This window comes from Bos grunniens, chromosome 3 (assembly GCF_055505025.1).
Source record: "Bos grunniens cultivar Pamir isolate PY7600 chromosome 3, Bosgru_T2T1.0, whole genome shotgun sequence".
Taxonomy (NCBI): Eukaryota; Metazoa; Chordata; class Mammalia; order Artiodactyla; family Bovidae; genus Bos; species Bos grunniens.
The window spans coordinates 107,274,602-107,389,383 of record NC_141167.1 but is presented as its reverse complement, the minus strand read 5'-3'; the positions used below and the strand labels follow the sequence as shown (position 1 = coordinate 107,389,383).

At 51.0% G+C, this 114,782-nt stretch overlaps 2 protein-coding genes, 2 long non-coding RNA genes and 1 pseudogene across 12 annotated transcripts; 4 read left to right on the top strand and 1 right to left on the bottom strand.

Moving 5' to 3' along the window:
- The first annotated feature begins 2,224 nt into the window (after positions 1 to 2,224).
- On the top strand, positions 2,225 to 41,645 carry IQGAP3 (IQ motif containing GTPase activating protein 3). Of its 5 annotated transcripts, none has more exons than XM_086393342.1 (38): positions 2,225 to 2,379; positions 4,602 to 4,689; positions 8,481 to 8,637; positions 9,273 to 9,350; positions 10,617 to 10,693; positions 11,444 to 11,511; positions 11,602 to 11,715; positions 11,956 to 12,134; positions 12,587 to 12,665; positions 13,222 to 13,385; positions 14,121 to 14,208; positions 15,775 to 15,938; positions 17,381 to 17,538; positions 19,184 to 19,305; positions 19,408 to 19,571; positions 20,896 to 20,986; positions 22,102 to 22,269; positions 22,363 to 22,502; positions 22,611 to 22,781; positions 26,158 to 26,241; positions 26,406 to 26,477; positions 26,579 to 26,648; positions 29,445 to 29,653; positions 30,387 to 30,539; positions 30,833 to 30,996; positions 31,330 to 31,554; positions 32,404 to 32,544; positions 33,980 to 34,064; positions 34,489 to 34,721; positions 35,085 to 35,217; positions 35,319 to 35,421; positions 35,995 to 36,121; positions 37,362 to 37,449; positions 38,212 to 38,424; positions 38,870 to 39,036; positions 39,329 to 39,430; positions 39,841 to 39,949; positions 40,618 to 41,645. In XM_086393342.1, the coding sequence occupies exons 1-38, from the start codon at positions 2,343 to 2,345 to the stop codon at positions 40,729 to 40,731; spliced, it is 4,899 nt and encodes a 1,632-aa protein (XP_086249468.1). In that variant the 5' UTR covers positions 2,225 to 2,342; the 3' UTR covers positions 40,732 to 41,645. The 5 variants fall into 5 exon arrangements, with proteins under 5 accessions (XP_086249468.1, XP_086249466.1, XP_086249467.1 ...); XM_086393340.1 differs by having other exon boundaries at positions 13,207 to 13,385; XM_086393341.1 differs by having other exon boundaries at positions 12,578 to 12,665.
- A 3,121-nt stretch (positions 41,646 to 44,766) lies between these two features.
- On the top strand, positions 44,767 to 47,809 carry LOC147376697 (large ribosomal subunit protein uL15 pseudogene; annotated as a pseudogene).
- A 13,785-nt stretch (positions 47,810 to 61,594) lies between these two features.
- Positions 61,595 to 66,350, bottom strand: LOC147376696 (uncharacterized). The gene is made up of 2 exons (XR_015161165.1): positions 66,162 to 66,350; positions 61,595 to 62,292 (listed from the first exon to the last, which is right to left on the bottom strand). It is a non-coding gene; the product is annotated as an uncharacterized LOC147376696 (long non-coding RNA).
- On the top strand, positions 66,233 to 68,090 carry LOC147376695 (uncharacterized). The gene is made up of 2 exons (XR_015161164.1): positions 66,233 to 66,371; positions 67,783 to 68,090. It is a non-coding gene; the product is annotated as an uncharacterized LOC147376695 (long non-coding RNA).
- A 4,127-nt stretch (positions 68,091 to 72,217) lies between these two features.
- Positions 72,218 to 105,231, top strand: MEF2D (myocyte enhancer factor 2D). Of its 5 annotated transcripts, none has more exons than XM_086393335.1 (12): positions 72,218 to 72,504; positions 88,821 to 89,012; positions 89,625 to 89,828; positions 91,389 to 91,523; positions 92,365 to 92,575; positions 92,787 to 92,843; positions 94,402 to 94,592; positions 95,085 to 95,105; positions 96,285 to 96,414; positions 100,026 to 100,245; positions 100,704 to 101,010; positions 101,342 to 105,231. In XM_086393335.1, exons 2-12 carry the CDS (start codon positions 88,959 to 88,961, stop codon positions 101,351 to 101,353), a joined length of 1,542 nt encoding a protein of 513 aa, XP_086249461.1. In that variant the 5' UTR covers positions 72,218 to 72,504; positions 88,821 to 88,958; the 3' UTR covers positions 101,354 to 105,231. The 5 variants fall into 5 exon arrangements, with proteins under 5 accessions (XP_086249461.1, XP_086249464.1, XP_086249462.1 ...); XM_086393334.1 differs by lacking the exon at positions 91,389 to 91,523 and adding an exon at positions 91,196 to 91,333 and having other exon boundaries at positions 72,224 to 72,504; XM_086393338.1 differs by lacking the exon at positions 95,085 to 95,105.
- Positions 105,232 to 114,782: the final 9,551 nt, after the last annotated feature.

Below are 114,782 nucleotides of genomic sequence, written 5' to 3'. Positions count from 1 at the left end.
AACCCTTTCACACACACACGAACACACTCATACACTGTGCTTCTGTGTGGTAGTTTTACATTTGGGAAGAGGGTGAAAAGTTGATGGTCAGGAAAAGCCTGGAGATCAGAGGAGCCTCTCTGCCCCCGGACTCCTTTTCCCAGCTCCACTGATCTGCAACCTCCAGGTTCTGCTTAATGAGAGAACAGCAGGACCCAGGAAAACCAGCACCTCCTGCCCTAACTCACCAAGGGTGGCCTGCATCAGAAAGCAAATGTCCTCATTTATCTAGGAGAAAGGCCTCTTTTAAGTAGAGAGGCCATGGCCAGAAACACAATTATAAGGAAGTAGTTGGGCTCACCTGCATTTGCCAGGCAGACTTGGTTGAATGCCTGCTGTGTGCAAGCCTAGTGCTGTGTGCCACAGATAGTGCCCATGCCCGAGGTGGGCTCTCCTAGCTGCCTGCGGCTTCTGCCCATGGGCTGGGCCTTCAGGATGCTACCACAGCATAACCAGAGTCAAATATGCTGCTCAGTCTGTTGCTCACTGAGCAGCCTCTCTTAAAGGAATAAAAATGATTTGGGAAGGGGGAAGGGACTGACACTGATCTCACCAAGGTTCCAATGACCTCTTAATAATCTAGTGATCATTTCTGGATCATTTTTCTTGTTTGATTCCCTGCTGTATCTGACATATCCTTGCAAATCTCTGCTTACATGGGTCCATGAGCCACTGTGTCCTGGCTGTCTTTCTCCTGTGCTGACAACTCCTTCTCCATCTCCTTTGCTTGCCTTCTGTCCACTTTTTTTTTTTAATTTTTATTTATTTGGCTGCACCAGGTCTCAGTTGTGGCATGCAGGATCTTCAATCTTTGTTGTGGCATGTGGGACCTTTCGTCGCAATATGCAGACTCTTTAGTTGCAGCATGTGGGATCTAGTTCCTTGACCAGGGATGGAAGCCCCGTGCCCCTACTTTGAGAGCATGAAGTCTTAGCCACTGGACCACCAGGCTGTCCACCTCTAAAATACCAGTGTTCCCCAACACTCCGCCCTTTGCTCCTTTCTTATTTTACATACTCTTCCTCAAACACTTACTTCGTCCAGTCGTCTGAATTTTTTTAACTGAAGTATCATTTATTTATAAACCTATGTTAGTTTCAGGTATACAGCATTGTGATTCAGTATTTTTGCAGATTATTACCTATTATGTGCTGTGCTTAGCGGCTCAGTCATGTCTGACTCTTTGAGATCCTTTGGACTGTAGCCCACCAGGCTCCTCTATCCATGGGGATTCTCCAGGCAAGAATACTGGAGTGGGTTATGCCTCTTCCAGGGGATGTATCCTATTATAGGCTATTATAAGATATTGGGTATAATTTCCTGTGCTATACAGTAAATCCTTGTTGCTTTTCTATTTTATGTATAGTAGTTTATATCTGTTTCTCTCATACACTTAATTTGTCCCTCTCCTCTTTGGTAACCACAAGTCTGTTTTCCGTGTCTGTCAGTCTGTTTCTTCTTTGTATATACATTCATGTATTATTTTTTATATTCCACATATAAGTGATATCATATAGTTTTTGCCTTTTTCTATTTGACTTATTTCACAAAGCATTATTATTTCACTGCTCTTAACAACAGCAATTATCTGCTCCCTCTGTGTATCACTGACCTCTGAGTTACTTGATTATGTGTTTATCACTCAAGCAAGTTTCTTTAGGGCATTAGCTATGTTTGTTTATCTCTACATTGGGCTTCCCTGGTGGTGCTAGTGGTAAAGAACCCGTCTGCCAATGCAGGAGACATAAAAGATGCAGGTTAGATCCCTGGGTCGGGAAGATTCCCTGGAGGAGGGCATGACAACCACTCTAGTATTTCTGCCTGGAGAATCCCATGGACAGAGGAGCCTGGCGGGCTACAGTCCATAGGGTTGCAAACAGTTGGACACGACTAAAGCGACTTAGCGCGCACGCATCTCTGCATTAGCACCACGTTGATCAGCGCATGGCACAAAATAGGCCCTCAAATTAGCTAGACCAAAGAACACTATAGGAACGGGAGTGAGGTTAATGGGACTATTAGGGGGAAATGAAAGTGGCAGGGACAGGAGCAGAGGCTACTCGAAATAAGACGATTTAGCAGCGAAGAAGCCCTGGAGAAATAGCGACCCAAAGTACCGCAAGAAGGGTCCTCCCAGCCTTGAGTGGTATCCTTCCTTCTACCTGGTGTCACGCCTCCGAAACCTGGTACTACAAATCCCAGAGCCCCCTGCGGCATAGACCGGAAGTATCCTGTCCGCCTGTGGCAACGGTGAGGGGCGGTGGCTGGGCGGCGGGAGATTCAAACCTGGAAGAAGGAGGAACATGGAGCGGAGAGGAGCGGGCCCAGGCCGGGCGATCTGTGAGTGCTAGAAGGGGCCGAGTAGGATCCGGTTGTGGTGCCCCTGGTTGGGGACACGGCAGTCCTGGGAGAGATTGGGGCTGGGGCTGGGCGCGGTACCCGCTGGACAAGGGGCGGCCGGACTGTGTTCAGTGGAGAGGGAGCACCCAGTTCAGACTCTGGCGGGCAGGAGTAAAGCTGTGAGCTGCGAAATGCTCTGACTTCTGTGTCGCGTTTCAAAGCTTACAAAGAGTTTTCTCCCTTATTCCCAAATTCTGGGGCTCCGGGGCTGGGAGAATGTAGGTGGTCTGGTTGGCTCCTTAAAAATTCAGCAGTTCATACTTGCCAAGCACTGTCAGGGGACGAAACGCCTAACAAGACATGAGGGACTTCCCTGACTTTTTGGTGCTTCTTTGAGATAATGCCTCTTAAACTTTATGGTGTCTGTTCTATCCCAGAGCGTTAGCAACAGTAGGTCTCAACTTGTGTCCATAATCTGCATTTATAACAGGCACCACTGGGCTTCTTCCATAACCCCACCTAATTGTGATGCAGGTAGTCCATGTACCACACTTTCAAAACACTGCTTTAGAGTGGGGTCGGAAAAATGGAAGTGCAGAAAGGTTTTCATCTGACCTGAGTGAAAGCAAAATCTTCTACTCCTTTCCCTTCTTCTCCATTTGGATTCAAAAAGCAAAGTCCATGTCTACCAATCAGTTGAAAGAAAGCTAGTTTCAGACCTGAAAAGAACAGGAAAACTGATTTTTTTTTTTAAGACTCTTTGTATGTACAAAGTCCCGCCCATCTCTCACAGTCCTCAGTTCATAATTCTGGAGTGAGGTCATTCACTTACCGGTTTATTTTCCATGCTTAGTAACCAACACTTGTTCCTTGTACACCCCCTCAGAGGAACTGGTGGATTTCCTGCTGTTGGCCAGTGCTTTCAAATCTGAACATGGAGGGGGGTGTGTGTGTGTTTTAACTTGCTTAACTGCCAATTCAAAGAAGCCCTGCCCCTCCCCCAAGTCGTATCATAGGATAAGCAATATAAGGAAAAGAGATAAAGAGTCGGAATGGCATTAAGTGCTGAGTCAGAGACAGATTTGCTAAACTCTCTTTTCAAGTTCTCTGACTTTATTTTCTTGGTGTGTATATGTAGCTTTCTCTCATTTTGTCTGATTTTGTATTGTCTTCCCTAAGGAGACTGACGGATGGGAGAGAAGAGTTAGGGGAAGGATAAAAGGAGGTTGTGGCTAAGGCAGAATATGAATGCGGCCTCATTTAAGGGATTTCCTGTTCTTGAGTTTGGGAGTCAAATTATTGTCTGCATTTTATTTAGCTTGGAGATTATTTTCTTCCTCAGGTGACCTATAGCAAAAGGTTACACCTTTGTAATCTTTTAAAATTCTCTGTCATTCCATTTAATCCCAAGTTGAGTGGCTTTTTTTTCACATGGTACTCTCTGTTGAGTTGCTTTTCCTTCCTTTCTGCTTGGATTTCCCTGGTGGCTAAGATGGTAAAGAATCCACTTGCAAAGCAGGAGACCTGAGTTCAATCCCTGGGTGGGATCCCAGGGATCCCCTGGAGAAGGGAATGGCTACCCACTCCAGTGTTCTTGCCTGGAAAATCCCATGAACAGAGGAGCTGGCAGGCTACAGTCCCTGGGGGTCAAAAAGAGTCAGACAGGACTGAGCAGCTAAATAACAACTTCTTGAGAGTAGGGGTCCACTAGTCTAGTGCGACATACAGGAGGTATTGAATGAATGAATGGTTGCTGATTGATGCATCTTAGCTGGTTCTGTTAACCTAGTCTCTGGGAGAGTACATGAGGAGGATGACAGAAGTCCAGTTCTTGGAGAACTCAGAGCCTAATTAGGGATAAAATGAGGAGCTAAGTTCCCAGCCAAGGAGGGATCTGGACATCCCTGAAAGGAGGTAACTGAGGGAAGGGCTATGAAGTTTCGGGAAGGAGGAGGTCTGGAAGATGGCTGGAGAGGAACATGGCTGGAAAGGGAAGGAATGCCTCCAAGTAGAGGAAGGATCCTCCCTCTAACAGGGTGCTGACTAGGATATTTTTACTGAATGGTAGCAGAAGAATGGTAGCTCCCAGGAGCCAGTGTCCTGGGAATAGGGGGACAGGCATGTGGGAGCTGCCTCCAGTCTCTGAGCAGAGTTGCCTAAGAAAATCTACTAAGAAGAACCTGGCTATGGCCCTCTGTCTAATGCTCCCTTTGACTCCTCAGATGAACGCCTCACAGCGGAGGAAATGGATGAGCAGAGGCGGCAGAACATCGCCTACCAATACCTGTGCCGGCTGGAGGAAGCCAAGCGGTGAGCAGAGGGGCTGCCTCTTTCTGGCCTCCTTTTCCCATCTTGCGCACCCCAGGCATCTGCCCCCAAAGCAAACGGAAAAAGACAAGAGTCCATTCTGTGGGAAAGGGAGAGTTGAAATAGCAGCTTTTATTTTTTTAAAGACTTTATAGAGCCTATTTAGGTTCACAGCAAAATTAAGATAAAGATGCAGAGATTTTTCATATATCCCCTTCCTAGTAACACACATAGCCTCCCCACCATCAACATCCCCCACAAGAGTAGTACATTTGTTACAATTGATGAACCTACTTTGACACATAATCTCTCAAAGCCCATAGTTTGCCTTAGAGTTCACTCTTTGAATTGTAGGCGTTCTATGAGTTTGAACAAATATATAATGACATGTATCCTTCCATAATTATAGTATTAGTTTCACTGCCCTAAAAAGTCTCTGTTTCACGTATTCACCCCCTCTCTCCCACCCCACCCCCAATTCCTGGCACTGACTCATCTTTTTGCTGTCTCCATAGTTTTGTCTTTTCCAGAATTTTACTTACCTGGAATAATGCAATATGTAGCCTTTTAGGATTGATTTCTTTGTACTTAGTAATATACATCTAAGTTTCCTCCATGTCTTTTCATGGTCTCATAGCTCATTCGTTACTAGTGCTGAATAATATTCCATTATCTAGATGTACCACAGTTTATTAATCCATTCACCTATTGAAGGTCATCTTGGTTGCTTCTAAGTTTTGACAGTATGTTTTGCAGATGTAGGTTTTCAACTCCTTTGGTTAAATACCAAAGAGCACAATGGCTGGATCACATGGTAAAAGTACATTAACCACCAAATGGCTTCCCGAAGTGGCTTCGCATCAATGAATGAGAGTTCCTGTTGTTCCATTGCCTCAGCAGCACTGATGTTGTCAGTGTTCCAGACTTTGACCATTCTAATAGGTGCATATTGGTATCTCATCATTGGTTTAATTTGCATTTCCCTGATGACATATGATGTGCAGCATCTCTTCAGATTATTTGCCATATGTTTGTTTTCTTTGTATATCTTTCTTTCTTTTCTTTTTTCTTACGAGAGGAGAATAAAGTTTATTAGAGTGGGAGATGCTGTTAGAACAGCAGGTTGGCTCAAGGGAGAGCCAAACCTGTACATTTTTCTTGGTGAGGTGTCTGTTAAGATCTTTATCCCATTTTTCAGTCAGGTTGTTTGTTTTCTTACTGTTAAGTTTTAAGAGTTTTTGTATATCTTGGGTAACAATCTTTTATCAGATATGTCTTTTTTAAAAATACGAATTTAATTTAATTTATTTATTTTTGGCTATGGGATCTTAATTTCCTGACCAGGGATTAAACCTGGGCCCTGTCAGTGAAAGCACCAAGTCTTAATCACTGAACCTCCAGGAAATTTCCTCAGATGTGTCTTTTGTAAATGTTTTCTTTTGCAAATATTTTATCCCAATCTGTGACTGTCATATTATTTTCTTGACATTGCCTTTTGTCGAGCAGAAGGTTTTAATTTTAGTGAAATTTAGCTTATTATTTCTTTCAAGGACTGTGCCTTTGGTGTTGTATCTAAAAAGTCATTGCCATACCAAAGGTCATCTAGGTTTCCTCCTATGTTGACTTCTAGGATATTTATTACAGTTTTGCATTTTACTTTGGAGTAGATGCTCCATTTTGAGTTGATTTTTGTGCAGAGTGTAAGGTCTGTGTCTAGATTCATTTTCTGCATGTGGATATCTAGTTATTCCAGTGCCATTTGTTGAAAAGAATGTCTTTGCTCCTTTGTCAAAGATCGAGTGACTGTATTTACAGGGGTTCTGTTCGGTTCCAGTCATCTATTTGTCTGTTCATTCAGCAGTACTGTACTGTCTTGATTACTGTGGCTAAGTCAGGTGGTGTTAGTATTCCAACTTGTTGTTGTTCTTCAATATCATGTTGGCTAGTGTGGGTGTTTTGTCTCTCCATGTAAACTTTAAGAGTCTCATGCTCTACCAACTAAGCTAGCTGGGCGCACCTTTTGTGAACTTTAGAAATGTTGTATGGACAGCCACAAAATAACTTGCTGAGATTTTTATTAGGATTGAATTGACTTATAGCTCAAGTTGGGAGGAACTAACGTCTTGACAATATTGAATCTTCCTATCCATGAATATGGAATGTTTCTCCATTTATTTAGTTCTTTGATTTCATCATCAGTTTTGTAGATTTCCTTATGTAGATTTATACCTAATTTCATTTGGAGGGGGGTGCTAATATAAACAGTATTGTGTTTTTAATTTCAAATTCCACTTGCTCACTGCTGGTATATAGGAAAGCAGTGGAATGTTATATATTAACCTGGTCTCCTACAACCTTGCTATAATCACTTATTATCTCCAGGAGTTTTTTGGTGTCATGCTTTCAGATTTTCTGCAAAGACGAGTGTGCCATCTGTGAACAAATACAACATCACATCCTTTTATCCCCCTTATATACTTTAATATATATCTCTGTATATGGACATTTGCCTTCATAACCACAATGCCATTATAATATCTACCTAAGTTATCCATTAATCCTTGATCAACACTCAGGCCATTTTCAAATTTTCTTGATTGCCTAAAAAATCACATATTTTTACACTTGACTTATCCAGTTAAGGATCTGAAAGAATTCATATATTACATTTGGTTATTATGTCCTATTAAGTCTTCTTTCATCTAAAACGGCTCACCTCCCCTTTTCAGTTCTTTATGTCACTGACTTGTTGAAGAAACCAAGTCATTTGTCCTTTAGAACATCCTACATTCTGGCTTTTTCTATTCATTTCCTGTCTCACTCAACTTGTTCCACTCTACCCCATATTTCCTATGAATGGATGTTGGCTCTAAAGGAAGGATAAATGCTTAATTTTTTCCTTTCAATCAGTAGTGTAATTTTAATGTTCTCCCAAAAAGTAGGTAGGATGGGGTAGATAGGAAATCAGGTGTCTGTGGTAGAGAAAGCATAAAATGAAATGTGACTTGCTCTTTCTTTGAAAACAGATACTTTCCTATAGATCCCAAAATGTGGAGGAGGAGCCCACATATTGGGCCTCTCAGATGGGAGCCCGTATTCTCTCCCTTATATACTCATCAACCATAATAATACTTAATATTTACATTCAAGGTGTTTTCACATTCATTATCTCATTTAATCATGGCAGCTGCCCGCTGAAGTGGGAAGTACAGGTGGTATCTTCATTTTGCAGATTATGCAACTGGAGGCTCAGAGACGTGAATTTGGGAGAGGGTGTGGAAAGCAGGTCTCCTGATTCCTTTTTGTCTGTTTGTGCTGCTCCCCTTGCTTCAATCCTACTCTCCTCTTCGTCATCAAAACCATCAAACTGGGTTTTGAGCTGTGTAGACATGACCTTTGTGTGCCTGGGTTCTGAGAACATGCAGAATAAGAGAAGTGAGCGGGTTTGGTTCAGCACTCAAATGCATAACCAGACTGAGTGAGAGGTTATATCATGTAACAGGTAAGAGACTGTTTAAGCCTCACTGAAGATGGGCAGCTTCAGTATCTGTCATGGAAGATATATGGGGCAGATGGGGGCTGAGGACTGGCCAATCCAGGTGTTTGAGGCAGCTTGGAAGACTGTGGAAACAGCCAGGCAGTGGGCAGAGGTGGGTGTTGGGGGCAGGGCAGGAGCAGGAGTCAGGAGAGAGCGAGAGGCTGCTTAAAGGGAGCGAGGGAGGGAGGAAGGTCCTGGGATTGGATGTAGTGCTGTGGCCTGCCCGAGCGGGTCACAACTACTCTCATGCTCTCAGCTGGATGGAGGCCTGCCTGAAGGAGGAGCTGCCTTCCCCGGTGGAGCTGGAGGAGAGCCTCCGGAACGGAGTGCTGCTGGCCAAGCTGGGCCACTGTTTCGCACCCTCTGTGGTTCCCTTGAAGAAGATCTATGATGCGGAGCAGCTGCGGTACCAGGTGGGGAGCAGAGGTCTCTACCCTCTACATTCTTCCTCTCAAACTCCCTCTTCTCAAAGCTGTTAGAGTGGGATGACCATACAATTTATTGTCCAGACCTGGTTACTGTTGAGGATGAAAAGGATGCTATTAATCTTTGCACTAGAACAACAGGTTTCAATGGGTATCTGCCAGCCAGGCAATGTGTATCACCCTTAACAGGCATTTGCTAGGTGGGTTTTGAGAGGCCCTAATATGAGAACCTCCAAGCAGGCTTTTCTACCTACAGTCTACACGCAGAGGCTGTGGGCTCTACTTCCTTGAAGGTACTTCCAGGGCACGCTTCCCCTTCCCTGTGTTCTAGCCAGCCCAGCCTGCCTCTCCTTCCCATCCCAGCTCTGGACTCCCCTTTTCTTGGAAGCCATACTAGCTTGCTAATCCCATCCCTGTGCCATCCTTCCCAAATGCCCCGCTGGGGCATCCATACCTGGTGGTTTCTGTCTGTCTGTGTGTCTCCATCCTGGGGGCATGGGAAATCCATAGGGCAGGGTCCTCTGCCCTCACCCCTTGAATCTTCAAATTCCGGTCTGGACTCTACCCATAGCAAACCCCAAGAACTGTGGAAATAGATTCTCTTCTCTTTCCTTCCCTTTCAGGCAACTGGCTTGCATTTCCGTCACACGGACAACATCAACTTTTGGCTGTCTGCAATAGCCCACATCGGTCTGCCTTCGGTAACACTGGGCCTTAAGATTGGGGTTCATCTTTGCTCTTTACCAGTACCCCCACCATACACATGCTTTATCTCCCTGGGACCCTTCAGTGTTCATCTCCATGTGTCTTTGAACCTTGTTACTTGGTCTCTGCCTCTGTTTCCCTGTGGGTATGTCAAGTGAAGGGAGGTGGAGGCTCCCTGGCCCAGGATGCATTGTTCCCATTAGTCAGTGAGGCCCCTGTATAATGCAGGAGGTGGGCCTTGTGTTGACGGGCTGTCTTTCCACCAGAATTTCATAGTGTGAAGTGAGGACGCACCACACTCCTAGGTGACAGGCTTGGAAGCCTGGGCCAGGACCCCAGCTGGACACATGCCGTGTGTCCTCCGGCTCTTTGACTCCCGGTCTGTCTCTCCCCTGTAAAATGGGGATAGTGATCCCTCACTATCTACCATACAAGGTTGTTAGGAAGATCACATGGTCTGTTTGATCTCTTTTTGCAGATTGTAAAGACTATACATATTAAGGCATGGTAAGACTATGCTGTGTTTTTCTGCACTATAGGAGAGAACTATAAGACAAGGAAGTGGCAGTTAAGAAAGAAGCTTTAGTGAGAGGCAGAAACAATAGAAACATGTGTCCTTGATGAGGCTAGAATGCTTTTAAGTCCCGAGATTTGGTCCTTTCTTATGTATCTAAGGTAACCGAGATGTATTGAGGTTAAAGCTCATTACTGTCATCAGGTGGCATGGGAAATCATGCCAGGGGTGACTTAGCTCTTAGAGGGGTCCCCACTGGTTAGAGACCTCTGGCTTGGACACAGTGATGGCACATCCTGATCCTGTGTGGTCCTTGGCAGTGTGTGTCTCACTGGGCCCTTTTTGGGGTCATGGCCAGCTCCCAGCATGCCGCCTCTGGTGAGAGTCCAAGGCGAGGGATAGAGGCTGGCTGTGTCTGTAGGATGACTGGAGGCACCTATTTCTCCTGGAGCGTGTGGCCTGCATCCTGTAGACTTGATAGTCTCGTCTGATGTTGGGTTAATGTTTGGTTTGGCTGTGTGTCTGTGGCTGGGCCTCAGCTGGAGTGTGTCCCAGTGCCTTTCTTTTACACTGAGTATGTGGATGAGTGCTGGCTGTAAAGAGTTGGGGAAATTGACCCAGAAGCCCCAGGCAACAAAGGAACACGCATCCCAGGTCAGATAGGAAGACCCATTCCTCAGCCCCTCTTTCCATATCTGGTGCTGCTTAGAAGTCTCCAGTGGCAGTAATTGGGTGGTTTCCCCTCCAGACCTTCTTCCCAGAGACCACGGACATTTATGACAAGAAGAACATGCCACGGGTGGTCTACTGCATCCATGCACTCAGGTGAGAGACCATGACTTTGTCATCTGGGTTCCATGGGTGGATGCAACCAAGAGCCAACAGCAACAGACACCGACACAGGAAGGACGGAGGGTGGACCACGGGGAGCACTCCTCGGACTGACGTTTTCCATCTACCTAGTTTGGTTTAGATTTGTGTGTGTGCTGGAGGGCACCTTTACGTGTGACCTCTGTGGGTGAAGGGAAAGGGCAGGCAGCGAAGAGTCTTCAGCTTGTGACTAGGGTGCAGAGAAGTCCGATTAGGATGTATCAGGAGGGTCACATGCTGTCACAGTCAGTGTGAAGAGAGACGGCTGTTTAGTCCTGCTTACAGCCAGCCATCAGCAACCAGTTGGCTAAGTCACAGAAAGTGATTGACCTGTTTCTGTGTCCACCACGTCATCTCCTCCTGGCTTCATTTCCCGCATCCTTTCACGTGGCCATGCCTTAGCTCAGTGGGTCTCTGCTTGCTATGCCCTTTGCATCCTACATCTCCATCCAATGACCTGCTGCTGCAATGTGTCCTTCTCTGTAAAGCCTTCCCAATCCCCACAGACCTCCTATAGCATCTTACTTATCTGCTCCAGCATTGCCTTGGGCCGACTTACATTGCCTATCTCCCTGTAAATGGGGGATGAGTTGTGGGCAGGTGCTGAATGGTCTTCATCTCTAAATTCCCGTAGTATCTCCTGCAAACCTATTCTAGGCAGCCTGTCAAAATGAATAGACCCCAATGCCTTCCATTCTTTCCCAGTCTCTTCCTCTTCCGGCTGGGATTGGCTCCTCAGATACATGATCTATATGGGAAGGTGAAATTCACAGGTAAGCCCATCTCCTCCCCTAACCTCCACAGTCTGGGTGGGGTCTTGGGGGTTCGGGGCCTGATGAAGGGCACCTGTCCTATCATTGCAGCTGAGGAACTCAGCAACATGGCCTCTGAACTGGCTAAGTATGACCTCCAGCTGCCTGCCTTCAGCAAGATCGGGGGCATCCTGGCCAATGAACTCTCAGTGGATGAGGCTGCAGGTAGAGATCAGGCTCACCTGTTGGTGTCACTCAGTGGGTATGGGAGGACTCTGAGCCTTATGCCCCCACATAAACTTTGGTTACCTCTCATCATAGGCAGGGCCATATGATGGCTACCTGACTTGCCTGGCCTCGTGGATAGAAAAAAGGGTAATGTCAGAGTGGTCTGCAGCTGATTATGCTGTAGCTGGACTGGGGTTTGCTCTGGCCTCCTGACCTTGTTTTCATGTCCCCTCCTAGTCCATGCGGCTGTTCTTGCCATCAATGAGGCAGTGGAGCGAGGGGTGGTCAGAGACACCCTGGCGGCCTTGCAGAATCCCAATGCTCTGCTGGAGAATCTTCGAGAGCCTCTGGCAGCCATCTACCAGGAGCTTCTGGCTCAGGCCAAGATGGAAAAGGCTGCCAACTCCAGGAACCGCGTAAGGAGACTTGGCTGGCAAGGGCCAAAAAGCTGGGTGGCCTGGAAAGTCTCTAGTGAAACCAGGACTCCTGTCTGTCCTGTCTCTGAGTAAAGTTGCCTGGAGAAACTAACTTGTCAGTTACTATAGAGAAATAGGAGAGGAACTGAGGAGAATGATAAGAATTCAGAAGAGACAATGGGGGAAAAGGTTCTGGGGCAGGGCTAAGAGATTGGAATGTAGAACTGGATGAGACTGGACTGGAGATTCCCAAGGTTAGTTCAGCTTAACTGTGTTAGTACTGGCTGGCGGGGGAGGGGGTTAGGTCATACAATTTCCCCAGATTCCTTCTAACCAGACTGATCTTTGGCTTTGAGAAGACCCCCAGAGGTCCAAATAGTTATACAGGGAGGGAGGAGTAAGAAAGATTGAACTGGTTTTCCCAGGTTCCCCTCTCAATGTAGTTTTTGCAGAATGATGGAGAAAGCCAGGACATCTATGACTGCTACCTAACTCAAGCAGAAATCCAAGGCAACATCAACCATGTCAATGGTAAGAGGGACAGGCCAGGACAGGTTTGAGGGATTAGCCCCCACCCAGGGAGTTTTGAGGTTAGCTTCTCTCAGGCCAGAAGGCCCATGACCTCACTTGGGTCAACCTTTATTTCAAAGTCAAGGCTATATGTGTTCTTTACATCTGTCAGTGTCTGGAGAAGCAGTCTCTGTCAAGGGGGCTTCTGTTTGAATGGAGAGCCATGGAGAGGACAGAGACAAAGGGGAAGGCCATTCAGCCCTTGGCGCTGGGGGCAGTTGGTGTGGGGTCCTTCAAGAAGAGAGTTTGGAGGATGGATGAATGGAGATGGGGGATCAGGGCAGGAGAGGCTGCTTGAAGGCCCAGGATGGAGTCTGTACCTGCCTGTTTGGGTAAGGGTATCCTCAGGTTCTGGAGTGATGAGCTGGGAAGACCATGAGGATCAAGCTAAAGAATTTAGGCTGGGTCCTAGGAGCCCAGGGGGCAGGGGTGGAGGTAACCCTGGGCAGAAAAGAAGCGGGCTGAGCTGGGAATGATGAGGGGTTGGCTTTCCATTATGGAGTCTTGGTCTTTTCAGTCCATGGGGCCCTAGAAGTTGTTGATGATGCCCTGGAAAGACAGAGCCCCGAGGCCTTGCTTGACGCTCTTCAAGACCCTGTCCTGACCCTGCAAGGAGTGAAGAGAGACTTTGCGGACTGGTACCTGGAACAGCTGAGCTCAGACAGAGAGCAGAAAGCGCAGGTCAGGCTCTGTCTATGACTTGCTACCTTCTCTATCTGACTATGGGATGGTGGAGAGCCTCACCACCGTCAATTCTTTGTATCTAGTACATGCTGACTACATGCTGTGTGTGTGTGTTAGTCGCTCAGTTGTGTCCAATTGTTTGCGACCCCATGGACTGTAGCCAGGCTCCTCTATTCATGACATTTCCCAGTCAAGAGTACTGGAGTGGGTAGCCATTCCCTTCTCCAGGGTATCTTTTCCCACCTATGAATCGAACCCAGATCTCCTGCATTGCAGGCAGATTTTTTACCATCTGAGCCACCAGGGAAGCCTATTTAAATGGTTAAATTACCCCAGAGTCTAATGGACCAGATTGGTCAGCTTCTGCCCTCTGAGCACCTCTCATGCTGACCAGGGGGCCCCGGGGAGCATCCTGATAGGCAGTGATATGCTCCGCCATTGCTGAGTTGAGGCTTCAAGTTAGCAATCTTATTTTCAATGCTGTTGACTTTCTCCCAGACACTATATTTGTGTTGCCTGTGTTGTTACTTCCGATGTTTGCTGGGTAAGAAAAAGCCAGAGGTTAGAGATGAGTTCCTAGGGCTGGGCGGGCCAGGCTAGTCTGCCAAAAGAGGGGGGAGGTGGGCTTGAGGGTAGGCGACTGGGTGGACCTGGGGCGCTCGCTGGCTGCTCCTGAAGCACATTCACGGCCCCAGGAGGACTCTCTTCTACTGCATCTCTTCCCTCTTCCAGGAGCTGGGCCTGATGGAGCTTCTGGAAAAGGAGGAGGTCCAAGCTGGTGTGGCTGCGGCCAACATAAAGGGTGATCAGGAACAAGCCAGTAAGTCACCTCCAGGCTGAGACCTGGTCTGGCTGTATCCCTGGTTCTTGGAAGAGTGTAATTCCTTGGCTGGCTTCTGTACAGAGCAGTGCAGACTGCTGCTCCATTTCCCAGCTGCCACCTAGTATGCCCTATTCTTGGCTCCCTAGAGGGATGCTACAGTTAAATTCATTAAGGCCTTGGAGATAATGACAGTCAGTTCTGCACCAGGCTGAACTCCTGGGGCAGGCAGTTTCCTTGTAAGCACTTGCCCTGTATTTTGACCGTTTCAACCTGCTTGGGTTCCTTTGGCTTCCAAAATATAGTGATGGCCCAGATGAGAGAGAAACTCGTGATGCAGCTAAGTTTCCCTTAAAATTATGCTATACAGATAGAATTCTTCAGTAAAAGAATGTGAGTTAGTGATTGTCTCCCTCCCAGGGGATCAACCTGGAGAGCAAGCATGAAGGAAAACAGAGCCCCAAGCGTCCTGCAGAGGCCTGTGGTCACCATACCTGGCGCGAATGCTTGCCTCTGTCTGGACTTGCTCGGTCACCTTTCACCTTTGTCTGGCAGGCTCTGCGGAGCCCCCAGGTCACTCTTGGCTAATGGTCTGCTTATCACTCAGTTCTTTCCTCGTGCCAGAGTAATCTGACAAATCTGATCTGATCTTCTTTGTTGCGCACCTTCAGACCTTCACGGGTTCTTCCGTATTTCTTCAAGACTTGAGTCCCTTTTCCTCCTCCTCCTGGTATGTGAGACCTTCCGAATATCTCTCCGACCCTTCTCTTCACATCCCACCAGCCTAGCCGGGTCAGACAACTTGTTCTTGCTTGATGGCCGCAGCCTTGCCCACTGCCAGGCTCTGTCCTCTAGATTACAGTTCCCCCACATTGTCACCGGTGGGAACCAGATAAAAATGTCCCACAGAGCTGCCTCACAGCTTCCTCCTCTGTGAAATCGTCCTCCTCTCTCCCCTGAAGTCTCCCCTCCCCTGCACTGCCAGGGTACTAGTGGGGAAAGGAAATACCTTTCATAGCCGTGACAGCAATGCCATGTAGTAATTCTGTATCCTTATTTTTTTCCAGTAGATTTTGTGCTCCTTGATGGCAATGCCCATATCTGCCTGGCATTTTATAAGCCCCAGCATTTGAAAACTAAAACTACATTGATGTACCATGGCCCCTTTGCAGCCCAAATGGCTCCGCCTTGAAGCAGGTTCCCTATTCCTGTGCCCTGTCATCAAGATTTGGTCTCTGGAGGTTGACCAACCTCATCTTAGCTGCGCCCCATAACCTCCTGTCAGTCTTGCGCTCACCACCTTAGGAACTCACCTCGGCTATGACAGCCACTCCTTGTTACCTGCTAAGCTACTCCACTTCTAGGCCTGACAAATTGCTTCTTCCAGAACCTCTTCTTAAAGCGACCCAGCCCCTTTTCCTCCTGAACATTTAGAAATACATTTGGAACCTAGCAGAGGTTCAAAACCATTTCCACTCAGAGATTGCCAGCAGAATCTATTTAGCTAGGAGAATGGAAATGGCACTGGATGCCCAGCCTCCACAGCCTCTCTCTCCTCCCCTGCAGTGCTCCGGGCTGTGCAGAGGATCAACAAAGCTATCCGGAGGGGAGTGGCAGCTGACACTGTGAAGGAGCTGATGTGCCCAGAAGCCCAGCTGCCTCCAGTGTACCCCTTTGCCTCGGCTGTGTACCAGCAGGAGCTGGCAGTGCTCCAGCAGCAGCAGCAGGGGGTAAGCCCTAGAAGTGAGGGTCCAGCTCTCGGGTTCCCAAGCAGCTGGAGGGATCAGAGCAGTCAGTCCAGAGCACCCATGAGAGCACTGTTAAATGCTGACAAGTGACTAGGGGTGGGAGGGGGGCTGCCATCCTTGCCATCCTGGGTATATTATAATAGCAAATACCTTTGAGCAAACGCTGCTTTAAACACTCATTTAATGCTAAAAGAACCCTATAGGATAAGTAGTATTTCCATTTTAGAGATGAAGAAACAGATGCTGAGGTTAAGTAATTTGCCCCAAATGGCTATAGCTGGCAGTGCTGGGAGTGCATGCAAAGCCGAGTATACTTGAAGCCTATGCTTTTTACCACTCTGCTATCCCGCCTCCCCTCGTCCATACAGCTTCTCTGATGGTGAAGTGATAGGGCCTTCCCAGCCTGCTGGAGAAGTTAGAACACATCCGAGGGTCCAAGCAGAGACAGGGAGGGAGGTGTAGATGATGCGAATGAAGACAGTTTCACAGTAGGAGAATGGAGGGGGCAGAGCTTGGGGTAAATCTGGGAAGTCTTGGAAGAGAGGAGACTCAACAGAGAATCCTCCCCACAGCAGGCATTTACAGAGCCTCAAGTCCAGGCACAGCACCTGGGAAGGGGCTGGTCTCAGTGAATGTGAGGAAGTCTATGACAAGGAAGCAAAAAATAAGTCCTAAGAAGTAAGATATAGCCACTAATGTGGACTTTAGAGCCAGACCGCCTGAGTTAAATTTCAGCTCTGCTACTTCCCAGCTATGTGACCTTGAGCCAACTATTTACCTCCTCTGCCCCTCGATTCATGTATAAAATCAGAACAATAATATGTTTATCTCATAGGATTGTTGTAAGGATTAAATGAGTTAACATCTGTGCTTAGAAATGAGCCTGGCCTGAAAGTTTTAGCCATTATTATTATTAATTATTTGCAGCATTCTGTTTGTAGAAGACAGGAAGGGTGCTCCAGACAGGGCCAAGCACAGGGTGAAGACTGGGCAGGAAAGGGGCCCTTTGGTGTGTGGTATAGCACAGAGGGGCCTACTTTCTCTTCCTCTCTGTGTGCCCAGGGCTGAGTGCAGTTCTTAGTGTGTGGTAGGGACCAGTAGAACTCACTGGTTGAGTGTGGGCTCTGGTGTCTGGCAGTTAGGTTTAACTTATGTTACTTAACTATGGTCTCATCTGTGAAATGGGGATATCAATGGTACTTACTTCTTTGGCTTGTTAGAAAACTTAAGTGATAGTGTGCGCTAAGTACTTATACATTGAATACGTAGTAAGCATTATTAAGTTTAATTATTAGTGAGTGGATTAGGCCGTAGGGGTTTTGAGATGTAGACTCTGGGATGTGGGAGAGGCTTGGGGGCAGGAGGGCAGCTGGGCCCCCAGCCCTTCACCAGCCCGTGGAGACTCAGCCCTCCCTGTGTTGCAGGAGCTGGCCCAGGAGGAGCTCTTTGTGGCTGTGGAGATGCTCTCAGCCGTGGTCCTGATCAACTGGGCTCTGGAAGCCAAGGATGCTAGTGGCTTCTGGAGCAGTCTGGTGAACCCCGCCACGGGCCTGGCTGAGGTGGACAGGGAGAACGCTCAGCGGTAAGAAAGGTGTAGCAGCATGCTGAGGGAGGGGATGGGTGATGGAGAGAGTGTAGCCAAGACCCCAAGTTCTTGTGCTCGGAGGCTAGCCTTCTGCATGATGTCCTGTTTCTGGGCCCAGGCCCGGTCTCTGGGTCTTTTTGCAGTTCCCTGACCTGTGTTTCTTCTGGGAATGGTTGGGTTCACAGTCATTCCCCTTTCCTCCATTTATTTAATCTTTCATTGCTAATGTTTGAGTACCCACTCACGTGCCAGATACTAATCTAGGTGCTGGGGACAATAGCGAACAAAACACAGATTCTGCTGTCATCTGACTTTGTGCTAGCAGAGGAAGAGAGGCAAAAAACAAATACGTTAAATGATAAGGAGAGCTATGGTGATAAATGGGCTTCCCTGGTGGCTCAGTCGGTAAAGAATCCTCCTGTAATTGGGGAGACCTGGGTTTGATCCCTGGGTTGGGAAGATCCCCTGGAGGAGGGCATAGCAACCCGCTCCAGTATTTTTGCCTGGAGAATCCCATGGACAGAGGAGCCTGGTGGGCTGCAGTTCATGAGGTCGCAAAAAGTCAGACAACTAAGCGACTAAGCACAGCATACAGGGTGATAAATAAAACAGGGCAGAGAGGATAAAGGATGTGGGCCTGGTAAGCGTGGTTTGTGTCTGCTACTTGGCATGGTTATAGACGGCCTCTTTGGTAAGAGTGTCATTTTGAGGGAGACCTAAATGGCATACGTGATTGCCATGAGCTAGCTGTAGCACAGACTCTGAAAAAGAAGTGTCCTTGGTGTGTTCACAGAACACTGGGAGACCATGAGGTGGGGTGGAAGGAGGGGAGGAGAATAATGGGAGGTGAAATCTCAGATACCTGACCATGTAGGCCTCTGGCTTTTACTCCAGGTGAGGAGGAAGCCATGGGAGGGATCTGAGTGATGAGGGAGGTGATGCAATCTACTTTTAACAGGATCGCTCTGGCTGCTGTGCCAAGAATCTCGACTATAGGTTAAAAGGGAAAAGTAAGGAGACCTGTTAAATGTCAGAGTAATGCAGGCACAAGTTGATGGAGGCTTGGCCTAGGGCCACGGTAGTGGAGGTGGTGAAAAGGAGCCATATTTTGGATATATTCTGAAAGCTGAACTGACAGGATTTGGTTATGTGGTGGATATGGAGTATGAGAGAGAGTCAGGTGTGACCTCAAGATTTTTGGCCTGGGAAGTTGGAGTGGATATTTACCAAGATGGAGAAGACTGTGGAAGATGCAGAGCAAGTGGGGGAATCAGGAGTTAAGATGTGAGTTCAACATGAGGTGAGTGTCAGACATTCATGTGGAGATGCTGAGCAGGCAGCTGGCATTCATGAATGGGTTGCAGGTGTACTTTGGGGAGTCATTAGCACATGGTGCGTCAAGCCATGAGGTTAGGTGAGATCACTTAGAATGTGAGCATGGAGAGAGAAAGGCTTGAAGACTGAGTCTTGGGGTGCTCTGCTTAGAGGTGAAGGAGGAACTGGCAGAGGAGACTCAGAAAGGACAGCCTGTGAGGTTGATGTGATGTCCTGGAGGTCAAGCGTGGAAAGTCCAGAAGTTTCCCCTGACCTCTGGCTGGTGATGCACACGCTCCCCCCTCATCCTCACTCACCTGGCTGCCAGGTACTTTGATGCTCTGGTGAAGCTGCGACAGATACGTGGAGTGGATGGGGCCTTCCTGAGCTGGAATGACCTACAGGCTGCAGTGAGCCAGGTCAACGCCCAGGTCCAGGAAGAGACTGATCGTGAGTGGAGTCCAGGACAGGGGGATGACGGCCCAACTCGGACAGCCCCGTCCTTTAGCCATAAGCCTGTGCCCTCCGCCCACCTCCATCTCCCTTTCCCAGAGGTCCTTGCGGTCAGCCTCATCAATGAGGCTCTGGACCAGGACAACCCTGAGAAGACCCTCTCCTCCCTTCTGCTTCCTGCTGCCAGCCTGGATGATATCAGCCTTCCCGTTGCCCCTCGGTACCATCTCCTCCTCATGGCGGCCAAAAGGCGAAAGGCCCAGGTGAGGTTTGGGCTGGCTGGGTTGGTCACAAGCACAGGAAGAATATCGCCTGTGCGTAGAGCTGTGCCCAGTATGCACCCTGGGAAAGCCAGTCTGATGGACATGGTCCCTTCTGGGGATGGGAGGCAGGGGGCTTCTGATCTGGCCTTGGGGAAGAAGGGCAGAGGTCCAGTTGACAGCACAGAGTGGCCTGTGGGCACCTTGTGTGTGGGAAGAGCACAGGTCTGGGGGGCTGAGAACCCAGGCTGCATTCCCTGCTCTGACGCTCAGTGGCCATGTGACTTACAGCAAATCCCTAACGTCCCTGAGCTCTCCTTATACACTATGTAAAACACTACATGCCCTGGTCCTATCTCCCCACTGGAATGCGGGTAGAAACCAAGTGAGCTGACGGATGTGGCAGGGTTTTGAGCCTGTAATGCCCGGAGTCGGTGGCAGCATAGAGAGTGGCTGAGGGCTACTAGTCCTGAGCCACACTAGCTGAGTTTGGATCCTGGCATCTGACCCTGCACATGTTACTCACCATCTCTGGGCCTCAGTTTCCTCACCTACAAGCTTGTTATAATCATAAACTTACCTCAGAGATACAAGGTTTAAGTGAAATAATAAGGCAGGGACACCAGCTAATGTTGATCGAGTTCTCACCCTGTGCCAAATATTGTCTTATGTGCTTTACAAATGTTAGTTCATAAGTGCTTTAGAACACTGCCTGGAACACCAGGGCTCAATAAAATGTTAGTTCAGAAAGTTCCTCTATGAATGAGGAGAGTGGGGAGGGAGCGGATTCTGGGGTTGGGGTTGGGTAAATCTAGGGAGGGAACAAGCCTGACAGCGAGGTGCGCACAGGCTACCTTGACCTGTGGGCAGAGAAGCCTGGGGAGGAAGGGGAAGGTGGAGGTCAGGGTCAGCACTGGCCTGAGAAGCTGTGCGTTGAGGCATAAGGGAACAGGGAGGAGGAGTGGGGAGAGCCCGTCACCCTCCGACGTGGGCTCTCCCTGGACATGGCTGAGGCACAAGGGCAGGAAAGGGAACTATTGAGAGCGTGGTGGATGCTGAAGGTTTCAGAGGGTTCTGGGGTGCTACGGCCCAGCCGAGTTGACACATGGCCTGAAAGCAGGGTGGGGAAGAACCCTGTGAGCCTGGCAGCAATCCAAGGGAGCCACATGGCTGTGCCCATGCAGGGTTGGCAGAGGGGCACAGAGACTGCTTATCCCTGTGGCTCCCCAAGTCAGCCTGCAGTTTGGCTCCCCTGGGCACCTGGGCTTGGGAACCTGGGGAGACCAGCCTGAACTCTCATCATATCCCATTGTTCTCAATTTATCAGGTGACAGGGGATCCTGAAGCTGTGCTGTGGCTGGAAGAGATCCGCCAGGAAGTGGTTAGAGCCAACCAGGATACAGATGCAGCTCAGAGAAGTAAACGGGCCGGGGTGGAGGTGGGGGGCAGTACTGGAGGGGAGAGGGTTTGGGGGAGGTGAGGAGATGTGGGCTCAGTGGGAGCCTAGACAGTCAGGTAGCCTCCCCAGTCACCTCCTTCTCCATTTCAACTGATTTGGGGAGGCAGGCCAGAAAGAGAACAGGAGGGCTGCTGCTTTGACCATAGGATGGATTTCCTAGCAGTCAGCTGGGCAGGAAATCCTCTGGAGTCGAGAGCCCCTGGTCCACCCACTGCCTCCTTCTATGCCTTCCTGTGTGCGCTTTCCTCCTGCAGTGTGAGCATGTGAAACAGGTGGGGGCCAAAAACTCATCCCATTTTCTACTGATAGCTTGAGTTTGGGTTTCAACAGTTAGCTCTGGTTAGAGAATGTTTAGTCTTGAAGTTGGCAAAGAGGGGTTGGCTTTGAGGAAAAGTAAAGGCCGAGTCAGCACAGACACTGGCCTTCTTGTGTGGGATGCTGATGATGTTAGTTCTCAGTGTCTGGAATCCATCTGTATGTCTGTTAGTGACTGGAAGGCAAGGGCTACATCAGTTCCCCCCACTTCTTGGACTTTATTCTCCTCCTATGAAACTGTCCTGTGGTGTCTCTGACCATGTCTTGCCCCAGAACTTCTGTACAAGCCTTCCTTTTACCAAGCCCTAGTCCAGCCCTGCGTTCGCTCGTGGCTCAGTGGTAAAGAATCCGCCTGTCCATACAGGGGACACAGGTCTGATCCCTGGGTTGGGAAAATCCCCTGGAGGAGAAAATGGCAACCCACTCTAGTATTCTTACCTTGGAAATTCCATAGACAGAGGAGCTGGATAGGCTACAGTCCATGGGGTTGCAAAAGAGTCAGACATGACTAGTGACTAAACAACAGCCCAGCCCTACACTGCTTTCTTCCAGGAAGCCTTCCTTGACTGCTACCTTTCCCTTTAAGCACAGCTGCATGCTGCTTCTTTTCATCTGTCCATCCTGGGATGTCCTTGTCCCTTCCATCACACAGCGTGATTTTGAGTCCTCCTTCTCTGGATTCCTTCACAATAGACAGGACAGAGCCTGTGGAAGGGGCTCAAGGAAAAGTTGACCACTTCCTCTCTATACCCTTGTTAGTGGCTCTTGGTGTGGCTGCCATCAATCAAGCCATCAAGGAGGGCAAAGCAGCCCAGACAGAACGGGTATTAAGGAACCCTTCCGTGGGCCTCCGAGGAGTGGTTCCCGACTGTGCCGATGGCTACCAGCGGCTCCTGGAAGATGCCATGGCAAAGAAGCAGCGCCCAGGTAGTGGCCTCACCTTACCTCTCCCCTTCTTGGCCGGCCCCAGCTACCTCTCACCACCTCTGAGCCTTCTTTGCCTATTTGGCTTCTGCTTAGGAGATACAGCACTCTGGGTTCAACATGCCATGAAGGATGGCACTGCCTACTACTTTCACCTGCAGACCTTCCAGGGGACCTGGGAGCCACCCCCTGGCTGCCGCCTCAACACCTCCCACCTAACTTGGAAGGAGATCCAGGTTGGTGGAGCCCCTGTGAGAGAGGGGGCTCGTGGTTGGGAGGTTTCCTGTGGGAGAGGCTCCCACCCACCAGGACACCACAGGCCCTCTCTTCTTCCACTTCTGCAGTCAGCTGTCACCAAGGTCACCACTGCCCATGACCGCCAGCAGCTCTGGAAGGCCAACGTGGGCTTCATCATCCGGCTCCAGGCCCGCCTCCGCGGCTTCCTGGTCCGGCAGAAGTTTGCGAAACATTCCCACTTTCTGAGGACCTGGCTTCCAGCAGTTGTCAAGATCCAGGTAGCGGACTCTGCCCTTCTGAGGTGGCACAGCTGGGCTTCCCTGAATTTCAGAGGTTCCTCCTGCTGCTTCTTTGCTGAGTGGAGTTGGGGAGATCTTTTGGCCTCTGTGCAGTAGTAGTAAGGGATGGATGCTGGAGCCCAGACTACTTGGGTTTGAATCCCCTCTCCACCATGTTAACTAATTACTTACTCTCTCCCAGTTTCCTCATCTGAAAACTAGTCATCTGAAAGTTGTAGAACCCCTCTTCTAGGGTGTTATGAGGTGATATCTAAAGTACATTTGAACAGTACCTGGCAGATAGGCAAGAACACAGGCAAATGCTAGTTACTGTTGTCCTCATCATCACCATCCAGAGGGTATGAGAGCTGCTTTTTAGCTTCCCCACAGAGAGAGCGGAATAAGATTTAGCATGACATCAGGGTTTAGACACCAGGAGGACTAGAAAGGAGTAGTGAAGAGGTGGTAGTGGTGATTGTTAAACAGAAAAGGGATGGACTCCCTTGGGGAAAGCACTTCTACCTTTCTCTCCAGCCAGCCCTTTCCATTTTTATTCTTCCACCCTTTGGGTGGTTCAGTGTGGCCTCTGAGACCGACCCATAAGTCACTCAGGCACGAGGCGTTGGGCTGAGGTGCTTTCCAAGCCAGGAACGGTGGGAGCTGAGCAAACAGAGGCCTCCTCAGGCAGACATGCTCTGGAGGGTCTCATGGCAAGGTGGGCAGTGTAAAGAGACTTTATTTAATGAACACCTCCAAATGCCCAGTATCTGCAAAGGATACCACTTGGCACTGGGCAAGGGTGAGAGATGGTGTGTGAGACACAGATGCGTGCTCACGTGTCTTCCATTGCAGGAACTGGAATACAGTGGGTGTTAGATGTTGTGATAGTGGGGACACACGGATAATAGCAGAGAACCCTGAGGGAGCCGGAGGCACAGAGCCGGGCAAATGCCCTCGATGGTGATATGGAATACGTGGGCACTGAGCGCGCAGGCTTTAGGTCCTGAGGCTGCAGTTTGCGTTTTGGTCCTGTTACTTGTGGGCGCCTACCGAGCCCTTGCCAGCCCTCGGTTTCCTTATTCATATGGTGCTTGCCTCATGCTGGTTGTGAGGGTAAAGCAGGAAAATTACATGTAGCACTTAGTGTGGGGACATGCTCTATTGGTGAAAGCCGTTATGAGATGTTAAATTTGGGGGCATTGATCCCAGAACTCAGAACCTTAGCCATCAGCATTTAGTGTCTCAATCAATCCTCCTGAACACAGCCTGGGATTTCACACCAGCTAAGGAGCAGAGAAGCCACACCAACAGTGGGAGAGGGGACAGAGTCAGAAAGTGAGTTCGCCACCCATCCTAGAGCTGTGCTGACTCTGGCCTGGGTCTGGGAGGCAGAGAAGGGAGAGGGGGCCGGAACCCCAGGCCACCTGCCCTCCAGCTAGGGAGAGTGAGAGTCAGAAACGAAGCAGCTTGGGTCTCCTGAGAGCTCTAACCCTGGCCAGGACTCCAGTCAGGGTCAAAATTCTCACCAATCCAGACTGAGAGGCCTTCTCTCTTGAAGGAGAAGCCATGTGGGGATGGGTGGGTGGTAAAAGCAGAGAGGAGACCCCTCCGCCTTTTCCTATAACAACTAACAGTGTGTCAGGCAGTACCTGGAGTGGGAGGGGAAGGAGTGCTGAGAAGGGACATAGACTTGGGGCTCCCTGGCCTCTAGGCTCCAAAATAGACAGCTGGTACCATGGGACCAAGCTGCCTGTTTTATATCTTTCCCAACAGAAGGACGGTGTGAGTCTTAGGTGGAAAGCCTGCCCAGGAGAGTTGGCTTTAGGAAAGGCTGGAAGAGCAGTTGGCTGAAAGGGGGTGCTCTTTTAAAAAATGTTTTGGCTGTGCCATGTGGCATCTGGGATCTTTGTTCCTCGACCAGAGATTGAACACATACCCCCTGCACTGGAAGCACAGAGTCTTAACCACGGGATCACCAGGGAAGTCCCTGAAAGTCAATGCACTTAACACACTAAACCATGACATCTTCAGCGGCAGAGTGTCCTCCAGGGTCTGAGTGCCCAGGAGGAGTTTAATATGTGCCCTAAAACACAGGTATCAGTAGGTAGAGATAGGGCTGGGGTAAGGGCATAGATGGACAAAGGTTTGGGGCAGCAGATCATAAAGCATGTTTGAAAGAAAGTGAAATGTCTGAGGTGGCTAGACTTCTTAAGGATGTAGGAACCAGTAGACAGTCAGACAGGAGTGTGGGATCAGATGGTTGAGATGTCCTGGAAACTGGGGCTATGAGAAGCATGATCCAAGTAGTGTTTTAGGAAAATTCACACAAGCTTGGGGTGAAGGGGGAAAGGCCCACAGGAAGGACACCAAAACAGAAGGGAGTCATGGGATTTGTGTCTTAGAGACCAAAGCAGGTGTGATTATTAAGGAGAGGGTCATTTAGACACCTTTGCAGCAGACTAGTCAGCGAGGAAAGGCCATCAGCCTGACAGCTGAATTACTAGGGACCTTGGAGGGAAAATTTGCTCAGAGCTGAGGTTCAGAGCTAAGTGGTAGAGTTGTAAAGAGAAGTGTGAGTTATGAGAACATGAATGACCCGCTGCCCAGAGGGCCGTTGGCAGAGATGGTGGGCACACAGCTCTGTGCCTGCACACACTTTCCAGCCATTGCACCATGCACGTCTCCAGACTTTGGATTGTGTGATGGTGTGTGGGTAGTTTTTTTTTTAATATGTATCTGTTTGGCTACATTGGATCTTAATTGCAGCACGCAGGATCTTCGCTGTGTCACGCAAGGTCTTTCATTGCGGATCACAGACTCTCCAGTTGTAGCACGAAGGCTTAGTTGCGCCATGGCATGTGAGATGTTAGTTGCCTGACCAGGAATCAAACCCACATTCCCTGCATTGCAAGGCAAATTCTTAACTACTGGACTACCAGCGAAGTCCTATGGGTAGTGGTTTTATGGGTGGATGAGTATGTTGTAGGGGATATGGTACATGCTGTGGTGAAGTCGGTAAGTGTATGCTTTACTAATATCTTTTAAGCTTGTGTCTTAACTCTTGTTTCTGTGAGGAGGTGTTGGTTATAAATGTATGTTTGATTGCATAGTGCATGCGTCAGAGTTTGTGTGCGTGAGTATGTGTTTGCTGGGTCCAGGGAGTGTGGCAGAGGGCCTGAGTGGCTACATGCAGATGTTTAGTCTTCCCCATGAAGTTGGCAGTTCTTTGAGGACAGAGCCAAATTTGCCTCTCCACTCTCCTTTCCTGCCTCCCCACCACCCTTTTCTGGAGAGTCCAGAACGAAGCTTTTCCCACAAGCTTTTCAGGGCCATCGGGACCAGCTGGGATCATCTTTCTCCCGCTTCTGATCTGCAGGCTCATTGGCGTGGTTACAGACAGCGGAAGATTTACCTGGAACGGTTGCAGTATTTAAAAGCGAACACAAATGCCGTAATCAAGGTAGCTCCCATGATTTGGGTGGGTTTCTGGCTCTCTTAAAGGACCCTCTGAAAGCCATTTGTAGTCTTCTCACCTCCCATGACCTCTGGAGAAGGCTGAATTGGCCTGGGTCTAAGGGTGGGCCCTGAGCCTGGAGCTCTGAGTCAGTCTGTCTCTGCCCCCAGATCCAGGCTTGGGCCCGGATGTGGGCAGCTCGGAGGCGATACCGGAAGCGTCTGGGCTACTTCCAGAAGAATGTGAGTGTCATTCTGCTTCCCTTGTCCCCATACCCCACCTTTATCCATGAGACCAGGGCAGGGGCCACCAACAGTCCTTTTTCCATCTGCATTCATGACAGGTTAGCTCCATTGTGAAGATCCAGGCATTTTTCCGAGCCAGAAAAGCCCGGGATGACTACAGGATGTTAGGTAAAGTGCCTGGTTTCCCTCCTCTGTCTGTGCAAGTGACTGTCCTTGTGAGCTTCCTGGCTTTCAACAGCGAACGAGGCAGAAAGCCATACCACCCCGTAAACAGGGGCCTTGGAGAAGTGGTCTGACCTTCCTGAGCCTTTCTCTCACCAACAGCTAACGCCTACAACCTTGAGCATGCACCATAGGACCCAAAGTGGGCTGAGGAGTGAGGAGGTGTGCTCCTGCCTTTGCCAATCCCCCAGTTTGGTGGGAATGATAGGAGTCCCCTGAGAGTCAGGCAGGTCTAGGTATCCCTCCTGGAGCCACACAGCAGGTTAGGGGAAGGTACAAGTGCAGGAATGTGGGACAGGGCTGGTGACAAAAGCCCCCCGCCCCACCCCAGCAACAGATAACCTCATCACAGGAAAAGTCCCTCAAACCAGCTACTGTCTGTACCAGGCTTTGATTTTCTTCCTCTTACTATGACACAAGTCAAAAAAGCAAAAAAAAAAAAGAGAGAGAGAGAGAAGGGGAAAGGGAAGGAAAAAGGGAAGGAAAGGCTCTTTTCCCTATAGTTCCAGCCTTCCCCCTCTTTGCCCTCTTCCCTGACCCATGACTCTAACCCCATTAGTGGCCCAACCCACAGGAAGGCAGACCTGGAGTCCTTTCTGTGGTCCTGGGGAACTTGCGGGGGTTCCATCTTCCTGCCCCATGGTTCCCAATAGTTGAACATCTCCCTAAAGGCTTACAGAGGTCCTTCAGAGCCCTCTTGATTCCTGTGTTAAAGCCCAGAAACCCAGCCTTGGAAGTCTGCCTCCTTTTGGTGAAGTGGACTAGTGGTCCATCTCCAGGTTGGCCTCCAGCCCTGGGTTTCCTGAAGAGGTGGGCCCCTTTCCTTCCTGGGCCCGAGACCACACTTCTGGGCTTCAAGGTTGAGTACAGTGTCCAGGAATCATCTCCTTCACCTCTTCAGTCCCTCTTCCCACCCTGTCCTGTGGCAGGGGTGCCCCTGCCCCTCTCTGACCACAGAAACTCAGCCCATTTGCTTCTGGGCAACTAGCTGCTTTTCCCTCCTTACCTCTCCCCAGCTTGGCCATTTCTGTTTTCTTTCTTGCTGTTAGATTAACACCAGTGCCCTGGGGCATCCTTTATCTTCTTTTTCTTCCTTAGTTTATAGTTTTTTCTGGAAGAATTTGTTTTTTCCCTGGTGTGTCTCCCAACTTCATTAGTCCCACTCCACGTAGGGAACTGCCACTTACTAGCCATGTGGCCCTAGGCAAGTTACTGAATTTCTTTATTGCCTCCACCTTCTCACTTATAAAATGGAGATAAGGATCAGGTCGAGTTGTTGTGAGGATCAAATGAGTTAAGTGCTGAATCTTGTTGAATCCAAGATGCCATCAGTTGACTTTGGTTCCACGACTCTTCACTCCTCAAAGATCTGTCCTCCGTGCAGTAGCCAAATTAGTTTATTAAACCTTGTGATCTTATCACTCTCCTTCTTAAAACATGTCAGGATGCCTCACCGCCCTGGGGATAAAGTCCAGCCTCCTAAGTGCAGCTTCTGAAACTCTCTGACCCAGCCTCTCCTGCAGCTCTGGCCTCACTAGCCCCCGCCCTGTCCCCCCCCTACCTGCACCCTCCACTCCATGCTCCAGACACGGCCTTTGGTGGCACACTTTTACTTCCCCAAAGGCCCCCATGCTTGCCCCTCTCAGAGCACTAAACCATACTGTAGTGAGTTGTTTAATTGTCTGCTTCCTTTACTGAATAGCCTTTAAGGACCAGGCCTAGTTTTGTTCATCTTCCATAACTGACCCTTTTATTTCTTACTAGCTGTGTAGCCTAGGGCAAGTTACTTACTCTCTCTGTGCCTGAGTGATCTCATCAGTAAGTTACAGTGTATAAAGTATGTAAAGCACTTAGAGCAGTTTCTGTTCCATAGTGAAAATTGTATGTCTTCAGTTCAGTCAGTTCAGTTCAGCCGCTCAGTCATGTCCAATTCTTTGCGACTCCCATGGACTGCAGCACGCCAGGCCTCCCAGTCCATTACCAACTCCCAGAGTTTACCCAAACTCATGTCCATTGAGTTGGTGACGCCATCCAACTATCTCATCCTCTGTCATCCTCTTCTCCTCCTGCCTTCAGTCTTTCCCAGCATCAGGATCTTTTCCAATGAGTCAGTTCTTTTCATCAGGGGGCCAAAGTATTGGAATTTCAGCTTCAGCATCAGTCCTTCCAATAAATATTCAGGATATTTCTTGTTATTCCCTGTAGCTCAGCCCTGAGACTCTTCTTTGCTCAAATGCTCATTCCAAAAGAGATTCAAGGAGAATCCATCTAGCTCTGATCTCCCTATATTATAAAACCCATTGTTGTATGAGGGTCAGGCAGGGCCGCGTGGAGGCTGTTAGGTGGAAGTAGACTCGGGATGAAGGATGAGTAAGTCAACCTGGCACGAGGTGGGAATGAATCAGAATGGGGGGGCCCTAGGGGATCATCAGAAGCTGCTAGGGCTCTGACTTTAGGGCGGGATGACACTGAGATAGGCCCAGGTTAGGGGGAACACAGGCAGAGGAAAGCAGCTTTTGTGTCATCCCTGGTTATAAGACAAGGAGTTCAGAGACAGGACTGGCTGGGAGGCTGCCCACTGCCCTCCAGCTGCAGGCAGAACCATTAGAAAAGAACTGGAGTTGGGTACCTGCTGGCTTCAAGCAGCATGGACACTGAGGGTGGGGTTACTGGGGAAGAGGGCGGCGAGGAGGTGTCTGGTGAGGACATGTCTAATCCTGGTACCTCATCTCTTCCTGCCAGTCCACACACCCCACCCCCCACTCAGTGTGGTACGCAGATTTGTCCACCTCTTGAATCAAAGCCAGGAGGACTTCTTGGCTGAGGCAGAGCTGCTGAAGCTCCAGGAGGAGGTGGTCAGGAAGATCCGGTCCAATCAGCAGCTGGAACAGGACCTCAATCTCATGGATATTAAGATTGGCCTGCTGGTGAAGAATCGAATTACCCTGCAGGTGAGGGGCCCACCCGAAATCTAGCTAGTGGCCTCTGGAGAGGTGATGCTGGCCATTCTCTGGTTGCTAATCAGATATTTTCTAAATATCTAGATTTTATCATCTGGTTTAGTTCCTTGTTCCAGCGGTCCTCTGCCCTTCTAGTCATTTGTTGGGGGCACATGATATAATGGAAAGAGCACTGGACATAAAACTGTAATGCCCGGCTCTGCTGACTCCTAGTGATGGAGGATTAACTCCTAGTGCTGGAGGTTAAACAACCAACTGGAGGCTGGTTGTTTAACCTCTCAGTCTGTTTCCTCATTAGTAAAGTGGGAATAATGAGAGTGCTCACCAGGGCAGATGTGAAAATAGATATGAGAGCTCCTTAACCTGTCAGTTACCATACATATATGCTGTGATGAGGCAGAAGTGATGCAGCAGTATCTCCACCTCAACTCTGTACAACAGGCTAATGAGAAGTCAGAGCAGAAATGGACAGACCTGGCGCCTCAGTCCCGCAACCCAGCTCTCTTTGGAGACTCACCTGGTGAGAGCAGAGGTGCCAGGTGGAGTCTCAGGACAGCAGGAGGCCCTTCCTCATCCTAGAACCGTTTGTCTCCCCCTGGCTCATGGCTTGAATACCTTGCACAGCAGAAAGCCCAGGCTCTTCAAAGCACTGACTCTAGACCATATGTTCTGTGCTCTGTGCTGGCCTGGATGGGTTGTATCACCTGCTCCCCCGTCCCGGCAGGAAGTGGTCTCCCACTGCAAGAAGCTGACCAAGAAGAATAAGGAACAGCTGTCGGATATGATGGTTCTGGATAAGCAGAAGGGATTAAAGTCGCTGAGCAAAGAGAAACGGCAGAAGCTAGAAGCTTACCAACACCTCTTCTACCTGCTCCAGGTGAGCAGAGGGCTTTGGGAGGAGACATCTCTATTCTCTCCTGAGGGCCTGGGACCTGAGGCCTTCATGTCTAAGCCCTCACCTGCGTACCAGGAGTCCTTTCCTGCCATCCTAACATCTTGTACCCAGGGAAAGAGACTGCCTCCTTTCATTTGTCTGGAATGTTCCTAGGACCCTTGAGAAAGTGTAGCAGTGCTCTCTATTCCTAGTTCCAGTCAGCAAAGCCTTTCTTTATCTGATCACTAGTCCTTGAGGTACATTATCAGCCATTCCTATCTCCCCATTGCTTTCAGACTCAACCCAGCTACCTGGCCAAGCTGATCTTTCAGATGCCTCAGAACAAAACCACCAAATTCATGGAGTCAGTGATTTTCAGTCTGTACAACTATGCCTCCAACAGCCGAGAGGCCTATCTCTTGCTCCAGCTGTTCAAGGCAGCACTCCAGGAGGAGATCAAGTAGGTTTTCCAGAAGCAAAAAGAATGGGAAGAGAAGGGGTTAAGAAATGCCACTGTTGGCTCCTTCACAAGGTGACAATTTATTGAGGTTTGAAGGTAGAAATGGACTCAGAAGACCTCTTTTTTCTGCCTCCCAGGGAGGCAGGGCATCTCTTGGGACAGCCTGGGGGGAGGACATGTGCTGACATGTTAACATCACAGCTGAGACAGACCTAACAGGACTGTCCTTAAGAGGAGGGATGCCAGCACAGGCTTTAAAGAAAATCTCAAAAGGAAAAGCAGCTCTTCTATACCAAGGCAGGAGACCAGCTTCAATAACCTCCTAATCCACAGGTCAAAGGTGGAGAAGCCCCAGGATATGGTGACAGGCAACCCGACTGTGGTGAGGCTGGTGGTGAGATTCTATCGGAACGGACGGGGGCAGAGTGCCCTCCGGGAGATCCTGGGCAAGGTGATCCAGGACGTGCTGGAGGACAAGATGCTCAGTGTCCACACAGACCCTGTCCACCTCTACAAGAGCTGGATCAACCAGACTGAGGCCCAGACAGGGCAGCGCAGGTGGGCAGATGGGCAGAGGGAGAGCTCTCTTTGATCAGCTTGGTCTTGGGCCTCACTGGGGAAGCTTGAGTGCGCTTTGAAGGTGGCATATAAATGAGCTTGCTGATTTATGTAAATATGACACCAGCCCTATAGGATGAAATAAGGTAGCCTTTTAGACCCCCTCTGGTAATTAACATGGAACTGATGTAAATGACACCGGACCTGGTGCGCTTAACATAGAGTGAGCCCAGATGAATATGCAAATGTGTATAATTGCTGTGTCAGTGCTTGCAAATGATTTGTCAGATATACTGGGAGTTGGGATCGGACTCCTTATCGATAGGCATATAGCTGAATATTCAGATTTATAGATGAATAGGCAAATGAGGTAGTGGAAGAAATACATTGGCCTTCTAGATTGGAGGCATTAACTGAGGTGCATAGGTACTAGGGAGATGGAGCCACAGAGGAGAGTAGGCAGTGCTAGTGGCTTCTCTGGATGGCGCACAGGCATCCAGGTGGGGGGACGGCAAGGCCCTGGCCCAGCCTTCAGCATCCCCACAACTACCAGAGACTTGCAGGGCAGGCCTGGTCTCCTCTGGTTCCCGCTGGGATCTTTCCACAGACCCCAGGCCCTCTATTTCCTCCTACACTCTTCTACCTCCCCATAGGTGCTTCATCTCTTCTTCCACCCACATCACTCTAGTCCTCTCTGAGTCCTTTCTCTTATTCTGGCCTAAACCCTGGGCTGCCCTCAGCATGTATGTATGAGATCTTGTAGTGAGATAAGTTTAAGGGGTGGAGCCTCAGGGAGGGGAGGCCTTGGGAGGGGTTTCTGGCTGATAGTTTGTCTCTCTCTGCCCACAGCCACCTCCCCTATGATGTCACCCCAGAGCAGGCTTTGAGCCACCCTGAAGTCCAAAGACGACTGGACATCTCCCTCCGCAACCTCCTCACCGTGACTGATAAGTTTCTTGCAGCCATCATGTCATCTGTGGACCAAATTCCGTATGTGCAACAGCCTAGGCATGGATCTCCGGAGGGCTCGGGCATGGTGGGGAGAGCAGAGCAGTCCTGAAGGGTGGCAGGCAGGAAGGGAAACTGGGCTGGGGGTGCTCACAGGCTTCCAGGAGGTGGGTGGAGAAGGTGTGAAGCCCCTGCTAGAGACTTGTGCGGGATTATAGCACACACGGATCTAGTGGGCAGTCAAGACATCCCTGGGCCAGAGAAAGTTACCTCAAGTGATTATGGGGACATATGATTGTCTGAATGTAAGTGGTGGAAAATATAAAATTCTTCAGTCTATAAAGTCAAAAATAAGAAAACTTCACACCAGTAAAGCACATTATAAAAGTCTTTTCCTTTCTTAAAATTTAGTCAATAATTATTTTCTGAAAAGCAAATGATTGAAAATATTGACAAGGTGGGTCTCCTCTAGATCTTCACTCATCCAACCAGCCTTCCTGGTGCTCAGTGGTGCCCGGGGCAAGGTGGGGATGCGGGAGAGGAGAGCCCACAGAGCTCATGTCCCTGCTCCCCAGACCTGGAAGACTGGATTAAGGATTTACAGTTAGGATTCAGAAAAGATTGTCCTAGGACTGATAAAGGAAAGCACACAGTGAGCTGTGAACTTCTCTCCCTGGTACCCCAGGAGGAGGCAATAGCTTTTTAAAGTATTTAATTAAATTTTTAGGTGGCACATCCATAATAGGAATAATAATAATAAGGTCCCAGGGATCAAACCCAGGTCTCCCACCTTGCAGGCAGATTCTTTACCATCTGAGCCACCAGGGAGGCCGTTTGAATTGCACTCTACCATTACTTTCACAAAAATAATTTTACTTGATCCTCACAGAAGCCCTAGGAGATAGAGAGGGCAAGAATGAGCAGTCCCATTTTCCAGACCAGGAAACAAACTTGTAAGGGGAGTGCAATAGCCTGAGCTGACATCTCTGGTTAGTGGTGGATTCAGGACCAGATGCTTCTACTCCAGTTCATTGTCCTCCTGGGCCTGCCTCTAGCCCAGACCAGGCCCGCACAGATGCTCTGTGATAACAGAGCCTCCCGGGCTGTCCTGGGATGGGGTTCTGGCTGTAGGTGTCAGACACCGAACATACAGGCTCAAGGTGCTTCTGTGGGGAAGGCAGGATGGACACTGGGATCTGGGGTGTCCCCAGGAGAGACTAAAGGGGGCCAAAGAAGAGGCTCTGGAGACAGGCTGGAGGCTCCAGGAGAGCTGGCTGGGCCCTGGTCCTGGGTGCTGACACAAGGGCATGAGGGAGGGACAAGGCCCAGAGATGTTTGGAGGAAGCCGCAGGGAGCTGGCTATGGGAAGTGGAGGGTCAGTTCTGGTGTGGCTATGCCCAGGGAAGGAGAGGCGGGCACTCAGGCCCTCGCGCTGGGATGGGGGCAGGGCCATAGTGCACCTATTGCCTGGCCCCAGGTACGGGATACGATACGTGGCCAAGGTCCTGAAGACAACTCTGGCAGAGAAGTTCCCCGATGCCACAGAGAGCGAGATCCATAAGGCAAGTGTCGCCCATCCCCACCCTGAGAGCTCTGCTTTGCCCTGATGGTGGCTGTGAACCCCCAGAATGAGACCAAAGCACCAAAAAAAAAACACCTATGCTATAAAAAGCCAAGAAGGCGAATATTCTCCACCCCGTCAGTCAAGCCTGGCTCACCAGCAGGGCTCAGGTGGCAGGTGGGAAGGCATCCAGGACAGCAGTTCCCAGTATACAACCCTGGGCTTGTCAGGGAGGGTTCTAGTTCCAGCTATGGCTAACGTTTGCTGCGTGACCTGAGCAAGTTGCTGCTCTGCTCTGGGTCTGTTTTCTATACAAGGATGGGATTGACCCAGGGGCTCCTTCCAACTAGCTGAGCTGAGAGAACGGGGCTGGGGCTGTGGAGGTGGGCCACAGGCGCTTCTACGATAGTCTCCTCTGCCCGCAGGTGGTGGGGAACCTCCTATACTACCGCTTCCTGAACCCGGCTGTGGTGGCCCCCGACGCCTTCGACATCGTGGCCATGGCAGCAGGTGGCGCGCTGGCGGCCCCCCAGCGCCACGCCCTGGGGGCTGTGGCTCAGGTCCTGCAGCACGCTGCGGCCGGCAAGGCCTTCCCCAGGGAGAGCCAGCACCTGCGCGTCTTGAATGACTATCTGGAAGAGACGCACCTCAAGTTCAGGTCTTGGCCCCAGCTTCCTGTTCCTCTCTGTTTCCTTTTTCTCCTCCTCTTCCCATCTTCTTTTCACAGACCACTTCCTTTCACGCACAACTTACTTTCTCAAATCCGTGAGGGAGGGAGGCGGGGAGGATCGTTAGTGGGCTGGAGGATAGATTGTTGGAGGGACTCCCAGTGAAGAGGAGAGAGGGCTATAGAGGGAAGCTGGTTTGAGGGGGCCACTGGCAGAGGTGAGGCAGTGGACGGGGGCACAGAGGCAGAGTTGGCTGAGCAGTCACCGGCAAGGCGGGAGAAAGGCTGATGGACACAGAACGTGAGGGGCGTGCCGGACCACCCCACCCTCACATGCTTTCCCTCTGGAGCTAGGAGGTTCATCTGCCGAGCCTGCCAGGTGCTGGAGCCAGAGGAGCGTTTTGCAATGGATGAGTACTCAGACATGGTGGCTGTGGCCAAGCCCATGGTGTACATCACCATGGGGGAGCTCGTCAACACGCACAGGGTGAGGGCCTGTGCAAGCTTGGGGCAATGGGTGGGTGGGCTGGCCCTGGAAGGAAGGCGTGGCTCAAACTCTGTGTCTCCTTTACTCCCCCCATCCTGCAGCTGTTGCTGGAACACCAGGACTGGATCGCCCCTGATCACCGAGACCCCCTGCATGAGCTCCTGGAGGACCTTGGGGAGCTGCCCACTGTCCCTGACCTCATCGGTGCGTGCCCTCCTTGACACTGGGGCGGGCGGTGGGGCCTGCAGGAGGGGCGGGTCGGCAGGTGAGCAGGGCCTTGGAACGTGCCCTCTCGAGTTTTTGTTCAGTCTGGGACATGTGCCAGGAGGCTGGCTACACACTCCCTCTTTCCCTCTGGTCCTGAGATGGACACAGACTGATGGAACCCTGTACCATCATATAAATGTGATGTTAAATCACATGAGATAGGACAGAGGGATAATGGCCTGTTTTGGGTCCCAAAATGCATCTCTGTTGAGGGTAGATTTCAAGAGCTGTGAAATGGAAGGAAGTTGGCTTCCAGAGGCAGAAGGGCAGGGCAGGGCGGGGGACAGATAGAAGAAAGCCAGGAAGAGCTCCTGGCCTAGAGAGGCACAGCCGCAAAGACACGAGGGTTAGCTATGCGGGTGACAGCCCTTCTGTTGGTGCTCAGGGCCTGAGGGTACAGGGTGGTCAGAGGGACAGAGTGGGAAGAGGCAGAGGGGCACGTGGAGCAGCATGTTCACCATGGCCCCATCTGTGCGTGTGCTAATCTCTCTCCTTCCTCACCTGCCTCAGGGGAGAATGTAGCTATGGATGGGAACGTGGATCTGAGCAAGCTAGAAGTGTCCCTGACTCTCACCAACAAGTTTGAAGGACTGGAGACAGATGCTGATGACACCAACAGCCAGAGCCTGCTCCTGAGGTGGGAGCACAGCCTTGGCCCCCTAGGACTCCCCGGGCCAGCAAGCTGGCTGCTCTGGAGTGGCCATCCCGCCTTCCTCCCAGACTCTCTTACCCTCCAGAAGTTCTCCCCCAAGCCTAACTGGCCTTCCCCTTCCTGCGGCCTCAGCTGTTTTCCTTCTGGCGGCCTCAGCTTTTGGCTCCGCGTTGTGGCCGAAGGCAAAGGACTAGTTGGGACATTGGCAGCATGGTTATTTGCGTGTTGTTGTGCTGTCTACCAAGTGCTTGCTTTTTTTATTGTTTGTTTATTTATCTGGCTGTGCCAGATCTTAGCTGCACCATGCGAAATCTCCGAGGCATGTGGGATCTTTAGCTGTGGCGTGCGAGATCTAGTTCCCCGACCAGGGATTGAACCTGGTCCCCCTGCATTGGGAGCACAAAGTCTTAGCCACTGCACCATCAGGGAAGTCCCCCAAATGCTTTCTTACACTTCATTTAATGTAAGGGACAACCAATGAGGTAGATGATGGTTTCCCTGCCTTCCAGTGGAGGAAAGAAACTCAAGCTAAGTGACTTGCCTGAAGTCCCACAGCCAGGAGGTGAAGGAACTCGTGTTCTAATCAATCCCCTGGCCTTGTGAACCGTGGTCAGGAGATGGGTGTGGACCTCTTCATCCCCAAGTCTACAAATGTGATGCAGGACCCCCAGCAGGCCTGGGCTGGTCATCTAGGCAAGAGAGGAGCCAGGTCACCACTTTGACTCCCCTGCCAACAAGACGGCCTCTCCACTCATCCATTCACTGAATAAACCAATGAGCTGGGTGTTCAGCTCTGTCTTGCCACGGAAGGCCTCACAGCGGGGCCAGGCTAGAGGCCAACACATGTCAGAGGACACCGAGAGGGAGGCAGGTGTCGGGTGCTTGAGAGCTCAGAGGGGCCCCTGGATGGGAAAGCGTTTCACAGAGGAGGAACTGCATCCTTCAGCCAAAGGACCCAAAAGAAGGCCATTTGTGGGAGGCACTGTAGGCAGAGGACACAGAGGCATAAGAGAGTACAGTGTGTTCAGACGTGGTGGTTCGGTGTCACAGGCCATCGGTCCCCCTGGGTCTTCCTCCTTGTTACGTCCTCTCTTTCCTTACCTCCAGCCATGCCGGGCAGCCATCATGCAGGGCAGGGCTACTTACTGGCAGCTCCCTCGCCAGCCCCAGTCCAGACCCTCCCCCGTCCTTCACCTCTTCCCCCATCGCTCCCCTCCTTCTGCAGCACCAAGCAGATGCTAGCTGACATCATGCAGTTCCACTCGGGAGACTCCCTCCAGGATATCCTATCCGTTTCAGCTTCCAGGGAGGAGGTGAGTGGCATCCTGGCTGCCAGGTCCTGTCTCGTCCACCCCACTCCAGCATAGCTGGCTCCTTTCCTGGGGCCCTGCCCACAGTTGGCTCCAAGCAGACACCTTGCTCACCAGTCATGTGAGCTCTGGAGGGCTGAGGCCTCTGCCCTTAACCCCAAGAGACCCTCAGGCTGCAGAGTCCTACGACTGCAGCTCCTCCCTACTCCCCACTGAAACAAGAGTGAGCCCTGCAGGAAAACCGGTCCTGCTGCAGCCCTGCTGTCAGTGGGAGGAGGGGTCGGGGGTGCAGAGAGGCAGACTGGGCAGACTCCCTTGAAGAGCACCAAGGAGCTGGCGCTCAGCATAGGGAATGGGCCGCTTGAGGGCCTGAAGGCAGGAGAAGGTGGTTAAGGGTGGGAGGCCAGGGGCAAGCTGGACCAGCTGGATCACAGGCTCAGCCAGGGTCTTCCCAGAGCACAGGTGGGGACAGCCAGTATAGGCCTGACCCAAAACATGAGACAGAAGGAGGGAGATGCCCCCAGGTCCCCTGGAGCCATCACAAATCTCCACTATTGGGGAGTCGCAGCCAGTGTCCACCGGACTTTTTATGCCGTCCTTCTGCTGGGTCTCCTGGGCCACTCGTCCTCTGTCCTGGCCCACGGGGCCCTTCAGTGTCTATGAAGTTGTACACTGTGATGTTCTTCACCACCCCTAGGGTGGGGACCCATGGATGGGGCAGCATGTCAGCACCCGCTAGACCCCTCTAGCCTCTCTGCCCCCCAGGAAGCAGCCCACAAGCGGCTGATGTGCCGACGCCAGGCCTGTGAAGCCCAGACCCCGGAGCCGCTGCGACGACACCGCTCACTGACGGCCCACTCCCTCCTGCCGCTGGCAGAGAAACAGCGGCGTGTCCTGCGGAACCTGCGCCGACTCGAGGGCCTGGGGTTGGTCAGTGCCAGGGATGGCTACCAGGGGCTGGTGGATGAACTGGCCAAGGTAATGGTCTGGAGGGAGGGAGAGATTGTATGTGTGTGTAAACATGTTCATAGTGTTGACACTTCAAGGGCAGGCCTCTCCCTGGGAAGTGCCCACCCAAGATTGTCACCAGCCAGGGGAAGGCCAAGCGACCTCCAAGGGCCCTTTTGAAGGAAAGGTCTCAAAATTAGTCAGGGAAGGGAGTATTCTTAAAATGCTCTTTTACTAAAAAGCAAGCTTTGATCCTGTTACTGCTCAGTAGGAGGGAGGCCCTGAAACATCCTTTGAGGGTTTGGGGTGGGGTCCTTGAGGTTGTTTGCCTCCTAGAGAAACTGCCTTGAAGTCTTCCTCTTCCGGCTTGTCCTGAAGATCCTCACAGTAAGTTGTTCTTGGGCCTGAGTCAGGCCCTGAGGCTCTCCTGCCAGGAAGGGTCGACTCACCCCTGCCTTGGTCCCCCCACCCCCAGGACGTCCGCAACCAGCGCAAGCGCCAGCAACGGAGGAAAGCAGAGCTGCTGAAGCTCCAGGCCACGCTCCAGGGCCTGAGCACCAAGACCACCTTTTATGAGGAGCAGGGCGACTACTACAGTCAGTACATCCGGGCCTGCCTGGACCACCTGGCCCCCAGCTCCAAGTAGGTGCTCCCTTCCTGCAGTCTGAAGGTGACCGGTGACCTCTCCTCTCACCCATGTTGACCTTTGCCCCACTGTTTACCAGCTTTGGAACAGACATCTTCCCCCAGCACAGCGTGGTCCCTTCCCGACACTGTCTTCGAGTCTCCCTCATAAAGTCTTGGGCTCTAGTGTCTTCCACCAGTGAGAAGTCTTCCTCAGGCTCTAATTTCCTTCTACCAGCCACCGAGAGAATTAGTGTCTTTGGTGTTGAAGAGTTTGTTAAATGAACTGTCTGGGCCTTTTCTTCATCAGGAGTTCTGGGAAAGGGAAGAAGCAGGTATCTCTCCACTACACGGCTGCCCAGCTCCTGGAGAAGGGTGTCTTGGTGGAAATTGAAGATCTTCCCACCTCTCAGTATGTGTCTTTGGAGGGCAGAATGTCAGGCCCTAACCTGGGAGGCGGATGGGGGAACTCTGGGCTGGGCACAGGCTGGGAGGGAAGAAGCGTGGTCCCTGCCCTGAAGGAGCTGTTACGACGGGGAAGACAGGCAGCTCCAGACAGAGAGCGAAGGGCAGTGGGCGTGGCCTGGCACAGTTCTAGACACCCCAAGGCACAGGATGCTGGGAAAGCATCCTGGAAGAGAAAACAGCCAGAGCAAAGGGCTGAGGTGTGCTGAGCAGAAGTAGAATCAGAAGGAGGAAAAGAGAGAGGGGGCGCAACACAAGGGAAGCCTGGCTCTGGGTGGCGCACGGCGCTGCCTGGGTTGAGCAGCCCTGCGTGGAAGAGTCAGGTGTGGCCCCTGTTTTGAATCCTATTCTTGATAGTTTCAGAAATGTGATCTTTGACATCACCCCTGGAGAGGAGGCGGGAAGGTTTGAAGTAAACGCCAAGTTCCTGGGTGTGGACATGGAACGGTTTCAGCTCCACTACCAGGTGAGGGGACACTCCCATGAGCCCTCCAGATACCCGGCGGGCTTTAGGTGCTAGCCTGAAGACGGAAGGCTGGCCTGGCTTCCCTGGGCCTTGGACGGTATCAGCTTTGTTCCCTATCCAGTCTACATTGTCTGTTCCTGAAGACAAGAGTGATGGTCTGTGTAGTCCAAGCCTCCCCCGTGCCCTGACACAGACCTCACAGCCAAGCAACAGGAGAGTGGAGTGGGCTGGCGGTGTCAGAGCAGATTAATACTTGACGCCCTATCCCATGTCAGGGGCTTTACACATTACCTCATTTAATCCTCTCCAAAGCTCTCCAGCATTATCCCTGTTTTATAGGCTCTGAGGCTAAAAGGTTAAGAAGCTGGCCTAAGTCATAGGCCAGTGTTCAGGAAAGCAGTGATTTTAAATCCAAATCTTGCCGCTCTGCTACTTTGCCTTTTAAATGATTTCAAGCCCTGGCTCTGCTTGAGCTGACATTTGGTCAGGTCACTGCACCTGTCTCTTGGTCGTGGTTTCCTCATCCGTGAAGGGGGTTTCCACGCCCGCTTCGGCGGCCAGTGCCACTGGATGACCGTGGATGGCTCCAAGATGTTAGTGTTTTGTAGACTCTGTGGGCCACGGTGAGCCCCTCCAACTCTCCTCCCTGCCCCTTCCCTCCCTCCTAGGACCTCCTGCAGCTCCAGTACGAGGGTGTGGCTGTCATGAAACTCTTCAACAAGGCCAAGGTCAACGTCAACCTTCTCATTTTCCTTCTCAACAAGAAATTCTTGCGGAAGTGACTGAGGCAGGCGGTGCTCCCCAAGCCCTTCTTACCTCACTGGATGCTTTTCTGAACACTAACGCACTGCTCCACTTTCCTGCAGACACCCAGAACTCAGGCCCAGGCAAGGCTCAAGGAGTCTCGCCCTTTCCCCAGCTGGGAGGAGTCTGGCTCCCTGGCCCACAGGCAGGGTCTCTAATTGGCTTCAGTCTGGCCATGTGGCTTATAAGCCACAGAATCCCATGATTTTCTAGCCTGATGGGAAGGAATGAACTCAGGACCTGCCCTGCGAAGGCTACTGCTCTAGTGTCTGCTGCTGCCCTCCCTGTACGACAAACACTGTCCCAGCGGCCTGATTCCTGCTGCCTCCCTTCTCTCTGCAGGCCCAAGCCAGGGCTGGCTCCCTGTCCCACCCCACTTCAGCAGCAGCTTATGTTCTGTCCTGCTGAGGCCCAGGCCACTCTGCTGCAGCGACGCCTCCCACCCTCCCACCCCTGACCCTCACCCCCGGGTGGACAGCGCTTGTTAATGCCCACTCGGCCTTGTGACACACGGTGGCCTGGGCCAGATGACCCTCCATTAACCTCAAATCTCACTCTCTTGTTTACAGTCTGTTTTACATGTGGGTCACCAGGGTATTTATTCTCTCCTGTGCAACCTTAATCATGGTTTTTATTCTTTCTTCCTGAGCTCAGAGAAAGAGTTCCCATTTCCCTATTCAAACTAATACTCATGCCAATCTTTTATACCTTGTATATAAAGTCACCTTGGGTCCCTCGTGTTTAAAATCTCATTATTTCAGCCTCATACGGTACAAAAAGCAGTCTTTCCCTTTTCTCTCTCACCCAACAGGATTCTTGCATCTGAGAGCTAACTTCCTGTCCTTGTGGCCCCTCTGATTTCACTTTAATATAAACAGCTGTTACCTCCGCATCTGTTGTTAACGCCTTATTTCATCTCCTGCAGAGCAGGCCCCTGAGCTCTGGGATAAATCCGCCCTGGTGAGCGGGGGAGTCTTTCCTGCAGCGCCCCCCTCACCTTTCTGCAGGCGTCTGCTGTGGACCCTGCCTACCTGAGCTCATTGGTTCTTAATGAGATGTGGTGTTTATTCCTCTCTTCCCTCCCCCAGGGGACAGAAAGGAGGAAGAAATGCTTAGATTTCGATTCCATTTTTATTGGCCACTCTGAAGACTAAAGCCAAGAGGAGGGGAAACCAGTCCAGGCTCTACTCCACTCGTTTTGCACACATTTGCAGCAGGTTCTTTGCCTGAGCCACAGCTTCTTGGTATCGTGGGCTCTACACTCTGACCCAAATCCCCTGTCCAGGAGGAAAGCCCCCACTCTTTTCCCCCTGGGTTTCAGGAAGTTGGGAGAAGGGGACAGTCTAGATGGACACCTATCCTGCCCTCGGAACTCCCGGGCAGCTCCTGCTGGGCAGGCACACACGGGTCTGCGCAGTGAAGCCTGTCTCCCTGCACCCCTTTCCATTCTGTCGCTCAGGATCTGTCTTGCTGTCACATTCAGTATCAGTCACACCCTCCCCCCGTCGCTTAACATGCCACAGCAAAGACTTCAAGTACCGCCTCGCTCTGGGTGACGGTGACATGTACCAGTGGATCCAAGTTTCCACACATGATCGGTCATCATTAAAAGACTTAGATTCACCAAATGATTCCAACACTATCCCACTGTGATGCTCCCCCACAATCATAGGATCTCCGCCACATACACCAGGTATAGAAAAGTCCCAATAGCTACTGTGCTTGTGGGATATTTACACACACGCAGTACTCACAACAACTACAAAGGGAAGCAGTCACCATTTTCATTCAATAGATGATGAAACTGCAGTTCAAAGGGTCAGATAACTGCACAAAGCTCCACCGCTATAAGGGGAAGAAAATCTTTAAACTCAGGTCCGTCTGCTCGGATTTATATTCCCCTGTTCTTTTCTCTTCTCTGAAACATTGCCGCTTCCATCACCCCACACTCTCATGCCACTCTTGTCTTTCAAGCCCACCCCACTCCACCCTGGTGTTGGTCCCTGAGGCGCTTCAAGGTCCTCTTTTCCTAACTATTGGTGCCCAGTCTGAGATACAGGCACTTAGTTCCAATGGGTGGGACTAGATACCAGTACAACCTCTTCAGTGGACAATTTTGCAACATCAGAAATAACAAGAGCAGGGACCTCTCTGGTGGTCCAGTGGCTAAGCCTCTGTGCTCCCAGTGCAGGAGGCCTGGGTTTGATCCCTAGTCAGAGAATTAGATCCTGCATGCTGCAATTAAGACCTGGTGCAGCCAAATAAATAAATATTTTAAATAGATGCATATTTAAGTGCAGGGTACCAGGACGATTCAATGGGGAAAGAGTAGTCTTTTCAACAAATGGTGCCGGGACGCTGGATATCCACATTCAAAAGAATGAAGTTGGACCTGTACCTCACACCATAAACAAAAATTAAAACATCACAGACCTAGATATAAAAGCGAAAACTATAAAACTCGTAGAAGAAGCATAGATATAAATTTTCATGACTTTGGATTTGGCAGTGGCTTCTTTAGATACTGAAAGCACAAGCCACAAAAGTAGATAAATTGAACTTCATCAAAATTCAAAACTCTTGTGCTTCAAAGGACATCTTCAAGGAAATTAAAAAAAACAACCCACAAAAGTGGGAGATGTTTTCAAATCATATATCTGACAAAGGATTTATATCTGCAATGTATAAAGAACTCTTACACAACTCAAAAAGATAGCCCAATTAAATGGGCAAAGAATTTGAAAAGCCATTTCTCCAAAGAAGATATATGGATGGCTAATAAGCACATGAAGTGATGCTCAGGGCTCCCCTGGTGGTCCAGTGGTTAAGAATCTGCCTGCCAATAAACGTGGGTTCGATCCCTGGTCTGGAAAGATCCCACATGCCCTGAGGCGACTAAGCTCCTGGACCACAATTACTGAGCCTGTGCTCCATGACAAGAGAAGCCACTGCAGTGAGAGGCCCAGGCACCGCAACTAGAGCAGCCCCTGCTCGCCGCACCTGGAGAGAGCCCCCGTGCAACAGCGAAGCTCCAGCACACCCAAAAACAAATAAAATCTTTGTATTAAAAAAAGACTGTAAAGTCCCAAGATGATTAGAAAAAATGATATCCAACATCATTAGTCATTAGGAAAATTGCAAATCAAAATCATGAGATACCACTTCACCCCCACTAGGATAGCTAAAGTACAATAGGGAATAACAAGTGTTGGTGAGGCTGTGGAGAAATTACAAGTCATGTATTGCTAAGGAGGCTATAAAATAGTGGAGCCACTTCGGAAAACAATTTGGCAGTTCCTTGCTAAACACAGAGTTACCATATGAGTCAGCAATTTCACTCCTAGGTATAAATCCCAAGAAAATTGAGAGCATATGTCTGCACAAAAATCTGTATACAAATGTTTATAGCATCATGATTCTTAATAGCCAAAAAGTGGAAATAATCCCACTGTTCATCAGCTAACAAGTGGATAAACAAAAGGCGATATATCCACACAATGGAATATTCAGCCATCAGAAGGAAATACTGATATAAGGTACAATGGAAGCACCTTGGAAACATGCTAAGTGAAAGTCAAACACAGGCTTCCCTGGTGGCTCAGTGGTAAAGAATCTGCCTGCCAATGTGGGAGACTCCAGTTTGATCCCTGGTCCAGGAAGATCCCACATGCTGTGGGGGCACCTAAGTTTATGCAGCACAACTACCGAGCCCACGCCCTAGAGCCCACGAGCCTCAACCCCTGAAGCCCTTGTGCTGCACCCACTGAAGCTCGTGTGCTAGAGCCCCTGCTCTGCGACAAAAGAAGCCACTGCAAGGACTGGCCCACACGCTGCAACTGGAGGGTAGCCCTGCTCGCCGCAACTAGGGAAGGTCCACGTGCAGCAATGAAGATCCTGCACAGGCAAAAATAATTACATTTTTTTAAAAGAAGGAAAACAAGAAACGGTGAGCTAGTTCTGAGTGTACTGATGTAAAAAGCTGTCAATGGTACATATGTTATTTGGAATGAGACATGAGAAACGTGGCAGTGGTCCACCTTTGGGGAGTAGGAAGTATCTTTCTGTGCTGTTATTACAGTGAGCTTATCCTAGTCTTATAGAAAAGAAGGCCAGCACACACTATGCGTCTAGAACTGAGGGGTGAGCAACACAGAGGAGTGGCGTGGCCCTTGTTCTAGAGCAGTGATGCTCCAACTAGGTGCTACAGCCTGTGCCTGGTCAGTACTAGGACACATGCAGAAATCGACAGCAAGCACTTAGAAACTCACAGCTTGCAGTTTGACCCGTGATTCTAATGATAAAAAACTGAGATTATATTTTATAGGTCTCTTCATTTCATTTTTCTAGTAACTAGGTTTTTTCGTATTTCATGAAAATATTAGTCGATAACAGATTGAAAATTTTAAGGAGTTGCCCTTTACTACAGACTGTTTGAGAAGAACTGTTCTACAGGGCATACTTCTAGTCAACTGACATAGAATGCATTAGCACTGATGAATTAAACCAGAGGGACTGAATGGAGTAGCTGAGTTCACACTATATATGCAATTTTGGATTTTGCTATATTCTTTGAGCCATGAAAAACATTCTCCATTTCTTTAAAATTTCTTCAAAACATTATGTAGGCCATATAGTTCATGTATTTAACATTCCTACAATATCAGTTAGTTTTCCATTATCAATAACATATAATTCTGCAATGAATATTTTTGAGTTCAGTTCAGTCACTCAGTCGTGTCCGACTCTTTGCGACCCATGAACCACAGAACGCCAGGCCTCCCTGTCCATGATCAACTGCCAGAGTCCACCCAAACCCATGTGCACTGAGTCACTGATGCCATCCAACCATCTCATCCTCTGTCGTCCCCTTCTCCTCCTGCCCTCAATCTTTCCCAGCATCAGGGTCTTTTCAAATGAGTCAGCTCTTTGCATCAGGTGGCCAAAGTACTGCAGTTTCAACTTCAACATCAGACCTTCCAATGAATACCCAGGACTGATCTCCTTTAGGATGGACTGGTTGGATCTCCTTGCAGTCCAAGGGACTCTCAAGGGTCTTCTCCAACACCACAGTTCAAAAGCATCAATTCTTCGGCACTCAGCTTTCTTTATAGCTCAACTCTCACATCCATAAATGACGACTGGAAAAACCATAGCCTTGACTAGATGGACCTTTGTGGACAAAGTAATGTCTCTGCTTTTTAATATGCTATCTAGGTTGGTCATCGGAGAAGGCAATGGCACCCCACTCCAGTACTCCTGCCTGAAAATCCCATGGACGGAGGAGCCTGGTAGGCTGCGGTCCATGGGGTCGCTAAGAGTTGGACATGACTGAGCGACTTCACTTTCACTTTTCACTTTCATGCATTGGAGAAGGAAATGGCAACCCACTCCAGTGTTCTTGCCTGGAGAATCCCAGGGATGGGGGAGCCTGGTGGGCTGCCGTCTATGGGGTCGCATAGAGTCGGACATGACTGAAGTGACTTAGCAGCAGCAGCAGCAGCAGGTTGGTCATAACTTTCCTTCCAAGGAGTAAGCGTCTCTTAATTTCATGGCTGCAATCACCATCTGCAGTAATTTTTGGAGCCCTCAAAAACAAAGTCTGATACTGTTTCCCCATCTATCTGCCATGAAGCAATGGGACTGGATGCCATGATCTTAGTTTTCTGAATGTTGAGTTTTAAGCCAACTTTCTCACTCTCCTCTTTCACTTTCATCAAGAGACTCTTCAATTCCTCCTCACTTTCTGCCATAAGGGTGGTGTCATCTGCATATCTGAGGTTATTAATATTTCTCCTGGCAATCTTGATTCCAGCTTGTGCTTCTTCCAGTCCAGCATTTCTCATGATGTACTCTGCATAGAAGTTAAATAAACAGGGTGACAATATACAGCCTTGACGAACTCCTTTTCCTATTTGGAACCAGTCTGTTGTTCCACATCCAGTTCTAACTGTTGCTTCCTGACCTGCATACAAATTTCTCAAGAGGCAGATCAGGTGGTCTGGTATTCCCATCTCTTTCAGAATTTTCCACAGTTTATTGTGATCCACACAGTCAAAGGCTTCGGCATAGTCAATAAAGCAGAAATAGATGTTTTTCTGGAACTCTCTTGCTTTTTCCATGATCCAGAGGATGTTGGCAATTTGATCTCTGGTTCCTCTGCCTTTTCTAAAACCAGCTTGAACATCAGGCAGTTCACAGTTCACGTATTGCTGAAGCCTGGCTTGGAGAATTTTGAGCGTTACTTTACTAGCTTGTGAGATGAGTGCAATTGTGCGGTAGTTTGAGCATTCTTTGGCATTGCCTTTCTTTGGGACTGGAATGAAAATTGACCTTTTCCAGTCCTGTGGCCACTGCTGAGTTTTCCAAATTTGCTGGCATATTGAGTGCAGCACTTTCACAGCATCATCTTTCAGGATTTGAAATAGCTCCACTGGAATGTGATCACCTCCACTAGCTTTGTTCGTAGTGATACTTTCTAAGGCCCACTTGACTTCACATTCCAGGATGTTTTTGAATATAAGATTTTTATTGCTCTTTCGTCTAGGCCGCCAACGTGCCATCCAGACTAAGGAAGACCCGGAAACTTAGGGGCCACGTGAGCCACGGCCACGGCCGCATCGGCAAACACCGGAAACACCCCGGAGGCCGAGGTAATGCTGGTGGCATGCATCATCACAGGATCAACTTCGACAAATATCACCCAGGATACTTTGGGAAAGTTGGTATGAGGCATTACCACTTAAAGAGGAACCAGAGTTTCTGCCCGACTGTCAACCTTGACAAATTGTGGACCTTGGTTAGTGAGCAGACACAAGTAAATGCTGCCAAGAACAAGACAGGAGCTGCTCCTATCATTGATGTGGTGCGATCAGGTTACTACAAAGTTCTGGGCAAAGGAAAGCTCCCAAAGCAGCCTGTCATCGTGAAGGCCAAATTCTTCAGCAGAAGAGCTGAGGAGAAGACTAAGGGTGTAGGTGGGGCTTGTGTCCTGGTGGCTTGAAGCCACATGCTGGGAAATTCATTAAATGTTAAGTGCTTTTCTAAAAAAAAAAAAAAGATTTTTATTTATATTTCTAAATATCTCCCTAGAATACTAGGACAGAAATTGCTAGATCAAAGATTATGAACATTTTTAAAAATTAGGTTTTTCCATATTATAATACTTATTCATTGTAGAAAATTTCAGTTCAGTTCAGCTGCTCAGTCGTGTCCGACTCTTTGCTACCACATAGACTGCAGCACGCCAGGCTTCCCTGTCCATCACCAACTCCCGGAGCTTACTCAAACTCATGTCCATCGAGTCCGGGATGCCATCCAACCATCTCATCCTCTGTCTTCCCCTTCTCCTCCTGCACCCAATCCCTCCCAGCATCAGGGTCTTTTTCAATGAGTCAGTTCTTCGCATCAGGTGGCCAAAGTATTGGAGCTTCAGCTTCAGCATCAGTCCTTTCAATGAATATTCAGGATTGATTTCCTTTATAATTGACTGTTTTGATCTCCTTGCACTCCAGGGACTCTCAGGAGTCTTCTCCAACACCACAGTTCAAGTGCATCATTTCTTCCGCACTCAGTTTTCTTTACGGTCCAACTCTCACATCCATACATGACTACTGGAAAAACCATAGCTTTGGCTAGATGGACCTTTGTTAGCAAAGTAATGTCTCTGCTTTTTAATATGCTGTCTAGGTTGGTCATAGCTTTACTTCCAAGGAGCAAGTGTCTTTTAATTTCATGGCTGCAGTCACCATCTGCAGTATTTTGGAGCCCAAGAAAATAGTCTCTCACTATTTCCATTGTTTCCCAATTTATTTGCCATGAAGTGATGGGACCAGATGCCATGACCTTAGTTTTTTGAATGTTGAGTTTTAAGCCAGCTTTTTCTCTCTCCTTTTCCACTTTCATCAAGAGGTTCTTTAGTTCTTCTTTCATTTCTGCCATAAGGGTGGTGTCATGTGCGTATCTGAAGTTATTGATGTTTCTCCCAGCAAACTTAATTCCAGCTTGTGCTTCATCCAGCCCCTGCATTTCGCATGATGTTCTCTGCATAGAAGTTAAATAAGCAGAGTGACAATATACAGCCTTGACGTACTCCTTTCCCAATTTGGAACCAGTCTTTTGTTCCATGTCCAGTTCTAACTGTTGCTTCTTGACCTGCATACAGATTTCTCAGGAGGCAGGTAAGGTAGTCTGGTATTCCCATCTCTTAAAGAATTTTTCATAGTTTGTTGTGATCCACACAGTCAAAGGCTTTGGCTTTTAGTCAATAAAGCAGAAGTAGATGTTTTTCTCTAGTCTTTCCCATTCTGTTGTTTTCCTCTATTTCTTTGCATTGATCGCTGAGGAAGGCTTTCTTATCTCTCCTTGCTATTCTTTGGAACTCTGCATTCAGATGCTTATATATTTCCTTTTCTCCTTTGCTTTTCACTTCTCTTCTTTTCTCCACTATTCGTAAGGCCTCCCAAGACAGCCATTTTACTTTTTTGTGTTTCTTTTCCATGGGGATGGTCTTGATCCCTGTCTCCTGTACAATGTCACGAACCTCCATCCATAGTTCATCAGGCACTGTATCTAGCAGATCTAGTCCCTTAAATCTATTTCTCACTTCCACTGAATAAGGGATTTGATTTAGGTCATACCTGAATGGTCTAGTGGTTTTCCCTACTTCCTTCAATTTAAGTCTGAATTTGGCAATAAGGAGCTCATGATCTGAGCCACAGTCAGCTCCTTTCATTCCAATCCCAAAGAAAGGCAATGCCAAAGAATGCTCAAACTACCGCATAATTGCACTCATCTCACACGCTAGTAAAGTAATACTCAAAAATCTCCAATCCAGGCTTCAGTAGTACGTGAACCGTGAACTTCCAGATGTTCAAGCTGGTTTTAGAAAAGGCAGAGGAACCAGAGATCAAATTGTCAACAACTGCTGGATCATCAAAAAAGCAAGAGAGTTCCAGAAAAATATTTATTTCTACTTTATTGACTATGCCAAAGCCTTTGACTGTGTGGACCACAATAAACTGTGGAAAACTCTGAAGGAGATGAGAATACCAGACTACCTGACCTGCCTCTTGAGAAACCTATATGCAGGTCAGGAAGCAACAGTTAGAACTGGACATGGAACAACAGACTGGTTCCAAATAGGTAAAGGAGTACGTCAAGGCTGTCACCCTGCTTCAGATCAGACCAGATCAGATCAGTTGCTCAGTCGTGTCCAACTCTTTGCAACCCCATGAATCGCAGCACGCCAGGCCTCCCTGTCCATCACCAACTCCCGGAGTTCACTCAGACTCACGTCCATCCAGTCAGTGATGCCATCCAGCCATCTCATCCTCTGTTGTCCCCTTCTCCTCCTGCCCCCAATCCCTCCCAGCATCAGGGTCTTTTCCAATGAGTCAACTCTTCTCATAAGGTGGCCAAAGTACTGGAGTTTCAGCTTTAGCATCATTCCTTCCAAAGAGATCCCAGGGCTGATCTCCTTTAGAATGGACTGGTTGGATCTCCTTGCAGTCCAAGGGACTTTCAAGAGTCTTCTCCAACACCACAGTTCAAAAGCAACAATTCTTCGGCGCTCAGCCTTCTTCACAGTCCAACTCTCACATCCATACATGACCACAGGAAAAACCATAGCCTTGACTAGATGGACCTTTGTTGGCAAAGTAATGTCTCTGCTTTTTAATATGCTATCTAGGTTAGTCATAACTTTCCTTCCAAGGAATAAGCGTCTTTTAATTTCATGGCTGCAGTCACCATCTGTAGTGATTTCGGAGCCCAGAAAAATAAAGTCTAACACTGTTTCCACTGTTTCCCCATCTATTTGCCATGAAGTGATGGGACCGGATGCCATGATCTTAGTTTTCTGAATGTTGAGCTTTAAGCCAACTTTTTCACTCTCCACTTTCATTTTCATCAAGAGGCTTTTTAGTTCCTCTTCACTTTCTGCCATAAGGGTGGTGTCCTCTGCATATCTGAGGTTATTGATATTTCTCCTGGCAATCTTGATTCCAGCTTGTGCTTCTTCCAGCTCAGCGTTACTCATGATGTACTCTGCATAGAAGTTAAATAAAAAAGGTGACAATATACAGCCTTGACGAACTCCTTTTCCTATTTGGAACCAGTCTGTTGTTCCACATCCAGTTCTAACTGTTGCTTCCTGACCTGCATACAAATTTCTCAAGAGGCAGATCAGGTGGTCTGGTATTCCCATCTCTTTCAGAATTTTCCACAGTTTATTGTGATCCACACAGTCAAAGGCTTCGGCATAGTCAATAAAGCAGAAATAGATGTTTTTCTGGAACTCTCTTGCTTTTTCCATGATCCAGCGGATGTTGGCAATTTGATCTCTGGTTCCTCTGCCTTTTCTAAAACCAGCTTGAACATCAGGAAGTTCATGGTTCACATATTTAACTTCTATGCAGAGTACATCATGAGTAATGCTGAGCTGGAAGAAGCACAAGCTGGAATCAAGATTGCCGGGAGAAATATCAATAACCTCAGATATGCGGATGACACCACCCTTATGGCAGAAAATGAAGAGGAACTAAAAAGCCTCTTGATGAAAGTGAAAGAGGAGAGTGAGAAAGTTGGCTTTAAAGCTCAACATTCAGAAAACTAAGATCATGGCATCCGGTCCCATCACTTCATGGGAAATAGATGGGGAAACAGTGGAAATAGTGTCAGACTTTATTTGTTTGTGCTCCAAAATCACTGCAGATGGTGATTAATTTCATGCAGCCATGAAATTAAAAGACACTTACTCCTTGGAAGGAAAGTTATGACCAACCTAGACAGCATATTAAAAAGCAGAGACATTACTTTGCCAACAAAGGTCCATCTAGTCAAGACTATGGTTTTTCCAGTCGTCATTTATGGATGTGAGCGTTGGACTGTGAAGAAAGCTGAGTGCCGAAGAATTGATGCTTTTGAACTGTGGTGTTGGAGAAGACTCTTGAAAGTCCCTTGGACTGCAAGGAGATCCAACCAGTCCATTCTAAAAGAAATCAGTATTGCGTGTTCATTGGAAGGACTGATGCTGAGGCTGAAACTCCAGTACTTTGGCCACCTCATGAGAAGAGTTGACTCATTGGAAAAGACTCTGATGCTGGGAGGGATTGGGGGCAGGAGGAGAAGGGGACAACAGAGGATGAGATGGCTGGATGGCATCACCGACTCGATGGACATGAGTTTGAGTGAACTCCGGGAGTTGGTAATGGACAGGGAGGCTTGTCGTGCTGCGATTCATGTGGTTGCAAAGAGTTGGACATGACTGAGCGACTGAATTGAACTGAACTGAAGATGTTTTTCTGGAACTATCTTGCTTTTTTGATGATCCAACGGGTGTTGGCAGTTTGATCTCTGGTTCCCTTGCCTTTTCTAAATCCAGCTTGAACAACTGGAAGTTCATGGTTCACGTACTGTTGAAGCCTGCCTTGCAGAATTTTGAGCATTACTTAGCCAGCGTGTGAGATGAGTGCATTTGTGTAGTTTGAACATTCTTTGGCACTGCGTTTCTTTGGGATTGGAATGAAAACTGACCTCTTCTAGTCCTGTGGCCACTGCTGAGTTTTCCAAATTTGTTGGCCTATTGAATGCAGCACTTTCACAGCATCATCTTTTAGGATTTGAAAAAGCTCAACTGGAATTCCATCACCTCCACTAGCTTTGTTCATAGTGATGCTTCCTAAGGCCCACTTGACTTCACATTCCAGGCTGTCTGGCTCTAGGTGAGTGATCACACCATCGTGGTTATCTGGGTTATGAAAATCTTTTTTTATATAGTTCTTCTGGAAAATTTAGAAAATATTTACAAGGCAAAAAACAAAGGGGGGCTTCCTTGGTGGTCCAGTGGTTAAGAGTCCTCCTTGCAAAGTAGGGGACACTAGTTCAGTCCTTGGTCTGAGAGGATCCCACATGCCACAGAGCAACTGAGCCCATGCACCTCAACTACTGAACCCACTGCGCCCACGTGCCGTGACTACTGAAGCCGGCCCCTGGAGCCTGTGCTCCCCAGAAGAGAAGCCATCGCAGTCAGAAGCTGGCACACTGCGCCTGGAGAGTAGCCCCTGGGCTGCGACTATAGAAAGAGCAACGACAAAGACCCACCAGAGACAAAAAATAAAATAAATACATAAATCTTTTTTAAAAAGAAAAAAAGGTTAAAATAATTCATGATACCATCACTAAATGATAGCTACTTGTAACATTTTGATGCATCATATTTGTAATTAGAATCACACTATGCATCTTATTTCATTAACTGCTTGTTCCATTTAACACTGTAAACATATCACCATATTAAATGGGATATACCCTAATTTACTTAATCTACCCACTATTAAATAACCATTTAGAGGGTTAAGTTTTGATATATAAAAGAATGCTATGTTGCAAATTCCTTGTAGGGGGCTCTGTTGACATTGTTCTCTCTGGGTCTTTTTTTTCCTTTTTTTAGTATCTTAGTTACCTCACCAAGGATCAAACCTGTGTCCCCTGCAGTGGAAACACAGAGTCTTAACTAGTGGACTAGCACAGAAGTCCTGGATCTTTTCCTTTACTGAATTGATCCTCCCTTCCTCCAAATGACTGATGGGGTTAATGATTTGCAGAATCTGCCTCCCACTGACCAGGACACTGGACTCCAGGTTCTAGAATAGACACAGACTCTCTTCCCGTCTGCCACGAGAATTTGAATTCTGAGGGCGGCACCCAGGAAGGGAAGCCAGTGGTAGCTGAGTCAACAGCTGGCAGCACGGTAAAGAGACAGCCACCCAGTTTCTGGCACTGAGATCCCCAGAAGGGTCAGTGTGTCACCTTTCCCAGCACAAGTCACCTAACCCCTTACAACCCTGAGTGCCCCTCAGCATCTCCCAGCCAATCCCTGCTTGCTCAAGTTCTTCAGTGCCATGTTTTATTATTTACAAAGATTCCCTCCTGATTCATCTTAGTACCTAATCTTTATGCCTGGATTTATGTTCTCAGACTATATTCCTAGAAAAAAAGATGCCGTGTTGAAGGGTAGGCACTTTTTGTATGTGACCTAACGACTTCCAGAAAATCAGTATCAGTTAACAAAGAAAGGGGACACGGAACGTGAGAGCAAACTGGTGCAGCTTGCTGGGGCCAGGAGTCCTGGGTCCAGCATGAAGCCCAGCATGACTTGCCAGTCAACCTAAACCTGCCTTCACGGGACTGTGAGACCCCTCAGTTGCCTTTCTACCACCATCAGTGCAGCATAGGTGGCCCCTTCCTCTGCAAGGAACACACATTTAAAAAATACAGGTTGCCAAGACTTCCCGGGTGGTCCAGGGGTTAAAAATCTGCCTTGCAATGCAGGGGATGCGGGTTCGAACCCTGGTTGGGGAACTCAGATCCCCACATGCCTCCCAGCAACTAAGCCTGTGTGCTTCAACCTGAGGGAAACAAATAAATAAAAGAACTTAAAAAAATAAATGAAAATAAAAAATACAGATTTCCAAATGCAGTGGGTACCCTGGACTGGATCCGGGAATAGAAAATAAGACATTAATGGGAAAACTGGTGAAACTGAATAAAGTCTAGAGTTCAGTTAATAATAATATGTTAATATTGGTTTCTTAGTTTTAACAAATGTACCATAGCAATGTAAACGGTTAACCGTAGGGATAGACAGGAACTCTCTGTACTGCTTCTGCAACTTTTCTGTACATTTAAAACTATTCCAAAATTAAAAGTTTATTTAAAACTGTATCACACCAATTTAGAGTCCCACTAAGAGGGCATAGAAATGTTAGTCTTACCACAACCTTGCCAACAGCAAGTATTTTTAAAAATTCAGTCTTTCAGCAAATATTTATTAAGTACCGTCTATGTGCCAGGCACTATCCTAGGTTCTCGGGACATCTTTAAACAAAGCAGACATAGATTGATGCCCTCATGGTGTTGACATTGTAGCAAAAAAGACAGATATTTTGGTCTGTTAGAAGCAAAAAGTGCTTTGAACAAGGATTTACTGTATAGCACAGGGAGCTATACTCGGTTGCTTGTCATAAACTATAATGGAAAAGAATTGAAAAAAGAATATACATATATAAAACTTGAGTAATTTGCTATACATCTGAAATTAACAAAATACGTAAATCAGCTATACTTGTTAAAAAAAAAAGAAGTAAGGACTTCCCTGGTGGTCCAGTGACTAGAACTCCAAGTTCCCAACGTAGGGGGCTCAGGTTTGATCCCTGGTCAGGGCACTAGATCTCACATCATAACTGAGGGTTCGCAAGCTGCAACCAAGATTGAAGGTCCCACATGCTGCAAATAAGACCCAGCACACTTCAAATAAATAAATTAAATTAAATAGATATTTTTTTTTAGAAAAGAGAGAAAAAGAAGTAATTCTACTTTGGAAAAAGTAGAATAAGGAACAACACAGGTGAAGAGAGAATAAGGGGTGGGCTACGATTTTCAACAGGGTGATCTAGAGAGGCTTCATTGAGGAGGTGACGTCACAGCAATGACCTGAAGGAGGTGAAGAGGTGAGCCATGCGGATGTCTGGAGGAAGGGTCTGAGAGATACAGTGGAAGGACGGATCGCATATGGCCTTGTTGGGGGCTGTACAAGATGTGACAGGGACCAAGCTCACCCCAATCCTCAACTCCTCTGCTGCATTCCCCAGCCCCTTGCAGCTAGACAGGACTGTAAGAACAGTTTGGACCGATGAAACATGAGTGGACGTGTAATGTGTCACTTCCAGGTTGAGGAAATAAAAATCCCACATGTGATTCTCTGGTCTTTCTTTCCCTCATTTCCCACTATCTGCAGTCCAGATAGTGCCGCGACAAGATGCTAGAGCCTTCATCAGCCTGGATCACTCTTGAGTGACTGCATAGAGCAGAACCTCCCCCTACTAACTAACCAGTGTCATGAGCTGAGTCACCAGTTGGTGGCAACCTGGAGAGATAGCCGGGCGCAGGCACCGAGACTCATTATGTTAAGCTACTGAGATTTGGGGAGTAGTCGTCACTGCACCACATCTTAGCCCGTCTGGCCTGACATGGAAGGACTTGGCTTTGGGTTAACTGACTCCATTGTTTCTTTAGAAATTCAAGCATGATTGTTTAGTCTTCATTTCTTTGATAATTACTGAATATGGCTTTTGAACTATGGTGTTGGAAAAGACTCTTGAGAGTCCCTGGAGTGAAAGGAGATCAAACCAGTCAATTCTAAAGGAAATCAATCCTGAATATTCATTGAAAGGACTGACGCTGAAGCTGAAGTTCCAATACTTTGGCCACCTGATGCGAAGAACTGACTCATTGAAGAAGACCCTGATGCTGGGAAAGACTGAAGGTAGGAGGAGAAGGGGAAGACAGAGGATGAGATGGTTGGATGGCATCATAAACTCGAGAGACATGAGTTTGAGCAAACTTCGGGAGATGGTGAAGGACAGGGAAGCCTGGCGTGCTGCAGTCCATGGGGTCACAAAGAGTCAGACATGACTGAGCAGATTGTGTCTTCTAACATGGGCATAACAAATTCTCCCATCCCCCGTGCTCTTCTTACCATGGCATTGACACTCCACCCATTGAGAGGTGGCCTCTGTGTTCCCTTACCTTCAAGGGGCAGGCCTAGCACTACACTGAAGATGAAGCTACGTGACGTCTAAATCTAGGTCATAACAAATGCTATGCCTTGCATCCTGTCTCGATGGAACATCTGCTCATGGAAGCCCACTGCCATGTTGTGAGGAAGCTGAGGTGACCCAGAGGAGTCAGGCGAGCGTGTTCCAGTTCACGCTCCCAGAGGAGGTCCTAGCTGACAACTACACGCGTGAGGAGGCCTTTGGGAGCACTCCTGCCACTGTCTGTCTGCAACCTCATGAGAGACCCTAGGACAGAACTGCTGGGCTGAGCTCAGTCAAGCCCAGGACCATATGACGGTGATGAGGAGGAGGAGGAGGAAGTTTTAAGCCATTAAGATTTGTTTTTGTTTTTTCAGATTATTGAATGAACTTAATCCATGTAAGATATTTGAAAGAATGCCTGACACATAATATGCCTCCAATAAATGTTACAAAAATTACCTGAAATTTCACCTCTCAGAGAAAATTACAATTAAGATTCTGGTAAATGTCCTTTCCAGGAAACACAGCAGTTTACTTCTTCAATTGTGTATACAAATGAGACCAAACTCTACATGATGTTCTGAAACAAATGAAACTCAGTCTCTGTATACACACATCCCATCAGTTCTGCTTCTCTGGAGAATCCTGACTAATACAGTTTATTAGGTTGCTCAGCTCAAATGTTTATTGACTTTCTGTATTTATTTTCTTTTTATCTTTCCTTTCTCTCCTCTTTTTTCAAAAAAATTTTTTTGGAATATAGTTGCTTTACAATGTGGTATTAGTTTCCACTGTACAGAGAAGTGAATCAGCTATACATAAACACATATTCCCTCTTTTTTGGATTTTCTTCTCATTTAGGTCACCGCAGAAAATTGAGTAGAGTTCTTTGTGCTAAACAGTAGGTTCTCATTAGTTATCTATTTTATACTTAGCAGTGGTGTATGTCAGTCTCAGTCTCCCACTTCATCGCAGCCCCCTTTCCTCCCTTGGTGTCCATAATTTGCTCTACAAGCCGCTAAGTTGTTTTGAAAATGTTTATTTATTTGGCTCTGCTGGGTCTTGTTGTAGCACGTGAGATCTTCGATCCTTGTTGCAGCATGGAAGCAGCTGGAGCATGTGGGATCTAGTTCCCCGACTAGGGATCAAACCTGGGCCCTCTGCATTTGAGGCACAGGCTCTTAGCCACTGGACCACCAGGGAAGTCCCTCAAAGCCACTAAGTTTCAAGGTGGTTTGTTATATAGCAATAGATAACTACAAGAGTGGGCTGAACATTTTCATTATTCTTACCTAATATATTGAAGTGTTTTTACACAAAGATACCAAGCCTGCCTTTTCCCTTTCCAGATAACCATTGAAAAAGGATGAGGCAATGGATGAAACGACCAGAGATGTCCCTCAGAATGGACTCAGAACAAAAATGTTCTCAGAATAGCTGTTCAATTAACACACATAGGTACTCAATAAATACTTGTTAAATTAATAATCTTATCCATAGAAGGTGTGGAGATATTGGTCGAAGGGTAAAGACCTAGTAATAAGAGGAATAAATCTTGGATCTAATGTCTAGCATGGTGACTATATTTAACAACACTGTATTCTTATACCTGAGAGTTGCTAGGAGACTTTTCTCCTAGCAAAGATGGAGAAAAGTGTCTGTTTTTTCTCACAAAACACACACACACAAATGATAATTATGTGAGGTTGTTGGTGGCGTTAACTAAACTTATTGGATAATCATTTTTCAATACATAATTATCAAATCATTGCACTGTACACCTTAAACTTATACAATATTATATGTCATTATAGCTCAATAAAGAGAATAATAATAATGACCATATTTCTGTATCTTGTTTAAATATATTATAATCAATCTAATTCAGTGTTTTCATGAAATTCAGATGCATTATACAGCATTCCCTAGAAATACCAAACTGTTAAATAATTTTATTTTAAAAGGCTTACAGCAAAGTTTTACTTTTTCCTTCTCTTTAGTTTCCTTTAAACAAATAAAATAATGTGTATTGCATGGATGCTCAGTCACTCAGTCGTGTCTGACTCTTTTCAACCCTATGAATTGTAACCTACCAGATTCCTCTGACCATGAGATTCTCCAGGCAAGAATACTGGAGTGGGCAGGAGATGCCAGAGCCTCGGGTTTGATGCTGGGTCAGGAAGATCCCCTGGCGAAGAAAATGGCAACCCACTCCAGTATTCTTGCCTGGGAAATCCCATGGACAGGGGAGCCTGGTGCGCTACAGTCCATGCGGTCGCAGAGAGTTGGACAAGACTTAGTGACTAAACAACAAGCATGATACGCGTGAAGGTAAGCTAAAATATATTTGCATCCCATTTTCCCTAGAGATAAGGTTTACTGGTAGTTTGGTATGGATTCTTCCAGATCTTCTTTCTATATATTTGCATTCCTGGATATGAACTTTTTGTGGCAGAATGTATTTTCCAAAAATGGCCGTGACAACATTTCCCATCCCACATGCTCTTTCAAAACCTTGACACACCCCATCAGGCGGAGGTTCTGTCCTCCACACCCCATCAGGCGGGGGTTCTGTCCTCCACACCCCATCAGGCGGGGGTTCTGTCCTCCACACCCCATCAGGCGGAGGTTCTGTCCTCCACACCCCATCAGGCGGGGGTTCTGTCCTCCAAACCCCATCAGGCGGGCGTTCTGTCCTCCACACCCCATCAGGCGGGGGTTCTGTCCTCCACACCCCATCAGGCGGGGGTTCTGTCCTCCACACCCCATCAGGCGGGGGTTCTGTCCTCCACACCCCATCAGGCGGGGGTTCTGTCCTCCACGCCCCATCAGGCGGAGGTTCTGTCCTCTGTCCGCCTGAGCACGCCTCTCTGCCTGCCTCACTAAAGTGTGACAAAAGTGATGTGAGCTGACACCAAGGCTTGTCATAAGAAACAGTATTGACTCCCCTTGGCTGTCTGTGTTAGGACACATACTTCCAGAGCTGTAAGCCACACTGTAAGAAGTCTGGCTACCCTGAAGCCCCCATGCCAGGGAGATCACAAAGACAGACTAGAACCCCACCTCCTTGAATGTTCCCACCCCCGGTGCCAGACAGGTGAGGAAGCTTTCATGTTAACCCCTGTCAGAGTGGGACAGCGTGAGACCTGAATGAAAAAGCCACTAACCATTGGGTAATTGATTAATATATATATACACCTATACATGCTTATTTGCATAAATGACCTGCTATTACATAGATGTCTCCGAGACTTTTTTTTTTTTTTTTTTCACTTTTAACTGAAGGATAATTGCTTTACAGTATCATGCTGGTTTCTGCCAATATCAACATGAATCCACCACAGGTATACGTATGACCCCTCCCTCTTGAACTTCTCCCCCACTTCCCTCCCCATCCCCATGCCTCTAGGCTGTTACAGAGCCCTGGTTGAGTTTCCTGAGTCATACACCAAATTCCCATTGGTTATCTATTTACATATGGTAATGTATGTTTCTTTGTTACTCAGTATGTCTCACCCTCTCCTTCCTCCCCTGCCACCATAAGTGAGACTTGTCTTTTGTGGGATCTTAGTTCCCCAACCAGGGATCCACTGAAGCTGTGCCCCCTGCAATGGAAGGGCAGAGTCTTAACCACTGGACCACCAGGGAGGTCCAAGGTTTGCTTTTTGCACTGAGCAATTTCTGAGACTGTTGTGTGTCAGTGGGCTCAGATCCACTCAATATTTTGTAAGGCTGTGCAGTATTCCATAGCATAGATATTGCATAACAGAACATAGAGAATTTTCAAACATCTTTAGCTGTGTCCTCCCTTATGGCAGAAAGTGAAGAGGAACTAAAAAGCCTCTTGATGAAAGTGAAAGAGGAGAGTGGAAAAAGTTGGCTTAAAGCTCAACATTCAGAAAACTAAGATCATGGCATCTGGTCCCATCACTTCATGGGAAATAGATGGGGAAACAGTGGAAACAGTGTCAGACTTTATTTTGGGGGGCTCCAAAATCACTGTAGATGGTGATTGCAGCCATGAATTAAAAGACACTTACTCATTGGAAGGAAAGTTATGACCAACTTAGATAGCACATTCAAAAGCAGAGACATTACTTTGCCAATAAAGGTCCGTCTAGTCAAGGCTATGGTTTTTCCAGTGGTCATGTATGGATGTGAGAGTTGGACTGTGAAGAAAGCTGAGCGCTGAAGAACTGATGCTTTTGAACTGTGGTGTTGGAGAAGACTCTTGAGAGTCCCTGGGGCTGCAAGGAGATCCAACCAGTCCATTCTAAAGGAGATCAGTCCTGGGTGTTCTTTGGAAGGACTGATGCTAAAGCTGAAACTCCAATATTTTGGTCACTTCATGTGAAGAGTTGACTCATTGGAAAAGACTCTGATACTGGGAGGGATGGGAGGCAGGAGGAGAAGGGGACGACAGAGGACGAGATGGCTGGATGGCATCACCGACTCGATGAACATGAGTTTGGGTGAACTCCGGGAGTTGGTGATGGACAGGGAGGTCGCAAAGAGTCATTCATGGGGTCCCACTGACCCCATTCATGGGGTCCCCATTCATGGGGTTGCAAAGAGTCAGACACAACTGAGCGACTGAACTGAACTGAACTGCCTCTTCAAAGGAAAAGACTTCCTGGAAACTCACGGTTTAAAACAAGTCAAATAAGCTGCTGGTCCAAGCCAGTGCCTCTCCTCACTAACCTCCATACAGGGAGAGGCCTCTGAAGAGACTCCTAGCTTTAGATGACATTTACAAATCAATCACCTTGTAGAGGGTCTAAGGACAGGTCAAGCTGTGCTTGTCTATCTATTTGTTTTGTTTTGCTTTAATTTATATTGGAGTATAGTTGATCCAGGCTTCCCGGGTAGCTCAGCGGGTAAAGAATCTTCCTGCAATGCAGGAGAGCCCAGTTTGACTCCTGGGTCAGGAAGATCCCCTGAAGGGACAGGCTACTCACTCCAGTATTCTTGGGCTTCTCTGGTGGCTCAGATGGTAAAGAATCTGCCTACAATGAGGGAGACCTGGGTTCAATCCCTGGGTTGGGAAGACCCCCTGGAGAAGGAAATGGCAACCCACTCCAGTATTCTTGCTTGGAGAATATCCCATGCACAGAGGAGCTTGGCAGGCTACAGTCCATGGGGGCCCAAAGAGTTGGACACCACTAAGCACAGCATAACTTTGATTAGCACAGCAAAATGCTGTTAGTTTCAAGTGTACAACAAATGAATCAGTTATACACACACATATATCCACTTTTTTTTTTTAGATTCCTTTCCCATACAGGCATCTGTTGTTTTTTAGTTTGTTTGTTTTTTAATTCTCTCCCTCTCTTTTTAAGGTACAATGGACATATAACATTGTATTAGTTTCAGGTGTACAACATAATGATGATTCAATATTTGTATATATTGTGAAATGACCAGCACAATCCACGATCGCAATGTAGATCCAATTTTCTCTTGTGAAGTTTTTTGCAGTCTTGAACGTACATTCGAATCACCCCTGAAATCTTGTTAAAATGAACGCTGTGATGAGTAGTTCTGGAGTGGGCTGACCTTCTCAGCAGTGCTGACCGTCTTCCAGGTGATGCCCGTGCCCACTGAGTCAGGGGTTACCAAACCTCAGCTAGCTCCTGATGACCCTTGCTTTCCTTGCTCACCTTTCAAAATGGTGTGGGGGTGGGGTTCAGGCCTGGAGTTTTGAAAACTGATCTTTCCCTCCTCCTAAAGACTGGAAGCTCCTATTTTCACCTCCAGTCTTTGCTTCCCTTCTGTTCTCCAGGATTCTTCACAGACCGGGGAAAATGCTACCACAACCATCTGTGCAAGGTCCCTCGATGCTGAACTTCATGGGGTGGAGACCAGAAGTCACTGAATGAATGGGCTATAGATGTGATTCTCACTTTTCCAGAACTTCAGTGCTTTCATTTCCACTTTAAATATCTGATTTAGGAGAGAAATGGGTAGAGAACGGGTGTTGGGAATTGTGTTCCCTCTGTCATCTGTCATCATTATTCCGTCTGTTCCAGTAGAGGACTCTTTTGGCCCTTTCTTGACACTTTTGCTCTAAACATGACCTTCCTCCACCCTGCCATGAGAGAGAGAGAGAGAGAAACCTCTGCCATGCTTTGAGCATCCTGGTACTATACCAACAGATTTGCACCACTCTGGCATCTGGGCTCAGTTACACACGATCCTCTCCTTCTGTAGCGGATGGAAGGAAAGGGACTTGGTAGCAAGGCACATTTACATTACTTATTGTAATATTTGCAGTAGTTTATGAGTATCACCCTCACATCATCACTGAGGAAACTGAAGCTCAAAGAGGGTCAGTGACTCATCTAAGGCCACACTGCTAGAAATGACTAGCTGGGATTGGATCTCAGATCTGCCTGACTCAGCCTTCTCCCCAGGTTTTCTCCCCAGAAATCTGAGCAATTCCGAGGTCCCTGTGTGACCATGCTGGGTCTCTCAGTGCGCTTTTCTTCCTCATTAGCAGCTGCAGCACTGAATTCATGAGAGTACAGTTCCAATTACCCACCGAGGTCTCCCCTCTGTGTGGAGTCCTGGGCCCCTCCAGTGTTCCTTCTTTTGGAAACAGTGAAACCATTTTCTCTCTGACCCTTGACTCGCCACAGATGGGCCTGGGTTGGAATCCCACAGCCACCTCTTGGACAAATATGCACACATTCCTTAAACTCTCTGAGCTTCAGTTTCATCCTCTGTAAAATAAGGATGATAATTGTATGTCAGCTGAGCTATTGTAGGGTGATGAGAAGAGGGCATCTAATGCCTTTCAGAGTGCCTTGCATCAGGCAGGAATGAAAACAAAACAAAGCTTATACCTTTTCTATCCTTGATTTTTAAACTTTTTCATGGATAAGGACTAAGACAGCCTCTTATTGGCCCCTGAGTCTCCCTAGCAACACAGCCTTCCTGGGGCAAGTGGGGAGTGTGTGAGATGAAGCGATTTCCCAGCTCTTACTGAGAGCGGGGGTGGCGGGCGTGGGGGAGTGGATGTTTGGGGGTAGGGGGGGTGTCTTCCCAGGGGGAGCAGTGGTAAAGAATCTGCCTGCCAATTCAGGAGATGCAGGAGACATGGGTTTGATCTCTAGGTTGGGAAAATCCCCTGCAGGAGGGCATGGCAATCCACTCGAGTATTCTTGCCTGGAGAATCCCATAGACAGGGGAGCCTGGTGGGCTACAGTCCATGGGGTCGCAAAGAGTCAGACACAGAACACAACAATAATAAATAATAACAGAGCAAGAGGGGGCTGAAGCACACCCTGTTCCCTATGGAATTTGGGGACCATACCCGGACAGACCTCCAGAAGTTATTAACCAGTATGTGCAACATGTGTGAGTGGAGGGCAAGGGGGAGAACCAGAGTTTGGCAAGACACCAGCAGGCAGGCTGGCACTCCAGAGGGGCTGCTGAGCATGAGCCACCATGGTGCCCACCCCCTGTCACTTCCCCAGTGCCCTGTCACAGGTGCTCAATAAACAATTGTTAAAGGAAGGTGCTCTCTGGGGACAGGGGCTGGCTGAGCCGATGGAGGAAGCGGTGATGGCCCTGAGTCCACACTGCATGAAGGCCTGAGCTACTTCCTGACAGACTTGTTAGAGGTGCGGGTGAATGAGCGACAGGGCTCAAAGGAGAAAGAGTATACTCTTTCCTATTGATGGTTGCTTCTGTCAAACTCCAGCCCACCTGAAAACAAATTTGAAGTAACAGAATGGAAATAATGAAATACAGTGGAGATCTTCAGTTTTGAGAACAGTTTGGAGATCTTCAGTTTTCCAGAACAAGTGAGCGACCCCCACTACCACACTGCCTCTCCTTTATGGAGCCTCCATCAGACTTTGGAGGCCAACGCAAGGTCAACCAGACTCTCCATTCCAACTCCTGCCAAATTTCTACCCTCTGGCCTATGCATTTCTGCAGAAACTCCTTTAAGCAGATGGGGCATTTGACCCCTTCTGTCACCTGATGAAAAATGCTTAACCTGGTCTTTTGTCCCCTAGCTCGCATCCCCACCGCTGACTGCTCTCAAGAGATAGTCTGAGGAGTATATCACAGACAAGTGCACATACAGTCACAGCACCCTGGAGAAGGACCACACACTTACATACTCATTAACATGTGGATTGACAAGTACCTCTCTCCTCTGTAACCCATGAGGAGAGGGAGCCTTGAGTCTCGGCCACTCTGTTCCCTTACTGTCTCCCTGCCTGCCCTGCCCCCTACAAACGGTGCCAGGGCCCCCTCCTATGCTGCCAGGTACACAGCCTCTGGTTGCTTAGCAACGGCGTGCCTCTCCTCCCTGTCTCAGCAACCTCTCCATAGCTTTAGTATCAGCCACAGCAGGGAGAGCCAGGCTGGACCTGACAGGAGCTGCTGCTGCTGCTAGGGAATGTGTGGGGAAAAGTCCCCAAATAGGCCCAGGTTCTTTTTTAACATTTATGTTCCACACTGACTCTCAGAAAGTCCTGCCACCCTCCCTTGTCCCCAACTTCTGCCAGGCCGCTGATTCCCCCTCCCAACTGGACATCTCACCCCACTGCTGTGCTCTCTCTGCCCTGGGTCTCTGGATCTGTCCCATGTGATCTGTTCCTCTTTTGAGGTTCAAGGCCCCTGGTAATTCCTTGTAATCCTGTAATTCCACGTCCACAGGTGTCTATCTCTGGGGTCTCTGTGGTTGTCCCAGGCTCTCTTTAGGCCCCTCCTGCTTAGAATGAGTAACTGTCTGTCTCCCCTTCACTAACACTTATCCCCTCACTCCCCACCTCCAAAAACTGATCACTGTGATGACCCCATGTTGCCTTAGCAACCATGACCACACCCCTTGTTTCCACCTTTTCAGGAAAAGTCTGTGGTGGGAGGTGCCTCACAGAAATGACCCCCAGGCTTTCTGCACTCAGCCAGCCCCCACTTCAGGTTCAATGAAAACTGACATTGAACTTCTGGCTAACCAGAAGAGGACTGGCTCCAGAAAAGCAAGTCCTCTCTGCTGCTCTCCCTCCATCTCATCAGCTATAATGTCAGAGTCCCAGAGAGAAGCTCTTGCAGAGGCTCAGCACCTGCAGTGGGCAGGAACCCGCCCACCCAGAACAGTGCTGCCTAGCGCTGCCCCAGCTGACAAGAGTGCCTTCCTAGGGCATGGCGACGATCCCCCTGTCTGTGTCACCTGGCCTGATCTCTTTACCTACCCCATCTCCCTCAGTCCCCGAGGCTCAGGTCTGACGATATCATCTGTGGATTAAAAACCAGGACCAGGGAGCAGTCAGCAAAGAGATGGCTGAGAAAATACTTCCAGAGTAAAGGAAGATGGGGTGGAGCCCAACTCCTAGGCAGGGTTGGGTTGGAGGGATGCTGAAATGAGGGCATGAGAGAGATTTAGGGAGGGAGGCCTGGATTCTGCCTTCTAGCAGAGGAAGCCAGCAAACAGCAGATGGAACTTTCAGGCAGGAGGCCGGACCGAGTGACCTCACCCAAACCCTGTGGTCTGCTGCTATTGCAACCTGGCGAGTCTCCCAGCTCTCCTGGGTCCCCAAGTGGGAGAGCTTTTTATAGTTCACTCCCCAACTTGGGTTTGAATAATTAAACAAGATGGACAGAAATAGAAGCCGGACAGCTAAGGCGGGTTATTTTCGGGTTTTCTAGAACACAGAGTGCTCCTGGGCGGCACCCCACCCCTGTAGGGGGTGGAGCCAGCATGACGGCGATGGGAGATTCCTGTGGGGGAAACCCACCCGCATCCCCCAGGGTTCCTTGGGGTGACAGGTTTGCTGTCAGCCAGAGGAGGGTCTCACCGCTTCTTCCTGGTCTTCAAGGAAGGAGAGGGCTCTCTCAGCCTTCTGCTCATAGCTCCACCCCTGGCAGGAAGTCCCTTCTGTTGTCTGTCAGCCCTTCTACTTCAGAGATGGTGACAGATATTGAAAATCAGATCGATAAGCAGCTTCAAGACAGACTGAATCAGGAGGAGGTGGCTACAGCTCCTCTGGCCAAGAAGCTGGAATCAGGTGATAGGAGGTTTTGTGTCCCTCTCCACCCCCACTCCCCATATATCTGTTGGGAAGCCGTGGTTGGGGGGAGGGGGATGAGGACTGGCGTGGAGGATGGGAGGCAGAGCAGGAGAGAAGAATTGAGGGTGTATGTTGGGGGACGGGGTGGCGAACTAGGCTCCAGAGAAGAAAAGACCAAAGCTGGATTAGTGTCAGGGCTGAGAAACTCTGAAGGGGCAAGAAGCTCTCCTCTTCTAGCTCCCTGGTGTCCTGTGTTCCTGGCATATGCTCAGCCTGGGTTTGCTGGGACAGAGCTTTAGCAGCTGAGCTGGGGATGGGGAGCGGTGGGGAGGGCCCCCTCAGTTCTCCATTGCAGACCAATCATTTGTGGCTTGTTTGCATAATACTTTTGGTTCAACCGCAGAGATTAGGGCCTCACCCCAACTCTACCCTGAGGCTTTAAAAACCTGGGGCACAGAGGGGGCACTTGTCATGTTTTCTCCCTTTAGATAACAATTTCAGGGGTGGGTTTGGAGGTCAGATTTCAGGAAATACTGAAATACTTATACTCATTCATTCGTGTTTATTCATTCAACAAACATTTCAAAAGCACAACTCGAAGTCTTGCCTTGTGTTGGTGCTGGGAATAAATTAGTATGGCAAGCTCCTTACTCTCAAGAAGCCTGAAGTTTAGTAGGGAAGATGGCCATCTTAAAACCTACTCTCCACCATTTTTGAGCGCTTACTATGAATTAGATACCATACAGGAACTTCGCAGAAATTGTCCCATTTAATCCTTATAACAAGTCTGTGGTCTAAGCAGCATTAGCCCCCATTTGACAGTTAGTAGAACCGAGAAGAGATCTGTCCAAAGTCACAAAGCTTGTAAACGGAATTGGAACCTGTGTGCACGTGATTCCAAGTTCTGTGCTCTTAACCAGTGCCGTTGTGGTGGCTAACACAGGAAAGAAAGATGTAAGTTCATTAAATGCCGTGGATATTCAAAAGAGAGCGAGACTGTCTTTAGCTTTGGGTATGTGCTATGCGTGGTTGGGTGGGGCAATCAGGGAAAGATGTGTTTTTGCCCTGTACTTCATTCATTCTACAAATTCTTAAACTGAGTATCTAGATACTCCGTCCTTTGCTCTTGGTGCCGAGGATCCTGAAGTGACCGAAGTCCTTGCGCTGTGGACATGCTCTTCAGGGACAGAAGAAAGGCTGAAGTTATAATTGGGCGAATCGTAAAGCCAAGTTGCCTTTACCCTCAGAGTTGTTCTGTTCTCTCCCAGGGACAAATACCCAAATTTCTGGGTAATCTAGAGGAAAGACCCGGCCGTCCTACTCTGGGAAGTCCTTCCTAACGTCTATCCTGCATTTCTTTCTGTTCCAATAGATTTCCCCACCTCGCATTTCATTTCTCTTTTTCAAGGCCAAACCTCACAGCAGTAACCCGGCAGGACGAAAGCGTCTGGCCCTTTAAGGCCACCTTCTTCCCCCCACGTGCCGTCTGGTTGGGCTGGCGACGCTGACGCACGCGTGACGTCAATGGCAGCTGGCGGAGTCTGGGCACGAGGAGCGAAGTTGGGATGGGGGTGGAGGGGCGAAACCCAGAGGGCGGTTTATTTGCATTTAAAGGGGCCACTCCAGGGTTGGCGCTCAAGGCTTTAAAGATTCGTGTATTTGGAAAACTTTCCGTCTTGCGCTAGGGGACAAGAAAAAGGCGTGGTACAGCTAAAATCTGTCGTGACTAGACTTTGCGATGTCGATTATGTCCTTCCGCGGAAAGGGGGAAATAGTCCCTCGGTGCCGGGACTGGAACCACGTGACCTGGAGGGGGCGGTTGGGGGGTGGGGAGAGGGAAAAAGGGAGGAGCTGGGGAGTCGACTGTCAGGCTTGGTTTCAGCTGCCCCCACCCCCACATCCTGCCCACCCTCCTGCAGCTGCCACCACATCCTGCCCAGCCGGGGGCAGGGAACTCGTGTTGGGGGGCACTGACCCAGGACCCGGCTTAGGCACCCCGTCCCTGCCCCCTTCAGTTCCAGGGTGGGGCATCTGCCCTTTGCCCCGGGCCTGGCCCCAGGCACCCTGGCTCTGAGCTTGGGGGACAGCTCTGCCAACAGTCTTGGACTCCTCTCTGCCTGACTCCTCTTCGCACCCTACCCCCAGCTCAGAATGGGACTTGTTCGGTCCCAGATCAGAGCCCCATCCCTGGCCTAGCACAGTTATCAATAGACAAATAGAGGTGTTCAATAAAGTTTTTTGTAATCTTAACTCAGTTACACAGCTACAAACACATAAAGAAATTCATGCAACAGAATGCTGAGTGCATACCATGCCAGCCCCTACAAAGCTCAAAGTTGAGTTAAACTGCTGCCCTCAAGGAGCTCAAAATTAGCGAAAGACAGTAAATTAGAAACCAAGAATGCCAGTACAGTGAATGCATTGTGTACTGATGAGGTAGATACAAAGAATACACTATACAGAAGAACAGGAAAACACAAGTTCTCATGGAAAATGTGTACACAGAAGAATCACCAGTATATTACGTGTGCTGATGGCACAAACAAGGTGGAAGATGTGGGGAGAGATTGGGGGCCTTTGTTGGGATTACTGGAAAACTGGGAGTAAGAATGATCAGCCCAATGGAAAGGATGACATGGATGGAGGTGAGGATGGAGATTGTCCAGATGCCTGTGGAGAAGGCAAGAGGGGTTAACCAAACAGCCAGACAGAGGCTGAAACGGTGGTAATGGCGTCCCAGAGTTCCATAGTCAGGACAACAGTCAGGAGAGCAGCAGCCCTTGTGGATTAGGCAGACCTTTCCAAATTAAGTTGTACAGGGGTGTTTGGGGAAGCACGAATCAAGGGAGCTGCTGAGGTCCCTTTGCCATACAAATAGATGAAGATGATACTGTACAGAGGAGTTTACACACTTTTTAGAACCTTGGTGGGCATTTGTCTAACTCCTAGGGGATTTTATGGCAACATTAGGTGACTTTTCTCTAAGAAAGATGAGTTGGTAAAGGGAGAGAAAGATAAGGGAGACCCAGGCGTCTGAGCCTGTCTAGGCATTTTTCACCTAGTGCATCCTGGGATGGGTCGTCCAGAGGCTAGAAGAAAAAGATATAGTGAGTCATTTTCCGGAAGTCTTTGTTATAGTCTAATTTGCAGCAGTACTCCCTAGATCCTTTCTTAGTTCTCCATGGAAATCAAGACCTCATGTTTGTTACTTTTCCTTTCCTATGAAGTTCTCTCTATAAATAAGTGTATATGTAAATCCTATTCCACTTGTAATGTCAGCCTGTTCTACTCTTTCCTACTCTGTTTTCTACTGGATTATCATTTCAGCGTCTCAGGGTCCAGGATACTCCATCTCCTCTGCTGAGCTTATACCTCCCTTCCTTTCTCTCTCCTGCTCTTCCTGGCCCTTTATCAAACCCTCCCAGGTGACTCACCTACCTTCCTTCCTCATTCCTTTGTTAAGGACCCAACATTCCAAGGCGGGGAGGACCAGCTGGCCAATCACAGCCCTGACAAGCCTGCCTCGGGCTTGAGATTGGCTGAGCTGCGGCTGGCGGGAGGCTCACCACGCAGATATATAGGATATTGTGGAGGGGGCTTCTGGGAATCAGCTCTGGGAAAGAATTTGTACCGGGATCGTTGATGTTTTGGGAGAGAATCCTTCAACTAGAGCTGGGGCCAGAGGGGTCTTCAGCTGGGAGAGCCTCGAAACTGAAGCAGGCTGATTGACCCAGCTCTCTTGGTCTCCTGGGACCTGGTTGCCCCCTCCCCACTTTAATTTTTTCCTATGACCTGGGACGCAGTAGTCTGAAGGCTTAGTTCCCAGGCCCGTCCCTAAGAAGTCTTTTCTAGCAGCCCTGGATCTCTCCAGTCTCAACATTCTGCTTTCCCGACGTCGGAAACAGCCGGAAAATAAACACCCTGATGACTAAACGGTTTCTCCAGCTAGAGCCTGGGGAAGCACTAAAAATAGAGGCCACAAGTGAGGGGAGGTTCCCCAGTTGAGGGGTGGGGGGGTGGGGGGGCACTTTCCCATCGTGCTATTGCCACAGCCCCAAACCTGGCACAAGGCTCTGTTCTTCTCAGAGTCCTTGGGGACCAGGCAGATGGGCTCCCCCTGCTTACCCTGAGGTCCTTCAGGTAAGCCAGCTGTGCCTGATAGGGAAGACAGACATCTTCTGGTGCTGGGGCCCCAACTCCTAAATCTAATGGGGAACTAAGAAGCCACTTTTGGGGTCAAAGTGGGACAGTTTAAATCAGGTTTCCAGAAGGAGCGGTCAGGTGGAAGAGACGGAAACCAAGGCCAAGGAAATAGCCTGCTGGCTTCCTGTCTTAAAACATAGACAAGCCTCCAACCTATTTGCAAAGCAATTCCACTGAACTTGCCTCCTCTGAGGCTCCTGTGGGATAATGGGCCTAACGGGGTCTTGCCCTTGAGTTTATTATAAAGCAGCATGGGCTATCATTCAAAGCAATCTACTTGTATGAACTAATTTAATCTTCACACCAACTTATGAGTTAGGTACTATTATCATCATCTCTATTTTACCCATGGGGTACAGGGAAGTTAAGTAATGTGCCTGTGTTCCAGTTAATAAATGGTGGAATAAGGATTTGAACCAAGATAGCTTGACTCCCCCAAAGTTGATGCCTCTAATCACCATAACATGCAGCCCCTTTCAGGGATATATTTGTCTTAGCAACCCTTAACCTAGAATTGACTCTTTGTCCAGTAAATCAGACCCAGTAGAAATCAGAGTATGTGAAGAACTGAGTGCCCTTCTGTTCTGCAAGGTTCTTTGAGATCTAAGCCAGATTCCATCATTTCGTCAAGCTCAAGGTAGGAAGCTGACATTGGAGTAACGGGGAGTAAGTCTGACAGGGTCAGTTGTCCAGTACACATGGCACCCACACTCCTGTTGCAAGGCAGGAGAGGATTCACCACACCCTGGAGCAAACAGGAATTATAAACTTTTTAAAACAGCTACTACTGCTTCTTTAATAAGATGCTTTTGGGCGTTTCCTGTGCTGGGGGAAATTAAGGTCACACCCCTTTAAATTGCCCCCTCGGCTGTAAGTGCTCTGGGGCCGCAGGCACCCGGGATTAGGTCACCCAGGAACTATGAGCTGTCGCTTTAAATTGCTGGGCGTCAGCCGAGCCGGGTCCCGGGAAGGGAGGGGGCCTGTCACAGGTAGAGGGAGCAAACGAGCTCCCCAGGTAACCCCCTAGAAATGCACCTGTCTCTTTAAGTGGGGCTTCGGCACACCCTAAGTGAGAGAGATGGAATTTTCTCAACACCTAGCATCTACCCTAAATTTATCTACTAAGACTCCCACCTCCAACTCTCTCGGAGCTTGGGGGTTGGGGGAGTTGTCGATATAGCTTGAGAGCATGGGAGAGTATACGCGCAGTCCGCTGAACCTCCCCGGAAAGGACCTCCTCAAGCGCATGGTGGCAGCAGTGCTAGGCACCCGTCCCGCCGGCTAAAGCCGGCACCACGGGCACGGGCTGATCCCTTTAGAGGCCTCTGGGTCTTGCCCCCCCACTTTGTCTTGCTCTGTCGCTTCCTCCCTCCCTCCCTCCCGGCAGGCGGAGGGATCTGCCGCTGCCGGCGCCGCAGCCTAGCTTGGAAGGGCGGTGGGGTGGGGGCCGACCCTGCCCGGCCCGGCCGGCCCGAGGGAAGCGAGGGGCGGGGCCGCGTCTCCGGGACCGCCCCTACTCCGGCCCCGCCCCTCCGCCCCCACGGGTTCCTCCCATTGGCCCCCCCGCCTGTCCATCACCCCCGTTCCCCCACCCCTCAAGCTAGGCTGAGCTGTGCCTACGTCGGCCTCGACTCCCGGGGGCTGGAGGAGTTACCTTTGGAGCCTGAAAGGAGGAAGGAAGCAAAATATCAACAACAGCCGAGGCGGCTCGGGCGGTCGGCTCCGGTCCCCCGTCTGCCTGCCCGCCCGCGCGCCCACGACGGGGGCCCAGGCCCCCCGGCGCCGCCCAGGGCCCGCGCGGACGCCGTCCTCACTAATTATTCCCCCTGCCCGGAGCTGCGGCTTCCAGGTGCTGAAGAGCCCCGGGACTAGGGGCGAGAGCTACCCCCTCCCAGCCGTGACATCCTCCCTTCCCCCAGCGGGGCCGGTGAGTAAAGAAAAATAATGCGCCTGCCGCTTTAAGAGGCCCCCTCCCCCACCCCGTCCTGAGGTTGGGGTGGAGGGTGGTCTAGACCGTCCCCCTGAGAGGTGGGATGGGGTGGCCTCCTGGGCTGGGAGGAACTCGCGGAGCGGGCTCTTTTCGTGTGGCGTTGGTGGGAGATTACATGGGGGACTGTTTGGGTGAGGGAGTCGGCTGACGGGGACAAGTAGAGTGGGCTGTAATTCCCTTGGGTGTTGGGATCGGGGTGGGGACGGACGGCTTGGGGGCGCGCCGGTCTGTTGGTGTCCCGGGGTTACGGCGGACCCCCCAGTGGTCTGGGAAGGGGCGCCATCCTCAGAAGGGGTCTCCGGTGACAGCCAGGAGCGACTGACATTTTAACAGCCGGCCCTCCCTCCCTCTCCCTCCTCGCGCCGCCTGTTCCCTCCTCCTTGGCCCGAAATGGTGCAGAAGGGGGCCTGGGAGGGCGGCGGGAGGGTGGGGGCGGGGGGAGCCGCAGCTGTTTGGGAAGCGGGGGAGGGAGGGGGGATGTTGTTCAGATGACACCAGGGTGGTGGGTTGGGGTGTGTGAGTGTGTGTGTGTGTGTGTGTGTGTGTGTGTGTGTGTGTGTGTGTGTCCGGGGCCCGGGCTTGCCCGGTGCCTGTGGAGTTGGGACGCGGAGTCACCGCGGAGGTGGCCAGGCAGGGCCTTTCCTTGGGACCTCCTCGCCCTCTCCTCCCGAGACCCCTGATCTGGTTTGTCAGTAGACCCAACTGGAGAACCCCCGGCCAGAAGTTTGCAGCTGTTCAACATCTGGGCGAGAGTTCTCCGGTCGCTTTCTTCACCTATGGCAGGCTGAGCTGGGCTGGGAGTGGGGGGTCTAGTGAGTGTTGGGGGGCTTTTGGGGACGGAGAGCCAAGGAGACTGAGATGCATCTAGTCTTTTACTCCAGTGCTAGCCCCTTTCCTGTCTGGTTTGGTCTTACAGGCAGGGTCTCCTTTCCCCTAGTGATTCAAGCTAATCTCTCAAAGGCCTCCTGAGGTCTCTCCCTAATGAAAGGAGGGCTCCTGAGTGTGGGCACCCTTGGAACCACTGACTTAGGTTATCCCAGGTTTGTCCTTTGAGTGGGAGGCTTTCTCTGCCTCTTTTTAAGCAGCTCATTGTTGGTGGGTTGGGGGAGGGTACAGTGGGTGGATCCTGTGTCCCCCTTTTCAGTGCCCAGCCCCCTTTTGAGGTCTCTGTAGCCTTGGTCTCTTTGGTTTGGGTGAGTGGTACTCCCCACCCCTTCCCCCCATTCCCTCTGTGGGTCTTCTAGGCAATTCAGGGCCCAGCCTGGACTATGGGAAGTTTAACGTCTGGGGCGGTGACCTTGGGCTGCTCTGGCCTCCAGATAGCAGGGGAGCCCAGGCCAGCAGGAGATTGGGTGTTTTGAAGTTAGGGAGCTGTCCACCTCCCACTCCCCTCCAAACCCCCAACAGGGAAGTCTTAGTAGTCAAGGAGAGTGTTGAAAAAAGCACATGTCAGTGTTCACAGATGTCCACCCTCCTGTGGCCGCCGGGTCACACCCGCCCCAGGACTTAGCCTGGCTGTCCCAGCTCCCACGGCATGCCTGGGAATGAATTTCCTTCCTGTGGTTTCCCAGTGTGTTGGGCAGAAGATGGGGGTGGGGTGGGATCAGTGTGAAGGTGGCTGAGTACCCGTTTGTATAGAGTGACTGGGGACTCACTGGAGTTCATGTGTAAGTCTTTCCCCACTTTGCCCAGCAGACATATGGACCCTTGGGTCTCAGTGGTCATACTCTCTTTGTTGTAACTTCCATGCCACCCCTCTCCCAGCACTACCGGTAGGTGTTTGTAAATTTGTGTGTGTGTACATTTGTAAAGGGAAGGGTTTCTGATTTCTCTGTGGGAATGGGGAGCTTTTACTTACACTCCTTTAGAGGCCAGAGAGGTTGTTTTTTAAATCTGAGGTCACACAGCAAGTCTGTGTCAGTGCCGTAGTCCAGCCACCACTCTTTCAGGCATGGCTTCATAGCAGGGAGAGACCACAGGAAGGAGGACTCGGTCCTTCCCCTTGGAGGCCCTGGTCCAAGGGGAGAAGCAGGGCCCTGGTAACGGGGCATGGGCATGGGAGCTTCTGTCTGCTGTACCCAGTGCCTGGAGCACAGTAGTGGAGGACTTGGGAGTGTGACGGGGGTGCCCGTTCCCCCCTACTCTGTACCCGCTGTCCCTGTGCTGGAGGAGCCTGGGCTTCCCCACTCTGCCTCTCTTGGCTCCTGGCTCTTCTCATAGGCTGGGAGATATGATCGTCTTTCTGGCTGCTTGTTACATAATCTCTCCAGAAGGTGTTTTTTTGTGTGTGTGTGTTTTTTTTTTAATCTTTCCTGGGTTTTTCCTGGGAGGTGTGATGAGGGGAGAAGGCAGAGGGTAGGCTCTTGAGGTTGGGGTTGGAGAACCGATAGTCAGGAGGCTGGAGGAGGCCTCCTGGCCTCCAAGAAGGGCAGGAAAGAAGAGGCCTTGGGGTTAGGCCCTCACTGATTGTGGCCTAGCCCCTCCTCCTCCCCGACTCTGCCCTGGGAACGTCTCTGTGCTGTGGATTTTCCTGGCCCTTGTGCCCCCAGAGAGGCCTGCCTCTCTACTCCTCCTGTCAACCGTCTTCTGGCCAGCCAGGCCCCCACCCTCCCCGTTTGGCTTTGGCCCAGGCTCTCAGTGCTCGCCCTGGCCTGGTGTGGATGGGACCCTGTGTTGGACACTTTGCCTCCCACTCGTGTGCCTCTGTGGGCGGGAGGCGCCAGAAACGAATGGGTGGGCCCAGCATTTCTCCCCTAGCTGTGTTGAGAGCCAGGCCTCTTGCCTCCGTGTCTCTCTAGTCCAGAGCATGGTGGCCTTACTGGAGAAGGGGACTTGGGGGGGGATGGGTAATGGAGACCTCAGCTCTTGGGAACAAGTCATAGCTGGTGTTCACCTGGGTTCTGGAAGTGGGTCTGAGGATCAGACCTGGCCCTCGAACCTCAGCTCAGGTTCTGGGTCTTGAGGCACTATGCTGACAGGCGTGCCCCACCCCTTGGGATCAGGGCTGGGGCTCTCCAGGCTCTCAAGCCAACTGGTTTGAGGCAATTATCTGCCTTTTAGAGGGAAGGAAGAGATGGTGGCGGGGCCAGCGTAGCCTTAGCATCACTGTAATCGCTAGTGGCTTTTACGAGCCAGTCATGGGGCAGGAGTCCGGCCAGCCATCTGTCCTTCGGTCCCAGTTTGGTGACTTACTCATGGGGTGAGGGGGAGGCGTCGGTCGCAGGTAGTTCTCTTCTGGGAGCTGAACCCCTTTCTCTGTGGCGGTTGATGTCCCTGTCTGCCCGCAACTTCAGCAGGCAGAATGGAGCTTAGACTTCAGGAAGGACTTAACAGTGGAGGTGGACGAGGGAGAGAGAGCGCGCTCCAGCTTGGCCGGAGAAAGACGGATCTCAGAGTACTTTCTTCTCCAGTGGCTCTTGGTGGCTCTGCTGAAAGGCCTTGAACTTTGGCCTAGTGTGGATGGTGCTATTTGGCTCCTGGAGTATTTATCTTCTCTTCTCCCTCGCTGTCTGGGACTGCAAGTATCCTGAGGAGAGTTTGTCCTGGACTTGTGGGATGGCTCGCCTTTGGGCCCCTTTCCCCTGGCAAGGGCGGGTGAGTGGGGTCCTGTGGAAACCAGCATGCCCGGGTACATCTGGCAGGTCCATAGCGTTTAGTGGCACACGTGCATGGAGGTGTGCAGCACATACATACGGTGTGTCCACACCCTGGAGCCACTGCGTCCTGTGGGGGTGGGGGTACTGAAAGGCAAAGATAATTAGAAGATCAGAGACTGGGAACAGGGTGAGGGGACTGGAGGCAAGAAGGCAGAGGCATGGAGAACCCTAAAGAGAGGAGTGTTGAAGGGAGCTCGAGGAATTGAGTCTAGAGCTAGAGCATGGTGTGTGAGTTGGGGAGGCCTGGCTGACTTCCATCACTGCCCTTTGCCCACCACTCCATCCCCACCACCATCTGTCCCTCTGTGGCCCTGGCTCAGCCTGCCTTGGCCCCTCATGCTACCCGCATGTCTTTGGGTGAGTCCACTTTGCAGATGTACAGGAGTTTCACCTAGCTTTGTGGTGAGCAGAGCACCTGGGTCTTTGGGTGGTTTGTCACTGGTCTCTGTCGCACTCCCCACTCACCCAGATAAACAAGGACAGTCCGAAGTATCAAGGTTACATCTGAGCCCTCAGGCATCTCGGGGCTGACCCCTAGCCTGGGCGATCCCCAGGGCCCTTTGCATCTGATTTTCCCTTTTCTTGAGGCCGTGTCCACAAGCTCCCCTTCCTGGGAGCCTAGCCATGCTTGTGGCTGATCCTCTCTAGGGTGGAGGTGGGCCATGCGTTCACTGACTCTGCAGGAGATCCTGAGAGCTTGGGACTGGGGGATGACAGTTGCGCCTCCTGTCTGGTCTCTCTCCCCTCTCTTGTAGGCTGGGAGGAGAGGGACTTGTCTGGAGCTCTGGCCTGTTGCTGGCCTCACCCAGGCGGGACCATATTTACTCACTTAAACTCACCCTCCCAGCCTCCCAGGAGGCTCCAGGCTCTAGGCCTGGTCACTGACCTTGGCTTGGTGCTCTGGCCACTCCCTGAGGAGTTAGAAAGGCCCAGGAAGCATATAGAGAGGGAGCTTGTTTTGCTCCGCGGTCATGAGCACTTTACCCTCAGGCAGTACCCCACTCACCGTGTTTTCCAATATGCTTTGGAGACCAAAAACTAAAACTTTTGAGATCCCTGGGGACTGGAGGAAGGAAACCTCCATTTAATGTGTCCCTGTGTGCCAAGCTCTGTGCTGGGCATGGAAACGTAGGAAGATTCATTTATTTCTCATACACTATTTCATTTGTTTTTTCCTTTGTAATTAGGGAGACTGAGTAAGAGATTTAAGTGACTTGCTCAAGTTTTCCTAGTTAGGAGTTGCTAAGGGTTTTTGTCTAAGATTAAGGGAAGGATCATGCCCACAGGAAGGGCAGTGGAAAGGAAGGCCCAGGGAGACCTGGGGGTAAAAGGAAGATACACTGAAGGGAAGGACCAACTCAGTAGGATTCCCCGACAGGAAGGCAGAGGATTAGGGTCTGGTGGCAGGTTGGGGGTGGGGCGGGGCATGCTTTGGTTCCCTGAGAAGGTCTTCTGATTGACTGTCATGGGGTAAGGTTCCCAAAGCACGGATATGTAAGCAGGAACAGGTGACACTCAGACTCCTCCTGGGTACTGGTTAGTACCCTCTAAAGCTGCCATATGAGATGACTGAGGATCAGGAAAGATTTGAGCCACAAGAGTCCTGGGCTTGTGCGAAGGGTGAGAGGCATGGCTGACTTGAGCCTGATGGTAGGGAATCTGCCCTGGAAGGAATGTGCTGTTGCTCCCAGGAAGGGAGACCCTGCCTGCTCTCTCTCCAAGCTGTGCAGGGAAGCGCTGTGCCCACCAGTCAGCCCACCTCTGCCTCTTACTCCTGGTGACCTTGGGCAAGTCCCTGCCCATCTCTGAGTTGGTTTCCATATCTATGAAACAGAGATGCCTCCCCTGGGGAAAAAAAAGGTTAAAAGGTTCCATGGGAAAATTTGTGGTACTCAACACAGTGCTTGGAAAGTGGCTGTATCCTTTCTTCCAGACATCAGCTCCAGCCTGGCCCTGGACTTGGCTGCTAAGACCATGGTCCTGAAGGTGGGGCAGGGGCGCACTGTGTCCCAGGCAGGAACTTGATGTGAGGGGGGCTGAGGAGGGCCTCGAGAAGACCCAGGGGTGGGCTTGGGAAGCTGAGCCCACCTCTGCTCTCCCCATCCAGACATCTCCTTGTCTCAGAACTGTCCCCTCCTCATTTCACCCCAGAGTGTTAGCAGATCCCTCTGGCTGCTTACTTATCTCTCATGATTTCCCTGCCCCCACCCCTGCCAGCAAATACTTGGGATTGAGGGTTGGGAGAACGAGGAGGAGTAAGAGAGAGCTGATGCTCAGACCTCAAGGGAAGACCGACAGCAGGAGTGGGTGTGGGTGGGGAGAGGAGGGTTGGTCTCTTTGTGGAGTCTCCCTGCTCCAGCTGGATCAAGTAGCACGGAGGCAAGGGGATGGGGCAGATGACCTCAACCTTTAGAGCCTGTGTGTATTGACGGTTGGGGGCAGACCTGGAGGGAGGGCTGCTTTGGAGAGTGTTGCCTCAGGCCTTCCCAGTCACATCTCTGGGCCGCTGAGCCCCTTCCCTCCACCCCCCACAGCTGCCTGCCCCTCTCTGCTGACTGCCCTGTGCATACCCCATGGTGGCCTGTGAGGCCCAGGCTGACTGGGTGGGGACAGGTGTCCTGACCCAGCTGTTCCCTCTTGTCTCCCCCACCTGTCAGCCCAGAGGGTGGGGAGCTGAAGGGAGCAGAGAGGAGGAACCTTTTGGCCTCCTCACCTGCTCGCTGGGGTGGGGCCCTGATTGTAAAGTGTAGCAGAAGGATTGAGAGCAGACGATAGACTGGACTTCCTCCTTAGACGGAGGGTAGCTCTTGATGATAGAAGTGGCAGAGAAAGCTGGGTACACAGGGATCCTCACTGTTAGTAATCAGAGGGGTCTTTGTACAATATCTTCAAGAAAGGGTGAGAAACTGCATATCGGTGAAGGGCGTGGATCAAATTTGGGGGCAAGTGTTTGCATAGATCTGTGCAGGTACTTTCCCCCCACCACTCCCCCCCACCACTGTCTGCCCGTGGGGGTGGGGGGTGCTCCATCTGGCTGGGCATCTTAACCTCACCTGGCACCTTTCCTGAAAGCAGCAAGCTAATCCTGTAAGAGCTGCCTGGCTGGCCGCCTCGGCAGGCCCACGCAGCCGCACTGCCTGCCCTCCCTTGCCAGGGGCTTAGAGGACTGTCCTTCGAGTCAGAAGGAGATCCAGCTGCCACCCGGAGCGGCCCCTTTAAATCCTCGGTGGCTTCCCGAGGTCATGATGTCTCTAGGAGGATTTGCTCTCCCTGATTGGATTGGCCTCTTTGGGGTGGGGGTGCTGGCGGTAATAGTAGGTGAACACTTTGCATTCTCCTCCACTGCCTTCCCTTCCATTGGAATTGGTGCTGTCCAGTGTGAGGGCTTGGCCTCAGGCCCCTCCCTGTCATGTCCCCGCAGTGAGGACATGCAATCCCTTCACCTGCTTCAGCCTGAGCAGCCTTGCCCCGTTCTGTGGATGGGGAAAAAAGGACCCTGCTGCTTTAAACAAGGAAACAAACCACTGCCGTGGAAGAGAGTGCCCTTCGGAGACTGTACTGCCTGCTTTTCCCCACTTTTTTCTCTTCAGTTTGCTCTTCCTTTGGCCAGGGGCCCACACATCATAGTTTTCCCAAGCCCTCATTTCCATGGGCAGTCCCTCTCCTGATCTAACCATCAGCCCACCTGCTGCAATGGCAGGCAGCCTAGACCCAGCACTGGTGGCATTAAGCTCACCCCAACGGCTCTCAAGCTGACCCGCCCCCAAGGCCCCAGCTGCCACTTTCACTTCTGTCTCCTGAGACCCCAGAGGGAAGTTGGGTGGGGAGGTGGAAGGTGACACACTAACCGTCCCAACCGCCCCACCTCCTCAGCCGAGGCTTCGCTGGCCGGGCCCCCGGCCACCACTCTGATGGAGATGAGTGGAGTGAGCTTAGGTTGCCAGGGAAGGGTTGGCTGCAGTGGGAGGCATGGTGGTTAGATAGCAGGAAGAACTTCCTGGGATAGGAGACCATTGCTTGACTTCATTCTTTCAGGGGGTATGGCTGGAAGCGTAGGTATTATAACTGGACGAACAGAGGTCAGTTTGACCTCTTCAAGGTAGGCAAGGGATCGGCTGTCTTCTAGCTCTCGTGGTTGGACTATAATGCTGTGGCCATCATCCCCTCCCAAGAGTTACCAGCTGCCCATGCTTGGTCGAGTAACGTCTAACAAAGCAAATTTTAGCCCCAGAGATGACTGTGAGTTCACAGACAGCCCTGGGAAGTCCTCTCTGTAGTCTTCACATCTGTCTTGCACACTGCACTTGGCTGTTTCCTCTCACTTTGCACTCTTGAGAGTGGAATTTAGACATGGAGACAGAAATAGAAGTAAAGGACGGTCCACCCCTAGCCTACCGCTGCCCCAGCCTTGTCACTAAAGAGGGGACTAGGGCTTTTCTCCGGAGGACCCCCAGGCCGTTGTGGAAAGATCACACTTCACCTCATGAATCTTGTAGAATTCCTCCAGCTCCAGTGCTCAGTTGCTCCTCGTAATTACACCTTCTCCCCTCTCATCCCTTCCTGGACAGGGGGCCTAGACAAGAGGGGAGGACCCTGTTGGATTGAGAGCTCTAGACGGTACCACTGGATCAAGTGAGGGATGTTTTCTGGAGAAGGATGAGATGGGAGACCTGAGGTGCCAAGAACTCCACCTGGGGTCCCTGAGTGCCTAGGGATGCTGGGTTGGGGTGTCCCAGGCCCTGGAGTGGGAAGTAGAAGTTGATGGAATAAGATCAGATACACTATGCAAATGCCCATGCAGATGAGCAGTAGTGAGTCATTACTGATCAGCCTGCTAGCTAGAGCATGAAGCGAGGCTCCAGCTCGGCTTCCAGAGCTGGCCCCCCTAATGACCATGACAGCGACCTTGGGTCAGTCACTGCTCTAACCGGAAGCAGGTGCCCCAGCCCTGGGTCGGATAGCATTCTGTGTGTGTGAGGGGATTTGTTTGGCAGAACCTCTGCCTCCGGGGCCCGTGTGCCCCGCCTGGCACCTGCCCTCACCTACGATGAGCCTCTTGTCAAGCCTTGGCCATCTGTTGTGGAGGTTGTCGTTCCGAAAGCACCCCCTCTTCGTCAGGCCTGTGCCTCCTCTCCTGGCCTCCACGTTGCCCTCCCCTCCTAAGCTGGAGGACGGCACGTAAGCGGGCCACCTCCCCTGTCACCTCTCCATGGTGTCATGAGAGTCCTGATCTCCCTTTCTTTTGGGGGTTCTATAAAGAGCATAGGAACAGAATGTCTAGGCTGGAAGGGCACTAGGGTACCTGGTCCATGCCACCTTCCCATTGTACTGGCCAGGGGAGGGGGGTGAACCCTGGAGTGGGCAGTGACTTATTCAGGTTCACACAGTGAGTTAGGGCCAGGGCAGGGACTTGAACCCAAGCACCCAGAATCCCTACCCACAGTCCCAGTATTTCCCTGGGCTGTTCACTGCCCTTCCTCACCTCTCCCTTTTCTACGAGGACTCCATCTCCTGTTACCACTTCCCCTGTCCCCCCCTCCCCCCAGTTATTTCTGGGGTCAGCAGTGTGGCTCCCAAGCCTGCTAGGGACTAGGGTGGGTCCTGGGAGCCAGCCCAGAGGTCACTAATGGAAGGCCAGAGCTGGGTGGGAAGTGCTAGAGGTTGGGGCTGGGGGTCGGCAGCTGCCTCTTTAGGGAGCCATTGGGCCTCTGAGCTGCTACAGGAAGGATGAGAGCTAGACTACAGGAAGGACAAGCTGGGGTGGGGAAGCAGTGGAGGAGGCTCAGGAGACAGACCCTCACGAGAGAGGCATCTCCTGGGCAGAGAACAGGATGACCCATCCCAGGAGACTTGCCAAGGAGAAGAGGGCGGGAAGCCCAGGGTGGAGAGTTGTCCAGCGGAAGCTGGAGGGAGGGCCCCTAGCCCTGCTCTCCACGCTGGGTGCTCCTCTTGGCAGGTCAATTCCTGTGCCTTCAACTGGGGCTGCAGTGCCTGCCTCCACTTAGGGCGCCTGGGACCTAAGACATCCCCCCCCCGCCCCCCGCCCCTGCTGCCCCAGGTCCAGCTTTCTTGGACTGGTCCTTCTCTCCCTCCCCCCAACCCGACAGCCCGCCCCCAGGTCCCCTGTCGGTGAGTTAAAATTAGCTCAGTGCCCAGACTAAAAATAGCCCCTGCCCAGCCCTGAGGCTGCTGGGCTGGGGGAGGGGAGTCCCCGAGGGAGGGGACGATGGTGGGAACCAGGGGTTTGGGGAGTGAGCCTGCCAAACAGTACGTTGAAGAGAGGAGGAGGAGGAGGATGGGGATGGGTCCGGCCTGTGCCTTTGCGAGCAGACCCTAGAACTCTAGGGCAAGTGCGTGGGAGGGGGCAGAGAGGAGCCAGGGAGCAGTGGGTGGGGAGCTGGCTGGGCGTGTGAGAATTGGACTGTGCAGGGTCAGGGAGAGGGGCCCTGCCTCGGCCCAGACTTTGAGGGGAGGGGAATGCCCCCAACTCAAGGACTAGTATAGCGTTTGTGAAGAAAGGGCTCTGCATCCCCCTGAGGCTGCAAACCCCAGGACTCCTGCCTGGGCCCCACCTGTCAGTGGTCCCTGAGCTCACCTTCCCACCCATCTTCCAGAGCCCCCACCCAGCCTGTGTCTGTGCTTAGAGAGAGTGGCTTGGAAGCCCCTGGAGTGGGGCAGGAATAGAGGCAGTGCCCAGGGTGTTGAGAGGGCTCCTGGGCCTTACTTACGCTTACCTCCATCCACCCGCTCTCACAGCCTGCCTGCCCTCAAGCCTGGACCTAGCCAGAGCCCCAAGAGCCAAGATGCTCTGTCCCAGGCCAGGTCTGGGCCCAGTCCTGGCCCCTGAAGGTCTCCCTGGCTCTCCCTGCCCTGCCCTTGTCTGTCTCTTGGCGGGACTGCAGGTTTTTGGGGCGGGGATGGAGTCCTGTGGAGTTATGTCCCATGCCCAGCCTCCATCAGGGCGCTGCAAGCAGTTGTTGAACCTGCCTCTCGTTCTCTACCCGCCTCTCTCTGAATCTTTGTCTCTGGTCTCCTGCCTCTCGCTTTCTCCTCTGGCTCTCTCTGTCTCTGTCCACCTCTGCCCCTCACTCTGCCTTCCTCTTGGACTCTACTTCTTTTTCTGTGTCTCTTTTCCTGCGTCTGTGCGTCTGTCCCCCTTTGCCACCCCCCTCTGTGTCTGGCTCACCCACGCCTCCTCCCTTGTTAGTGAGCAGGCTGCTTGAGGCCGCCTGACTGTGGGGGTGACAGGTGGATTGGATTGTCACCCCCTCCCCCAGCGCCTGCTGCTTATTTCATGCCCTGCAGCCCAGCCACAGGGAAGGGGCGGGAGGAGGGATGACAGCTGTCTCCAGCGCCTCTTGCCTTCCCCTCCAGTCCACAGCCTGCAGCCCTGAGCAGCCTGGGAGGAAGGGATGAAGGGCCTGCTTAATGAGAGTTGCCTTTCTCACTGTGGAAGAGCAGGGGTTTGAAGCCCGTTGCTCTGTGACGGGGGCTGCTCACTCAGCCTCTCTGGGCAGCTGCTCCATTTTGACTTGCGCTGGTGTGGCAGCTCTGAAAGCGGATGCTCTGCAGTGCCTCCGAGCCTCTGGGCCACTGGGACAGAGGATGGATCTGGGTGGAAGGGGAGCGGGGAGGTAGGTGGTCCCCTGACAGCAACAGGAGAGAGGAGGTGGGGGTTACCTTTGGAAGGTGCCTGTCCCGCAGCTCTCCCAGGAATGGCAGCCCTGCTGCAACGGCAGCTCCGAGAGGCTGCCCTGACCGCTCCCCCCACTCCTCCAGCTGGCCCCAGGCCACCCTCACACAGGAACTGAGATAGCATCATTCTGAAACCCGAGAATGGTTTGAATATTGCTCAGGTACCAAGAGGTGTTACATTGGGGGAGGCAGGGGCCTGTTACTTCTCCCATGCCCCCTCCAAACCAAGACCCCCTTTAGGGTACACTTTATGTATTATTTGCAGCTCCTTTGCTTGTCAGTACAACCCACATGTTCTTGTTGGGTCTGTGGCCCAGCAGAGAAAACTGGTCGTCCGTGGGGTCCTCCTGGAACCCCACCGTGTCTGGTCCCCTCACTCAGCCTCTCCTCCTTGTCAAGAGTGTTGTGAGAGAAGCCTCCTGACCTCTTTGCACTCCACTAGCAAAGGCTTCTCTGCAGCCACCCTTCTCCACAGTGGGTCCTCGCCTGCCTCCCTGGGGCTCAGCTCAGCTGCCATCCCCCTCGTCCTACACTCCTTCTGTCTCTGTGGGGTGAGGCCCTCTCTCTGTCTGCTCCCACTTACCCCCCAGTCCTGTCCTCCCAGCACTACCCAGAGTAGGTGAATCAGAGTCAGCTGGAGCCTTTGAGGGGGCACTTTCAGTGACAGCTGCCAGCCCGAGTCATAGCTGTGGCCTGAGGTCAGGAATGATTCGGCCCTGGGGCCATCAGAGCAGAAAGGCCATCCTGGACAGCCCCCTGTCTGCATAGCAGCTCTTCACCCTCCCAAGCCTTTGGCCTCCAGGAGAAGCAGCCAAAAGCCAGTCATCTGGGAGGGCTTCCTGGAGGAGGAGTGACTAGCGAGGGGAAGAGGAGTGGGGCTGGGCCCGGTGAGGAAGAAAAGGCTCACATCTGCATAACAGATGCTCAGGCCTCCGGCTCCTGGCAGTTGGTTAGGTAATTAGGCAGAGGGCTAATTAAGGAGATCCAGGTGTTCATTAAAATTTCCCTAATTGGCTAGGAGGGAAGCTTGGACAAGGTAGGCTTCCATACCTTGGATAGGGTCAGTTTAGGGTTCATCATGCCCACCCAGGCCCCAGCCAGCCCTTTTACCAAAGTAAGGGCTGAGTTCATTTTCTTGCCCCCAAGCTTTCCAAGACTGCAGCAACAGAGAATGGATGGATAGCAGAAGGGGAAAGGATACAGACTGAGCCTGCTTTATGGGAGCCTCCTGGTGAGATAGGAAGAAGGACTGCCCGTGGAAGGGGCATCTTCTCCTTGGGCAGTTAGCACAGAGGTGAGAGTGGTAATAGGAAGGGGCCACGGGAACCTGGAGTCATGAAAGTGCTTTGGGGCCTTGGCAGGGACTGAGGGTGGCTGAGGCCTGGCCTGTTTACCCGGCTCTCCTCTGTCAGCCAAGGCTCAGTGGGCCTCTGTGCCTTCCCTGTCTTCTCAGTCCTGTTCCCTCTTGCATCCCGGCTCCCCCAGCATGAGGCGGGGGTGGGGGGGGCGGTGTAGGAGATCAGCCAGGGAGCTGGTTGCCAGGCGACAGTTGCCTGAGCAACCCCATCCTCTCCATCTCCATGTGCTCAGGGCTGCTCCTTAGAAGACTTCAGAGTCTCACCCTCTGTACCAACCAACCTGAGGGTAGGGAGGGTTGAGGACTGAAGTGGCAGGAGTGGTTGGAGGGTAGATGGTGTCCAAATAGGCAGGCTATTGGTGCAGCTGGGAGAGGAAGAGTTGTGTTTCCACAGAGCACAGAGTGAGGGGAGCTGGTCCTGCAGCAGGACTAACAGAAGTTAGACCCCAGGACGAACTTCTCACAGGGTCATGGCAATAAAACAGCCCTTCCTTCTTTTCAACAGACATCTCTAGAGCTCCTCTTCACAGGGGATAGAGTGGTGAAGAATATAGACGTGGTTCCTGCCCTCATAAAGCTTCAGTCCTATAGGGGAGCCAGGCAATAAACAGAAGCACGGAATGATGATTATTTACATTCATGATAGGGTTCCCTGGTGGCTCAGCTGGTGAAGACTCTGCTTGCAATGTGGGAGACCCCAGTTTGATCCCTGGGTCAAGATCTGCTGGAGAAGGGATAGGCTACCCACTGCAGCATTCTTGGGCTTCCCTGGTGGGTCAGCTGGTAAAGGATCTGCCTGCAATGGGGAAGACCTGGGTTCCATCCCTGGGTTGGGAAGATCCCCTGGAGGAGGGAACGGCTCCTTACTCCAGTATTCTGGCCTGGAGAATTCCATGGACTGTATAGTCCATGGGGTCGCAAAGAGTCGTACACGACTGAGCGACTTTTACACACACACACAAACACACATATTCATGATAAGTGCTAAAAAGAAAAGATTAGAATACTACGAAAGTCAGTAATTTGGGGAGGACCTAAGGAAAGAAGTTAGATTGTAGGAATGACTTTTCTGAGGATCATGAGAGCAAAGAGAGCATGGGCCATAAGCTGAAAGTGGTTATATCTCAGCAAAAATTTGCTGGTGAACAAAAGGTGACAATGAGGTAGTAAAAGTAGGAGAGAGGGACAGGTGGTGCTATAAGCCAGAGGAGGGTTATCGTGACTGCATTACCAGTCTGGATTGGGGTTTTCAAGGCTAGATCAGAGAATCCTGTTTTAAAAGCCCTCTTCTCGAATAATTAAATTTTAGGAAAGCCCTCCCTTGCCCTCAGTATTTCACTGCCAAGCCCATACCACTGAAACTCTGGAAAATACAGCCTTTGGGTTGCACTGGAAGGCAGAGGAGCCGAAATCCTTGAAGTAGAGCCTTTACAGTGTTTGGCAGAGGTTGGGGTCACAGGCAAGGGATGGGATGGCTGGAGCTGGTTCTGGGTCCAGATGTCGGCTCAGCCAGCTCAGGGTTGACTGGGCTGTTGTTGGTGATGTCCTAGGGCATGCGTGAAGGTGGACAGTAGAAGGCCCAGGGTCCATGGGGCACCCTGAGGGTAGGAAAGCGGGGAGAAGTGTTTGGGGATTTCTCCCTGGGAAGAGAGAGGGAGAAGTGGAGGGTCCCTCCTGGAGTAGAGAGAGAGCTACATTGTTTTCCAGAGATACCTGGACTCAGCAGAAGTGCTCTTCCCAGCTAACTGAGCTAGGGAAGGCCTGAGGGAAAGTCCTGGTAGTGGGAGAGAGTGGGGAGGGATATTCCTGGCTCCTTCCAAGTCCACAGAGTCCCTGCCGGCCCTCTCTGCTCCCCTCTGTGGCCAAGGCAGAACTTCGGCATCTGCCGTGGAACCCAGGGGGCCACAGTTGATTGGATATGTAAAGGCTCCAGAGAAACTCAGCAACCACTGAAATGGGGGCTGGGGAGGGGGTTCCAGTGACACCTCTGTCCGAGTTGGGTGGGGGAGGTGAGAGCCCACCCCCCTGGACACTGGTGGGCTCTCCCGCAGGGACTCTGCGGAAGGGGAACTCTCGAGGAGGGCTGGCATGTGGCCGGGACTCCTCCCAGGACCCTTTCAGAGTGGCTTTGGGAGGTATGGGCTCCCTGCCACCGTCCCTCACTAATCCATCTCTGGAATCAGAGCTGGAAGGGCCCTGGGGTCATCTTGTGCCTCCATCCTGGGCCCTTCCTGCTCCCCCACCCCCACCCCAGCCGCCTGGCTTGTTAGAGCACTGTCCACCCCGAGCATGCTCCTTTTCTGGCTCGAGCGTGGCTGCCATCTCTGTGCCTCCGTCCATCCCGTTACCTCATGTTGTTCAGTGTGGGGCTCCGTTTCCCCTCCTGGCTCTGGAACTGGAGTTCTTCGAGTAGCGGGCCGTGATGGGTTTGTAGGTGTCCTGAGATGGGGGTCCCTCTACCTGGTGCCTGTGTCCCCTGGCTGCCAGCAGCCTCTTTCCTGTATGGCACTGATCTTATATTTTATCTGCTGCTCGGAGTTGAGCAAGGTTGGGGAGCACTACTCTTAGTCTGAACTTGGGCTCTAGACATGGCTCATTCCTCTAGAGCAGGAGTGTGCAAACTATGACCCATGGGCCAAATCTGGCCATGCCGCCTGTTCTTAAAAATCTAGTTTTACTGGGGGCACAGCCACACTCATTCCTTTAATTGTGTTGTCCACAGCTGCATTCACGCTGCAGTGGCAGAGTTGAGTAGTGTATGGCCTGCGAAGCCTGAAATACTTACGATTTAGCTTTTTAAAGAAAAAATTCACAGACCTCTGGTCTAGAGGGTTTGTTTGTTTGTTTAAAGCAGCAGAATCCTTTCTTCAAGCCTGAAGTTTAGGCCAAGGCCCACTGAGTAGAACAGATTGGTGTCCAGGAGCCCTGGTTGAAGGGAGAGAGGGCTTCTTCAGCCTGAGCCCTACTCTGGATCTGCAGGCTCCAGGGCTCCAAGTCAGGTGTGAGACCCACTGCTCTGGACCTGCACTGGTATGTTCTTGAGCCAGGGGCGCAGACACACTGGTATTCTGGTAGCAGGTACCCCGTGTGAGCTGTTCACACTCTTGGAGTGTGTTCACTCGGCCCATTCTCTGCACCAGGCTCCGTATGGGAACCGCCATCCTCGGCCAGTGGGGCAGCCGGGGAGCCCAGGTGTCTCTGCTCTGGGTGAGCTCTGGGAAGAAAGGAGGGCCTGAGGCATTCTCTAGGACCCAGACCCTTGGAAGTCAAGGAGCTTCCTGAGTGTATTCTGTCTGACCTGAAGCCTGAGGGCAGCTGTGATGGTGTGGGGAAAGCCTTTAGCAGAGTCCTGGGCCTGAGTGAATTCTAGCTTGTGCTTGGCTGTAGCGTGCCATCACCTCTTCACCACCATCTCCTCGGTTTGTGGATGGGGCTCAGATGCTGCCAGCCTCTCACAGGGGTGCTGTGAGCCTGGTCGGTGTGCCCAGGGAGCTGGGCTGCAGGTAGCTACGGCTGACAGTCCTCTTGTAACCCTCCCCACCCAGGAGGCTGTGCAGAAGGTGTCCTGCAGACCATGAACTGAGCGCTGGTCCAAGACCGTTCATGAGCACAGTGTAAGGTGTGCCGAGACCCGCCACCCAGCAATCCCCTCCCTTTCCTGGCACTGAGGATCCCCAGAAAAGATGGGGAGGAAAAAGATTCAGATCCAGCGAATCACCGATGAGCGGAACCGACAGGTGAGGGGATCCTGGAGCCCCACAGAGTGGTTGTGGATAGGGAGTTGGCCTCTGCCTCCAATCCTTCTAGCCACTCCAAGAAGGCTTCCTGGAATAAGGGGGCTCTGGAGTCTATTATGGAAGGGCAAGGGCTGAGTTGGGAGAAGAGGAACCCCCATCTCCCTGCATCTCTTAGGAGTCTTGAGTCCTAGAACCCTAGGGCTCACCGCTGCTGTGGCCAGGCAGACCTGCGTCCCTCCCACGTTCAGCGTGCAGGCCTCAGAACATGCCCAGGCACTTCCCCTTTCACAGGGTGAATCCCTCCCCTCCTCCTATCCCAAAGGAAGAGCCTGGAAGCTCTTGTTTTCTCCTTCCCTAACCTCTTCGTAGCCTCCATCCCAGAGGTGTGGAGTTCTGTCCATCTGACTTCTTTGCCTTCAGTGAATTGGCTCCAGGCTGTGTCTTGGCCATGTTTTGGCAGAGAGGTGCTGACCTGTTCCTTCCCCAGACAGAGGCTCCTAAGAACAGGGCTGTGTTACCCTGAGGCAGGGGCTATGTCCAGCTGCCTGTGGGTGGAACTTCTGGGCAGCCCTTGACTGAGCCACACCTGGCTGCCCACCCACCCATCTACAGGTGACGTTCACCAAGCGGAAGTTCGGGCTGATGAAGAAGGCGTACGAGCTGAGCGTGCTCTGTGACTGCGAGATCGCGCTCATCATCTTCAACCACTCCAACAAGCTGTTCCAGTACGCCAGCACGGACATGGACAAGGTGCTGCTCAAGTACACGGAGTACAACGAGCCCCATGAGAGCCGCACCAACGCTGACATCATCGAGGTGGGCCACGCGCAGACCCCGCCCCCGCCTGGAGCTGCACACCCCACGCCCACGCACACACACGTGTACACCTGCCCCGTGAAGCCCCCTCACCCATGTGCACACGCATATAAACCCACATCCTCTCACACAAACCCCGGGCCCGAGAAGGAAGGAGGGCAGCAAGGTAGCTGTCAGCTGGGGCTGCCCACTCAGCCCACGCCCACCCAGCACTGTCTGAGCCATTTTCTTCTCATCTGTCAGGTATAACATGACATCTCTGCTCTGTCTTCTCTCAGATTCTCTCTCTCTTTTTTCTTCCTTCTCCATCTTTTGATGTGCTCCTGCATCTGACTCTTTCTTTCTCTGTCTCGTTCTTTGTTTCCATCTCTCCTGCTCTGTCTTTGTCCCTTTGTGGGTCCCCGTGGCTCTGTTTTCTGTTTCAGAGAGCGCCGACCTGATGAACCATTAAAGGACATGGGCTTTGGAATCCAGCTCTGGCCTTTTACGGGCTGTGTGGCCTTGGGCAGGTGGTTTAGCTTCCACAAGCCTTGGTGCCCACCCCCATGAAATGGGGCCAGTGCCTGCTTTGAAGAGTGTTGTGAATTGAATGAGGCAGCCCAGTGTCTGCTTCTCTCACTGGGGGTTCAGGACCTGTGCCGATGAAGAGGGCGCCTGGGAAGCCACAGGCCTGCCTTCTGGGAGCAAGACTTGATTTCAACAGATAGGGAGGAAATTCCTTTATTTTTATATTAGAGAAAACAGATTTACTCTAGACTAGAAAGTAAAATTTACATTCATTTCCAAGACAAAACAAGTATCTGTGAAGATGTTCTGAGCGTGGAGAGGGCGGCCTGGGGGTCTCCTCTAGACGCACCAGGCGTGCGTGCCCTGCTCTGTATGAATGCACGAGAAAAGCATGAGCCTTTGGTCAGGGACAGCGCACAAGGTGGTGCATGCTAGGAACTCAGTAAATGCAAGGAACGATTTTGCCTTTCTCCCTCTTATTCTTCTCCCTTTCTGTCTCAGTCTCTACTTCTCTCTTCTGTTCTTTTTTTAAATAGAGCCCAGGGGTAGAGTCAGGCAGTCAGCCCTAGAGCTGCCTTCTCCTGAGGACCTTCTGTGCCTCTGGCCGGCTCGCCTAAGGCTGCACAGGCACCAGCGGCTCGGGGCTGGCCCCTCAACCCATCCCCCAGAAATGCCCCGCCCTGCCACCAACCACAGAGCCACACGGTGCCCCAGGAGGGGTGGGCCACCGTGAGGGGAGGGGGCTGAGAACCCTGAGGTGGGGAGACAGTAGGGGAGTCTTGGGGAGGGGCTGGAAGGAGCGCCAGAGGGCAGGCAGGGGAGGACCCTCACCCCTGCTGACGGTGGTGGTGCGGTTACAGACCCTGAGGAAGAAGGGCTTCAACGGCTGCGACAGCCCGGAGCCCGACGGGGAGGACTCGCTGGAACAGAGCCCCCTGCTGGAGGACAAGTACCGGCGCGCCAGCGAGGAGCTGGACGGGCTCTTCCGGCGCTACGGGGTGAGCCCCACTCACTCTCTCTCTGTTGGCCCCCCTCCCGGCCCCTTCCCCCCAGGCGCTGCACAAGAAGCACAGGGAATGTGAGAGCCCTGAGGTGGACGAGGTGTTTGCCCTGACCCCCCAGACGGAGGAGAAATATAAAAAGATAGACGAGGAATTTGATAAAATGATGCAGAGTTATAGACTGGCCGTGAGTAGTCGCATGGAGGAGCGCCTCCCTGTGGTGCATGGTGTGGCTTTGCGCCCCGCCCCGGCCCTCGGCGGCCTCTGGTGGATGTTCTGCTCTGAGCCGCGTGGGGCTGTTGGTGACCACTGAGGACCCTCTGACCTTGGTTGTGATAAACCCGTGACCCTTGTCATGGAGCATAAGCTGGGAGAGTCCTGGAGTGTCCCCCTCACCAGCAAGAAGTGTGTAGATGGACTGAAATCCTTAGATGACTAGAAAGTAGAGTATGTGCTTTTTGTCCAGATCTGTTTTGGGGAGAGGCCCCTCTCAGCCTGCTCTGACACCCCAGCCCAAGATACTCAGTTGCACTGTTGAGGGGAGGCAGAGACTGCTGAAGGGGAAGAAAGTGAGGTGGGTGAACACCCTCTATAGCAGGCGGGCGGATGAGAGACGACTAGTGAGGTGACGCCCCGACCCATGCGCTCGGCCTTAACAGCTCTGTGTGTGAGTTGGAGTCTATACTCAGGGCCTCTAACCTGCTCTCTGTGTGTCCTGCCTGGCTGAGGACTAACCCACCTCCACTAGGGGGGTTCTAGGTGTCCCGGGTCCATCTGCAGTGAGCAGAGTCTTCTTCTCATTCTCTGGGCCAGAACTGGATCCCAAAGCACTCCAGCCTGCGTCCTTCCTTGGTGGGAGGGGCAGGCATGATTCCAGGGGGGCCCAGAGCAGAGAGATCGAGCTGCTGCTGGCCACAGGACACACAGCCCAGAGACTATAGAGAAGCCCCGGCCTGCCCTCCCAGGCAGAGTGGGTCCAGGCTAAGGGGTCACCCTGGCCTGACCCTGCCTCTCCTTCTTCTGTCTAGTCAGCTGTCCCGGCCCCCAACTTTGCCATGCCCGTCACGGTGCCCGTGTCCAGTCAGAGCTCCCTGCAGTTCAGCAATCCCAGCGGCTCCCTGGCCACCCCTTCCCTGGTGACGTCGTCCCTCACGGACCCACGGCTCCTGTCCCCCCAGCAGCCAGCACTGCAGAGGAGCAGCGTGTCTCCCGGCCTGCCCCAGCGGCCAGCCAGTGCAGGTGAGTGACCCGACAGGCTGGGGGAGGCGGCAGTGAGGTGTGAGGACGTGCGGACTCTGTCTCCACAGCGACTGTCCCACGTCCCCCACTGCAGCGCTGTCCCATGTGCGGGGCTCCCGAGGGAAGGGGCTGCAACTCCTCTCCCTGTTCAGTTCCCAGGCCTCCCCCTGGAAGGGGGCATCCTGTCAGCTCATGGTTCTTTTTCCTGCAGGAGCCATGCTGGGGGGAGACCTCAGCAGTGCTAACGGAGCCTGCCCCAGCCCTGTTGGTGAGTAAAGCTGCTCTTCTGTCTGGGAGTGGGCCAGAGTCTGCCTGCTCAGTGGCTTCAGGTGTCCAGGGACCAGGAGGGACCTAGGTCAGACGAGAGAAAGATCGCAGGACCTGAGTTGGTGGTATACAAAGTCTGAGGACTTTTAAGCCCCTGGATTTTTTTGTCTGTAGCAGTGATTGGTGCGGATTATCAACAAAGACGTAGGCTTAGGGAATTCTGGGCAAACTGAGAACTCACCAACATTTCCAGTGGGAGGAGAGGTTCCAGGGTCTTCCAGTTGAGTTAGGGGTGTCTGGTTGGGGTCTGGAGGACACGAATATCTGACATTGCCGACGATAGAGGCATGGACTCACATACACTCTCACACACAGATATTCTCACTCGTATGGGAATATCCAGACAATAGATGTGTACTTGTGAGCACACATCTATGAACCACAGAAGAAAGGCTGCTCCTTCTGTGCGTACCCCCACCTCCACCCCCAGCAGCTGACAGCCCCTCCTGCCTGTGCCGTTGTCCGCTGGTGACTGTGACTTCGAATGTCACCATTGACGTCACCCTGACATTCCTGCCATTCCCGGAGTGATCCGGGAATTGGGATGGAGGCAGCCACACACTTCCAGGGAAGCAGTGTGCTCTCAGGAGACAGAGCAAGGTGACACTTCTGATTGTGGTCACTCCCACATCTCTGGGATTTAGAATTCCCCAGGCGCCATGTACTACTACCTCCTTGGCAATAGCTATATATGGGGCGTGAAATGGGTGAATACCCCTCCCCCCGCAAAGGAAGGGCCAGAGAAATGTCTGCAGACCTTAAGGAACAATGATCCTTGTAGACCCTCAAGCACAGCAGTAGAAAGTGGTTGTGTGGCTCTGGACACATCACACCTCTGCCAAGCGGGCTTTGTTTGTGCTTCTGTAAATGTGGTTAATGATACGTGTCCTGTCCGTCTTGCAGGGTTAGTGTGAGGATTAAATATGCTGAGATGTATGTGAAGGCCCTGTGTTGGTTATGGAGCGTGGAACAAGTGTAAAAGATGGTTATTCTGCTTATTACCAGTCTAACTATGGGGGCAGCTATGTCACCAGTCTGCTAGTTCCAGTAACACCACCACGACAAGTTCATGGTGCATCTTTCCTGGCATTCCCAGCTCAAGGCAAGGGGAGCAGTCTGAGTATTGATTTGATCTTGTGACCAGGATCCTCACTGAGTCTTAGCTTTCAGGCTGCCACCTTTGCACAACCTGTGTCTTTATGGGCCTGGTTGGGGGCAAGTGGTAGACTTCCTGTCATCGGTGACCAGCTCCTACCACCTAGCCCCATCACATCTAGCTTGGAGTCATGGGGATGAACCTGATGATTGAGGAGTAAGGAGTGTTCTCCCCCTATTGCCAAGACAAGGTCGTTTTAGGGGAAAACTAGAGAACTCAGGCCCTACTCAAAACCTGAGCATGATTCTGAGAAGTTCTGGGTGACAGGCGTTCTGGCACAGCTAATAAGGATAAGTGGTAGGTCCATGTTTTTCCTTTTACCCCTTTTTTTTCACCTCTCCAGGAAATGGCTATGTCAGTGCTCGGGCTTCCCCTGGCCTCCTCCCCGTGGCCAACGGCAACAGCCTAAACAAGGTCATCCCTGCCAAGTCTCCACCCCCACCCGCCCACAGCGCCCAGCTTGGAGCCCCCAGCCGCAAGCCTGACCTAAGGGTCATCACTTCCCAGGGAGGAAAGGGGTTAATGCATCACTTGGTGAGTGGGGTGTTTGGACCAAGGGCAGGGGCTGAGGAATGGGAGAGTGGGGAGGGAGGACAAAGCTGACCTCCAGTGGAAGAGATGAAAGTTAACCAGCAGCCAGGGCTTCCCGAGAGAATGTGGAATCGTGGCTTTTTATGAGCTCTTCCTCCCAAAGGGCCTTACGAGAGGTTGGAACACAGAATTACCAGCCTCACGGGGTGAAACGGGACACAAGGTGGGAGAGAAGGTTCCCTGGTGATAACAGGGGGATGAGAGGAGGACTTGCCCTTACAGCAGAGGGACGCGGGTTAGCCTGTGAGGATTTCCTCACTGGTGGGCTCTGGGAGATAGCACCTTCGGAGATCAGTGAAGAGCTCTGTCATTCTGGGCCAGAGAGCTGCCCTGCTCTGATGCAGAGGTAGATGGGATGGCCATGGGGGCAGGGGTGTGAGGGAAGGGCAAAGGCCAGAGACTGAACCATCCCCTTGGTTTTATTTCTGCTCCCAGACTGAGGACCATTTAGATCTGGTAAGTGAGGCTGTGAGGTGTTTGCTGTGGCTTTGAATCCCGGGCAAGCCCGTTGCTCTGTGGCCCCAGCATGGAGTGCTGTGTGTGCCCTGTCCTTGTACCTGTGTGTGCGCGTGGTGCTCGGTTAGCTGCCAGGAGTTGTGCTTAGTGCCAGGTGGGATACAGAAGTGAATGGGGTGGGGGCAAGGGGTCACACGTGCACATGTGTGTACCTGAGTGTCTGTGGACATCTTCCTGTGATGTTGCTTTTGTGCAGACTCATCTCTGCGTGTGTGTGCACATGTGCGCGAGAGGGGAGCGGGTGTGCCCCAGGCCTCAGAGGCCCCATCTTGTTGTGTCCAGCATGCCTGCATTAGGCCCCTGTCCTCTGACTCTACTCAGGCCCACCTAGGACAGGGCCCTCCAGCGGAGTGCCAGCCAGACAGGAAAATTGGCTTTCTGGGGAAGCTGAGGCCAGGCAAGGCCAGAGTTGTCCTTGGCTGTGGGTTTCCCTGCCTCCCCCATCTCCGTGTGCTCCTTCCTGCATACAGCCCGTCTTACAGGCACTCAGAGGCGCACACAGCCACTCTTTCTCTCTCTCACGCACACACACGTACATACTCACCCTCAGCTGGAGTGGGGCAGGGGCTCCTCCCCCCCCCTCCCATCTCCCTGACGGGAGGCCAGAGAGGCTGGAAAAGGCAGGCAGGCTTTGGCGGCCAACACGGCGGCAGTTTCGGCCCCACTGTGGAGTTGGAATAAACAAGTGACTCAGCGGCAGATGGAGCTGACAGCCCCACACACGTGCGTGCGTACACGCAGGCACACGCCACGCCAGGCCCCGCGTTCCCTTCACACATGCCAGCGCGCTTCGAGCAGGCTGTGTGCTGCAGTGTGGCGGACGGAGGGGCCAGCCAGGAGGAGAGTGGGGGTGGCGCCCCGGCTGGTGCTGGGGCTACAGGGCCAGCATGTGCACCTTCCCCTTTGCACATGTGTAGGTGGGAGTACATCTGTGTGTGCACGTTTCTGTCTGTGGATTTCAGCATCTCTGTATGCACCTGTGTGTGTGTGTATCTCTGGGGCCTCCATGTTGAGGCATCCCACCTGGGCCTTGAGTTGCCCAGGTGGGCTTTGGAGTGGGGGACCTGGGTAAAGCAGCCCACACATCTGCCACCTCTGACAGACTGTTTTCTCTTGCAGAACAATGCCCAGCGCCTCGGGGTCTCCCAGTCCACCCACTCGCTCACCACCCCAGTGGTTTCCGTGGCAACACCGAGTTTACTCAGCCAGGGCCTCCCCTTCTCTTCCATGCCCACTGCCTACAATACAGGTGAGTGTCCATGTTACACGTAGCTGGGTGCTGTTGACCTCGGGGCAGGGGTGGGACCACAGAGGAAACACAACGTATTCTCTGGGGGCTACCCCAATCTGAGGAAGGTGTTGATTTGGGGGAGTCCCCAGGAAGTGGTACCCCGTTCCAGTATTCTTGCCTGGAAATCCCATGGACAGAGGAGCCTGGTGGGCTGTATAGTCCCTGGGGTCGCAGAGCTGGACATGAATGAGCACACACACAGCACACTGCCTAATTAAGGGTGCCAGGTTTAGCAGATAGCAGCATCAGATGCCACTCACACGGTGCTGGTGTTCCTGGAACTGTCTCTAAGACATAGTTACAGAAGAATTATTCATTGTTTTCGTCGGAAAAATCAAATTTAAGTGAGTGTGAGTATCCCTTATTTTTACATAGGATCTGATGGAGATGGAGAGCCCTGTCCTTGGGCAGCTCCCGTCTGAGGTGGGCTGAGCAGCTGGGTGACTCAGGCTGACCAGGTCGGGGAGTGGGGAGGGAAGCATGTCCAGGTCCGGAAGGAGGAGGATGAAGAAATGAGAGAGAGGGAGGCGGTGGAGGCCCGAGAGGAAGCATAGTTAGGAAGGTGTATCCAGCTTCCTGGGGAAGCCAAGTAGGGACTCTAGGGCAAGGTGGAGGAGGAAGAAGCGGGCTCTAACCCTGATGTTGGCTTGGTGGAATGATGATGGGGGAAGGGAGGAGGAAGTCCCATGAAGGTGGGGGAGGGGATCTGAAGTCTGATGAAGGTGGGGGAGGGGATCTGAAGGTGACGTGTCACTTGGTGACATGAGGGAGGCCTCTGGGTAGAAGAATTCAGAAAGGACACCCAGTGCTTGGACTGTCTTGGGTCCCCAGGGCTGTCCCGGCCTCTGTCACCCACTCACACCCTCCCAGGAACAGTCTGTGACGGAACATCCTCGCCTGCATTCCAAGCTGCTGTGTCAAGAAGGACTTCCCAGTGCAGAAATGCCTTGTCACCTTGCTTCATAGCATCTGTGTGGCTGTGACCCTGGTCTGTTTTTCTCACTGAGGCGAGCCTCTTATGTTCCCCAGCTTCTCTCAGCTGTGAGTGACTTGCATCAGGGCTGTTCTGCAGTGAAATCAGACTAGACCAGAGACCGCTAAACTTCTCCCCACTCTCCAAGCCCCCATTCCAGAGTTGAATCATGCTAGGTAGGTCCCAGACACCAGTACAGAGAGCCACAGGATCCCACCTCTTCCCTGTGTGTAGAAATCCAGAACCCAGCCCTGTGTGTAGGAAAGGCCCTTAGGGCAGGTGAAAGTGCTGGAGGGACTGCCCCATGTTGAGGGGCAGACCTGGCATGTGTGCTGGGGGTCCAGAGTGTATCACCGGGTGTCTGTGCAGCCCGTTGTCCCTTGCACGTGCTCCTGTGTGTGCACTCCTGAGTTGTCGTGTCCTTGGGCAGCTTTAGAGAGGACTGCTTCAGATGGCTGCACCCTTGGAGCCCAGCAGGAGTTCTCCCCAGTGAGTTGTGGGTGGACGGGGTCTCTGAGGCCCTTTTGGGCCTGGCAGCCTGGGTGGTTGGTAGAGGGTAGCGCTCAGGAGCTGCTGTTGACTGGAGAATCCCATGGTGGTGGTTTCCTGCCGTCTTCTCAGGTCCTTCGCCGGTCTCTGTGGAGCAGGAGGGAGGTTAGTCGGTGTCCGTGAACCTGGGACAGACATTCAGCAAAGCCAGACTTTAGACTCTATTTGTCAGGCTGGTGAGAAAGGAGATTCTGACCCTGGGCTGCCCTCGGAGCCCTGCTGGGAAGTGTTTGGGCTTTCTCACATCCTCTGGAAAACCAGGGGCTCCAGTTCCTCCTGCTGCAGGAGTAGTTAAGTAGATCTCAGTCTAAACAGCAGGTGTTTTCAGGTGACCCTCTGTATACAAACAGAACCCCAGTGAACACGTTGCTGTTTAGTTGTTCACTGTTTACAGTCCCTGGCCCCCGTCCAAACTCCAGCTGGGGGTGATCTGCCTCTGGAAATACCACGGGTAAGGGACAGGCCTGGCCCCTTGTTGACACTGGCTGCAGAGGTCTGGCTGTGGTCCTTCTAAGAGCAGACCAAGGGGCCGGTGGGGAGTCAAATCTGTAGGTAGACAGGGCGGGAGTGTGGTGGGAAAGTGCAGGACTGGGGGTTGAGTCCCTACCAGTCACTGGCTGGGGGCGTCGGGCAAGGCACCGCGCTCCTCAGAGTTGGTGTCCTTGTTTCTGAAATGAACGTTGTAAAGAGTTGGTCCTCCGGGCTCCTGTCTGCCCTTGGTCTGCCTTTTAAATTTAAGTGTCTCAACACTCCTGGCTAACACTGTTGTAAGACCAGAGGCAAGCATAGACCATCTATAGAGTGAGATTCAAAGATAATAAAGAAGCCTGGGGTCTTGTCTGAGCTCTGCCATTGGTTTTCACTGTGACCTGGGGAGAGTTCCTCAAACTTGAGGCTGCAGTTACCTTGTTGGTGAGTGAATAATAACAGCAGGTGAATCCTGTGAATATTTACTATGTGCCAGACACCGTTCTCTAAGCTTCATATGCATTAACTCACTCAGTCCTCAAAGCAGCTGTGTGAGGCAGGCAGGTTTATTGCCTCCAGTTTACAGACAGAATGAGTTCACCAAAGTCACATGGCCTGTGAGTGGAGGTGGCCAGGAAGTCTGACCCCATGGCTCGCATCCTGCTCCTATCTGTTCCATTACACAGATAATCCTGTCTTCCCCGCTCCAGAGGCTGCAGCAGACAGCCCCTCAGGTGGTGTGGCAGGGGGCCGGCTGGTCGGCACGTCCTCCCCACCACAGCACAGTGCTGTCGACCCTGTTCCTCAGGGGAGACATTTTCTAAACAGTCCCAAACAGGCTGCGGCATGAAATACAACAGGGCTGTGTAAATTGTGAAACATTTCACGGTTCTGTTTGTTCTGTGACAGTGCAAACATCACAGTTTCTTCACTGAGACAGGCATTTTGGAAAATAAGACGCGCCACCTCATGGGGAAATCACCAGACCCCGGGCGGTTGTCCCGCAGGCCCGTTTCCCTCACAGGCCCTCCTGGGCAGCAGAGGTGCGTTCACTTGAGTTTGTGGGCGCAGCAGCTGGAACCCTTGCTGCCACCTGTCCTGTGTGTTGGGCTTGAGGAATGGTGGTTCCAGTCGTTCGTTTCAGAGGCGCCACTCACCTAGCCTTTCCCTCGACTCCCCTCTGTCCCAGAAAGGCACTTGGAACTTGGCAGTCGAAGAGATGACAGTTAGACATATATTAGACTTTCCCTACCTACCTTTTTCCCCTTCTTTTTTAAAACTGGCATTCTAAAAGTGATACCTACACATGGCTGGGGGAAAAAAAAAGTTCAACACTTGTTTTAAAAAACCACCTCTCTTTTACATCCTGTTAAAAAGCAGCACCTCGTGGTTAAGATTTGCGTTTCTTTGAGTGCCGTCTTCACTGAGTTCAGATGGGCTGATTTAATTATTCACAGCTATCATTAACAGCTCCCCCCACCTTGATAGAACTGGAGGCGGCTCCCCAGGGCGTGGGAGCCTCTATTCTCTTTCGCACAGTGGGAAGCTCCCCCTCACTTTCCTCCCTTACCCTGTACAGATTACCAGTTGACCAGTGCAGAGCTCTCCTCCTTACCAGCCTTCAGTTCACCTGGGGGGCTGTCGCTCAGCAACGTCACTGCCTGGCAGCAGCCGCAGCAGCCACCCCAGCCGCAGCCTCCGCAGCAGCCGCAGCCGCAGCCACCCCAGCCACCCCAGCAGCCACAACAGCCACCTCAGCAGCAGCCCCACCTGGTCCCTGTGTCTCTCAGCAACCTAATGTGAGTCCTGGGGGCCGCCCTGCTGGTGTCCGTGGCGGGAGAGTGACGGGCGGGAAGAGGAGAGGCCTTCAGAGATCTGAAATCCCTTCAGGGTTGTTGTCAGTGGACAGCATGCGAGCCACTAAGTGGCAGGCCTGGCATCCCTGGTGTGGGCCTGGGAGACCCACCTGAGCCTCTCCCCTAGCCAGCCCAGGGGTGGGGGGCCCCCAAGGCTGCAGAAGATGACATGGGTTAGAAAGAAAACTAACACGGTTTATCTTCTTCTTTTCCCTCCTCGGCGCCACCCCCGGCCGCCCTGCCTTTCTGGTCTCTTTCTCCATCCACCTGTCCCCAACCCAACCCCACCTCCCATCTTCTCATTCTCTGTCCTTTCTCTGTCTTGTGACCTCCCCTCACTTTTTCTGTCACTCATGTCCTCTCTTCTGTCCCCTGCACTCCTGCCCATTGCCTATCTCCAGCCCGGGCAGCCCCTTGCCCCACGTGGGTGCCGCCCTCACAGTCACCACCCACCCCCACATCAGCATCAAGTCGGAACCAGTGTCCCCCAGCCGTGAGCGCAGCCCTGCGCCTCCGCCTCCAGCTGTGTTTCCGGCTACCCGCCCTGAGCCTGGCGACGCTCTCAGCAGCCCGGCTGGGGGCTCCTACGAGACGGGGGACCGGGATGATGGACGGGGGGACTTCGGGCCCACACTGGGCCTGCTGCGCCCAGCCCCAGAGCCTGAGGCTGAGGGCTCAGCTGTGAAGAGGATGCGACTCGACACCTGGGTACTGTAGCGTCGCCCCTCCTGTCTGCCGTTGTCTGCTCCACCCAGGGACTGCCCCATAAGCCCCCCAGCCTGTCTCGTCTCCCACCCACAAGGCCTTGTGGCCAGCTAGCCCTTCTGTCAGCCCTCACAGGGCAGGACTGGCACCCTTTTCCCCCGCCAGAGGCCCATCTCCCCTGCCTCCAGCATCAGTCCTGCTGCTTGATGACTTCCCCCTCAGAGCTGGCCCTGCCACCAGAGTCCTGGCCCTACTGGGAGAGGGGCGTGGGGGCACAGAGCCTGTAGTCTGGGCCACGCCCTCACACCCCCTTCTCCATCTCCTCTCTTCACAGACATTAAAGTGACGATCCCCACTCCCCTCCTCTCCGCCTCCCTGATGAAGAGTTGACAATCTCACCGCCCACCCCTCCCTGTCCTGGGCTCCTCCTGCTCGACCCCCCACTTCCTTTCTTGTGCTCCGTGTCCTGTTGACGGTTACATTTGTGTATAATTATTATATTATTATTATTATTATTATATTTTTTTTAATTTGGATTCTCGCTTTGGAGAGGGGATGCACCCATCCCCTCTTTCTGCACCCCCCGCCATTTTCACTGGCTGGGAGGGGCTCTTTTTTGCGGGAAGGGGGGGACACTTTGCACGTTGTACACATATGCTGCAGGAGGGGGTGGGGGGCCCGACAGGCCTTGGGAAAGGACAGGCGCCGAGCCCTGCATGCGGAGCCCTCCCACCCCATCCCCCAGATAGAGGGAAATAACCAAAAAAACTACCAAACAACAAAAACCCCTTACAATAGACTGAGACCCCAGAGTCGGCTCAATGAGTGGTGGTGTGTTTTAGGGGGAAGAGGAGGCAGAGGTTCTGAAAAGGGTCTCTGCCTCCGGGCTGTTCTTGTGGCCACGGGCCCATGGGGCAGAATACCCAGGCCTGGGCCCCAAACGCCCCTGTGCACGCGCACGCACACTCTCCCATTCTTGTGTGAGCTGCGCCTCCAAGGTGTGGAGGTGCTGGCCTAGCGAGCACTGGGGCTGGAAGGCTGCCTGGGAATCCGGGGCTGTCGGGGAGGGGGTTGAGGTGGGGCCCCCTGTGAAGCACAGTAGGAGAGAGACAGAGCCATGAGGAGAGAGCTGAGGAGGGGCCGAGGGGCTGGGGCAGGGGGTGAGTTGGGCCCCCTCCCTTCCCCAGCGTTTTCTCTAAGATATACAGTGCAATAGCTCCCCGTCCCTCAGCTGACACCAGCCCAGCAAAGCTGGCCACGAAGTGCAGGGCGAACCGGGAGAGGGAGGTGGCTCCGCAGGAGACGCCTCAGGCACCCTGGGGTCCTTGCATCCAGGGACTAGAGTGAGTGAGGGGACTCGCTCTTCCTTGCACGTACACATCCCCAGGGGAGTGGACCTGGGGTGGTGTGCGAGGCTGGGAGAGGGAACAGAGGAGGCCCGAAGAAGGCCTGCCTCCCTTCTTTCCTCCTTGCCCCTCTCCTGCCCGCCTCCCAGCTCCTTCCGCTCCTGGCCCCCCTCCCCTGCTCTTGGCGCCCTCATTGTCTCGCTACCTCCTGCCCCACCACCCCCAGGCCGCATCCCACCTTCCCTCTTGGCTACTGTAATTGTAAATAGCAACCTTTGGAAAACGTTAGCAGTGTAACAGTCCAGGAAACTGTTTTTTTGTTGTTGTTGTATTGATATGAAATGAGATTCTATTTTTGTCAAAGTATATTGTAATAATAATGACTCAAACGGCCCGTACTGTACAGACGAGATTCTTCTGCTGTTGTTCTTGCTCCCCTCCCTTCCCCCCAAGTCCACCCTCTCTGCTGCCTCCCCAGTGGGGGCGGCCAAAACGTGGGGTCCAGGGACCTCAGGCTGGATCACAGATCAAACTGGAGGGGGCAGGCCCCCGGCCCGCAACCCACCACCACCCCCTGCCCTCCAGGGCCTGGCCTGGGGTGACGTGGGCAGGCAGACTGGGGCCTGCCCCACTCCTTCACAGAAGCCCAGCTCCTCTGCCCAAGGGCTGCAGTGCTCCCTTGGGGTTTCATCCCGATGAGAAAGTAGAGTTAGACAAGGCCCGGTTGGTTGTGTGGTAGGTGAGTCTCTGCCTGCCTCTGCGATCCAGCCGCTTGCAGTATTCCAACACTTGATGCAGGGAAGGAAACAGAAGCAGAGGGGTTCGTGTGACCGCACAGGTACCTGAGTGTGTTTATGAGGGCACCTGGTATTTATGTGTCTGAGTGTACCTTTGTATTTATGTGTGTGTGTATGATTGCATGGGTGTGCCTTTGTGTCTCTGAGCCCGTCTGGGCATGTATGTGAGTCTCCGTGTGAATTGAGCTCTGAGGGCGCACGCGCGTGCCTGTGTTTGTGTATGTGCACGTGTGTGCCTGAGTGTGTGTTTACAGAGGGACAGATGGCTCTTGCAGCCATACAGCCCTGGCTTCCTGCTCTGTGACCCTCCTTCCTGAGCCCCACTCTCTTTTCTCTGCTCCATCACCTGTTCCCACCCTCAACTCTAATGTTTGTACTTCAGTTCGGGGGGATCTGGCATTGGCCCTCTTCGCTTCTCCCTGTTGCCCTACCTCTCCTGCAGCTCCACGCACAATTGTCCACCCAGTGCCCACACCTCTATGCACAGGTCCCTCTCCTGGAGTCCCCGCTTCCCCCCACCCCCATCCTGCTTTTAGGATGACACTCAAGTTCTTCTTCCTCTCTGAAGCTTTTTCCGTGCTGGGGCAGTCATTCTTCCTTACAGCTTACCTGCCCCCCCAGCCCCTGCCAGCTGGGCACGCACACAGCATGCCCAGTCTTCTGCAGGTTCCTAGAGGGAGTGTCAGGAATAGAGGAGACTTGATCAGGACCTTGGAAGAAGCCAGGGTGTAGTTTCGCGCATGCATGTGTGCGTCCCCGGAGCCTTGCCCAGCGCCTGGCACATAGCCAGTGCTCGGTAAGTGCTGAGTGGGTGAAAGGTGAATGACAGGTGCTCAGTGAGCGCTGAATGGCTGGCCTTCCCTCTCAGGCTGTTCCCGCCATCAGCCCAGCCCCTTTCTAGGCCGGGCTCGGCCACGTTAAACCCGGGATGGGGGTGAGGGCCCCTGCAGTTCACGGTGCAATATTCACCAGTTTTGCCCTCTGCCTTGTATCGGCAAACCTGGCTTTCGATTACCATGTGTGGATGTGTATGTGTCCTTTTCTTTCTATCCCTGGGGGCAGGAGCTGATCCGTGATTGAATATGTGACCTTTCTGCAAGTCAGTATCCCAGAGTTTCTCCTGGGGGTAGCGGGCTCCTGGCCGGCCCAATGAGCTGGTCCCTGAGAACCCAGATCTCAAGTAGAGACTTCATTTCTTCTTCTCACAAGCCAAATTTGCCTCCACCCACTCCTTCCTCCAAAGAACTGGGCATTTGCCAAAGTAATCACTGGAGTCATCCAATGCCCCTCCCCTCCCCAGGTTTCCCACAGCTTTCAGGGATAGTGGGCAAGAGGACCCTCCCCCCGACACACACCCCCCACAGTGGAACACACCATTTCTCCTCCCCCCAGCAGTGCACACAATGCAGCGAGACTGACCCCTGACCTTTATCCAGCCCTTCCCACCTTGAACAGGAAGGAAGTAATGCACCTTCTCTTGCTGATTATTTATTTGTTTGGAGAGACAGAAATGATGTAAAAGTGTATCTAGAAATATCTATATCTATATATTTTTAACTGACTCTTTGGAATCCCCTGGGGTGGGGTGGGGGGTGCAATTAGGCTTTCATGGAGGAGAGGCAACATAGAGCCTGGGAATGCCTCATCTCCCCTCTTACCACCTCTCTCCGTCCCCTAAGCAGTTGGTAGAAGGAATGGGACTTGTATGGGGGGAGGAGGGGCTGGAATGTTATATGGAGAATCTGGATTCTCTCTGTCTTCCCCACTAAAGTTCCAGAGGGAAGGCGGGGAGGCGGAGGGAGGGGGAGACAGGCCGTGGAGGTGCCCCACCCTCAAACCCGACAATCACCCACACTCCTGGGGCTCCTCCTGGGTCCTGGGCAGGGCGAGTCCAAGTGTGTGGCTGTTGATTTGTTTTCAATATTTCTTTTCGTGCTGTATGGTGATGCTTTCTTAGTATTCTACACAATAAGAAAAGACAAAGTCCTCGAGATTCTTATGAGTTTTGTTTGAAAACTCTTTCACTATATTTGTTGTAAAGAGGTTTACTATTAAAAGAAAAAGAATACACGTTTCTGATACTTCGGCCTGGGTTCTGGTTTCTTTGGTGCGGTCGGCTGAGGAGGGGAAGGAAGGGCTGAGTGGCCCTGTCACGGTGAGAGATCATAGCTTCACCTTGGCAGGAAAGAATGGTGGTTAGCCTGCCAGATACTCAGCATATCTGAGGTGGGGGTTTCAGGTGAGAATTTCTTCCAGATGCTCTGTCAGAAGCAGAGGCAGCCCGAGGACTAAGGGGGGGTTGTCTGGTTAGAAGCAGGGAAGGGAAGAACCAATACTGCCCAAGGCCAAGTCAGGAATGATTGGAGTGTGTGTGGTGGAGGAGTAGTGGGGTAGAGGGAGACCTTCGCCTACTGAAAATTCTTCCATGGGAGCAACTTGCCCAGGCATTATGTTAGGCACAAATGGATTCCGTGTTCACAGCACCCAGAGTTCCCTCCAGCAGGGGCAGCTGCCCCACCCCTTCGTTTTGAAGTGCTTTTAACAGTTCCATGGAGCCTCTCTCTGCCCTCCTCTCTACCCCAAAGGGCTTCCCCACCTGCCTTTCTGCAGAGGCTGGCAGAGGCTGGTGACTCATACTCTCGCAGCCCCATGCCCTGCACAGCCAAGCGGTGGGGCAGGTGCAGGCGCTGTGGAGGAGAGTGCATATGCAGGGCTTGTTAAGTTACTAAGTCGTTGGCCACCCCATGGACTGTGGCCCACCAGGCTCCTCTGTCCGTGGGATTCCCCAGGCAAGAATACTGGAGTGGATTGCCATTTCCTTCACCAGGGGATCTTTCCCACCCAGGGATCGAACCTACGTCTCCTGTATTAGCAGGCAGGTTCTTTACCACCGAGCCACCAGGGAAGCCATAGGGAGGGCTTGGCTCACTACTAACAGGGTTTGGCCACTCCTCTGTACCAGGCTCACACTAGGTGCTGCAGAGGCAAAGATGGAGTATGAAGGGCTCGTATAACGGCGGAGACAGGCCTGCAAATGCCTAAGATCCACAAACCATGGTTTCCATGCTTTGGCTGCTGTATATGCAGGTACCACAGAATGCTTCCATTCCTTGGGCTCTTCATCTGAAAACTACGTGATCTGTACCAGTCCTCTCTCCCTCTCAGAGTCATTACAGATGTTGCCTCTCTTCCTCAGCTGGGGCAGAGGTGAACCATGCTGAGCAGGAAAGGGGTAAGAAGGTACTGTCTTTCAAATGAGGCTCCCCTGCTGGCTGGCTGTGACAAGAACAGCCTTGACAAATCCTGAGCCAAACTTTGTATATCCCATGTCTGTTCCTTAGGCTATTTGGCCTGCCCCTCTATAGTCACAAGCCTGGGTGGGCATTACTGTTGCTCACGAATATCTCCTGTCCTCTTCCCTCCCTAGGCACTAGAAGACTGTTTCCCAGTCCCTGTGTAGTCAAGTGAGGTCATCAAACTAGTTTTGGCCGATGGATTACACTGGAAGTAATGTATGTCACTTCCAAAATCAAGCTGGTAGGTGATTCTCTGAGTGCTCTTTGCCTATTGTGGGAACTGTGGAAACACATCAAAGCAGCCTGGATGGCTCAGCTGCCTTAAGGTGTTGTCCAGCACCACAGTGGACTTTTGCATTAATCAAAAATAAGTGTGTTGTATTAAGCCACAGATTTTATTGTGTCTGCCATATAACCTATCCTGTCCTGATTAATGGAGTCTCCATTCACACTGGGACCACCTTGAAGCCCCATCTACTGCTTACCTGCTATGGTGTGGTGGTACAAAGATCTCTGGATGTGGCACAGTCCAGAACTAGTTCAGCTGCTTACCAGCTGTGTGGCCTTGAGTAATCATCTGCCCAAGCGACAGTGTCATAGACTGGAATATAGAGCTAATAGCTGCTTGTCTTCTCTAACCCCAGCCTTCATCTTCTCCAACCCATCCTACCAACTTTAGCACAACACCAATCATCCAACATCTCATGGTTCTCCGCTGCCCACCAGATAAGTCCAAACTCCTGGGCAGGGCTCCCAGGACCTTCAGAGAACTGACACAACCTCTTTTCCAGGGTTAGTCCATGTGTCTCCACTGCACATACATCCCTTGGACTCTAGGCCAACCAGGCAGCACAGTCCATTCCTTGACAGACCCTTTTGCGTCTTCGCTCATGCTATCCTTTGTCTGAAATGCAGCAAACATTTATTAAGCACCTGCTCAGTGTGAAACTCTTTGTTAGGTGCTCCTGCCTCTCAACTCGCAGTTTAGTGGGGACAAGAGACAAGCGAACCAACCATTAACACCTGAGTCAGCAGCCTGTGCTAAATGGCATATAGGAAGGATGTAACTGGGCTGTGGCATCAGAGGAAGCTTCCTACGGGAGGTATTTGAACTGGATTTTGAAGACATACAAATGAGGGCAGGGAAGGCATTCCCAGCTGCAGGAATAGCATGTAAGTTATGGAGGGAGAATGGTGCATTCAGGAAATCAGATACTGTGGTATGGGTCAAAGGTGTAGCAGATAAAGCAGAAGAGGGAGGCGGAAAACTTCTTTTGAAGGGCCTTGATTGCCATAATTTGGATTTTATTCTGGAGATATTTGGTCAAAGGATTTTAAGTAGAGGAGGGACTGAATCAGATTTGCATTTTAGAAAGCTTCCTGGCAGTACCAGCTCCCTCTGACAGAAATGAAGAGGGAAGCTATTCATAGTGTCGGTCACCCGTGAAGCTGTCCTTGGGACATGGGAACTCCAAGGACCATGGAAGAAGACTGGAGGGCAGGGCAAGGAGAAACTCACACGGGGCCTCAAGCAGCATAAGGGTTTGCATTGTATAGATCAGGTGAGCCAGAAATGTACTGCCCATCTGTGATCTCCTGACTTCACTAAAGGCCTGCTGGACTCACTAGTCTTTTTTTTTTTTGTCCATATCACATCAGGATCTTAGTTCCCTGACCAGGGATTGAACCCACGCCCCCCGCAGTGGAAGCAGTGGAAGTGTGGAGGCTTAACCACTGGACCATCAGGGAAGTCCCTTGACTCACTTCTGCTACCCTTGAACAAGGGAAAGCTCCCTGGTGTATTCTTTGGGGCATTGAAGTCAGGGAGGAGTGTTTTACTGCCCAGGGGTAACTGCGGGGTCAGGTGTGGCAGACCCAGTGCAACTCTAGAGGTCATTGGTTTTCTTTTGATAAGGGAAGATGACACTTCTTTACTAGCTACCTCGTGGATATTCAGAAGGAACTACCTGGATGGATGAAGCCAGGGCTCAGGACAAGGGCTAGGCCAGAGGCAAAAGAAGCCTGTGAGACATGAGCCTAAAGAGTACCTTAACTTCTACATGACTCAAGTCACTTTATGTGTAAAATGGGTTGCTGTGAGATTTAAATAAATATTACATATGAAGCACTTAAGACCCGTTTCTGATCCATAATAAGTGCTCTGTCAGTGTTATGTTTATTACTGCCACCTGTAAAGACATGCAAATAGATGAGCTTACTTGGGTAAGAAGAGTTTCTATGGAGGAAAAAAAAAAAATCCTGTTCTACAATCCTTATTTCTTTGAAAACTTTCCTATCATTCAAGCTTTTACTCCTACAATTTTCCTTCCATTAACCTTTTGCTGATTCCCCCCATCCTACCCAGCTGCCTATGATATCCTTGTCTTATGAATTGTCTTAGGAATCTGCCCCTTCTTTATAGCTCCTACCACATTCTACCTGAAACTGTAGGTAGTAGTTTCTATTTTCTCTCTATAACTGGACTGAAAGCTCCTCTTAAAAATTTATTGCCTCACCCATTTTTGTGTCTGGCTCAGTGCCTGGCACAGAGTATGTGTTCAGTCAGATAAAATGAGATAATGCATGTGAAAGTGCACTTCATAAACTGTAGTGCTACCAACTACAAAGGATTTTTTTTTTCCCCCTGAAGGGCGTGGTGACTTTGCAGCTTTTCTACTTTCCAGCACCAGACCCAGTGGGGCCAAGGAATGTAGATTCGTTTCTTCTAGTTATCACTGCACTTTAGAATGAGAACCCAGTGGGCTCCTACCCCTCTTTGGGTGACTCTTGGGAGGTGGGAAGCAGAGGGTGGTATCTGTTCCAGCCAAGGACATCAAGCAGTTCCCTGTAGCTCATGTTCTTGTGACTCACCCCTCAGTCCCATGGGCTGAGTAACTTTTCCAGCCTTGTGATTGTGGAAACTTGTTTCAGGAACAGCAAGCGGATCGGTAAGGCGACCCCACCCCAGGCTCTGAAGCGATTCCTACCGAGCCCATAGAGATTGCTTGTTTCTGATTCCAAACTTAAAGTCATTCGGTGTCACTGCCAGTCTAAGGGGCACGTCCAGTCCCCTGCTCTGTTTCACAGCTGGTAAGCCCTAGTCCCAAAAGTAAAAAAAAAAAAAAAAAAACCCGGCTCTCAAGTTCTTTCCACAGCGCCTCACGCAGTTTCCAGGTATAAATCGCTTGAGCCCAGGCTTTATTCGGCTTCCAGTTGGGCTGATTTGCATTTACCCCCGCCCCCTTTGCTTTGTACTCGTTTCCACGTGTTTACAGCTCCTTGGCCTCACTCGGGCAGTTTGGCCTCTAGTAAAGTGAGGTAACCGCCTTCGCAGCGTGGCTGCACAGAGTCACTCCCATTTACTGCGCATCAGCCGCCACGTGCCAAATAAAAGCTGGTGACGACGCCGAGGACCCAAAAGGGAAGAGGAAGGGGAAGGACTCCGCCTATAGGGAGGTCACGCGCCCGCCAAACCCCCGCCATCACGTGACCGCGGCGCCAGTCCTCACAGCCCTCAGCTGGGAGCGGAGGCTGGCCCTGGCGCCTAGGTGCCCAATCCCTGCGCTGCCAGCCAGTGCTGGGTGGGACCATGAAGTGATTCAGGATTAGGGAAGAGGAGAATCTCCATCTAAGGCGAAGGTGAAGAAGGGAGGGACGAAGCAATCAGGCACTTGTTTAACCTGTCCCACTGGGCTGTAAGTTCCCATGGAGGCAGCGATCGCCTTTCCAAAGGGCCTCGGGCAGCGTGTGGCATACAGTGGGTGCTCAACAAATGACTAGCAACTACCCCTCGGATGCTGCCGGAAGCTGCGCTGTCCCTGTCTCCCTTTACACCGACTCCCTCATTCACCTACGCCAAGGCAGTCATTTGGCAGCGGATGACCCAAGTTTACTGCCCGGGCCCAGGCACTCCTCAAACAGTTTGTACACACTGGCATGGGTGCGGACAAAGACTCAAATCCACTCCTAGGCCCCGCCTCCACCGAAGGGCGGGAAGTGGGTTTTGAGGCTCACTCCATTGGCTCGTCCAATGACGGATGGGGCTGTTAGCCAGCCGCAGCCTAGACAAGACGCATGCGTACACAAAAGATTCAGCCCCTGTAAGGGAAAAACCCCAAGCGGAGCGAGCCAATTTTGGCTGGGTCTCATCAGAACCTCGAGGAAGAGATGCGCAGGCGTGAATTTAACTGCCTGTCGTCTTGCCCAATTCGAGGGGAAGGGAGCGCCCTCTGGCCGTTTTCCCGGATGTTTAGCCTCCGTCTGCAGTTTGGCCAGATCTGGCACTACCTGGAGGATCCCGAAGAAAGGAAGAATCCAGGTCCCTGCCCTCGGGGGTGACACGGCCGTCCCCAAACAGCCAGGGAGCCCTGTTTGTAGAGGCCCTTCTGGAAACTGGGGGCCAACAGTGATGTCAATATTAATTTGACCAAAGCGAAGTTTACCAAGAGCATTGTTTCCACTGTCTCAGGAGTTCCTCACAAAACAAACACAAACAAAACCCCATCCAGTTAGCTTAAAGAAAGAAGTGGAGGCTCAGGAAGGCGAAGGGATGAGGCCGAGGACACTGCCTTATGAGGGTGACACCGGGACTGAAACCCAGACCCACCCATACAGTACTCTCCTACCATGATAAGGCACCTCCCTGCTTTCCAAGGAATTTATGTCTAGTTGAGATGATGCCACTTAAGATATAGGAAAAGTGATGGTACAATTTCAATCCATTTTAAAAACAGTGACTACTAGAGGCGTTCAGAGTGGGAAAGGTGAGGCTGCGTCAAGGAGATGAACTTCAAAGTATGTATAATTAGAAGTATGTATAATTGACTAAATCTTAAGAACTGTGAAAAGAAGAGAAGCGAAAAGCAAAGGAGAAAAGGAAAGATATTCCCATTTGAATGCAGAGTTCCCAAGAATAGCAAGGAGAGATAAGAAAGCCTTCCTCAGTGATCAAAGCAAAGAAATAGAGGAAAACAACAGAATGGGAAAGACTAGAGATCTCTTCCGGAGAAGGCAATGGCACCCCACTCCAGTACTCTTGCCTGGAAAATCCCATGGATGGAGGAGCCTGGAAGGCTGCAGTCCATAGGGTCGCTGAGGGTTGGACAGGACTGAGCGACTTCACTTTCACTTTTCACTTTCATGCATTGGAGAAGGAAATGGCAACCCACTCCAGTGTTCTTGCCTGGAGAATCCCAGGGATGGGGGAACCTGGTGGGCTGCCATCTATGGGGTTGCACAGAGTCAGACACGACTAAAGTGACTTAGTAGTAGTAGTAGTAGTAGTAGTAGAGATCTCTTCAAGAAAATTAGAGATACCAAGGGAACATTTCATGCAAAGATGGGCTCAATAAAGGACAGAATGGTATGGACCTAACAGAAGTGGAAGATATTAAGAAGAGGTGGCAAGAATACACAGAAGAACTATACAAAAAAGATCTTCATGACCCAGATAATCACGATGGTGTGATCACTCACCTAGAACCAGACACCCTGGTATGTGAAGTCAAGCGGGCCTTAGGAAGCATCACTATGAACAGAGCTAGTGGAGGTGATGGAATTCCAGTTGAGCTATTTCAAATCCTAAAAGATGATGCTGTGAAAGTGCTGCACTCAATATGCCAGCAAGTTTGGAAAACTCAGCAGTGGCCACAGGACTGGAAAAGGTCAGTTTTCATTCCAGTCCCAAAGAAAGGAATGCCAAGAAATGCTCAAACTACTACCACACAATTGCACTCATCTCACACGCTACTAAAGTAATGCTCAAAATTCTCCAAGCCAGGCTTCAGCAATATGTGAACCGTGAACTTCCACATGTTCAAGCTGGACTTAGAAAAGGCAGAGGAACCAGAGATCAAGTTGCCAACATCCGCTGGATCATCAAAAAAGCAAGAGAGTTCCAGAAAAACATCTATTTCTGCTTTATTGACTATGCCAAAGCCTTTGACTGTGTGAATCACAATAAACTATGGAAAATTCTGAAAGAGATGGGAATACCAGACCACCTGACCTGCCTCTTGAGAAACCTGTATGCAGGTCAGGAAGCAACAGTTAGAACTGGATGTGGAACAACAGACTGGTTCCAAATAGGAAAAGGAGTTCGTCAAGGCTGTATATTGTCACCCTGCTTATTTAACTTCTATGCAGAGTACATCATGAGGAACACTGAGCTGGAAGAAGCACAAGCTGGAATCAAGATTGCTGGGAGAAATATCAATAACCTCACATATGCAGATGACACCACCCTTATGGCAGAAAGTGAAGATGAACTAAAGAGCCTCTTGATGAAAGTGAAAGAGGAGAGTGAAAAAGTTGGCTTAAAGCACAACATTCAGAAAACTAAGATCACTGCATCTGGTCCCATCACTTCATGGGAAATAGATGGGGAAACAGTGTCAGACTTTATTTTTTTTGGGCTCCAAATTCACTGCAGATGGTGACTGCAGCCATGAAATTAAAAGACACTTGCTCCTTGGAAGGAAAGTTATGACCAACCTAGATAACATATTAAAAAGCAGAGATATTACTTTGCCAACAAAGGTCCATCTAGTAAGGCTATGGTTTTTCCAGTGGTCATGTATGGATGTGAGAGTCGGACTGTGAAAAAAGCTGAGTGCCGAAGAATTGATGCTTTTGAACTGTGGTGTTAGAGAATACTCTTGAGAGTTCCTTGGACTGCAAGGAGATCCAACCAGTCCATCCTAAAGGAGATCAGTCCTGGGTGTTCATTGGAAGGACTGATGCTGAGGCTGAAACTCTAATACTTCGGCCACCTCATGTGAAGAGCTGGGAGGGATTAGGGACAGGAGGAGAAGGGGACGACAGAGGATGAGATGGCTGAATGGCATCACTGACTCGATGGACATGAGTTTGGGTGAACATGAGTTTGAGTTTCCGGGAGTTGGTGATGGACAGGGAGGCCTGGCGTGCTGCGATTCTTGGGGTCACAAAGAGTCGGACATGACTGAACAACTGAACTGAACTAAACTGAACTAAGAACCTACTATTGAATAATAAATCCCAGATTTATTATTATAAAATACTGCAAATATTTGAAACCACTTTCATAAATTTCAAAACCAAGGAAAATTAAGCAATATATTGTTTGGGTATGCACACATGTTTTAAAAAGCAGAGATATGATCACAAAATTCATTAGTAGTGACCTTGGAAAGAGTTTATGGATGGGCTGGGGAAAAAAACATAGCTGGTAATGTTCTGATTATTGAGTTAAATTGTAGATTTGTGGGTATTCATTATATTTTATGTTATAACACACATGCAACAACTATTCTTTTGTATGTATAAAATATAATTTAATAAATGATAGTGAGATCACCACCACTACCCACCACCATAAAATACAATACACAATTGTAGACTGGGGGACAGGAGTGCCTTACCTTTATTACACTTGGTTTCCAGAGCACGTCTACACAGTTGATCTTCACAGAAACGCTCTGAGATAGGTATTATTAGGTCCATGTTAAAGGTGAAGAAACTCAGCTGAAAGTTCTTGAGGCCAGTGAACAAAGGAAGGGAAACAAACACAAGTGGGAATGCAGAAGGCCCGTGGCGAGCCTTGTGCAGCTAAAGATTCAGTGTCAAAAGGAGACATTTTGAAGGACAAATTAATAGGACCTTTTGCCAGAAGAAGTGTGAGGTGTGTTGAGTTGTTGCTATGTGTGTTGTTGCATGTAGCTACAGGTGTTGACCCATATCAACTGGATAAATACTTGTTCTACTAAGAAAAGCAAGGAAGTAGAGCTTCATTTACAAATGCCTAGCAAACAGTTGATAATACAGTTCAGGAGAAATAAGGGTTGAAGACACACTGAGATGTGAGAGAAAGAGCACTAGAGTTTGAGTTAGGAGACCACAATTCTAAACCTGGCCTGCCTTTTATTACCAGGGTCACCTTGGACAAGTTACTTAATCCATCTGAGTTTGTATTCTCAGATATTAAGGAACGTATACACACATCAAGAACTAATAAGAAGAATGTGCCCTATCCCCTTCTCAAAGTTTAATCTATGCATATAGTTAAATATACAGATAGCCATCATTGAAGCTTTGCTGTCCTCTGTCGCCCATTAATATGTTCTTTCTCCATTATAGGACTTGCCACATTTTTTGTCATATATGTGTGTGCTAGAAGTGAGTTCCTGAAAGAAGGAACCCTATCTCGTTCAAGTTTATGTTCCCCACTAGTGTCTTGCACGAAGTAGTAGATGTGTCTTGAACTGCACAGAATTATATGGTAAGTAGAAAGAGCAATGTTTAATCTCTGTGAGACCTCAATGTCCTAATTTGTAAATTAAGCTAATTCATCTTTTTTT

Bases quoted from the DNA above. Each gene is read 5' to 3' on its own strand.
- IQGAP3 (XM_086393339.1), top strand. From the start codon at position 2,343: ATGGAGCGGAGAGGAGCGGGCCCAGGCCGGGCGATCT. The intron at 11,716-11,955 runs GTAGAGATCAGG...GTCCCCTCCTAG, and splicing joins CTCAGTGGATGAGGCTGCAG to TCCATGCGGCTGTTCTTGCC. The intron at 26,478-26,578 runs GTGAGTGTCATT...CATTCATGACAG, and splicing joins TGGGCTACTTCCAGAAGAAT to GTTAGCTCCATTGTGAAGAT.
- MEF2D (XM_086393334.1), top strand. From the start codon at position 88,959: ATGGGGAGGAAAAAGATTCAGATCCAGCGAATCACCGATGAGCGGAAC. The intron at 89,013-89,624 runs GTGAGGGGATCC...ACCCATCTACAG, and splicing joins CCGATGAGCGGAACCGACAG to GTGACGTTCACCAAGCGGAA. The intron at 91,334-92,364 runs GTGAGCCCCACT...TCTTCTGTCTAG, and splicing joins GGCTCTTCCGGCGCTACGGG to TCAGCTGTCCCGGCCCCCAA.